The sequence below is a fragment of the Gavia stellata genome, chromosome 4 (genome assembly GCF_030936135.1).
Source record: "Gavia stellata isolate bGavSte3 chromosome 4, bGavSte3.hap2, whole genome shotgun sequence".
NCBI classification, from domain to species: domain Eukaryota; kingdom Metazoa; phylum Chordata; class Aves; order Gaviiformes; family Gaviidae; genus Gavia; species Gavia stellata.
Window position 1 is genome coordinate 7222683 of NC_082597.1, and position 121896 is coordinate 7344578.

At 39.5% G+C, this 121896-nt stretch overlaps 2 protein-coding genes across 2 annotated transcripts; one reads left to right on the forward strand and one right to left on the reverse strand.

Moving 5' to 3' along the window:
* Positions 1 to 28194: 28194 nt before the first annotated feature.
* On the forward strand, positions 28195 to 42530 carry PROSER2 (proline and serine rich 2). Its single transcript, XM_009819549.2, has 3 exons — positions 28195 to 28374; positions 39256 to 39508; positions 40325 to 42530. Exons 1-3 carry the CDS (start codon positions 28195 to 28197, stop codon positions 41311 to 41313), a joined length of 1422 nt encoding a protein of 473 aa, XP_009817851.2. The 3' UTR covers positions 41314 to 42530.
* Positions 42531 to 56192: 13662 nt separating this feature from the next.
* On the reverse strand, positions 56193 to 121632 carry UPF2 (UPF2 regulator of nonsense mediated mRNA decay). The gene is made up of 22 exons (XM_059816000.1): positions 121600 to 121632; positions 115726 to 116105; positions 113913 to 114692; positions 109405 to 109565; positions 108176 to 108373; positions 106186 to 106335; positions 99536 to 99639; positions 98926 to 99011; positions 92094 to 92202; positions 90745 to 90858; positions 89440 to 89556; positions 83565 to 83750; positions 82831 to 83034; positions 81930 to 82205; positions 79898 to 80081; positions 76198 to 76337; positions 75105 to 75209; positions 74104 to 74202; positions 73175 to 73342; positions 69465 to 69606; positions 65715 to 65835; positions 56193 to 57474 (listed from the first exon to the last, which is right to left on the reverse strand). Exons 2-22 carry the CDS (start codon positions 116085 to 116087, stop codon positions 57465 to 57467), a joined length of 3816 nt encoding a protein of 1271 aa, XP_059671983.1. The 5' UTR covers positions 116088 to 116105; positions 121600 to 121632; the 3' UTR covers positions 56193 to 57464.
* Positions 121633 to 121896: the final 264 nt, after the last annotated feature.

Sequence of the window (121896 nt, forward strand, 5' to 3'; positions counted from 1 at the left end):
ATCCCTTTTGTACTGGCTCTGCCAAAACTGGACTGTATGCCAAATATGGCCTCACCAGTGCTGAGCAGAGGAGAACAAAATATTCCCTCCATCCGCGGGCCACTTTCAGCCAGTCAGTATTGCTCAGTATGCATTTTGACTTATTTGTGATGAGAGTGCAGTGTTGGCTCGTATTCAGCTGGGCATCTACTGTAAGCCTGGTTTCAGCAGGACTGCTGCTCTGCCAGTCAGCTCCGAGCCTGTACTGGTGCTTGGGGTTATTCTTCCCCAGGTGCAGAACCTTGCACTTCTCTTTAGATGATGGTTCTTCTGGATGGAAGCCGGGCCATTTGGTGTGTCAGCCATTCCCCCAATTTCACATCATCTGCAAATTTGCTGAGGATGTGTCATTGATGACGATATGAGCCTTGGTATTAATCCATGGTGATCAACATGGGATGGCCTCTCAGCAAAGACATTTTTTCTGGAGTTCCACATAGCCAAATCATGAAGGCTCATCCGTTTCATCCTTAAATAGGCATCTAAGAAAGACCAGGTGAATCACTGTATGGGTGGGCCTTTTTTTCTTCGTTGACAGTAAAAGTAGCCTGCAGTGCTTAGCTCAGACTTAGGTGTCTTAGGTTAGATCAGATGAATCCTACTTAGAGCTACTAAAACTCCAAATGTGGAAGTATCATGAATCAAGAAGGATGTTTTTTAAGGTATGTTTGCTCCTGTGTCTTTGGTTCCCTGTCTGTATGAGTGTTTGTTCATTCTTCAGTTCTCCTCTGGAGTGAGTCAGATAGCCATTAACGTCCAGGGATTGATTACTCCTAGGCAACATGGATGAGGCCACATGAGCTTTGGCTCGCTCAGCCCTTCACAGTCCCCTGATACTATCCCCACAGGCCTTGCCTAACACTCCTGAGCATCGTGCTAAAAACTGCCCTGCTGGCAGGCCTGCCTGTAATTTTGGGCACTTTGAACTGAAAAACTGCCACAACAAGAAGTCAACACTTTTGTCTTTGGGCCTTTGGGCCATGAAGGTGCTGTATGGAGCTAGAGGAAGCCCAGGCCAGGTGCTATGCAATGCAGTTGCTGCAGGTCTACTTCAGAATGACCTAAGCATGAGGGCCACCTTGCAAAGGCCATTGTTGGTAGTGTCAGCCTTATCGTTGTCCCCGTTATGAGAAGTGGTCTCATGGTTCAGTCAATCTGCCTCCTGGGTAGCAGCAATGGGTTGTACTCTATGAGGTACACTGTTGGGATCAAGGGGTTGAGTGACACCTTGCTTCCCAAGCAGCAGAATTAAATTCTGTTATTCCTTATACTCGAGCAAGACCTGGATAGTTTGGAGGAAAAATCAACCTCTTTTCTTTCTAACCGGGCTACACATTTTTGTTCAAACCAGTGATACAAATACTCATATCATTTATACATATACAGCCCCAGAAAGCAATTCTCTTTTCAGTCTACAATGTATACTTGGGATGAAAAGAAAGCAATTTCCAGTTCTGCTATTTTTAATTTGAGGAATGGAAACTTAAACTTGAATTCACCATTAAAAATAGTGTGTTTCTATAGGAATGTGAAAAATGCGGTTCATTGGTAATAATAGTTTTAAAAATATAAACTTTTATTGTTACCGCTAGGAGAGATGGGTAAGTTTTATATAAACTCACATAGTTTATATAGGTTAGGAACTGTTATGAGCAGTTACGAGATAGAAAGGTTAAATCCGGAGACCAGTGACCTTCATCATGTCCTTTTTAATGCAGTACGATGCTGCACTTAGACTCTGTTCCCACATGCTTCTCTAAAAGCATTAGGAAAGAGTAAATTGTTTTTAAAAATATTTATATTTAATGGCTATCTTGCAACTACTCAGCAAATCTCTACTGGCTCTTCTGTTCCAGGCTTTTAGAAATAAGTGCATTATCTGATTTTTGCAGAATAGTGCTCTTTCCAACTAACTGCAGTAATAAAATGGTTTCACTGGCCATCTTAAAACGTAAGTGATAGTTTAGATGAGCACATTCTTTCTGATATTTAGAAATTCTCCTTCTGCAATTGATTGCCATCTACACAAGACAGGGTTTAGCATTGTTATTGACTCCTGGTTATAATTTTTGAAGAAAAAAAATCTGCATTTTTAAAGAATAATTACTTCATTTGAAACAGTTACACTGCAATTGAATCAAATTCTGATCATCTTATGCCTGCGCATGGATTCATTAAATTTGAATGGCCTGGTAAGACACTAATACTACAAAGTTGTATAGGTATCCTTGGTGTTATTCACTGTGAGCGGACTGACATTAATGGCAGTGCTATGTAAAGTTAAGAACAGGCATACTTTAGCATGACAAAATGGTGATGGGAGGGGAAGTTAACTATCAAAAATGGTGTACTGGTTGTTTATAAGATAGGCAGAGGGTAGGAGTGTTACCTTATCCTTGGCTTTCCCTGTAAAAGACCAAACGCCACAATGCTTCAAGCTCCTTCGCAGTTCAAATCTGTGGAAGTTGAGGAAGCACAGTGCTCTGGACGACTGAGTTCAGATCCTTAAGAACACTGCTTTTCTAGGCTCCTGGTCTTTTTCAGTCTAACGCACAGATGTGACAAATGTTTGTGTTGTACTTTCAGATCTTGAAGAGAAAAAATATGTATGAAGAGAAAAATTAAAAGTACGTTTCAACTCAGTTGTCATAGTATTTGTATTATTTCATGCAATAAAGTAATTATGTAATTAGTAATCATCAGTTCCAAAAATGGTGGCATCCACAGGAACATTTCCTTCTTGCTTGAACCACTAGACAGAAAAGCTTCAGAAGGTTTTAGAACATTCCTGCACTGGCCCCTGTGGATTGACAAAGCAACATCATGTTTCATTTCTGACTTGTGTAGGATTTTTATTTTTGCCCACATCTGCTTTTATTGTTTAATTTAACAGATTTACAGGCTATTCCTTGGAAACAGACCGGTTCCAGAATTGTTAATTAAGTTCTACAGCCAAGAAACAGCAAACCAAATGATAGATTGGGAGCCTTACCGCTGTGGCTATCTGCTGCCTGAGGAGAGAGTTTGTCCCAAAATAGCAAGGAGTCTATCCCTTGTCACCCCATTCATTTTTATTAAAGAATCTGCTCTGCAGCGATGTCTGCCAGGTAATTAGCCTAGTTTCAAGGGGCCCTAATAGCATGTGGCATACACTCAGCCTTCTCTGTAAACTAAGTACGACTCCATCTGTACAGCCTCTAGGATGCAGCTTATCATTGCAAATGACAGACAGGGACACGTTTTCTATTCATACACACTGGAACAGCTGGAACAGAAACTGGTCGAGAAAATGCAAGCAAGGAATTGCCAGTATGAATGTAATGAACTATCCAGCCACTGACCTCAGAGTCCATGGAGGCCTTAGAAGAATGGCTTTGAGCCTTCACCTGAAAATTTTAGAAAAGATCTATAGGCAAAATCTGGAGGATATGATCATATCACTTGTGATGTAGCTTCAGGCTCCCCTCATGAACAAGGCAAACAAGCAAGCCGGGGTGCAGCGGTAGGTAGAGTAACGCTTGGCACAAGGTTGTTCCTAAGTCATGGACCAGGCAACAGTCTGCCTCACCACATCGTTTGGGGGATGTATGCTGCAGATAAACAGAGGACTTTGGTGATGAGCAAGATATTTATACCTTCCACATTCCACTGAACTGAAGAACAGAATGGGACTTCATATAAGCTTTTATATAAAATTCATGCGGTTTTCTTAAGGCCACCCAACCCAGAATTCAGCAGACTGGGTAAGAATTATTTTTGTGTTGGTTTGAAGTAATCTCCTGTAGCTGTGGAGGAGAAAGCTTGAAAATACCTACTACAAAGGCACAAAAAGCTGGACGAAGTTAACATTACAAATACATAACTCATTGGCAAAAGTCAGCATCATAGTTTTTACCATCTAGCTCATGATTTCTGAGGGTTTCGATGGCAACGCTGTGTCCTTCACAGAACTGCCTTTGGGTAATTCCAATATTGTCATTCCTGTATTGCAGATGGGGAAATTGAGGCCAAATGTGCTCTGCCTGAGGTCTCACGGTGAGCCAATGGCACTGTAACAGTGGCGTCCAGAATGCCGACACCTGCTCCTTGTACTTCTTCAGCAGCAAAGTTTTCAGTAAAATCAGCAGAAATGCAGGATGATTGCATGCCCTGAAGAGACTGCAAAGGCTTCTGAACAGGAATTATGAGCTACTGCATCAAAGGCCCCATGCTTGACATTTATTGGCTTTTTGATGAATGTTGGGGTAATTTTACTGTCAACAGTTTCTCATTAGGAGCCTGGCAATGTTCTTTCTGACCATTATCTAGCTCAGTATCACATTGGGTTGCTACAAAGAGCAGACATTTTATGTAAAACCCATCTATCTCTGTAGCTGCAAAATTTTATAATTCTACATTTAAATAATCTCATGGAAATGCTGGCTGCCTTCTCTACGCAATAAGGAGAATGGACAAATGGTTAAATTTCCATGAAGAACTAAACAAATTTCATACTGCAATGAGTAGGATTCATTTGTCTTGATTTCACTGGCACTGCAATTCGATTATACTAATTCTGAATCTACCACTGAGTAACGCATCCCCATCCTGTTTTACACTCACAAAGGAGGGAAAAAAACATCAGAGCTTTACCTTTCTCACTCTCCACTGTATGATGTACCATTTCCTGGCCGCTTGTTGTTCGATATTAGGAATTATTTTTGTGAAACCCATAGCTTTTATAAAAAGAAAATAATAGAACTGTATCCCTAATACCACTGTGTATTTGGAAAGAGGAAAATCATTCATTAACCTTTGATGTGGCCAACTGTAGTAATTTTCATGATATGACTTTTAAAACATTAGGAGTTATTTAAAATATTTTTGTCCTGGAGTCATGGTTATGGGAGCATCACAGGGTTATTGTATATTTTACTGATTATATTCGTTATAGAGAAAAAACTGAAATCAAAACCAGATGATGAAATAACAAATGGAATTTGTTATTTCGTGATTTGATTCATGACTGTTGTTCACAGCTACTTAATACAAGAGACTTTAATTTTCCCTCCTTAGGTAGGACAGAGTTTTCAGCCTGCCGAAACCAAAACTTGTAACACTGTGGAGTTAACTGAAAATAAGAAACATTCCTGTAGCCTAGATCAAAGCACCATCAACTCTTTAAACTAACTTTCATAGTAGTGCAAGTTAACCTGTTGGACTTAAGATGGATATAGGTAATGATCTCATCCACCAGTTCTGCTGAAGGAAAGTCACCTCCTGGAAAGGCAGAACAGGTATGGATGGCAACATCCTAGACTATCTGCAACTTGGCTCATTAGAGCCATATGTCAGTGAGGTCTGATGTAATGGGCCATGTCTAAGAGAGCAGAAGCTGCAACCATAATCTGCTTTCTGAAGGAGTTTTTAAGGACACATTAACTGCAATAAGAGAATGTTGACATTCAGGCTGCCTCAGCTGCTGATGACAGAGAACGCGTTAGATCTTCCAAAGTGGCACTCAGGTTTTGTTCCAGATCTGTCCTCCTATAAACAATTACAGTGGATGAAATCATTTTTGGAAAGATAAGCGACGTTTTCCCTCTCAGCTCTGCACTGTCAACATCAAGGGGAATGTAATATATACCTGCTCCGGTCTTCTCCACTTCCTGGCCCAAAATCATTCTCAGTGTAGACACAGAGTGATGCTCCTAGTAAGAAACAATAAAGGATTAGTAAAACACATATAGAACATGGGGGAAAGGAAAAAGCAAATGAACACATGAAGTCATTCTCCTAATGTGGTCTTCATTCTAGATACGAATATTTTGTTTCTTGTACCTGTTTAATGAAATATACCCTTCATGCTATTAAAACTTTATCATCTGTTGTTTAAGGGAGTTAATCCCATAACAAAAATCTCTATTCTGGGTGGTAGGATATAGTATGAATATAGACATGGTGAATACTTCTGAGTTAGTCTCCCTTCTCTATCAAGACCTTGCTAGATTAGGTTAAAAATGTTTTACAATTAGTGTGCTTTTTCTTGATTTTTTGTTTTTGAATCCTTAGCATGAAGTCAGTACTATTATTCTGGGTTTTTCTCTCCCTTCTTGAGGGTTGTGAGGTTTTTAATGAATGCTGAGAGTCTTATGTAAGTACACAAATCTGGAAAGCTTTGCAATACCACATATCACAGTTTAACAACTGGTAACACTGCCATAAATATTGGAGTGGGGGAAAGCATCAGGTTTTAATGCAAAACCTGTAAGAAATGAAAGAGGCGTAACAGATGAAAAAGCAGGGTAGTGAGAGAATTTGGTTGTCTGAAAGAAGGCCCTGCAGGAGAAATACTGAGGTGCTCTCCAGAGCACCCACACACAGGACTGGAAAACTGACCTAGTTTACCCCTTTTTTCATTGGGACCAGCAAGGACAATGAGCCCCTTATTTATTAGCTTGAGGTTATTATTACTTATTAATTATCAATGTTATTATTATTGTTGCTATTATTATTGTTATAATCTACTTCATACAGTGACACCACTACAGTTCAGGAATTTAAATTTTGATGTCTCCTCCCCATAGGTGGGCTTGGAAACTGGTCTTAATCGTTGAAATCAGAAGCCTCTGCTGCTTGAGTTGGGGAATAGCATTTGTCTGGCAGCAAGAGTAGACTTTTATACTTTTACATAGCCTGTGAAAAACACTTAGTACTTAGTATGTACTCAGCATGGTAAAATGGAAGTTGTTGAAGATAAAAGTCCTTTTTGTTTGCTGTCTGTGGATATTCCTGTAAGCTTTTAGTCTTTTTCTATGTGAGCATTTATTCAGAGCAGACAATCCAGGAATATTTCCATGGACAGCCTGAAATCTTTATGAGGCACTGGATGGTTGAAATGCAACACCAATTTATTTAGCACTCACAGCTACCAAACTAGCAAAATCCAAACAGTAAATTTACCACAGCAAAAGTCCTAGTAAAGAGCTCAGTAGCAGTTCATAGGCTAAAAAAACCTGTTAAAATATCCTAGACCTTTCTGTCACATTCATCACTATAGTATTTAAACACATTCTTATAAGCTATTTGTTAGATAATTCTGAAATGTAAACAAGAGGAAAAAAGATTTTAAAGCCCTGGACCAAAAAAACCCAAAACCCTGGACTCACTTCCTGGCTTTCCCACAGAACTCCAGTGTGACCTTGGGCAAGCTGATAGAGGCAGAAAAGAAATGTGACTGTCTAGTCCAACCTCCTATTTATCATAGGTCATTTCTTCTTGGCCTGCTTACCCCAATACGGCATTTGACTGACTTGCAACCTTGGTTGAGCTAAGGAATTATCTAATTTTGTGAAGAAAAACAGAAAAAAAAAAAAAGAAGAAAAAAAAGAAGATGCCAACAGTGCGATCCATTCTCCTTGCAGTCAGAACTTGTGGCTTATTGCTGCTTTGAATTCATCTGACCACAGCTTCCAGGCAGGGTAGTAGAGCTGCCTTTTTGTGGGCTCAGCTAGATCTTTCAGTATCTGAGGGACCTATATGTAAAATAAGGCTGATCGTTTTTTTTTTTTTCGCTATCCTTTTTCTGTCTTGTCTCTCCAGGGGAGAATTGGCTCTCGCTGTGTGTACACTCAGCACCTTGTACAACAGCTTAGACTGAACTCGTCTTTGATGAGGGATGATTGATATGTAGCATCTAAGTTACAACGGCAAGAAAGACATAAAAAATCAAGCAATAAACCTCAAAAATCTCTGTCTGAGGGAGGTTCCTTCAGTTTACTACAGATCCTCAGAAATCCTTGTTTGCGGTACAGCAGAAAAGACATAATTTTTTAAATGATGGCACTATATAGCAAACTGTCAGCAGAGGGCAATAACAGCTCACATCTTGAAGCAATTCCTGGTTGATGTGTTAGGCCAGTTCTGCCAGTGTTGTTTTCCTGCTTGACTGCTCACTGGGAATGAGCTCCTGGGTTAAACAGGCAGCTCTCTGAACAGCATGTGTGAGAAAGTACTCCTGGAAGTCATGCAAGTCATGGGTCTAAACTCTCTTTTTTCCCACTTCCCTTGCAGCCCCTGTCTTTGCACCCTCACTGATTTCGTTGGCGGACCAGTTGCAAGAGGGGCTGGCTACTCAGCATCAAATTCTAGGAAGATCTTTGGAAGCAAGAGGAGACCCTGTTCTGCTTTAAGAAATACATCTGTGAGAAATACAAATGTGTTTGGGGACCTGGACCATTCAGCAGAGCACAGTTTGGGAAAGCCTGGCTGTTCTAGCTTTCTAGGGAGTTTTAATTTTAGATCCAAATGAGTTTGTGTACATTGGTAAGAGGTTCTGGAGGCAACAAGTGATTCACAAAGAACTTCCAGGAGGCTGGATCAGCAAGACAGGCAGAAGAGGTGAGCAGTGTGACAATCATGCCTTCATGCCTCAGATTTTCAGGAATAGGTAGCAATCGAGAGGATGGGTCTCCCAGCCAGAGTTCAGCCAGTCAGGATCTCAGTGTCGCCTCTTCCACCTTCCTTAACAGGTCAACTAAGTGACACCATCTCTTCTCTCTGTGACTCAATTTCCCCACCTATAAAGGGAGTTATAAAGTTCTCTGTGACACACTACAAGCAGTGAATGATTAAAACTAATCAACTGTGCTACTCACAGCTTGGTGATGAACTAATGCACTTGTCACACTGCTGAACCAGAGTCTGCTGGGTAGAGAAGAAAACTGCTGAAGGTGTTAGTCCAGATGGACTGTAAATGCCAAGGCACAGCAGGAACTGTTGAAAAGTAAAAATATTCTCTCAAGTCCTCTCCCAGCAGAAACAATATTCCAATTGTAATGCAGATATCCTGCCAAGTCGTTCCATCCCTCAGGGCAGGTGAACACTTTGCAAGAGTCTGCAATGGTAATCATTAGACTATTGTAAATATTAAAGAATACAAATGCCAGATGTCTCTTTATCTGAGCTTCAGCTTTATGCCTGGCTTCATGAAGAGTAAGAAAGTGTGACCACCCATAATGATACCATTAATAAGATTTGGAATTTCAGGGAACGCTGGTTATCAGCCTGAATTAACCATTCCTCTCCCAATTCCTATACTGTAGAAAAAGGATGGGGAGCAATTACGTTGTTCAAATCCACCACAGTGAGGGAAGTCTATAACTTCAAACATCAAAAGTGCCAGTATACCTGGCTGTGCTGAAGCTGCAGAGGAATTCAAATAAACAGTATTCAATGACCAGCTCTGGAATGCAGTGAACCCAGGTAGGTCAACAAGCACACTGATAAGCATGCAAGGTGACAAGTGGGGTCCAGCCCAGGCTAAAACTCCAGGAGCCTGTGGTAATGGGGTAAAGGTTATGTCAGCTTTGCGCCTGGCAGCTTCTGGACAACTCTCACCAGCAGACAGAGTGGAAGATGTAATTTAACTGCTTCATCAGTTTTTACTACCAAGGCTCCACTCAGACCAGAGTCATCCCTGTCAGCTGTGATTCAATGCCTTTTCCACTAGACAACCTTCGGTCCCGTTGTACACTTGTGCTCCTACAGAGCTGAGGCAGAGGTGATCTGTGCCCTCTCTTTCATTTTCCTGTCTGCCACTTTTGATCCTTCTCTGACTCAGTGTAGAGGCTTAAGGTGGTTCACGCAGAAGCCATTTCAGACTATGGCCATCTGTAACCACAGAAATTGAGCCACCGCCAGTAATAACACTAAAAGCAAGCAATTGAAACTTTGAAACAAAAAGCAAATGTTACCTCAGAATGATAAGCAGCTATAATAACAGACCTGGCAAGACAGTATTTTAAACCAAAAACATGCTAAAGAAATATTTTTGTAACCTTTTTTGAAATCTTTTCTTCAAAGAAGCCAAAATGTTGGTTCTAGGAAAAACGTACTGAACATCAGTTTTAAGCAAAGGGTTTTTTTCTTCTTAATTAAAAAGTTACATTTTAAAGGGTTTAAACAAAAGTTTATGCAAGCATTTCCATATAGATGAAAAAAAAAACCCCATTCTTTTATGTGGACAGAGAGTTCCTGTTAAGGCGGTGGTTGCATAGAGGACACAAAAATAGCTGGTAACATAAGTATATACGGGATGCCATTAAGAAATCAGGTGCTAAGGAGACTGCTCAGGACTGATTCACGACTGCCCCGTGGCTATTCCATGACAGCTCTTCCAAGAGGTGTCTCTAGCAGCCATGAGTCAGATCCCTGCCTCCGTGTCAATCCTTCTGCAGGAAACTCCCTTCAGAAAAGCTGGCAGGTATGTCATTAAAGGCAAAGGAACCAGGATCTTCCCATGCTTGAACTCTTCCAACTGCAAGAACAGATCACAGAGGCGGCTTGGAATGAGCACAGATAAAAGCAGCCTTAGAAGGCCCTGTACACTGGCATAAGCAGGAACTTGTCAGCATTGTAAAGGTACAAAAGATGGCTGTGAGCCAGTTTTGTTCCTGTTGGTCCTTGAATTGATGTTGGCTCTGACACTCTTGTGATCTTTAACATTCAGGCCTAGAGGACAGACTCTTTACTGCCTGAATTAAAATCCTGCCCTCAGTTACCCTAGGCAAGGTTAATGACTATAATTTATTTAAAGGCCTATAATGGTTTGTTAAATGATGTTGAAAACGGTAGTTTCATGAAAACAAGTTACAAAGTGTCCTGACAAACACTGTACTTCCTTTTAAATGGAACAGTCACAAGCCATGCATTTGTCAGCTCTTTTGGGCTAAGAACAATGCATTAACATGTACCTACCATATACCTACAGGTGCCCTATACCATACTGTTTCTTGATGTGCCAAATGCCACTGTATGATGGTTTCCTTCCCATCATCTGCACTCCATGGACGTCACAAGAATGGCACCTATAGCAGAGCCTGCATGGAAAGAAACAAGTGAACTTGCTATAAACCACCTCTCTCATTGCCATCTTCCTCTAGCAATGTGGTCTCAGTGAAGCAACACCCTTCCTTGTAAGAACCAGCAAAGAAACCATAGGCATTACCTCGCAAGAGGCAGGGCTGACAAGAGAGGAAGGGATTAGTGCACAGGTGGCCTCACTTGTTCTGTTTGTACTGATCTTATTCATAAAACACTTTTCTAGCGATTGAAAACTTGATATTAAAGACTGGCAATGTTACTTTAGTATTTAGCATTTGCAAGAGACCCTGCATGGCTGGAACTCAAAAAGGCCTCCAGCATTCAAACCATTTTCTCCTGTTCCCAGGGTCATATTCTCTCACTAGCCTATTGCAAATCTCCTGATATCTGGTATCCAGAGCTTAGGTCCCCAGCCAAAAATGATATCCAAGCCCAGAGCTAATTGTCTAAGTTTCTTCTATAGCTATAAAGAGAAATAAATGCTTCTAAAGATCAAAACACCCGAAATGCTGGGAGGTACAGAGCTGCCTAGCAGTAGGTGGTAGGAAACTGATGTCTCTGAGGACTTGATCTTCACCAGGGAACTCCTTGGGAGCTGGAGTCTGACACATTGTCCTGAGCATAGAGTATTTTCAGGAGTAGAACAGGGCCACTGTTTTCCTCTTGAAACTCACGGAAGATTTTAAAATAAACTTTTTAAATGTTATTTTGGCACTTATATATAGTGACTTTGCACTTACTTAAGGGCCTGAACTTTGCTCTCATCTTGATATAAGCCTTTTTTGATATATCTTTTTTTTCCAGTCAGGAATGCCTCTCCCATTCCAGTTTTAGTGGTGCACATGATAGCAGTGTCCTGACCTTAGAAACTGAGCTGTTAGTGCAAGATCTGGTACTAATTGTCACACTACCTTTTCCATCTGTCTTTGCACAGCATCAAGAGGAAAAGAGGGAAAAAAAAAGCAGTAACAAATGTGCTTTCGTTCCTTACTTTTAAGGGTAAGATTTCCCTTTTATGGGGAGATCTCTCAAACTATTTACTATCAGAGCCTGATATCCTTAATGGTACCTTCTTTCACCAAGAGAACAAATTATTCTGTAAAAAAGCCAGTTCTTTGCTTGTTGCCACTGCCAGCTGCATGCAAGTACAAAATTACAAAGCACTCACTTAGATGAAGTGAATACTTCATTAAACAATTAAGCAATAAGGCAGAACAAAGGCTGTGGTTTCCAGGCCTTGTTCTGTAATTGTATCCTACAGCATTAGGAGAACCAACGCTCAAGCGCAGGGGTGCAATTTAGGCTAGGATTATCCTCTAATAGCCTTGTCCTGTGGGATTAGAGGATTGCCACGATGAGGAATTTTTTTATCTGTCGATGGCAATGTAAAATACATGATTTGCCCTTGAAGGTTTGGATGTGAGGATTTCCATCCCTCTTTCCTGCTTTCATCTTCTTGCTGTAACACCTTGATTAGAAGCTTTCATCTCTACTTTCGCTTTCTGAACCACAAAGGTTATCCATCAGCCCAGTTTCTACGAAGGTACAGTACACAGAAACTCAGTTCATAAGTAAATATCACTGAGTCTCCCCAAACACACTGTAGACACTTTGAGCCTAAGTGACACCAAGGATGGAAAACGTGTTGAACAAGGTTAAGTTTGTGCTGAAATTTTCTGTTCACCTCACACAGCATGTGCATCTAGTAAACTTTCAGGTCAAACTGAGAGGCACCTACAGAGATAAGGCAGATGCAGGTTTAGATGGCTGAGAAGCAGAGATTGTTTGAATTTTTGATTGTTTGAAATTTAAATGCCTAAAGTCCATCTACATTCTGCTACAGAGGTCTAAACCCCTTTCTGGATCTAGTAAAGGCCTGATTCAGCTCCTAATGAAATTACCAGGATTTGTTTCACTGACTTGAAGCTGACCCTGGACAGAGCCCACAGCCCTACCAGAACCCCTTTCCAGAACAGTTACAGAACATCCTGGGTAACAACAGCAAGTCCTTCCCTCAGACATGATAAATAAGGAATCCCTCCATGCTGCTCTCCTTCTCCATAAACCATTCAGTTCTGCTGAAACAGAAAATACAGCTCAAATGCAAAATACAGCTCACTGTGTGACAGGACACCCTGTCCTTGGGAACTGGCATTAAGATCATCCAGGTTCATATCGTGGGCCAATGGAAGACCATTAGAAGAATTAACTTTCAGTTCTCACAGGAATCAAACCAGAAATTTAAAAAAAAAAAAGAAAGAAAGAAAAAAAAAAACCCCAAACCATAAAAACCCACAACAATTTAAAAAGACAAGTTTCTTTCCGTGTATATGTATTTTATGCTCCCTTAGAATAAATCATCTTCTATATTTCTTTGATTCTACTTGCACTCCTCCCCTTTGGAAATAATACGATTAATATTTAATTCCGTTCAGTGACATATATCTCCATTCCCCAGAGGAAAATAAGTTGCATCCATTTCAAACTCGCTGACACTGGAAAATAATTAGCTGTTTATACTCATTGGGATGTATAGGAGAACAAACTATCGTTAAATGCCAGAAAACATATGTTTTAAATAGTAGAAGCCAAGGAACAGCTATTAGATATACTTTTCTATTGCATTAATGCTACAGGAACTTGCTAAAATTGGGCCATTTTGAGCCACATACTGCAAAACCAGCAGAAGGCCGTCCCTCCCCCCTCTAAACAGACAAAACATGGGAAAAGGGAAGTATTTGCTCTAAGAGTAGGATCTGCTGAAGGAAAAGATGAAGGACTAGATCCAATAAAGGATTTAGGAGCCAAAACTAGAATTTAAGTGAAACTGAAGTATTGAATGCCAAACAAGCTCCCCTTTCTCTCCCCGCAGCTGAACTGCAGACAAACCCTGAGGACAACACAACTCCTTAGGTAAGTTCTTCTTCTGTAGAGTTCTCTTCATACCTGCAAATCTTGTCTCACCAGTGAGGTGTACTAACATCAGAAATAAGGAGAAGAGAGAAATTAGGTCCAACTTACTAGACAACTCACTAGTATGCCTATCAGATTAGGCTCTGGACCCACCAGCAAGGAAGAAGGATATGGCTTGATGGAGAGAGAAGACAGTAGAAAGCCACAGAGGCAACATGAAGAGTTCTGGGGAAAGAGGGTAGGTCACGAAGCGCTGGTGGGGTGGGGTGATGGTGGAGGAGGCAGAAGGAATGGCTTGGGGACAATGAGATGGCCTCTGCAATACAGGAAGGAGATAAGGTACTGAAGAGAGAAGGGGGCAGGGGTGAATCTGGGTATCCAGAAGACAAAAGGAAGACTGTAAAGGCTGTCTGGAGAGAAGTTAATAACCACAGCTCTCGATGCCTCCAGCTCTGCTTCTGTACAAGTACAGAACAGCAGTGGCCACAGCAGCTTCAGGGCTATTTCTCAATTAATGTAGAACATAACCTGGAAATTAGATATTCTTCTATCTTAATTGCAAATGGGACTAAATGCTAAAGGCATTCCTAGAGAGTGCCCAATAAATGCTGACTGCCTCTGCTCTCCACAGATCCTATCTTGGCCATTTTTTACAGCAAGAGATGGTATCTCAAGTGCTTGTCTAGGAAGTGTCAGTCTAGGAGACTCAGTTGTCTCTGAACCATCAGACCCCTCTCTCACTTTCCACACATGTACCCTAATCACCCAGGAGAGGAATGGAAGTTGGTCTCTGCAGCTCAGAGATATTCCTGTCCCTATGGCAGCAGATCTGGTTTCAGAGATTGCTATCTGTCTCCCTCAACCTGAAGTTTGGTTTTGTCCCATAACACTCTAAACCAAATGCAAAAATATCTGGGTTAAAAAAAGATACATGCTCCTTCCAAAAATGTTCATAGAATCATCGAACAGCCCAGGCTGGAGGGGCCCTTTAAAGATCATCTGGTCCAGCCTTTCATGGGAAACAGAGCCTAGATGAAATTATCTAGCACCCTGTGCAGTCACATCTTGAAAATCTCCAGCAATGGGGACTCTACCATGTCCCTGGGGAGGTTGTTGCAGTGAGTGATTGTTCTCACTGTAAAAAATGTCTTTCTTATATCAAGATGAAACCTCTCCTGGTGCAATTGTACCCATTGCCCCTTGCCTTCTTCATGTGGCTCCTCATGAAGACAGAGCCTCCACCCTCTTTGTAGAAGCCCTTTAAGTAATGGAATACTGTGATAAGGTCCCCCCCGAGACTTCTGTTCTCCAGGGAGAAAAGACCTAACTCCTCCAGTCTTTCCTCACAGGGCAGGTTCTCCAGCCCTTTGATCATCTCAGTGGCCCTCCTTTGGACCCTCTCCAGTCTGTCTGTGTCTTTCTTGAATTGCAGAGACCAGAACTGGACACAGTACTCCAGGTGTGGCCTGACAAGCGCTGAGTAGTAGAGTGGGATGATCACGTCTCTACCTCTGCTAGTAATGTCTCTGTGGATACAGCCCAGGATCTGACTTGCCTTCATTGCTGCAGTGGTGCACTGATGACTTGCATTCAGCTTGTTGTCCACCAGGACCTCCAGGTCCCTCTCACCAAGGCTGCTCCCCAGCCACACAGATCCTGGCCTGTATCAGGCTCTTGGGTTATGTTGTCCCAGGTCAAGGACCTTGCACTTGTCTTCGTTAAACGTCATACAGTTCTTGCTAGCCCACTCTTCCAACCTGTCCAGGTGTCTCTGTAAGATGGCTCTCCCTTCTGACACATCCACCTCACCGCCCAGTTTAGTGTCCTCAGCAAACTTGGTGAGGGTGCTTTCAATCCCGTCATCCAGTGGGGCCCAGTATCGATCCCTTGGAGAACCCACTTGTGACCAGCTGCCAGCCTGAGTAAAACACATTGATCCCCACCTGTAAGCCAATTTCTTACCCATCTCGCAGACCACCCATCCGATCTGTATCTTGCAGGTTTGTCTTGTTTGTTTTAATCTAGATCACTACACAAACCTGATAGGCAGCACCACAAAAGCCACTGAATTGGCACGAGAGAGGCAACAGTGACATCTGGGCTGGGAGGTCAGCCTGCTGCCGAGTCAGAGACAAATCCCAAAGTTCTGATTACTGCAAGTTTATCTCGCTGTTTGGAAATTAATTCTGCCAGCTAGGCACTGAAATGCAAGGCGTGCTGTGACACCAAAGCCTTTCATTGCCTCCAGCTGTAAGTGCCTTGCCAAAAAAAGGACATGGTTGATCATGAGGAAAAGTTGTAAAAATGAGACATGAAGCATGTTTTGCGGGGGATTACTGATCGCAAACAAGAATAACAGTGACTATATGCTACCTGGTATTTGTATAATACTTTGTACAATAAGCCATGGTCTTGTCTTGAGGTTTCCGATGGCCACTCTTACACAAGTAACAACTTGTAATACCATGTTTATCACAATAGTAGGTCAACTATAATGACCATAAACATAACTCAACCTTCACTTCAGTTAAACCCTGTTTCTTTCATAGTTATCTTGTATCCCAGTGCACATTTGTTCCCTATTTTGATTTTTTGATTTTTCATGTAGAGCTTTCTAAGCCTACTGAAATTCAAATGAAAAACAGAGAACTTTCCATCATTTTACATTTTCTTTCTGACTGCTCGGTTCTACCAATTGCTTATCAAATCCAGGCCACATGCAGAGAAAAAAAAAAAAAAAGACCCAACATGAAAACTATTTGTGAAGAACGACCAAAACAGGTGAATAAGATACTCTTTGACCACAGCTGCTCAGTTCAATGTGTCTAGTCTCTGTTATCTGCAGTAATAAGTATAACAAGCACATTCTGTGAGAAGAAACTTGAATTTTGGCCTGTAACACAAGGAAAAGGAGTCAGATTGCCAAGAGGAGTTTGGCAAACATGGGCTCGTTCTAGAGGCTCTGGTTTGGGCTGCATTTCCAGAGGAGCTGGAGAATGGGCTTCCCATACATAGGACTGTAGTGACACTGACAGTTGGGTATGTTGTGACGCCGATATTGGAGTATAATAGACGACGTTAGAAACGCACATAAAATACTGTTTTGCTTTATTGAGTAGCAACCAGAAATGTCAGTATCACATGTTAATTAATGATTAATGTTAGAGGAAGGAGATGCATGCCTGACATATTTTTAAACTGGTATAACAAGTTTTCACAGCGCAGAGGAGGGAAGTTCTCTATAATACATAGTAATGGGCTGTGCACTTGGAACTGTGCACCATAGATTTCCCCACCTTCAGGACAGAATGTGTCAACACGCAGTTGCTCTCCTAGAATAAAGTCAGTGCCGGGATTAGCTGTTGGTAATGTTGAAGAACGAGGAAAGAGAAAAAACATACAAATGATGATCCAAAGGACAAAAAACTCTTTCAGACACACCTGGGGTAGAAAAATGTACACAGAGCACATTTTTAATGTAAGAATAGACCTGATATTACAAGGTGCTGAGAGTAAATCAAGAAATAAAGAAAGTAACACTGTGGAGCTGAGAAAGCCCTGGAACTGTAAGATCTTCCTCAAGGTGATGTCCTACTTATCAAGGAGAGCTTTAGCTCAGGCAGGGTGAGTTGGCATATACTCACACGTAATGCTGTAAGAATAATACATTGAAGCTATCTAACATCCCACATTGATGAATCTCAAAGCACTCTGCATATGCGTATTCATGTTCCCACACTGGAAATCAGTAAAGTACATGCTTGCCTTTAAGTATACTCTTGAATTAAATACGTTTCCTGAAGAAAGATGTTTTCCTTAACCAAGGTCTACATGCTATACGCAGCAGATACCACTCCCACTTTGCTCCTTGATGAAATAAGGCACTTTCCTCTCCTGTACTGTTGTGTAACAGATGTTACATGGGACAGTCATATGATCCTGTACCAAGTTGTTGGCAGAGCCGAGAATGAAAAACAGAGGTGGGATTCATCTAGCCTAACATTAGCAAGCTATAAACTAGGCCTCCAGTCAAGAGAGACACGTAGGACTCTGGTCAGGCTTCACCACTCTACAACCACTGGAGACATGTTTCCTCACAATGTGATTTGTCCAACCTGTCTTAAGCCAGTGGAGATACCCAATCTCTCTTGACTGTAGAATGACCAAACAGTTTAGATGAGACACCAGCTTTAAAATAACCAAAAATTACGTAAGGTAAATCTCTTTTTGGGATCTCAACCATTTGCTCTCCTCCTGGACACCACTCCTGCAGCTCTGGAGTACACTCAAAGCTGCAGATTGTGGATGGTCTCACCATTTACCAGCCCTTGCTCACCTACATTGCACAGGTCCCCCTTCCCAGTTCTGTTATGCCATTTATTTTGGGTAGGGTCACATCTTTGCAAAACATCTCCATCTTCCGTACTTTGAGGTACTTCCTGCTCTAGGAGTATTTCTGCCACCACAGCGTGGGTGACAAATAATGATTTCTGAGAGTGGCTTGAAATTTTTACAGTGTAATATAAGTCAAATCATTAATTTGATGGCTGCCGTGGCCTTGCACAACGAAGGAGGGAGGGGACTTGATTACTTGATAAATACCAGCAAGTATGATGATGTATTAGCAATAAATAAGGGTTACTGGGCTGTTAAATACATGGGTGGCACAGATTAACAAGGCACACAAATCCCTTTCTTTTCCTCACTCAGGAGGGAGGCTCAGGCAGGGACCGTGTCAGGCCAGTCATTTCTGACCCTCTGTTTCCACATCTTTTACCCTCAACGTTTTCCAGGAGCTCAGTGGAGAGACAAGCCCCACTGACACCAGATCCAACACAATTTATCCCTCATGATCGGGGCCGCGCCGGGCAGGTTTTACCTCAGGGCTCTCAGGCGAAGCCGAAGGTTATCACCTTCCCCCTCGCCCACCGCGGGCCGTCATGGCGCCCAGCTCGCCTCCCTCTCCGCCCTCACGGGGTGGCTGTGGAGACCCGCGTCCCCCGCCCCGCGCACACTGCTGGGGGGGACACTGGGGACCGCTCCTCAGCGGAGCCATCTCGGGCCGCGCTTTAGCAGCGGGGACACGCGTTTAAACCGCGCACCGCGGGGTTATGTGGCAGCGCGGCGAAGCCCCTCACACCAGACCGTATGGCAGCCTGCCGCCCTTAGCCGCCTGGGAGGGAGGAGGACCGGCCTTATGCCCTGCCCAGAGGGCCTGGGACAAAGGCGACCGTCCCGCCCGGGCTAGGCGGAGCCGTGACGGAGCGCCGCTCCCCACACGGGGCGAACCGCCCCAGCCCGCCGTAGCGCTGTCGCTTTAACCGCCCGCCGTGGGTGGTGGCCGGGCGCAGTGCGCATGAGTTCGGGGCCGGCTGCTCGGCGGAGCCCGCTCCTGGCAGGAGGTGTTGTTCCTGCCTTCTGCCGTCCGGGCTCGTTCCCGCTCCTCGTCCTGCCCGGAGAGGTGTGGACTGCTCCCTGCAGCCGGTGAGTGCAGCCGTCCCTCAGAGGGCTCCCCTCGCCCTGCGCGGAGCCTCGGTGCTGCGGCGGAGGGGATCGTCGCTTCCCCCCTCGCCCCGGCTCCGGTGCCCGCCTTCTGGGAGCGGGGGCTGGGGGCGAGGGGAGCCGCTGGCGTGAGGCGATGAGCTCCCGCTGCTCCGCCTGCCTCTGGCTCGGTCTGCCTCAGCGAACCCCTTCGGGGAGAGGCCGCGGAGTGCTCCGCGCCTTTGCCAGCCCTTGGTAGGAATGGTTCAGTATTGGTCTTACTACTCACGAGGGGATTTTTCATTTGTTCCTCCCCTCACGCCAGCTGCCGCGGTTCCAAGAGCAGCAGCCGGGACGGCGGCTGCTCCCGGTATCTGCGCGGGTTCTCGCCCCGCTGTTCGCTCGGCTTTGGGCGGCGGGCTGGGACCCGCCCGCTGCCGGGCTGCTGCCCGCTTCCAGCGCGGGGCCTGCCCGCAGCGCGGTCAGCGAGGAAGGGGCGCCTGGCACAGCCCCGGGGGGGGGCTTTGGACTCGGCTTAGTTTTGTGTTCAGAGGAGGGGAGGAGAAAAACTATTAGCTAGCTGCTTCCCCGCTGCTGCGCGCGGCTTAGTTTCCCAGTATTGAGCTGTATTAAGGATTATTTTTCTTTTTTTTCCCCTTGGATTTCTTGTTCTTCCCCCTCGTATCCTTTCTAAAAACAATTTGCGTGTGCTAATTGGCAACTTAGAAAAGGAAAAGAGAGTTAAGGAAAGGTTTTGTACCCGTGCATTGTTAAACTTCAGATGAATGGTGTTGCTGACTGACTACGGGTGATGGGAAAGAGCTGCCTTATTCCTCCTCATTGTTTTCTGACTGTCTGCAATTTAATGTTGCCAGTGGAAAAACTGTTGGCTTAAACAGTAGCAGATTCTAGTTCAAAACACTTTTTTTCCCCTACCCCCTGTCAGGTGCCTTTTCCATCTGGAGATGGTAAGTGTGAGATGGCTGGTGCTTCTTAAGGTTGTAATCTTGGGTAGTTCGGGTGAGGTTTAGTATGTGTAAGAGAAACCACAGCCTTAAAAACACTCGGGATTTTCAGTAATCCAGGATCTCAAGGGCATGTTTCCTGAATAGTTTTCAGTTTAGTGTGGCACCGAGAGGAGGTAGCTGAAAGTGGAGCTCTGTTGTGCTTGGTCCTGTGTACTGGTGTAGCAAGAGATGATCCCTCTGGTAACAAGCATGCAGATGAAATAGGAAGGAAATTTGGAGGAGGTTGTCTATCTTTCTGAAAACTTTGCAAGGATTTTAAGCTATAACAAGTATCAGAAATGTAAGTAACAATTACTTCCTTTCCCCTTCCTTTTATGAAGGGCACAGGAGGAAAAACTTCTTTCCAAACCCTAAAGCGTAAGTCTTAGTTTTAAAAGCTTTTGCAATTTCTGGCTCAGGCTAATAAAAAGGTATTATTTTAAGACTCTTCTACAGATCCTTGACAAATGCAGCATTGCAGATGGACTTCCTTGTACAGGTACTACTATAAAGAATAATGATTGTGGCTTTTCTCCTTCCTTTGCAGTAATTACTACTGTATAAGGGGGGAGCTGGTGTTAAACATAAAAGGAAAAAAAAAAGTTGCTCACTCGGGTCTCCAAGAAATTAAGATACTAATTATTTCTCAGAAATGGAATAGATTTTTCCAGCTGTGTCTTTTTTTATCAAGGATTTGTTTGGGTTTTTTTACAATGGAGAGTAAAGGAGTAAAATGAAGTTTTATGACTAGAAGTACAAGTAATGCCTGGCATTGGAAAGGAATAGGGAGATTCTGTATTGCATCTCTCTATGGGAGATTCTGCTTTACATCTCTCTATTTTGTCAATAGTAAAACTGTTCTCCTCCTGTTGGTCATAGCTGCTTTTTCTCTGCGTGCCTCTGAGAGAAATATTAACCAAGAATGTTGGCAGAGGGGCTTGGTGGTTGAATGTAGTAACTGGAACAACTGAAGTCCTGAGCAGTTGACAAGTCTCAGGCTGACGGACCTTCTAAAATACTGGAGCATGAAAATAAATGAGCATATGAATGTGGCTTTCAAAGCCAACCAGACAGGCTGTGTCAAATACTGTTACCAAGTCCTCCCTCCTCCTTTTTTTTTTAATTAAAAAATAAAAGCAAGGAATTTTAATTTCCAGTGTAACTAACTGCCTAAAGATATCCTGTTCAAGTGGATGTGTATTGATTATCTATGTACCAAGGGAAGTCCAGGGCAAGACTTTACTGCTGTGTTTTGCCAGTGCTGTTTTCAGCTCTGTTTGCCTTGGGCAGGCAGACCTTTATGTACTTACCCAGGAATGAAATGTGCATTAAGTTAGCTGCTTTTTAAAGTAAACACCTCTGCTTTGTGCTTCAGATGTCTTCTGCCCTCCTCCCTCTACCAGCACAGCAGTCATGAAAAGAAACATAGAAAAGCTACCTAAGATCCAGCTGTGAGGCTGTGACACAGCCCTACTGGGGCTGAAAATTATCTTGCTGTCTTAAATACTTTGTAAAACAGGATTTGGTTCACCTTTGCTACGACTGTAGGAGTAGTTACATAATGAAACCCTAAACCCCAGTGATGCTACAACTGTAACAAGAATGAAGTTGACTAATTACAGAGGAGTCTGTGCCTGAAATTGTTTATGTACATTTCATGTTCCTAAAGTGTTGGCTGTCCTAGATAGCACCACCCTGATGTTAACAGGGGAGATTTAAAAAGAGTAACTTTAAAAGAATTGGACGCTTTCCTTGTTGAAATTTGCATAAGGACATTGGAAGTCAGAGGAGACCTTGACCATCACCGGGATGGATGTGTTTAAAGCCCTATGTAATACTGGACTTGACAGGCCTGGGTATCATACGTAGTTTGCCCACTGAGCAGATACTGGTCATCAAATCTCAACTGTAGAGTACCAGTGAGAGCCTGGTAAAGCTCTCATTATCCTTGGGTAAGGTGTTAATCTAAAGAAAAGTGACTATTTGTCACTGGCTATAGTTTTATTTTTAGTTGGGGCAGGGGGGGATTCTGTTGCTGTAAATGCATGGGAAGCGTGAACACTTCAGGGGTCCTTCTCTGGTGATTTAACCCACACTGTTGTATATGAACCTTTGCCACTGGCCTTCTTTGCTTTAGGCAACAGGATTCAGCTGAAGCTGCTGTTGATACAGTGAACTGGGAACAGAGTTTACTCGCAAGGGATAAGGCATGTAAGAACCCGCTTCATGGATTTCTCCTGAATAAATTCAGTCTTGAGGCTGGACCAGTGTGCTTAGTATTGTCAAATTCTGCACTGGTATTCCACTGTCTGTTTTAAAAGAAGCAGCATTTCCCAAACACTGCAGAGAGGATGATGAGGTAATGATGATCTAGGCTTTTGCAAAAGGTCTCATCATCCATTGGCTTAGCTGTCTTCAGTAGGTGATGAAGTTTCTGAAGTATAGGGTCTCAAGAAACTAAAAAGGTTGTTCTTGAAAATCCAGAAAGACCAGTTAAGAATGAAGCACAGTATTGAACCTCCTTTTTGTGGTATCTTGAGGCTTGGATTAAGGTGGTGAAAGGTGTGACCTTAAGCATTGCTTCTGAACAAAGCATGATTTGGAGAATTCAGTGTAGTAATCAAATTATTACTTAGGTGATAAAAATCTTGGTTTGTGATTGTTTTCTTTCTTTTTAGGTGGTTGCTACATTTAATTTGAGATCCAATTCAGCAAAGCATTTAACTGTGTGATGAAGTATCCTAGTGAAGTCAGCTGGATTTAAGTTTTACTGAATTGGTGCCTTGCCCATCTACTTCTTTTAAAAACTTATGTACACAGGATTAATTATTTCACTGTTGGCAGCTCTTGCAAATTCTAGTGCGAGTTGTATGAATGACATTCAGTGTGTTTCTTGAGGCTCCAGCTTCCAGATTTAGAGGACTGAGAGAATCTTTGTTTTTAGTTTTAAAACTTAACGGATTTTGTAGCTCTCTAACCTGTAGAGGAAAGTTTGAATTGTCACAAATGCACCACAGAAACCAGAAAGTTTAAAACAAAATATTGGGGTTACTTGCATTAAATTCCCTTGAATTCTGGGAGTCTTGCATGGTTGTTAGGACTCTAATTACTTTGGTTGTAGCTGGATGTCTCTTCTGGGCTGCCATGCTACCATGAGAGTACCCAGAGTTCCCACCTTGCTCAATATTGTTCAAACTTACTCATCACCGGTTCTGAAAACCTCAGTCAGAATTGATATCCAAGGAAGTGTCTGTAAAAATACTGGTGGCCTGGTTATTGTTAGAGGACCATACTGTCATAGACGTGGGGGTGGGGGGTTTGTTCTTTTTTTTTTTTCCTTAGTGGTCAGCATTTCTATTTGGCTGCCTGTATTATGGTGACAGTCCCTCTCTAAACAAGGACAGGAACATTTCCTGGCTGCTGGATGTTAAATAGCCATGTCTGTTTCGGACAGACAGGATTTTTCACGAGCAGATAAGGAATATGCATTATATTAAAATGCATTAGCACATTATCATAAGTGTCTGCATTTATGATATGAAGAAGAAAAGTCAGAATTTAACCGTGTTGGCCAGTTTGGGTTTACCTTGGTTCCTAAACATCAAACATGGTTGATTTTTATTTCAGTTTTGTTTTGACTCTTTCTATAAGAACAGCTTACAGATTTGCTGTCAGATTCTGCGGTTTTTATGTGCTCAAAGCAATACCTCTTCAGCTGCCCCGTGTACTCTTAGTTAACTTGCCTGTAAGGTTTGTCCTTTGTAGGCAGTACTGTCACCTAGTCTATTCCTCTACCAGAAAGCTTAAATCTTACTGTGTATCACAGGAGTAGGACATGGGTTACCTCTAAAGCTCAAGGATTTACTCTGTATTTCATATACTGAAGGAGGTAAGAAGAATTCAGTTGCTGATAGCCCTGTTCATAAGGAGGAAATATGTCCACCATACTGGATCAGTTACTTTTGAGGAGTTTGTAACAGCAGTGGCTTAGTGAATACATGTCATGGGCCAGCTGGTTTTGTTTAGCTGTGATCTTGTACAGCAGGTTCAAAGGTATGTTGCAGGAGCACTTAATACAAGGAAAAATTCATCAGGTCATTAAACACAAATACCTGGCCTGTTTTAGGAAGCCCTGTGGTCTCCTGACCACAATGTGCAGGAATCTGAATGAATTCCTACTCTCTGCTTGCCTTGTTTTACATACTCTTTCCCTCAGCATCTGCTGCTCACTGTCAGAGGCTAATAGAGGTACAGGTCTCTGGTCTGCCCCTGTACAATCATTTTTATAAAACCTATCCCACAGTAACACTTCAAATGACCTCAGAGTACTTTCAGATGTTTTTTCTAGATGCTTAACTCTCCAAGCTCAAGCGCCGCCATGGAGTGCAAGATGACTGATGGTATGCGCAGAGCCGAGTGTGTGTATTGGTATGTCTGTATACAGCTGACAGATTAAAACCTTGAAGTTCACTGGCCAGTTCTTCTGAGAAACTGAGAAATAGCTCTTTAAGAACAGGCAAAGTGTGTGTGATGTTCAGAGTATAGTCTAGGCTTAGAAATCTAGCTTTAGAAACGGTTCATGCAAAGAGTGTTCTAGAAATTGTATGTATAGTGGAGGGAGGGAGAGACTGATATTGTGCCCTTTTGAAAATGTGTGATAACCTTCTAAAATTGATGACTCTACTTACCTTAGATATAGCATGATGCTGTCCATTTGCTGGCTTTTCTGTCTTAAATCCAGAAAATCTTTCACTTAATAGAGGGGGACATAAAAAGGGTGAAGGGACTGCTGTGTTAGCTATGGTTAGGAGGGGAATTTGTAAAGCACGCTGTATGTATTGCAGCAGTGCCATGCAACCTCACATTAGCTGTAGCTGCGCTAGGGACTGTACAAATATGTAGGAGTTTCTCCCTTAAAGCATAGAAAACACAGCAAAGGGGAGAAGAAATAATATACATGAATGGCTTATGATCTTATTGACGTGTACCCTTGAAGTGTTAAAGTTTGAGAAAGATAGAAGGGAAAAATATCTTCCCCCCCCAGCCCCTTTCTGTGGGCTCACAGGCTACTGCAGAGCTCCCAAGCTTTTCTGTAATGAGTAAAACCTCTGAAGAAGCCAGGGCTTACAACACAAAAGAGAACCAGTGCTGTAATGCTTGCTACTTGATCTTGTGTGGGTGGCTCTCTTAACCAGTCGCAGTCACTGCCTTTATTCATTGTTCAGGAGCTTTGTGAAACATCTGAGCTTGAGCTTCAAAATGAGTAACAACAGGAGCTTGCTGGAACCAGAGTTATTTGTTGTTATTTAGAACTTGTGGCTTTAATGTTTATTAATGCTGAATCTGGGTGTTCCTGCTGTCCTAGATGCAGATAGCCCACTGTGAAGCTTAGACCTGGTTATGCTAAGGTTTTGCTGTTGGAGAAAGCAGAACGATATTCTTAAATGCTTTCTTCTCCCTTAAAGTTTTGGCCCATTAATTGGTTTCTTGGTAACTTGGATTAATATCTTCATTTGGTTAGTCTTTGTCTATGATATCTATTGTAATCTGGAGCTGTGACCTCTCATAATGTAGTCTACACATGTTCACAAACAGTTTTGAGTACAATTCTAGAAATCTAGTAGTTGTTTATAGTACATCACGGAGGGACTGAACAAACATGGCATGTCCAGTTTATACTGAGAACACCTGGATAAAAATTAATGCTGCAGCTTAAAAGTGCTGATGAGAAATAATACTCACCTTATGTTGGATGTCAGTAGTACTCACCTCTTGCTGGTCCCTCCTTAGAAAAATAGTTTTCCAGCTGAACATCACCTTGAAAGTCGGGGGATGAAATCTGAAGTCAGTGGGAGTTTTCTGTGAATTTCAGAGGTGTCAAGATTTTCTCTGACAGTCTTGCCTTCTAAAAATTATATATATATATTTGTGTGTGTTTGTGTGTAGCATTTCAGAGGAATCAAGATTTTCACTGATAATGTTGCCTTTTGAAACTGACATATATTTTCTTGTGTGTGTGTTTGTGTGGGGCTATTCAGTGCCAGAGGGTTTGTTGTAGACGGAGCTGCTGTTGCAGGGTATGTTCTAGACTCAGGCTGTTCTTTTCTAGTTAGGCTTTCTGCAGTGTAGCTTTTTGGTTTGAGCCTGGGTATGTGACAACCAGAGGTACGGCAGCCGCTGCAGTGCTCTTATGTCTGCCTGTCTTGTGATTCTGAAAACCAGGATCAAGAGCATGTTTCTACCTCTGTGGCATCATTTAAAGACCATTATTCTGAGGATGCATTGTATCTATAGTTATTAATGGAAGAGAGGAAAAATATTCTTTTTATGCAAAAGCAAGACTAAATCTTAATCGTTAGACCTAATGTCCATAAGAAAGGCTATCAGATGCTTTTATTGTGGCAAACCAGTGCTCTGTTTATGTGGATTGTGCTTCCAAGACGTGCTGGACTGCAGCCTAGCTACATTGTGTGGGAGCCTTCCCACAGGACACATGTTGGTGCTACTGCATAGATGAGGGAGTGTTCGTACGTACCCCTGGTAATGTCATAGCCCTCTCCTGGGAGGAAACGATCAGCGGGATGGAATTGTTGCTCAGTATTGGCAGATGTTATCTCGCTGCTATGAAACACTAATCAGCTTACCAGGAGGCTCTGGTTTCTCAGTCCTCAGCTGACAGGGGTAGGGAGGAAGGAGAAGTAATCCAATTGAATTGGAAATGCAGACTTGACTTTGCTTCTCATGTCACCTCTTGAACCATAATAAAGGGAGAAGCACTTGGGAAGCAAGACCATCTCATTTCATTTGTACAGTGTCAGGGTAATGGTATCCAGTTCCCAGCTGGTTGCTTATAATGTAGTACCTCAGAACCAACTGTTCTGAGGAATGCATCACTGCTGTTTCCTGGTCACAGGCAGGGTGGGTGAAAGGATGGGCTGTTAAAGAACAAGGCAATTTCTTCTTGCAAAGGATGTTTTAACGTATTGGAGAGAGACATGAGCTAGGTTCTACTTTTTTTTTCCATCCCCCTGTTTGTGCTGTTAGTACAAAAGGATGACTTTTGTCTTTGTACTACTTTGAGAATGAAGGAAGAAATTCTGCCAGAGTGTTTTGGGACATGATGACAATTCAGAGAAGCATTACAGAACTGAGCACTAGGATAGCTTAAAAAACTGCAGGCTTTTGCTCCAGTAAGTGCCGGTGCATATGTCTGTTCCAGTAAGCATCTTCCAAATGTACAAGCACTGTTTCTTCATGGCTGAGTGAAATAAAAGCTCTGTAAGCTTTAAAATGCAATTTTGCTATGTAACACGGTGGTGAAAAATGGCATTAAGTTCTGTTCGTGGATCTTTCACCAGAAGTAGTTGGCTGCTTGAGTACCACATGAGTTAACTGCAACAGTGTTAGGAAACTAACTGGATTCTGTTTCCCTCATGTGCTCTGATAAATAGAATTCTTGTCTAAAAGCTAATAAAAGATGAAGATGTTCAAACTGGGTCAGTTGGTATCTCAGCCAATGGGATTTTATTACCATTAATGATGTGTTATAATGGAAAACACAAACTGAATCTGTAGGACAGGTATGTATGCAGGGTCCATGCTTGTAAATGTAGACATCTGGTTTGGAAGCACATGAGACGGGGTACAGAACCTCGCTACGCTGGATTTTTCAAGTCACCTTTTAGAATAATACTAACTTTTTATAAAGGTGCTCGCAGGTGGTAGGCATGTTCTAGAGCATAAAGATATGCCTGTTGTTAACTTGTGTGGGATCTTTTTTACGATTTATTTTCTGCTTCTTTTTAAGTATTTTAAAAAACAGATTTAAATATAACACATTGTTCTCTGTTTTCAGAAATGAATAAAGCTAGCAGCCCTACATAATACGCTGATGGCATTCTACGCTGCATCGGGATCGATAAGTCAGGAGGGTGTGATGCCTAGAAACCTCCTCTCAGGTTCTCCTGAAATGGCATCTGAAATCTCTCCAAAGCACGCACTTGGGAGCATGGAAAGGGGTGGCAGTGTGGAAAATCGTGGCAGCCAAGCTAGGTGCAGGAATCTTGCCTTGGTAAGTGTTTAATGAGCCTTATGCTTAGTGATACAAGTTACATTAGTAGCTTTGTTCACATCACAGGATTTTTTTTTTTAATTGAGCATTGATTTTTGCCCTTTCTAGTCCTAAATGGTTGCTTCTGGTCTTGGTTGTTAACAAACTGAAAGGCCAGAAATAACTACTCTGATTTGGTACAACAGCTTGTTATTCTGGTCTGATTGTCTCTGAGAGGTTGGAGAGTGCTTCTCTCTGGCCATTCCTCCCAGAGAACCAGGAACAGCAGTAAGGAACACACATTACTCTGAGCAGCTCGGTGCAACCACCTGCATGTGGTGCACAGTTTGGTGCACATCTCTGCCCTTGCTTTCTTAAGTAGCTCGTAAAGGAACGTAAGGATAGTGTTGGTTCTATAAGCTGTTTCTTGCTTAAGCTCTTTGTTGACACTACTGAATGAAGGTCTCAGCTTATTCCACCTTCATACAATTAGGTGAGTAACAAATATGTCACCATAAACAAAGCTGTCTTCACATTAGTGAATATGAGTGTGTGGCCATTTAAATAGTATGTGAGTAATTGAGGGAGTAGGATGTACTTCTGCATTTTTCCAATTAGCAGGATGATTCAGATAATGAACTCAACAGTACTGTTTGTACTGTGACAGGCTAAGCCTAGAAAGCAGGTATGGTTCCTTGCATGGTTTTTTTATCATCACAACCATTTGAAAAGCATCCATTTTCAGTTGAGGAGAGAGCACTCTGGTAAACATGCTTTCCCTAAATCGAAATCTAAATCTGTCTTGCCTTAAACATGGAATTAGGCTTTCTCTATCTTTCCCTCTGCCCTCCCTCCTAGTTTCCTTTTAGTGAAGTAGTTTTCTGTGAAAGAATAAGTGGCGATAATGAGTCGGCAAGTTGATACCTGTATTTATCTATATACCTCAGAAATACTCAGTGTTTTTGTGCTACTTTGTGAGCTTTTTTGGCAACTGGAGGTAATTCTAACCTTCGTGGTTGTTTCTAATGAAAATACAACTCTGTTAATATTATGCTGGTATCCTTCAGCTTGTGTTGCCAGTTAAAACACAAAACAAGTATTACTAAATTTAGTCCCTGAACTGTTTCTGATCTGCGCTAGAAAAAGTTGTGAAGGGTCAGGGTGGGGAGGTTGAGAGCGTAGTCAAGCACACCATTTGGACTCAAGTACTGAGAGTATGTTGTTTGTTATATGAAAACCGATTGGATCTTAGAGAATTACAGTGGGAGTTGCACTTTGTTAAAGAATTACAACTTAATTTTATGCAGAATTACAAGTTAATTTTATGCATTACTCTGACTCCAGTTTTCCACGTTATCAAACTAGTAGCCAATCATGTTTCCCTGGGTTTTATTGTTAGCTGCGATAGCAGACATGAGACTAGACATTTGAAAAAATCAGTGTTGAATAACAAGGCTATGTATAAGTCGGTGTGTTTGTACAGTCTCATCCTGAGTCTGCTGTGTCAGAAGATGGCATAGATTCCCATAGTCTAACTGTATCTCACCATGTGATAACCCATATGATGATGCATCAGCTAGAATTGAAATCCTTTCCTACTCTGTAATGGAGTAATTTATAGATGGAGTACAAGCTGGCTGCAAGTTTAGACAATTCCCATCAGACCTGTGCATCAGCAAAAGAAGTTCCTGAAGCCTTTAGTTTGTCTTGCTTGATTTTGTGTGTGAAGAAAGTGAAGCATGTACCGAGTTTAATTCTGGTGCCACAGATCCCCTTCTATGACTGTTCTTACAGCAGTATAGTAGGTGGCATGTTTGATAAGGCTGACAGCTAGCATGTGTGGAGTAACAGGTTGGGGAATGGAAACTCTTTTCAATAAAGGCATAATTTCAGTTTCTGAGTTCAAGGGGTCTGTGTTGAACTGAATATGAAGGAAATTCTGCCAACTTCGACTGAGTAAATAGTAGGCAAGTCTGTAGTGCTGCACAGATCTTACCTTTTGTACAGTGGAACAATACTGTTTTCTTACATCAGATCACAAAAAGGAATCAAACCTTTCATCTGTTCAGCACTGAAACACGCTTTAGAAATCCTCAGGATAAAGAGCAGTATTCTTCAAATATTTCTTTTTCTATATTCTTGTGTATTAAAAGCATGATTTTTACAGTCCACTAAGCAGATCAGGGGACTTGTAAGAGGAAAAGCTAGTTGCTGGAATATGTTCCTAGAGACCTTAACTTCTTGCTTCAGTAATTTTTTTATAAAAATTCAGAAGAGGCTGAAGCTTTGATGGCCTAATGAGAAGGAGGGAATAGGTAACTTTGTATAGACAGGTAAGTTCTTACTAGATCAATTCTGAGAAAAGAAGGGGCAGATTTTTCAGGCACACTGGACCTTCATAGCCCTGAAACAGAAGCAACTACAGACATACCTGCCTCTTCATTTATCACTTTTCTGGGTCTGTTCACCTAGAGACACAACAAAGAATGTAAGGGTTGACTTTGAATTTTTTTTTTAATGGCCTTGCAAAGGAAAGAAGTGTGGCAGTGCTTTTTACGACAGGCCTGTACTGCTGCAGGTTTCTTCCTACTCAGTTACAAAAAAGAGGCTCTTAAGCCTCTTGGTGTCAAACTACATTAGTCACTAAATATAACCTTTGTATTGCATCTGTGGAATTCAAACAAACCTAGGGATGTGATAATAGAGACAAATACTGGGACTGGCTTTAGCCTACGCTGACTGCTTAGAGCTGGTTTGGCTGACTGTTGGCTGTTCTTGCATACTGTGTGTCTGTGCTGGCATTACTTGCTGTAGAACTGGTTGTCAGTTTAGGAATGACTAGGAGATGGACATGAATTGCCAGGTGCCAAAAAGGTTGTAAAATTCTGTGTGTGTGATTCTTACCAGTCAGTTGTTGTCAATTCAGTTTAATTTTGCTGGATTTCTCAGCTTCTTACCTACACAATGGTGCTTTTAGTTTGTCTTTGACAATTGGCAGTCCTTAAAGCCAAATTTATTTTTTTAAATGGTGCAAGGTGCTGATGTCCTCTCTTGATTGCAGTCGAATTTTCCGTATAAGTAATAGATGTTTGGGTGTGGATTTATGCCACCAAATCTATCACAGCAGCTGAAGACAAGCACAAGAGCCTATGTTTAGATGGGAGGAATGTTCGCCTTGGTACTTTCATCTCACACCAACTTTTATAACCATAAAAGCTCTTCTATATGAGGACATGAATTTGCACATATATTCTGGTTTCTTTTCAATGAAGGTGGCATCATGCATGTGCTTGGCAAAAGGATGAAACAAGTGTACCTTCTCAATACATGGAATCAGTTGCACTTACCCAAGGGAGAAGGTAAACAAAACCACTCTGTTCTGCTTGGCAATTCTGACTTCCCAAACCCATTCTTGAATGACACCCTGTGTTACGTGGTGTAAGAATGAACTTGCAGTGAAATGTGGTTGCAGTAATTTAAGGACACTTAATTCAGAGATAAAACTAGGTCTTAGCTTTTTTTGAAGCAATTTGTCTTGTTCCATTGACCAAATAGGCACAGATTTCTTAAAGTCTGTATCTATTCTCAGCCACGAGTAACTGCTTTAGTTTCTAGGTGCGAATAACATGCTAGGACAATGGTATCACCTGTGAAAATCATACCAGAAGGTGCTGGTTGTATCTAAAGTGAGCTGTGCAACTCGGAACTGCACTAGTAATAAGCTGTGTCAGTGCCTTGGATCTGTTGATATGACTTCAGTACTGTACCTTCTGTATCTGAACATGTCTTACTGAGTGACAGGTTTGAGGGATAGTAAGTTCCTTGTTACTCTCAATGGATCGTGCTGTGGGTTGTTTTGGTTTTCTTGATTTTATTTTTGCTTTTGGTTCAGAAAAATCCTCAGTTAATGCCCCAGAAAGAGTAGTGAACTGTGGCGGTGGTGATGTCTAGAACTTGGTTAAGTGACTATTTCTTTTAGTCCCTAATCAAGTGGCTTAAACTGGCAGATGGCCATGATTCTAAAAAGATGTCTTGCCTATCCCATTTGTTATTTCTTCAAACGAGCTTTCTCTGTGGCTCTAACAAGACTTTATACCCAGACACTGAAGATGATTTGTCACTACCAGACACCTTGTATAGTACAGGTGACGATTTGAACATTGGTTACATAGACAAGGCAAGAAAGTATCTTGTGAGCAGTCTGAGCTTGCTCAGTATCTTGTTTCACACATGCAGCCATTTAAATCAGGACTGACCTGGTTATTTTGTAGTTATGATGTCTCTTGGAGCCTAAAAATTAGTTGCTATGACCTTTATCCTTTTTGGATCAGTACAGATAATTCAAATGCAACAGTCCTGTTTTTTTAAGTGCAGTGCGTTCCTATCTCTCTGCCCCAGCCTCTCTGAAGAGGTCTTGGGATTCCAGTGTAGTTTTAGGAGTTACTGGAAAAGGAGAGATTGTGTGTCTGTTAGCTCACTGCCACCTTTTTTCTCACAATTTGAGTGTGCGGAGTCTTGTGACTTTCAGGTACATTGAAAGGAAAGTCCTAAGAAGGACTCCTTTCATAAAATTAATGTGTCTTTTTTTTTTTTCCCCCCTTGATACTGATACTCTGCAGGCTTTACTGTACTACAAGGTCTTTCACTGTGTCCAAGTACTTTGCCAAATAACAATACACAAAAAAATGAGAACAATTTTTATGACTGTTTGATACTTTTTATTGATACAGCTGTCTTTGGGCAGGTGGAAGCCATTCCTTACAGGGTGTGGAGAGAGCTATGCTATGTTTCATCCACTTTAAATTTATATTAACATGACTTGGAAGCTGTATGCCTTAAAAAAAAGAGTTATTGTTCCTACCAGCAGGGCAAGAAGTAGAGAGGAAGAGGGGCTTGAGGACTGCTTGCTTTGGACCATGAATGTAGAACTAAGGTAGAGAGCCTGACTCCTAGCAAGGAATGTCCTTGCTGTAAAATGTGCTAGTGAGAATGTGCATAGAGTGCAAATTGCCTTCAGGTTCTATAAACTGCATCATTCTGCTTCAAAGTTGGATCTGGTAGATAAAGACTTTTCCAGCAGGTGGGCAGCTCTGCTCTGTAACCCTCACTGATAGGCATTCCTGAACTTCCAAAGCAGTTTCTTTGTACTCCATTACTTTCTTTTATTGGAATACTTGGATTAGAGTTTCTCTAATGTGAAAGCTAATTTTAACTTGTCTTGCCTTCAGTGCACATAGTGGTCAGCATTCTATATATAAAAATACATGCAGGGCTGCGTCTGCCTACCATCTTCCTCATTTTAAAACGTAACATGCTCCATTCTTCCAGCCTTCCTGTGCAGCAAAACTCTCAGCACTCCTTGCTTTGTTCTGGACCGTGTCCAGCTTGGCTGCATCCTTTCCAAAGTTCAGCGACTGAATCTGAACTCTGTGTTCCGAATGAGGATGTGCTGTTATTTCATCACCCTGGTTAATATATCCCAGAATGACATTCGCATACCTGAACAGCACTGTCTTCCCTCTTTACAGCACTTAAACTCACCTGCAACTCCTTCTGTCTTGTTCATCACTCTATATTCATGTGTTTTTTCAACTGAATTTCATCTTATGGACTACCAGCACACTTATATGGCTCATGAAGGTCTCATTCTGTCATACCTAGTTCTTGCAGCAACATCTTCCAGCATAAGGGGATTAACAAATATTAAGTTGTCTACTGTTAGTGAAGTATCAAAAGTTTAGAGGTGTAGGGATAAATCTGTTCAGGACTTGTCTTGTTTCATTATACAATTTACAATATATCATGCTACTTCTCAAAAATACCAATCTCTCCCCTGCCCCCCAGTTACATGGGTACCTTGTAGTAACTTCATTTAGGCATAGTTTCCTTATTCATCTGTGAGTGTATTTTTCAGCGGCCATGTCATAAAGCCTTCAAATCAAGGTGTATGACATCTCATGCTTACACCTGTTGGCCAAGTCAGTAACCTTCTTGTAAGAAATGAGATTGGTGTGAAGTTACTTGATTTTGTAAAAACAGTGTTAGTGGCTTTTGCCTGAAACTTCTTCCAAATTTTATCAATGTTGTTCTAAAATAGAAATTAAAGGGAAGAAGAAATTATAAGCTGATCAGCCTAACTTTGATAAACTCTGAAGACATCTCTCTGGTTATGTAGGTCTTGCATTGCTTTAGCTTCCCTTTTTTTGTTTTAAAGTAGGTTGGAAGTAATTTAATCAGTTTATGACTTCAGTTCATCTAGTTTATTTTTTAAATACTTCTAGATCACTTGTTTCCTCACTTATGACCTATTGATTACATGCTTTGCTAACTATTATGAAGCACACAGGTACAATTACGTTAATAAACTGAAGAAAACAACATTCAATATTATAGTCGTCTTCACCAAATGAAATGGTATTATCAAAATCATCAGATAGTGGGTTGTAAAGGAAGTACTTTTTGACACAGCACACAATTAAACTATGGAACTCATTGCTACAGAATTCTGTGAATGCCAGACATTTAAATGGGCTTAAACAATAAGATGAATTCATGCTAGAAAAGCTCACTAGGGCTTTTAAGTATACAGATGCAGATCCAACTGGGAAGTCCTTAAGCCATGTATTGCTCAAACTGGAAGGATGTAGGGAAGAAAAATATAAATCCATCTGACTTAGAGCAATACTCTTTCCCCCAACCCTGTTCCCCTGTCCTGTGTGTTACTGGTGGCTGAAGGCAGGCTACTCAGCTAAATGGACTTTTTGGTCTGAGCCTGTATGTTAGTTCTTGCTCTTATCTGTAATTCACTTGCTTCCAACTTCAGCAATGCAGTGGTACGATCCATTCTGTTTCCCTTTTCTGTAAATATAATCAGAGGTACTTGCCTTTTTCTTCTGCACTGAAGCTTTTGTACCTGTTCTGATACTGTTCCTGCATGCAGGGCTTTCTCTCCCTCCCCCCTTCTTCTTTTTACGAGTAGAACTGCCTGCCTTGTTACTAGCAGGCTAAGGCCTAAGTGGTGCTACATTGGTCTTTTCCTCCTACATATTAGAATAGCTTGCTCCCTTCATGTTTTTTTGAGAAGCATCCAGTCACTTCTCTCCCATGGAACTGTGCCTGTTAATTCTTTAGCATTGTCAAGTGACTGATGATGAATCAGTTGAATCTGCTGTTCTCCTGGTATTTTGCTAATTGAAGTGTAACTGTTTGACATGAGGAGTACCATTTGGTTCTCTAGCAGTTTTCAGAAGAATTTTTTTTTTAACCACTGCAGATGTCTGGGGATTTCCCCTGCTGTTCTGTTTCTGTCAAAGCTGTGCTGGTCTTAAAATTCTAGGTCTGGATATGATGTTAAGAATTTCTTCAGTTGCATGTGAAAAATTGTGTCCCTCTGATACTGTTTTGGACAGGTAGGAAAGGGATCTTTTCTATGAAACAGATCCTATTTTTCTTTTCTTTCCTCTTTTTTCTTGTTTCTTTTTTCCTCTTTTACACCGAAGACTGTCATAACAGACTCTTTCCTGTTTGGCGTAAGCAGGAAAGGTTTGGCTGCATAGGGATCTAAAATATTAATGCCAGCTGAGCACACTCAGCTATTTCAGCTGTCTGCATCCCAAATTTCTTCTGTCCAAGCAGTGTTTTTAATCCTCAGCTAAGGCACAATTTTCAAGTTTCAAATTTAGGCTGTCTTTTGACAGTAGCTTTAAAGTCGGTAGTGTTAGGCGTATGTGAGATTTAGTTTTGGGAGGTGTGTTTCTGTATTAAGAGTAGGGAGCTGGTGGAAAGTATGAGGGGAATAACTCGAGCAGCTGAGAAGACTCTGCTTTGACTGTTAAAACTCACATCCTTCAAGGAGAAAGGAGACCTGGAAAATCAGCCCAGAAACAATATGAACTGTTCCAGTACTTCGAGTATGTGGAAAATGAACTAATTACAAATAGGCTTGGTGGTAACCTTAGTTAAAACTGGCACTACAACAAAATTTATCCCATCTTTCTGAAAGCTTTACTCTCATATAAGTAATACAAGTGGGCATTTTATAATACACCACTGTTCTCAGACCAGTGGTAAAGCAAGCCACTGCTTGCTTTACATCTCTGAGCTCCTTTGGTTTGACCAACTTGAGTAGGTTTATTTTCACTGTGCTTGTATGTCTAAAATGTATTTGCAAAGGGTTGGTTAGTGATTTCAGATCTTCACCTAAAGGGGAAACTGCTCATTTCAGCAAGATCCATGAGGGATGGTAAGTCAGGCAGAGCTCTGCTGACCAGTCCTCCTGTAAATCTTACCTGGCATGGAAAAGAACTCAGTCTTGCAGCACAAAAATGGACGGAAGGAAGGGCTTCTGAAAGTATCTTGCTTCAACTCACATGCTGTTTTACTCAGCTCTTGATCAAATGAGTTAAGCTCATATGGGAGCAGTTGTTCTTTTAAATGAACCAAGTGTGGTGCAGTCATTTCTGTACTGTACCACACTCTGGATCAGCTGCCACCATGAACCTCTTAAACACAGCCCCCCCTTTTGTCCCCTTTGCCTGCGGAAGTCTGGCTTTTGCTATGAGCTCACCCACAACAAAAGCTTCTTGGAGTCCTGTTCAGCTACAGCTAGGACCTACCTAACAACTGCTCCTTTCCTGTCATTCTCTTGCCTACTAGACATAGCAGCTGTATGAGTATTTGGGTGGGGAAGGAAGGAGATTGCAACATCCATTAAGAAGAAAAAAGAAGGCTTGTCTGTCTCTCACTTTTCAAGTGCAGCTGTAAAACTTTCCTTGGCCTTTGAAAACTGAGCTCTGCCATGTGGTGGGTGCGAGCTGTGGAATACGTCAGCCTTTGAAGTTAGTGCTTTAAATAGGGAATTGTAAATGGCATCCAAACTTAAGCTTTTGTAGCAGTTTTCCTGCAAGCTGGAATAAGTTACTTATTTTGACAGTGCACTGTGGATGGTAAGATTAAGTTACAGGTACCCACACCTCTGCACATGTCTCCCAGCCATCAAACCGTGTTCACCCTGGCAACAATAAATCTGAATCTCTAGGAATGTAGTTGTAGAATGAATATTGTCTTGAAACCAACTTTGTATTTCCCTGCAAGACTTCAGTCTTCTGTTTTAACAGAAAACTGTGCCAGCTGTGACTGAAGACTGCTGTGTTCACATGATTGCAGCCACAGATAAGCAAACCTGTCCTGAAGCGTCTGAACTAAGAATGGCTGAAAGGCTGTGTGTCTGTCTTCTGTATTTCATTCATTTATTTACAGGGAAAATATTCTACTGGCCAAACAGGAGATGGCAACTAAAAGCCCTAAAGCATTTATTTTCTCATTTGTAGTGTTTTGAGTGCTTAGAGACTAACTGCCACTTGGTACAATGCAGCACTTCATAGTTCTTAATCTATAGGCATTGCTTTTCTACAGAGGTACATTGTTCTTATTTTTAATCCTGGGGATGGGGATAAAAGCTTTGTTTGCGCAAGGAGTTGAGTTAACAGGTAGAGCTGCACACAGTTTTTTCTATTCTGATATAATGTAAGATGATCTGAGCAGGCATGGTGAGTTTCAAGCAAGTTGTGCTGCCCTAGCAAGAACACGTCTACCTCTTGGATATTTGCACTGCATACCTTTATGTATTTACGTAAATTCCCCCAATCTTCCATTGAGAAGTAGCCTTGTTACCTGCATGCACAACTAGGTGTCCTTGGAGAAGCCAAAAGTAGAGATGAGAAATGAAACTGTCTTGTATTGCTTTGCTGGTGCCTTCTTGTTAAGTTACTGATGGCGAAGTTTCCGGTATATGCATGGTGGGAGAGAAATTCAAGCCAGAAAAGGGAAAACCTCACTTACTTTTCAACAATACTTAGTTAGTTACATTCCAGAACTTACACAGCTCTCTTGAGAAATGTCTTTCCTGTATCCATTGTCTTAATGTAGTGCCTTTCCTAATCATTCTTTGTCATCTCCAAGCTTCTGGAAAAGTGAGTGTTTCCCAGGGTGTAGGTGGAGGGAAGAGTTTGCACATTGCTGCCTAGCTTCTCATAGCGATATTGTGTTAATCAAGTTAATCAAGAGCAGTGACTCATAGAAAATGAAGACTGGGTAATCCAAGTGATTATTTATCACTTCTGTGGTCTACAGGATTGTTTCCTGCTGGAGAAAATAGCCCAAGGCACTTTACTGCTGGGGAACACATCCTCATATTTATTCTAAATTTTTCCTTTCTGTAACTCAAAGGTAAAATCTTGAGAAACCCTCTCCCTCGTTATTACTTTGTAATTGACCACGTAACTCTGGGTAACTCAGATTGCAGTGGTAGAGCCAGATTTCAGCTCCAGCTCTGCCTCTAGAAGCCCAGTCCCACTTTGGTCTAGAGCAAAAAGGGAATCAACCCATTTGTTGGACTGTCCTGAATGCACCCTTTCCCTCCCAGGCTGCTCCCAACCCTTGTCCCTGAACCTGACACAGCAACTGAAACAGCTTACTCCAGTTTTGGAGCCTGAAGAAGCTATCTTAACCCTTGTAAAGGCATAGGTGTTGGGGGGGGTGTGTGTGTGTGTGCACTTCTGGGATCTTTTAGCAATCTCTTCTGTCTAACTGAAATGGACACTTGTCTGCTGAACTTTGGTATTTCATCCCTTAAAGTACCTGTGGCTCTTCTTCAGTCAAGACTAATGCACTGTAAACTCCTGGCTCTTTTTTTTTTTTTTCCCCCCCTCTTGCATTGTAGTGGCTGAATGCCTCTTTGGGAAGGGGTGAAACAGCTAGTAGGAGATGCTTCTGATGTGACTGCTGCCTGTTTCATCTTGTCCCTTCTGGCCTTTGAAAAAGGGTGCTGTGTTTGCTATCAGTGTACTTACCCATACTCACCTGTAGGGCATTAATCTTTTTGGCTTTTTTTTTTCCCGATAGGATGATGAGAGTCTGAAATACTTAACTCACGAAGAGCAGGATGTTCTTATGTTCTTCGAGGAAACCATAGATGCCTTAGAAGATGACTTGGAGGAGCCAGTCCTACGTGACAGTGGCATCCACTGTCAGTCTCCAAGGTCAACGGAAGAAAACGCGTCCAGTCATTCAGAAACTGAAGATATCATCGACTTAGTACAGTCAACACCTGAGAGCAGTGATCATGAAGGCCCTCCTAGCAGAGATGCAGAACCAGGTAGTAGTATTTCTTGAAAGTGTGGTTTTCCCTCTGACATAGCCCTGACATACTCTGGTTCTCAACAGAAACAGCTAAAGAAATTCTGTACCTTCCTTATTATCAAGATGAGGTCCTGATGTGTAACAGATTCTAAAGACTGAGGCTTTGACTTGAGATTTCTGAAATTCTTGCTGTTACTATAATTCTACAGAACTGAGTATTATGCAGAGTCATTGCAGCAAGGCAGACTAGTGTTCATCAATGTGTTCACGCTCTGCTTCTCTTCAAGACCTCTTGAGACTTTCTTTAAGAATTTTAGGATGGCAGATTGTTTATAGTGTTACTTTGTGTGGGACTGAAAGGCACATGCTCGTGTCAATAAGTTTGTGACAAGATAGTGTGGCATGTTGTTTTCTTCACCGTGTAGAGTTTGCTCTCTCCATGTCTGGAGAATGGATTTATTAGCTAGTACATACAGTGGGAGGCAATGTGTCCTCTCCTGGCTGTTAGAATGAAAAATAAGAATTGCAAAACTCTTATAGAAAAAGCAGCCATTGAAACACAGTAAAGCTAACATGCAGATTGTGAATGAATGGCAGAAAGAGGGCTTCTAGTGAACGCATTGTAAATATGGTGATTTGAACTATAGTGCTGCCTACGAGATGCCATTGCGAGGAGTTCAGTTATAGTTTCTTTTGGTAGTGTGGGCTGAGTTTGAGTTAGAAAGTTTGGAGGAGGGGGAGTACTGATGATTGCTAATCCCAGGTGAAAGAAAGCCTTGTATTCTGCTCTGTGTGAAGACTTAATGAGATTATTGCTGCTTTGTCTTTTAAGTGATGGATGCTACCTGGAGAACTGAGAGCCCTAAGCCAGCTGTACCTGCTGACCTTCCCCCACATCCCCCTGTACCATCACCATCGATGTCTGAGATGCTTCCTCTTCCTCCACCCCCTCCTCCAGTGCAGCATCCAAAATTGCTTCGTTCTATCCCTACTCCGCTCATCATGGCCCAGAAGATGTCTGAGCAGCAGATGGAAAGCAGGGTGCGCTTCCCCAGTGCCCTCAAGGAAGGGAATTCGGAGAGGAAGGCAACCCCAGTAGCCAACGGTGACTATTTAGTGGCTCCAAAGCACCCTCCTGCACCTGCACCCAAACTGCACCGGTTCCCAAGCAACATCAACATAACAAATGTCAGTGGCAAAGAATTCAGTGAGACTATTTCAAAAGCAGCAGTTAACGTCCAGGAGCGGAGAGCTCAGGTGCTGGCCAACATCAACGGAGGAGCTTTTCTGGCAGCTGAACTGGAGGAGAAGCTGCAGAAAAACGATTTCTTGTCACGTAACAGAAGTTCTTCCTTAAGGGATCTCTCCTCTGAGCAAACACGGTATGAGGCCCTGACAAAGCTTGGCCTAGTTAAGGGAAAGCCAGCTCAGGACCAAGTGGACCATGCCCCAAGTACTCAGCAGCTTGACGTGCAGCCCAAACAGGCAGATGCTGTCCCCAATGGATATCAAAACATCCATGAGATTTTAAAAAGCGAGCCCAGCCCTTTCCTTCCTATGGGCAAAACTGTAACAATCAAACCAGAGGTAGCTCTTGCTGCTAACAAGGTCAGCAGCGCACAGCAGAGCACAGCAAAAAGTTTTAATGATTATAAACAACCTAGTCTAAACCCGGATATGAGGAGGAGATCAGGTTCGCTGCCTAGACCTTCAGGATTTCGATCCCAAGGGATAACAGTAAAGTTTTCTGGCCGTGGCTCAACAGAAGAAGCTAGGAGAGAGGCACTTCGGAAACTGGGACTACTGAAAGAGACTGCGTAATTCGGACGGGAATGTTGTGGCAACAGGGGGAAGTTATAGCATGGCTTTGTGCTAGAGTAGTCCCAACAGGATTGGGATCAAACAGACTGGAAGAAGAAAGGGGAAGTTATCTGTTTCAGGCAAGCTAAAGGAGGTACTAGATACTGTGGAATAACCGCTCGTGTTTATCCCAGAAGGACTGGCACCACGTATGGTCATGTACAGCAGTGGGTTTCAGCTCTCCTTCCTACAGATATGTTCATCTGTTGCTCTTTGTGACTAAGAGGAATTTTATTTAAGTAATGCTGGACTGTAGCAGACAGCATCTTGTTAATGAAGTGTACAGTGCAGTATTGTTGTACATAGCGAACTGAATGGTGAATCTTCCTTTTGCTCTTTCTGACGCCAAAAAAGACAGTTCCATTTGTCTTGCCCACATGTGTATGTCTGTTCGTGGGAGCTCAAGATAATGTCAAAACTAAAACTTCTGACCAGCGTGACATACTTCCATGACTTTGTTGTCTATATTATCTGGCTTGGCTTCGTTCCCTACCAGTGGTGGAGTCTTCTGCTTCCTTGCTCTGCGCCCACTTGACTCAAGACTGTACAGAGGGTGGTTTCTGTTTTGACCTTCTCAACAGAGCGGCCCAAGCTTTGCGTGGGTGACTGCATCACTCTGCTGCTTCACTCGGAAGCCTTGCCTTTCTTCCCAGCCATCTGCTTCTTGGTCACGCTCTAGCAACCTATGTGTCCAGTGAAAGGCACCAGATAAGCCTCAAGGATATGCACCATGCACCGGTTTTCGCACTGACAGCCAAAGAGTCTCCTGACAATCTGTGACCCCAACTGTTCTGTACCAGTGACGATCTTGTAGCAGAAAAGCCATAGGATCAAGTTAACTTTGTACCAAATACGAGAACCTTATGTCAAAAGTCTTATCTTTATGTTAGGGTTCCCGTGAAGAAGCTGTTACTTCTTGAACAATAGCTGTACTACACTGAATAGCTGTAAGTTCTGTTACTTCTAAAAACTGTCATTTGATCTTCCTGTAGTTTGACAGCCCTAATAATCCTCTGTTCACAGCTGTATTTGATCCTGCCCTGCCAATGCATAACAAGTTACAGCCAAAATTTTTGCAGACTAAGTGGAGTTACAGGAGAGCGCTGTATGTAAGAGCATGTCACTCCTGAATGGTCCAAGTTGGCGTATTTTGCACGCCATGCAATAGACATGCTTTTAAAGATGGTCCCAAAATATATTTGTGTGTTGGTATGTTGGTTTTTTATATGGCAAAGCTGCTCTTCCACATAAAAACTCCCTTCCCTTTTTGTGCACCTGAAAACATCAATAGCCATTTTAAAATCAAATGCCAAACTCCAGACCCTCTAAATTTCTCATTGTTATTCCTGTATGTTTAGGAGTTCTCTGTGTTTTGTTATAAAAGGGAAAAACTCACTTATTCTCTGCACTTTCTAAAGCCTCAAGCAACCCCCTCTTTTTCCCAAGAAGCTGAGTAATAAACCTTGGAGAAGAGGAGGGGAGAGGCTATAATAGAAACTGACACACCCTTCAGTGAGGAGCTCTGACATGACTGTGATAAACAATTTGTAGTTCTTGTGATAAAGTATTTCAAACTTGCTGAGCTGTACTTGTAAATGAAGCTGTTGTGAAGGAAAAATCTTGCCGTCATTCTCAACCTGCCTCATAAGTTAAAGGTGTTTTTGTTGTGTTCTTTTTTTAATTATCTGCTTGCTGCTTAAATTTTTAATTGTGTTGTTACGGTATCTGGCTGGTTCTCTTATGTAGTTATTCTTTTCAGCCTTTTCATTGGGTAAGTGATCGCATTCCTCGTTGTGACAGGCATACTATACATAAGCAATTGGTAATTAAAGTATGTGGCCATTCCTCAGTCTGGCAAAGCACTTAGGCATGTATAATCAAATGTGAGAAGTGCTGCTGAAACAAAAAAGGCTGCTTGTATGCTGCAAGTAAAGCACATACTTATTTTGCTGGGCTCTGAGTCTGTGGTCCTGAATCAGAAAGACAAGGAGGCACATAAACACATCTAAGCACCTGCTTCAGTGCAGCCTGGAATGGAGTCCTACATGTGGATGATGCATCATAATTTATTAACATAACCTGCTAAGTAAATTTAAGTCTTTCATGACCTTTGTGCTTTTAAATCCTGTTAAAGCAAATTCTTCATTATAAATGTGAAGTGCGTACAAAGCAATCTTCACATCTAATCATTTCTTGCCAGCTCTTCTTTGAGTTGTTTACAGCTGAGAGTCCATGCTAAGCAAACAGGGGAAAAAACCCTGACACTAATCGTTTCATGGAAATTCAGTCCTATTCAATAACTCTGTAACATAACCCTATTGAAAAAGAAATAAATGAGATGTTTCATATCTAAAGTATAAAGTTGCAGTATGCTGAATTAGCTGGATCATGTTAATTCATCCTCAGTGCAGGGCTGTGTCCTCAACTGGTGGGAAGCGAGAGTTAGATCTTAATTAGATAAACCAATTTCTACCCAGTGAGCACTTGGAACGAGGTATTCATTGTGGCCCTTCATTATAGCAAATATCCTACTGGAAAAGTCTTCTCTGTGCCTAAAACTGTAGTGAGTAAAGCCATGTACTAAATGAAGTTAAAGAGTCTAGCTGCTAATAACCTGTATATAAATTTAGCTCTATTTTGTGTATTTTGTTTTGTGTGTATATGTTGCTGTGATTTTATTTTTTTCCCTTGTGTTAGAGATAACTGTCTTGCACAAATCTGATAAATCATTTATTAAACTGGGATAAACCCAATGAAACAATGGCTGATGGGAGGTGGAATTTTGTTCTTTGTCACCCAGCAGCATGCATCTTTCTGAGGAGGGAAGTGACTTTTTTTGATGGCTAATATCAATTTAATAACTTTTTTTGCAACTGTGGACGTGTGTGTGAGCTAGAGCTCAATCCTGTCACATCATTTGTGGAGGAGGGGAAAAAAAAAAAAAGAGGATTATGTCGGTCTTCTGTCAAGAGATGGGCTTCAGTAACTGTGACCAGGGTCCTTGCAGGAATGAAGCTCATCCTGAACAGTGTTTGAAGTAGGCAAAAGCTCCCCTCTCCCAGTGTTTTGCAATATTAAAATGACCTTTCCAAGAGGAATATTGTATATGTGAAAGAATAGTAACTCACTTTGTATTTCCATGGCTGCCTTCCATGGGTGTTACTATAAGGGAATGTGATCCCGCTGAGGGCAGAAGTCTTTCTTGTTGCATAGGACAAAGTTTCCCTTTAGAGGCTATTCCTATGCATCCCTTCTGAGTGTGTGCATGTGTTTTGCTGCCTTTCTGTCTTTTGTTTGGATACTTGCACATCAAGACTGCTAAGATACTTCCAACCAAGAATTAGTGCTGACTGGCATGCGTTACTGGAGTTACTGCTGTGAAGTACAGTATAGAGGTGAAGGTTTCCTAATGAAATGCTACATAGTTGAGGTGGTGGCTAAATCATCTTGCGCTGAGACTTGTCCCACTTCAAGTAGGGAATGGTGTAGAGCCAAAGCTAACAAACTTTGACCTAATAACAATGATGACAAAACTCTCAGAAGAACAGATGTTCAGGAAGGATTGGCTGCTTTTTACTCGACTCCCTGGGGTAAGAACTGCTTTCAGTGGCTTCAGCCATGCAGGCTGCCCTGAGTAGGAGGCTGGAGGGTGGCACTACCACCCCAGCTTGCACCCGAGAGGAACCCTTGAAACAATACTGTTTTGAAGATGATTTTTCTTTTATACAGGTGTTGTTGAGCATTTGTCCAAATATCATGTATCATAAATGACAGAATGGAAATCACTCTAGAAAAAAATTAACTCCTATTTGCATGAGCTACTTCTTCATCCCCCAGGCACCATATTGGTGGCAGCCAAAAAAGCATCAGCAGGTCTACCAGCCTGTCCCCAAGCTTTCCAGGGCTGCCTCTGGGCTTGGGTACATGTCTCAGCCAGGACAGAGCAGGTGGTCTCTCCTAACTGTGTGTGGCTCCAGCCCAGAGCCAGTGTGAGAGAATTTAACTTGGCTCAATCTATAATGAAACTTCAACTAAGTTACAGTGCCTCACTTTTTTGCTGTAGGGTAAAACCTCACGCAGCTGCCTATTACTGTCAGCCTTTCAAGTGGCTGCAGCTTTGGGAATAAGCTTTTGATGTTTTGACTCCTGTGCTTGTTTTATATATATACACACACACACACAAATAAATTTGGCTTCTCCCTTAAAAATAAACAGCTTCAGAAAGCATTATCCATAACTGATCAGGGGAAGGCATGAGGCTAAAGGTAAATGATAGTTTTAGCCCTGCAACATTGGCTAGTTTTCTATACTCCTGGAGGCACAAACAAAAGGACTGCAATTTACAGTGTTCCTGAATGAACTCAAACTGTTTTATAACTGAAACCCCTAAGATAAAAATTACAGAACCCATTCTTTAGTGGGCTGCTTGGTGGTCGTTATTCCTGGCAGAGCAGAAGCCCAGGGTAGCGCAGCTCAAAAGTAGTGGTGAGTGCTGCAGTGACGGTGTGGGATTGCTCAGGCTGCTCTGGAAGCAGCTGCAAAGCCAAGCTCTGATGGGTCAGTTTTCAGGTGTATCCCATACTCCTACAGCACCCACAACTCCAACTGACTTGTTCTTGATGACTTGGACCCTAAGCAAGTCGTTTGATGTCTAATAGGTCAGCACTGAAAGATGGGGGGTGAATGTGAAGTCAGTGGAAAAGTTGGAAGTTTACCTTACTTAAACACATTTACCTCTAAATGTTACCCTTTAACCTTTTTTTTGCTCTAAGACTCTAACAGGAACTTGGCTTGGCTTCATCTACCAGTCTACTTTTAAAACTTTGGAGAAGTTACGAGCTTATATCCATGCTGGAATAGCACCGGCTGCAGTTATGTTGGCAACAGTCACACCAAGAATGGTTTTAGTGGTGTCTCAGAGGCTGCACGACTGCAGTGATGACGGCAGAGCCAGGGGAGGAAGGGCCCTGGAGCAGGAAGGCGGTGGTGTGACTGTTCAACCCAGCAAGAGAGGAGCATGGCCCCTGCCTGCACAACAGAGCAGTTCTGCCATCCCCTTAGCCTCTCATCTAGCACTGCTTCATCATTCTAGCTGAAAAGCAAGTTATGTTTGTTGTTTCTGGTTTGTACATAATTTTGTCCTGCTTTGAGAGAGCTTTACCCCTGCACGTATTCCTGTCAACTCACTGAAATAAGCTATATCATCACAAGCTCATGTACTGGAACCAAGAATTCAGTTTAGCAAGGTGATTCTGAAACAGATGTGTATGTAGATATGGATGCTCCCTTAGTCATGGACCTTAGATGATATGAAGCCTTTAATTCATCACTTCTTGTGTGCACCCCTCCACGTGCACTGGGTCTTGCTTTCAGATAATCCATGTCACAGAGGCAAAGGCAGAAGAGTCTTCATCACAGCGTTCACTCCCAAACTATAAATATCTTTTCCTCTGAGGTAAGGAGGGTCCTTAGACTGGATGGAGCCAAAGGGAACACACCCTTCTCTTCTGCATGTTTTGTTTTTGTTTGGTCTTTTTTTTCCCATGCAAGGTGACCCCTCCCAAACTAGGAAATGCCTTCCTTGAAAGGTCATTGTGCATCCCTGACTACTTCACTGAATGGTCAGATGCATTCTTACCTCGAGGGAGCTGCAAGGAAAGATTATTTTTATTAATAAATAGGGCTAGCCATTACTTCTGAGCCTTTGGATTTTTCCGCTGGGTCATAATTACCTCCTGCTACTTGTAATCGGCAAAATAAAGAAAACCAGAAGAGGCTTCAGTAACTTCAGGATTAAACTGAACAAGTGTGAGGAACAGTAGAGAAACCAGCTGGCAGGCTTGAAGGAGCAGCTCAGCTTCAATTTCTCTTTTGTTTGTGAGTCTTTGCACCTGCCCCTGAGCTTTAATGAATGTTTCACAAAGCCCCAGGAATCACAAACTAATTCTGAGAGGTTTCCTGAAGCTGCTGAGGCACTGTTATCGTAAGACCATTATTTTCTTCTCAGATGGGTGTCTCTGTATCACAAAGAAATGCAGCTGTTATATTATCCTCAGCTGAGGGACAAACAAAACCCAAGTATTTGGGTTTTCGGGTTTCCCCCTCACATTTTAAAAAAAAATAGTTCCCTTGATAAAAACTAGTACGTATGTTGAAGGTTTGAATTTAAAAGTAAATAAATACATCAAATCCTTTGCTTAAGCATCGAATCAGGGTGCAGCTGTAATTTCCAAAGCCTGTGAGATTGAACATTGCCCATGTCCCTGCACAGTAGCCAGCCAAGGACTCTGTCGAGCTGCTGCCTGAGGTCTGTCACAGCTATTCGCTTTAGTCCCTTCACTTGTGATCGCTGCACCCAATACAGTGTCCCCACGGATCCCACGGCCAAGCTCTCCCAGTAAGCGCAAATCCACCTCCCAGTGTAACCGTGCTCCCCGTCCAAGCCCCACACGGACCCTAGAGCAGGTCCCGTCTTGTTCAGCCCAGGAGCGACTTAGAAGCTTTACAGAGCTCAACGCAGCCGGGTGGCAAGGTGTGAGCATCCTTCGTGAACCTGGAGAGCCAGCACTGAGCTGCACAGGGCCTGGGAGACCCCAGCTCTTGCTGGGCACAGCACCCACTGGTGTTAATGGGGTTAATGGCAGCTACCACAGCACTCCGCTTTTATCACTGACAGCGGCTTCCCATGCGAGTCACTTCCCTCTCTGATTCAGCCTCAGAGATCTCTGTTATAACGGGATCACTCATTTCCTCACAGGTTTGGTGAATTTGACCTCCCTATCAAACATTCATGATGTATTTTTTCCCATGATTTTAGCGGAAGCTGTCTACTCTTTGGGCTTTTGTTATTGTAAGCATTAGAAAATTGTGTAACTTTTTATCTGTTCTCTGCCTGCTTATCCATGCCCGTGAGGAAGGGCAAGAGCTGTGTTTCCCAGCTGGGAAATGAGGGCAGTGATGTTAAGCAAAGAAAAAAGGAGCAGAGATGAGCTTGACCTTCCACTTCCCAGGCTTATGCATTAATCCTGAATCACCCTTCCTCTCCCACCACCACACCTACCACTTTGGGAGCATTTACCTGCCAGCCCCAGAGAAAAGAACAGCAGCCTGGAAGCTTGGACTCATGCATGCAGTGAGTTGTTCATACTCTCTGATGAACAACGATAAGCCACTCATTGTACTGATGTTCAGAGGGTGGAATGACAGCAGAAGGAAAAGCATTCATACAAGCTCTCACGGCAGGAGGGAGATTATTTCTTCATATTTAAACCTCTATTAGGAAAGGGTTGTCAGCATGTTTCCATTTCCAATATACAAGCCAGCACAAGGGGATGGGATCAACAGGGTCTTCAGGCTTCATGACACACACAAACTTCGTTACCGTGGAACATTTCCTGCCTTCCTAAATGGATTTAGTTTGCCTGATTAGGTTTAATTTTTATTTATGGCATGAGTTTCCCAGTGCGCTCAAGCCCAGGAAATGGGCACTGTATGCCCAGCACGGCCATTCCTGCTACGTCCTGTAATAAAGCTCCGAGCTCTGCACCAGCCACCCCAAGAGTGGAGAGTTTCCTCTGTGACATGTCACCCTTTAGGCAACAGCGATGCTTTCTCTGAAACCAAAAGCTGGTTTGATTTTACATTAGTAAGACTTACAGCTAGTAATAAACCCCTAGTTTCACAGGGCATGAGAATAAGGACCAACCTAGATAATAAACCACAAACAAATATGCCTCTGGGGTGTTACAATAAGAAAGGAAGAGTTTAAGTCCTGCTGTTGCATCCATCTTTCCACTGGAAAAGAAAGGCTGCTGCAGGAGGGATGAGGAACCAACATCTTCCTGGAACAGCTCGGCTGAATTCCCGGAGAGCAGCAGACCAATCCTCCTCGACCAGGCTGACCACCGGGTTTTCCTCCCAGGAGAGGGCTCTTCCCGCCACAAACCCGAGGAGGAAGCCAGAGCCCCATCACTGCATGCAGAGCTTCTCAGAGCAGAGATAAGAAAAGCCAAAACCGCCTCCGAGATCCCTCTCACTACTTGGCTAGCTGGGCTTCATTTCCACCACTCCAGGGATGCAACTTCCAGCAACTCATATCAATTTAATAACCACTTACTGGATTAATACAATAGAGACACCAAACCTCACTTCCAGTGGGTTATGAAAGGCTTACTGATGTATTCAAGTCTTCCTTCCCAGGAGAGAATATCTGATCTGATCTGAGAGAATATCTTTAGCTTACTATTAACAGATTTAAGAGAGATCTATGTGTGTGCATATATACATAAAATAGATAAAATTCAAAAAAATTGGATATTGGCGCAGCACGGAGGACAACCAGCTCAGCTGGACAGTGACCCTGAGATACAGGGCAGCTCTGCAGCCAGGAACAGCTCTCCGGTGTAGAGGCTTCCCTCGACAGCTGGAGGGGACTTCCAGCAATCCTTTCCCTGAAGAGACGCAAGCAAGGACGGGTGGCCCTGACACCAGGCAGGCGCAGTGTGTGTGACCTCCTGGCCCCCCTGGTGTGGAAGGGATTCTGAAACTGGCTCCCTTGGGGCATCCTCTGGTTCCGGAGAGGTGGTAGCAGTCGGTCAGTCACTGCTCTTTCATGGCATGGCTGTTTTCACTCAGGAGTTGCCCAGGAAGCAAGCCAAGGGTTCAGAAATTAATGTCTATCTCCAAAATGGGGATATTTGATTTTATTTCACTTCATTTGATTTGATTTAACCAAACTAATCAGATAAGAGGCTTTTGAGGGACTGATTGGTGGCTACAAGCCCTAGGAGGTAGGACCAGCAAGTGGAAAACTCCAGTCCTGAGCAGGCTCCTTGGGTATCCCCAACTCCCATATTTGCATGGGCTTTTCCTTGTCTGCAGGGGAAGCAGAGCTGACAGTGGTGGCTAGTGCCAGCAAAATTAAGCCTCTCATTAACACTGTTGCAGCGTTTCTTCTCCCACAGTGAGCTGACTGCAGTCAGAGCAACCAATCCATTTGCTCATGCGTATTTAGAGACATTTCATGCCCTAGCGTACCCTGTCTGAGCCTCTGCTACCACTGGAGAAGGACACAGGTCTACCCCAAGCCCGTATCATATCTGCCAGCCCCACACAGAAGCCTTGGCTAACACCTCTAATAGCCTCAGGCATCTACAGGATTCAGCTGGAGACGAAGGCACCTGAATTTCAGTGGCTATGCACATACGGGACACCTGGCTCCCACTACCACAATGGAGATCTCACCCATGACACCTAGGCAGTGTCTGAACTTACCCTAAAGGAGACACCTAGTACCTGCTGAGGCTTCACTGATCCAGTCTCCACCAGCTGTAGCAGGACTTCGATGTCTTGCACACAGCATAGACATCACAGCCAGTTTTCACACTCAGACACCTGTTAGAGACAAGAAATAGCACTTGAGCAATTTTGCATCTATATTAGGCTTTATGGGTACCAGAGGGCTTTTTTTTTTTTTAGTGGAACCAGCAGAACACAACACATCACTCTTCACAGCATCACTCCCTGACTGGTCACACCACCTTTGGTGGTGCTTCCATGGAGCTTTCTGCATTTTAAAGTCGTCTTCCAGTTAAAGTTCCTATTTTGAGGAAGAGCAGTACACTCCTCATGCACATAGAGCTCAAATTCCAGTGTCTGGGAGGGAAATTGCAGTCTCAAATATGTAAGTGAGATACAAACTCCTACCACAAGCTCTGTCTACCCAGAAATGAGGCTCCTCGCCTGCATCACTACAGGATGCCTATACCAATAGAGGAGTGGGGACAGCTGAACAACCATCAGGTGAGATGGAGCTTGCCTAGGACCCATCAGCACTGACAGGTTTAACAATACAGCTTCTTAGATGCAAAGATAACACCCTGCAGAAGTGTCTGGAAGGTGAGCGGTAAAAAAAATGCATTCAGGCAATCCGCACGCTAGAACAGCACTTGGCCACGCAAAGAAATGACAGTCCATTAGGACAAGCTGCCACAAAAGTCATTGCTGTGTTATCAAGGGAGCTGCAGTGGTGAGAAGAGAACTGGCTACAGAGTATTTTCTGCAAATATAGCTGAGTGACATAACCAGCCTTAAAATACTGGATATTTTATCAAGAGCAGGCCAGTGGTGTTATTTCTTGGGGACAAATGTAGCCCCAAGGATTTCATACCACATAGACAAACTCAGAGTTAGTATTTTTCCCAAAATTTCAGTAACTTGCATCAAATGGATGGAGCAGAGCACACCACAATTCATATCTGCTGCCTTTCTCATTGCACCACCAACTCCAGAGCTGCACAGAACCTTTAGTGGAGAAGAGCATCACCTGCATCTGAGATCACTCCCCAGGTCCCACTCATGAGCATTAGGGCTGTGAAACACATTAATGAGAGTGTGATGGAGGTGTCCTTACGAAGGCAACACTGAGGTACTACCAAAAACTTGCAAAAAAACCCCCAATTAAGGGGTAAATACAACAAAGTTTTCAAACTCTCGGGCTGTCAACCATGAATTGTTTCCAGCAGAAAAGGTCACTCCCCTTTATCCCATGCACAACAGAAACTTTTTTCCCTGCAGGTAAATATCAAAAAACAAACATATATCAGCAAAATCTAAATTTCTTCCTCCTTTTTAAGTGTCTCAGCCATTTTTATTTGCCTGATGGCTTGGATCCAGGTAATGAAGGGAAGGAAGGAAGGAGTCTTTTTAATGAAACACTGTTTGTTCTTCTAACAACGATCATAACCACCAAGTGTTTTAATGGCACAATCATATGCCAACAATACTAACTTAGAAGCAAAGTTTATAATTCAAACAATACAAGTAAATGTTTTGACATTTACTCACTTGTTTGATTCCTACCCAAATAGTTTCCTACTCCCCGTGTGCTTGGACATCCTTAGGAGTGGTTGGAAAAAAACCACTATTTATAGTTGAGTTCTGAGAAGAGACAGCAAAGTGTCTTCTCAGACGAGCATCTTCAGCAGGGCAGAATGGTATGCGGCTGAGGAAAAACCTCAGCGTGGAAAAAATTAGTGACAAAGCTCAAAAGAAAGGGGGCGGGGGGCAGGGGAGAGAATAAAAAGTTTAATATATTTATCAGGAGACAAACACCAGGCTCATGGTATCATTATTGTATTTATCACCTGGCTGGGATATGTGGTCTTAATACTACAGCACCACTTTTTGTGGACAATAGTAATTAGCAAGTTTGTTTACTCACTTTGTCATTTATCTACCTTCATTTATACCTCCTGACAGAAAAGTGCAATGAGCATTTTTAATAACGAGCATGCAGCTGACAGCAGGTCAGGGACCATGCTCCAGGAGCACGGTGCCTCTCCCAGCAGCATTGGAGGTCTTTCAGGTCGAACGTGCATGGACTATTAATTGCTCACCCTTGGCTGCAGCCATTCTGAGTCTGTGCTGATGCTGATGAGCTGGGAGAAGCCGCGCTGCCAGCCTGGGAAGCCCGTCCTGCATTATTTCCCCAAGTCAGCACTTTTCAACACCACCATGTTTACTTAAGTCAAATGCGTTCCCACATAAAGTAGAGAGAAGGCCACATCAGCAAAATACCGGAGCCGGACACGGTAACTCCTCACAGCACTCATCGTGCCGCCCTGCCAAGCACACAATTACTGCTTCACCTGGAAGGGCAAACCAAAAAAACCTGAAAACTTGAGCAAATCAGGCCCTCTCCACAATCTGGAGGTGGTTTTCTAAGCCTTAATATATATAAAATTAGTTTCTGCGTGTGCATCACAGTGTACACGCATGTATGTGTTTGCATATATTTTTATCTTCATAATGCTGACAACAGAACTGACTTATCTCTCTGAAGGCTCGGGCAGTTAATAAAATTAGAACAAGTCTGAAAACTCAGCTATTCATAAAAAAAATTATACGTTTTTAAATTTTATCGCATTACAGCATCATGGGGTAGAGAAAGACAGCCGATACTGCCAGCTGGAGTTCAAGGTGTTGCCTGTGAGTGTTGACACTCCCGGGTGAACCCAGCACTTTCTGATTACAGAGCTTCCCAGCCACCTTGGCTCCGTCCTGGAGCAAGGACTAACACAGCACCTCAGGTCAGAGGCTTTCAAGTGACATGCCATAAATCACAGAATGGTTTGGGTCAGAAGGGACCCTTAAAGCTCATCTAGTTCCAACCCCCCTGCCATGGGCAGGGACACCTTCCACTAGACCAGGTTGCTCAAAGCCCCGTCCAACCTGGCTTTGAACACTTCCAGGGTTGGGGCATCCACAACTCTGGATAACTTGTTCAGTGCCTCACCATCCTCATTGTAAAGAATTTCTTCCTTATGTCCAATCTAAACCTACCCTCTTTCAGTTTAGAACTATTGCCCCTCATCCTGTCACTACAGGCCCCGGTAAAAAGTCTCTCTCCATCTTTCCTATAGGCCCCTTTATATATTGCAATGCCACAATAAGGTCTCCCCAAAGCCTTCTCCAGGCTGAACAATCCCAGCTCCCTCAGCCTTTCTTCACAGGAGGGCCGTTCCAGCCCTCTGATGCATCTCATTAGGTCCCACGGACTTACGTATGTTTGGGTTCCTCAGGTGGTCATGACCCTGATCTGCTCCTACAATGGGAGAGACTTTATTCCCTCAGTCCCTGCCTTGAGTTTTAGGGGCTTGAGAGATGTGGGAAGAGAAACTACCATTGAAAACCAAGGCAAAAAAATTGTTGAGTACAATCATGCAACACATTTTCTGGTTGTCAGCAAGCCAGCTCAACAAGCCTCCCATCAGTGAAGACACAACTTCAAATGCCTGGACCTGACCAGAGTCCAAATTCTTTCCGGAGAATGATAAGATAACAGAGAAATCTTTTACGCAAATCAAGGACATGAAACAATTTCTCTTTCATCTACGTACATTTTTCTGGATTTAACTACTTCCATGCGTGTTTGGGAACGCTGCTTTAGAAATACTCTTTGCAAGAGCGCCTTCAAGTAGCATCCCTTGAGAAATGCTCCCGGGGAACATCCTCGCTCCTGTCAAACAATGCCACAGCTTGAATTTGGCATGATTTCCCCAGTGACCTGTCGCACCTGTGGGTCACTGTACTGTAGGAAAAGAGGAGCAATGATATTAGATTTAACTTAATTAAAATAAACATTCTATAATCTGGATAAAGCAGCAATATTCACAGATAACAGACAAGCACTGATCAAAACATAGGTTATTCCCCTGTTCCTGTATCAAAACCAGGCTGCACACCTGACCATTTTAATTTAATGTTAAAGGAAGACAAAGCATTCTAATGACATAAAATGAAAGGAAGCCATGCAATCCCTACAGCAACAAGTTGTACGTGAATCAGGTGCCAAAACTGTTCTGCAAGCAGCAGGACAGCACCTAGACACACCACCAGGCTGTAGGGTTAGCAAATGGAAAAGCTAAGAATAAATAGGATCTGTACGGGTTTTTTCCACTGTATATGTTCAATCCTGATTGTTTCACTCACAATGATTTTTTACATGAAATTTTTATTCACCAGAACTTCGGAAGAGCTTATTTTAAAATTAAACTTCAAAAGGTTTCACTGAATTGTGTTTTGATTTCAGGCTGAAGTCAGGGAAAGCTCCAGCTAAGCCCAAACTATTTTCAAGCAGGTAATTTTATGAAGATGTTTCCATTGATCGAAATTCCATCCAAGGCATTAGATGGACAGACACAAAGCAAAGCTAATGTGAATTCACATTTTATGCAGTTATTCAATTTGGATAAATTAAATGCCTTTGAAACTAAGCAGCATGTTGAGAAAAGGAAGTTGACTTTAGTTTGAACCACAATTAGATACTTCATTTGCTATTAGGAATGGGTAGGCATTTTTCATCAGGGAAGTGGAAATTAGATTTGACCCATGGATACAGTCATACTGGTGTAGAAGACATTCCTGGAGGAGCTCAAGAGTTACAAATGTGATTAATAAACATACCCATAAATTTTGTGTGGAAAAAATTGGTATGAAAAGAATCACGCAAGACTTGAAACAAAGACCTGGCCTTCCTACAACGCACTCCTCCTTACAGGGCACACGCACCCCCATAGCCATAGCAGTTTTGAAAAGTTGGGGTTTTTGGGTGACAGCACACATTCAGGATACTCACCTCCTTACAAAATGAGATCTGGCAGAAATCAAGAGAAACACATCTCCACGTGTTGTTATAAAAACTTCAAGCCACACTCTGCAAACTGGGAGTTACCTACCACCAGCCTGACCAGCGAGGTCCTCGGGGAAGTGTGCTCTAATGGTTCCAGCACTTCTCAATCCCTGACTGCTGTTACAGCATATGCATGAAAGGAACAGACCTAAAGCTGCGCTTGCAGTTTTTCCACTCTCAATGCTCAATCCTCTGATTAAAGAACATAAGCTTAAGTCAGTATAGTGTAAAAACCTTGAATTCTTCTCTCCAAAGCATCATCGCTTGATTTAACTCGGGCCAGTTTTCCGGTTGGGTTCACCACATGGCTGCGCAAGCTCCGGGTCTGCACAAAGCGGGCAACAGGAAGCTGCTGCAGATGAGGTGGTGTTCAAGTCACTTCTTTCAGAGCCGCTGCCTGCACAGGACAGCTTACGTTATGCAAAATGATGGTCTCTGCTTCACAACTCCTTGCTAAACAGCAAGGGAATCTTGCTTTTACTAAGTGTGCTTCAAGTATGTTTCTTGGGGCAAGAATGCTCCTTCTTTGGTAAAATGCCATCTGTTTTTACACTGCCTGAGCTACAGCCCCAGAATACACCACAAACTCTTCAAAACATCATTTCAGAAGAACAAAGTCAATGTAAAGAGACAGACACCAATTCTAAATTACAACACTTTATTGCAGCATTGGCAAAGGTCAGATTTCTGAAGCTGGTGAAGATCGGGCGGCATTTCTGTATGAAATGTTACAATTTTACAAGTCTCTCTTCCTACATGCAGAAACCAAAAACAGTGGTAAAAAGGATTTTAAAAGAGCTAGAAAAAAGAATTAGTAGTAACATACAGATGAGCTCCTTAACTCAGTTAACTGCCTCTACCTGAAAGCAAACAAAAAACTATGCTAATAAATAACAGATTGTCAGAAACAGACCAAGAAACCTCATTTCTACTTAGAAAAAAAATAAAAATTCTACTTGTTTCCAGACTTAAATCTTTTCTTTTTTTAAAAGTGTTTTTTGTTTCAATAGACACAGAGGCTTATCAAACCCATGAAGATCAACAAAATATTTGGATCTGCTCCTTGACATCCTCCTGTTACGCTGACTGGCACATTTTGGTTTTCAATGATACATACAATGGGCTCAACTATATCCCTGTCCTTAGGCTGGTGTCAGGCTGTTCCAAGCAGTACGAGTCAACACCCTGTGTTAATCAACTTCACATTCTATTTTAAACCTTAACAGGCATTTTACCTCCTTGGCTCTTTCGTTTTTCACCCCTCCCCACCCCCTCTTTCTTGCTCCTCTGGCAGCAAAAGGCTCTTCCTTAACCAAAAACTTTCTCCCTGAGGAGTGTTTGATAAGAAGTTATCCTACTTGTCAGGGTTTTCTTTTAGATTTCACCGTTTGCTCGACATTTTTCTACTGTAGATTTGCAGCCTCCAAAGAATATCCTTCCAACAGAAAGTGCTCGATTCACAGATAACGTAACTTGCTTCAAGTTTAGAACTTCGTTCTCCCATGTACTGAGCTGTCAAAGACCTTTTCCGTTCCAGTGTAATCCATCTGAACTTCAGGTTGATCTTTGTTTTCACCGAGCTGCTCACTGGTCAAGTTAATCATCTCATTCATCTACTTCTGCTCTTATGACAAAATTAACCCTCAACACGGTTCCCGTAACAAAAAGTTGTGGGGGTTTTTTTTTTTGGTTTTTTTGGTAGGCCATGACTGGAAGCTTCCACTTGTTCTGTGTGGGGTTGGGGGAAAGAGGGGAGGCTGTTGGTTCTGCCCCACGGCTCCAGCCTGTCCCAGGTTTCGATTCTGAACGCTCTAGACTGACATGCTGAGATGTGTCCACTGCTCTCATTTAATCGCTGGAGGACTCCACTATCCACAACATCAGAGATACAGGACCTAATGAAATGACACTTGCTGCTGGATCAACGTCTCCTAAGAAAAGAAAGGAAAGAAGAAATAGTTTAATATGAGGTATCCAATACTTTAAGGGTTAGCAACCAGCAGAATCAACTGTTAGTGATTTTGATATTCTTTTAGCCTCTATATATTGAAGTTACTTATTTTTATAACCTGCACAATTTTTCAAAAAACCGCATCAGACAAAAGAAGGTAGGTAACTTATTATCAGAAAAAAGTCCCCTACACGATTTCAGCAGCAGAGTCTAAAATTGTTCAGAAATAGACAGCTGCCTTATCTTCCCAGATGAGATGCTGAACTACTGAAGTGCACAGCTGATTTGTGACTTTCTCGAAATACAAGTTATTTTAAATAGCATTCGTTTTCTGTGCAGTTTCTTAACGTTTAGAAGTACTGCAGAACTGTTAGAGGGCTTTTTAGCGTCAAATAGTTGTTTAGAACATTTTTAGAGAGTTGACAGTTGTATCAAATTTTTTTACTATCCCTTGTTCACGAAATGCATGTCCCTACCCAGAAAAAGCCACATTTAATTCTCTTAATAACGTAAATATGCATTGAAAAATTGCACCCATTTGCAGCCGTATGATACAAGACGACAGAGTAATCTAGCAGTAACACTAATCTAGGATCACCATCTTCAGCACAACTGTCAGTTACGTATCTGGGCTCATTTTTAGTCGATTTCTAAACTGTAGATTAAAATCTAGTAGTACAAAGCAAACTAAAAATTAGACAACATTTACAATTACAAGAAAGCTCCAGGGCTACACACCCAAGTCTCTCACCATGTAAACAAAAAAGTTCATGTTCTTCACAGTAGTATGTAAACCTCAAGCATTTGTTGAACAGTAAATTAATCTCAATCTATTTTTTATTGAAAATCTTACAAGAAAAATGCTACAAGTATGTTTAACTGGACATTGTAACTTCTGCATTTCTTGTAACAGAAAGCTTTCACACTACTTCCGTATTCTTATTGCTTTGTTTGGTTATTCAGTATTTCAGTTACTCAGTATTTGTGTATTTTATTTAAACACACTGTATATTTTTGTCAGGAAGTACTGAGCTGATGCATCACTAGAACTTACTGCAGTATTGCTTCTGGTTTTTAACTGTGTTTTAATGTTACGTAATACTGCAATTCTTTGTGGCACACTCGATATGAGGAACATTGGCTATGTGGTTGCAAAGCAATGAACTTCAATTTTAATGTATTTAGTAGAATGAGATTTCACTTGCAGAATGTTACAACTGAGAATAAACTTCAAACATCAATGAACCGCAGAATTGTGCTTTTACCTCTCCATCTCCCTTTAAAAAAAATAATTCTACCATTGATGGGGAGGGAAGGAGAAAGGCTAGGACTAGCTGCATGTATCTAACTTTGTACAATGACTCTCATCCAAAACAGCAGCTGCCATGGCATGTTGGTGGCAGATAAGGCAGAGCAAGCAGCATTTCAATGGATCAGGGCGAGGTGCTGCCGGTAAAAGTCTTAGTAGTAGTTTTTCCAAAAAGGAGTATTTCACATGACATTTCTCTACAAATTAGTAAACGTGATCCAAACCCATACTTGGCAAGGTCAAACTTTGTATGTAGCTGTGACTAAAGATAATTTTTCCCCCACCTCCCTTCCCTGCTACCAACACAGTTATTAATTTGTATAAAAATCTTATAGCCAGCTTCTCAACACCAATGCATAAGTATTAATACTGCCTAAATACTCCATGGGATAGAGAAACACACAGATACACTTTTACCTAACTGTGGCTGGAGTAGAAAACCGGAACTTCTAAAAAGGCACAGAAACTTTACACCATAGTATAAGCTAGGAAATAATCACAAATCCATTGCACATGTGAAGCTGGGAGAATTTAAGTCAGCAAGACAACATTACAGCTTAAGTTAAAACATGCCCAGAAGAATATATGTGACTTATGAAATCAAGTCCTTTTTGCACATTGTTGACATCACAAAAAATTCTTATTGTTTCTTAACATGCGAGATCTTTGAGATGAAGTTGCACACTCCTCCCTAATCCCTTTATGTCCTACACCAACCCACAATGTTTTATGTATTTCTGGAGTAACATATGTATTCACAAATTTCAGGCACCTTCCTCCTCCTCCAAACACCTCCTCTCAAAGCTCATTTGCTGCTTTGCTTTTCATGACCAATCTCAGCTTTGGTGCTCTCTGTTCTCTCTCTCTTCTAATAACATTAACCAAAACCAGGAACATGAAATAGAAACAAAATAAACACCTGAAATGTATCTGTTTTAAACATAATGCTCTTTCATGAACAGTTCTTTTCTTTGTATGCCTTACTCTGTTGAACACATTTTCTTGCTCTCAGATGCATGAGCTTCAGGTGGGGAGGATGGGTCGTAAAGAGGAAAACAGCCTCTGAAGTTCAGACTCCTGCTCTGAACTGCTGCCTGCACAGACAGCAGAGATAACTTACAGAGACTGATCTTTGCATTCTGCTCTCCTCCCAGAAAAATGGCCTTTGAGAATAAAGAGTATGTACATGTTCCCATATACTGGCAATAGACGAAGAATACTAGAGAGTACTAACTTAAGTCCTGGAAAACTTGAATTTAAGCACCTGTGGTGCCACAGTCAGCTTCTTTCCGGTCTCTTAGATTATGGAACTGGGCAAAACATCACTTGTCTTCCACGTAGGACTGTGTAAGTGTGTTCACGTATCAGACCGTGCGGTGACTTGATTCCACAGTAATGAATGCAGTAACAGAGATTACAGACATTACACCTTAATATGGGCTGGAGAGAAATTTCAACAAATATAAAAGTGTTTAGACTCATTCTAAACACATTACTGCTGCTGGTGTGACTAAGTTCTCAACAGCAAAATTAGAAATTACATTTTATAGAATGTTAACTAGCTATTTTGTATCGAAAAAACGTAGCACTGGATTTTAAATAGCTGTTACCAATTTAGCTGTGCAAGAATATATTCTCAGGAACAATCATATTTCAGAGTGTGTGTTTCTGGACTAAGGTGCCCTGGCCATTCCCTAATAAATCTGACTTACCAACTCCCATACTGTAACCATCACAGATTCAAATAATCCACAAAACCTAGACTCACCTAAGTAAGAGAATCTTAAGTTGCGCAAATTATTTTATATTCTCATCTGTTCAACAAAAATAAAATACTCCGACAAAATCAAATCAAAGTCATAGTATGCAAAGTGGGCTACTGTCAGGAAGGTGTTTTGAAGATTGGTAGGTAGTTTCCAGAGGGCCACAAAGCTACGGGGGTTTTTGTTTGGTTCATTATTATTAATTTATATTGAAACAACTTTTTTAAACAAAGAGTCTTTATAAATGAGTATGCTAATAAATAAAATCTTGTCTTCCTTTCCCTCTAAACTGTAATTGTGGTCAGGTCTCTCTTCACCTTTGCTATATGGGTTAGACTCACACCTACATTTGCAGAACCCAACGAGCACCATGTTGCCTAGACCAAAACCTGAGGACCTTGCTTTTCTTTTTTTTCTGTTCAATCCCAGTGCGGTCTACCAAAAAAAGATGCAGGATTTGAACATCCCCCCCCCCCCCCCCCTTCATATTCCTACCCTGGGCTTTCCTCCCATAAAACAGCTGAAAAGAGAGGTTGGAATTTCTCTGCTGAGTTTGAATGGCTTTCATAGAAAGCTACGCTAGCATGCACACGTATTAGGGGAAAGGATGTGGTACAGGATCAAGAATGACAACTGAGATAACATCAGGATTAAAATACCGGTGAAAAAGATGGCAAAGAATAAGGTGAACTGAACTAGCAGACAATTACATAGAGCAGTTGATTTTTTAGTATTTATGATATCTAGAATGTGAAGATGGGAGCCATTTCATCACAAAAATCTCTGAAGCAAGAGCAAAATAGTACTGCTAAAAGGATGACCTCTCTGTTTTTTGAAAGGAAATCATGAGATCACTGAAAATGACAACTAAAGATTTCAAAAGCACTGTGATGTACCAAGGGATAGATTTGTCAGTTCAAAACAGTGCCATGCCAACACCCAAGAGTTCACAGAATCACTAAGGTTGGAAAAGACCTGTAAGATCATTAACTCCAACCATCAACCCAACACCACCATGCCCACTAAACCATGTCCCACAATGCCTCGTCCACACATTCCTTGAACACCTCCAGTGATGGTGACTCCACCACTTCCATGGGCAGCTTATTCCAGTGTCTCACCACTCTCTCAGTAAAGAAATTTTTCCTAATATCCAGCCTGAACCTCCCCTGGCGCAACTTGAGGCCACCTCCTCTTGTCCTGTCGCTAGTCACTTGGGAGAAGAGACCAACACCCACCTCTCTGCAACCCCCTTTCAGGTAGTTGTAGAGAGCGATAAGGTCTCCCCCTCAGCCTCCTCTTCTCCAGACTGAACAACCCCAGTTCCCTCAGCCGCTCCTCATCAGACTTGTGCTCCAGACCCCTCACCAGCTTCGTTGCCCTTCTCCAGACAGGCTAGTTAGCCTAGTTTGAGACAATGACAGCCTACAACAATCGGATAGACTGAGGCTACCACAGAAATTGGATTTAGGCTGCCCAAGACTTCTGGTGTATGTCAATAAAGAAGTGGATTCAAAGCTTCAAAATATATCAGTCAATACATCAACTACATAATGGGTGAGGTATGAAGAGTGTTTGTCCAGTAGCTGAAACAGGAACTCATGTTTAATTCACATTTTTCCTTATTATCTATACTCTCATTTTTCAGCATTAATAAAATACTCTTTATTACGAGAATATTTAGCTAATAAAATCCTAGCATCCTGTTATTACCTTTATGCTTCATTTTTCTTTATTAAATGGGTTAAAGAGAAGAGTCAGATGCAAATAGGAGACCTGAAATTACCAATTAACTTGAATATGATTTAGTTTGTCAGCTTATGCCTGCATCCCAATGGGCCTTTTGACACAGATAGGTCCTCTTTCTTTACTATACTTTCAAAACAGCAGTGAGTTTTGAGGTTCCAGCTTTTAATAAGGAGCTGTTTAACAAGTTAAAAAACTCCTTGGTAAGGCTTGCTTCTCTATAGTCAACTTTCTCACTGCAATTCTTTTTTCTTTCTTGATAATCAATGTTTTTAAATAGATTTCATAAAATATGGTTATTTACATTTCACTTTATAAGCAAGCCATTTAATGGATCTCAATCCTCTTTAAACAAAGGAAAACCACTTTTTTGAAGTGAGAGGCTGTTCTCCAATACTGTAAAAGAATATTTTCATAATCCCATCACCAAAAAACCCTACTTTTGTAAACCTTGTGTTTCCTGAAGGTATCAGTTTATCAGCTTGATAGCCAAAGTCCTCTTTTAATACATAAATGCTACAGAACTGGAGGCAAGAGTGAAAATTGTTGCCTTCCCAGTTCTGCTGAAGCAAATCAAGGAACCCTACTTTTAATGGAGTCACAGTAAGTTATCTGTAAGGCCAGTCAGCCTTAAATGTACGAGTCCCAAAAAGAATCTCCTCCTTGCAGGATGAGCAGGTCTTAAAACCTGAGACTATATATAAGCAGGCGATTACAAACAAACAGCAATAAACTCCAATTTTTGATCCAGCATTTTGCACACACTAAATAATAAGAAATATCACAAAGCCTGTCAATGTCACTGCATTAACAGATAACAAATAAAGCAAACAATGCAAAAGACTACTCTTGTTTTTCAACAAAATGCATGCTGTATAGCCACAGCCACTAACTCATTCTTCCATTTACTGTGGGTTTATCACAGGCAAAGGAAGCAACACATTTATGGGTGGTTTTGGTTTTTTTGGTTTTGTTTTGGTTTGGCACCAAAGAGACCAAAACAGAATCACAGAAAAATTTAGGTTCCAAGGGCCCTCTGGAGGTCATTAGGCCAAATCCTGCTGTGAGAGCAGGGCTAATTGCAAAGCTGGATCCAGTTGTCCAAGGCCAAAAACATATGAGAGAACCCAGTGCTGCCTTCATTAACTTTGGAATAACCCATTATGATAGGTAGATTTGGATTTAACCTCCTAAAAGATGTTTCAAACACGGTGCTTAGGAAACGTTCAGCAACACAAAAGTCAAGGTAAAAACACCAAATCGATTTCTCTACTCTTAAGACTACTTGAAATGCAAGAAAGTCCTCACCCCAACCTTAGCTATCAGAAGCTGTCAGATTGTACATTACATTGGAATCAACCAGATTTACTTGCTCAGATTATCCCTAACCTCAGGAAATTTTAAATAAAAAGCTGCGTACCTTAAAGTAACATACGTTATTATTGCCAATAAATTTGAGTTACTATTGCAAGAAAATAACAGTTGTCTTCATATACAAAGAAGAAACAACACAACACAGCTTGCTCATCAGGTAAGTGATAACATCTGTAATTATACAAATTGGTTCTATCATGTAGGAAAGTGAAAACCTCTCCAAATAGATACTAAAATTAATAGCTCAGTTCCTATTTGCTCTCAGCAAATAGGAAGATACTCTAGTGTCCTCGGAGTCCATGGGGTAACTTCTTAACTATAAGATGAGGGTACTCTGGGCAGAGAGAATGCAGTTCACCCTTCAAAGTCAGAAGACAATCTTCAATATGTCCTATAAATCAGAAGCTCTAAAAATGTAGGTGACAGACAATCTAGTGGTAAGCCATTGGTGGACCCACAGTCTCCAATAAATAAATCTCTGCTTAAATATCTTTCAGTTGGGGTTAAGAAAGGTAACATTCCCTTACTGCAGGCTAAGATGGCTCAACTGATGCATGACTGCAAGCCTGAGCATTGCACTATGCAAGAAATAACATATGCCTGCTAAAACAAACTTCCCCATCCCTGCTCTACGGAGCTTACAGATTAAAAGGAACAAAGAGTAAATAGCATAATACAAAACTACATCAGAATTGCAAGTGCATGGCACAGCTATTTGAACAAGCAAACACTACTTAAACTGTTCGTTGGACAACGTCTAACCTAGTTTACAGTGGAGTCCTAAATTGTATTTTCCCTAAAACATTTGAAAATAAAGAGGTTTCAAAAGAACTGCATTTAAAAAATGTGCAAACATCAAATCTACTGGTCTGGCTGTTGTATTTAAAGAAAAACTGCAGTATGTTCCTCATATAGGTTGCAAAGCATTTGGCAAAGATGACCGAAAGAAGCCTGCATAGTTATTTATTAAATACCTGCAAGTATTACAGCAATTCAGTGTAACTGAATAGTTGGTATTTCTGTGACAGTATTAGGCCACAGTGATACGAAAAAGCTAAATGGACAGCACTGCTCATTTTATTGAGTTACACCAGGTTAATTTTTTAAAAAATATTGATTTTAAATTGCAGTCTGTTTTCAAAAAAGAGGGTTCTTTTGTACAAGCAGTATATGTATAGGGTCTCAGCGGAGTGAGTGATCATGAGGAAGTTATAATATGACTACAAAAATGTACCAGAAAGAAGCTGGCAATGTTACTGTAACATAGGATTAGTACGTTACATTAACTTATTTATAGTTCACAGACAGACCCATTAGTAGGTAAACTCTCCCTTCCCAGCTGCTGCTCCTACCTATCCAACCTCCAAAATTAACTTGCAAAGAACAGAGAAACATAAAAGCAGAAAACAGTCTGCATTTCACCTGAAACTGTCTCTTAAATTAACTCTGCAGCACAAATTTGAATGGTTTATTCACAAGCTTACTCCAAGTGAGAAAAGACGCACTGAGATATATTCAAGCTGTAGAACGACTATTAGGCAATCTGGAATGACTCTTTTCATGTTAATACTGGTTTTGGTATGCTCTTGCACACCATAAAGCAAAGGCTCTCCTCCCTCCTCCCTGTCTTCACTTTCCATTCAGGGCCTCAAATACAGAGGTATAGCTCTCAAATTCACCAAATTGAAAAAGCACAATGTGAATTTCTCTAGATACTCAAAAATATCCTCTCCCCCCTCTCACTGAGAAAGCAGACTTGTATATTTTCCCCTGTAAGAGGCGGCTCAGATTCCACCAGCCATTTCACAACTGAAAATAATCCTCTGGTTTCCAAACCTCTGTCAAGGACCTATTTACAGACACTGTGTTAGAAGCACAAAACACTGCTCAGTACTTTAACAGAATGCTTTAGAATGGAAGCTACTAAAAAAATGCACTTGCACTACACAGATCATTAACTGTTTCAATTATGAAGGTAATTACTTGCCTAGAACCAGAATTACCACATTTAAAGGAAGATTGTCCTACCTCCCACCAGTTTTAAAGATTAGATCTGCATTAGGTGCTCCCTTCGGATGCTGGTAACGAGGCCGCCGTTCACGATTAGTATTTGCTGGAGCTGGACGCTGTGCCAGAGACTGCAACATTTCTGTAATTTCATACGGAAAAAAGTTAAGTACATTTTCTATGCATCTTTTTAAAGAGGAATTTATACAAGCACATTTCACTACCCTGTAGTAAAAAAGACACCTTCTTTACACTTTGCTATAGTTTAGGGTTAACACTCCTCACTCCTCAACACTCCACAAGAGCTAATTTTAAAAAAGTTACTAAATTGCATGGACAGCTTTGACAAATCCAAGCTACCCTGTAATACGAAGCTGCACTTCCAGATGTTCATACAGAAGGAACTGCCAGCAATGGTTTTCATCCCAGGTGCTTAAGAAAGGGGCTGTGACCTTTTCTTTCTAAACACATCAGCCACCACTTTCTTTATCGATGATCAGGAATAAAGCTTCACAGCAGTATGAGAAGCCACAACATTAAACTACCCTGAAATAGTAACAGATGGACAACATTGTTGCCAGTTAAAGACAGGGCAAGAAACCTGTCCTAAAATTAGGCATTGACAAGTCAGGTATTTAAGTCTAAGCTAGCCATAATAAGATCCTTTTCCAGAGAAGACAGGCACCTGAAGAAGGTGACTCAGCTGACCTACATTACACCAGCTGTCTCATGGATGGAGTTTTTCACTTTATGCTCAGTGGGAAGAAATAGGTGGGTGCAGAAGGAAGCCAACACTACCCAGTTTAGCCCTGGACATGCAACTTTCAGGCAGTTTAAGCTAAGTATTGTGTTTGTAAAACTTCATTTCTAAAATTCTGTTTCATTTTTTTACTGATAAAAGTATCTCTTTACCAAGCTAAGTTAATGGTTATTAAGTACCCAATATAATTACGAATACATCATAGAACCCTCCACATAACCTCTGCCCATATGTTAGTGCATCTAATGGAAAGTATTTCTGACAGTCCACCTGTGCAAGGATCTACATTACTCAGCAAACAGACAGATGGAATAAATGAAGGGGAAAAGTGGAATAAGCTGTTAAACAGATTATGTTTGAAAGTCTGCTCTGTCTGGTTCTCTAATCTCTGGTAATCTCATTGGAGACACATACCCATCATCTGCTAGAAACAAACTTCCACTACTCTCACAATGACTTGCACAGGGCAAAACTGAAGGCTTTAATGTGATTCTCTCGCCACTTACAAAATGCACACAAAGCTCTCAGTAAGTTATCCACCCAATCTTTGAGAAACTGGGAAACTATGAATGATTTAATATACAATATGGGTGTCAACAGTTAATACACCATGTATTCACGTGCTCTGTATACTCCCCTATAAACACCTGGAAAAGGCAAAAAAGCCATTCAACACACTGACAGTTCATTTTTGTAAGCATCATGAAATAACAGCCTTCAAAACAATTCTGTGTGCCAGGAGAGAGCTCTGTTGGCAATGACAAGACCCAGGAAGAAAATAAGAAGAGATTATGGTACATTGCCAGTCAGGTGCTAGAAGGAAGCAAGGAACAAGCAAACATGTGCACGCCCGTCTCTTCTATTTACCACACTGTAGGTGAAAGAAAATATTGGGGTTTGTGTAAAGTCAGTGACCGAGAAGTTGAGTAATTGAGAAGATAATAGAAGGAAAACATGGCAAGGGAGCACAATGTATTAGCTAGCCTGAAGGCATGTCACCCATCTTTGGTTTTAGTGAAGAAAAAATAATCTACACAGAAAAACACTAGTCTAATTTAGAGAGTCACCCAGTTCCTAGCATTTCTTTAAATTAAAAATGTTTGTAATACTAATAAACATTGAAGAAGTATTAAACAATTATCTGATACTACTTTGAAGTACATTGGTGAATTTTCACTGTGCAAATGTTAGGACAACCCTGAGGCATTCTTCCAGAAATTTTGAGACTTCTTCCCTTGTTGGTAACTTCAAAGCTAGAAACAGAAATTTAAAACCATCTCTTTCTTTCAATATATGTGTACCAACTTGTTACAGGCAAGCCGACTCTTCAAAATTAACAATCAACTGCACAAAATCTAAATAAAAAATAGTTCAAAAGAGGAATGTAATTTGGCCTGTTTAATTTAATCTGATTAAAATGTCCTTTTTAGTTTGGTTTCACTGTGCATTACCCAGGTTAATAAAAAAGAATCAACAGCTGTTTTTTAAAATGCATGTCAATTATGGAAAAACCTATTTCTTCTGTGTCGCTTTTCCTCCTACATTAATGCTTCATACACAGCACCTAGAAAATTTATGGAGAAATTTTAAGAATTTGCCTATTATAGTGGTTATGAATTGGTATCAGTTGTCTGATTCATTTCTCTTGGACAAAATCAATGTCATCCTTTTTTGGATAAGAAGCACAGTTGCTCACAACAAAATCCTAGATTAATCCAACTGCTTTTAAAGATGCCCAACAAAGTCATACGACAGGGCATAAAACCCCAAATGCCCTGACCAGTAAAAATATCAGACATATCATTAATGAGGAAAAAACACACAAAGAGTCTGGGAAAAGCACTTACATGTCTCATTCTAGTGTCCTGGAAAAGAAGTTTTTAAGCTGATTATGATGTTTAATACTAAGAGTATATTGTGTTACCATTTCAGAGCTCTGTAGACACTCAGTTTGGAGAAGTACTCCTTTTTACAATTACAAGTTTAGTTCTTGTACTATCAGAGTTCTGAAAGGAATGTTAGATTCCATAGTGGTTTTAGAGTTAGAGCTGCTTTAATTTAAATTTCACATTTCTTGATGAATAATGACCTTTCAGTAAATACCTTAAATGAGATTTCCTGCTAATTAACTACTCACACTGTGATTACCACCAGACTGCAACATCTTTACAAAAAAATAGAGCAAGAACTTTGGAGATGTTAAATGGAAATACTAACATAAGAACTGAATACCATCAGTACTATTGGTCTGGCTTTGTTTACTATCTGAGTAAGCCAAGGAAAGTTGAGTCTGAAAAAAAACGAAACAAACCACGCAACAACCAAACACATCAAGCGCACCAGTTTAGGGGCTGTATGATCTGTTGTATTAACCGTTTCCTTCAATCTGTCCAGGTTCCAAAATGCCTGACTTACATATCTTTAAAAAAGAAATTAGATCATATAATTTGTATGAAACCTTCATTCTGTTAATATATTCTTATGCTCCAGATTTGTAGCGCTCCTAGAACCTTCAGCAATATGAAGCAGAGGTGACTTTTTATTTCTCAGGTGAAGGTTACCTCTTAGTACTTGCAAGTCTTAGCAAGACTGATGAAGATTCTAAATACTATTAATATCTAAGAAGTAGAGTTTAAGTTGCACAGAATTAACTCCTCTTGTATCCAACTCAATTGTCTTGCAATAATGGAGACAATGCCACAAACATCAGATTAAATTCATGTTAGCTTATTTTTAAGGAAACAATCTTGGTTCTTCCCCTTTCCCAAAATAAATGGAAATGCTGAGATTTGAGGCCCACTTGAAAAGTCCCTTTCATGGAAGAACTATAAAAACTTCAACCACAGAGACAAGGGAGTAAATAATGAATGACTGAAACTAAAATAAAAGTTTTCCAAGAAGTATTACAAATCAATATTCAGAACTTGAACTGCTAATTATCACAAATATTTTCTGTAGATCCACGGAAGTTCCTCTGAAAATAAAAATTAAATACTTGGTGATTTTCTTACCCTGGTAGTCCTCTTGTTCTTGCCGTTCATTGATATCCAAAGTGAGCTTTTTCATCCTCATTCTCTCCTCCTGTTCAGCTTGCTGTTGGTTCCAATGGTTGGCAGCAAGTTGGGAAGACATTGGTACATTTAGGATCTTAAACTGCAAATGAAAATAAGTTTAAGCACTCATCACAGAAAAAACCACCACAAAACAATCCAAAATACAGAAGGGTTATGGTTATTTCTAGGTTATTGTGATGAGATACTTTCTACGGAAGCTTCTACTGTAAAGTGTGTGGTTTGTTGGGGTTTTTTTTTGGTTGGTTGTTTGGTTTTTTTTAATTCAACTTCACATAAGGAAGCATGAGAAAATACAAGGTATTATTCAACCCCCTTCAAGACACACAGAATATACAAAAAAGGTTGATATACTGCTAAGAAAAAAGACTATCACACAATATTTACAGGAACAAAATTGATTAACTTTCACCAGGAACACATAGCTATATGTTTTATTTCTTATTTTCATACAAGCTGATACCCTCACAGTACATTACACTGGTCTTGAGATAAAAGCACCATAGCTGGCTCAGAAAGCTGCATCTCCCTCGAAAGGCCTCTACCTTCCAAAGAGATGAAGCCCCAGAGCAGAATTTCTACTATTATCCCTTGTGGTAACAGAGGAAAAATGTTCCAAGCATTTCAGATGTCCTCCAGCATTCCTTGGCCAGTACTTTTTCTTTTACAAATGACTACCTCCACAGTGCTTCTTGTTAGTCTGGAGACAACTATTGTGTCAAATTTTATCTTTTCCTCCTTCCCTGCACCCAAACATCCACACTACACATTCAACACTATCTGATTTGCCATAAGCTACATTAAAGGTAAGCTTGGTACCAGTCCTACAGAAGCACCCTTTCTCTGAAAACTACAGCTGAGATTTTCAGAGAGGCATAGGGAAGATGCTTTCTTTTTCCTCAGACTCAAAATTCAATTTTTTTATTTCGACAGGAAATTTTTTTACAGTTGTTCCAAAACAAAAGTAGTGATTCTTAATCTTACTTGCAACTGAAACAATAGTTTCCAGAAACCCCTTAATGCTAAAGTTTGTGAATATATTTTAAAAAAAATTAACTTCCCCCTTCAACTGCACGCCCATTAGAAATAAATATTTCCGTGCTATAAGTAGGGTAGTGCATTTAAGGATAATCACTCCCAGTGTTACTTATTGCTGAGCAGACTAAGCATGTTCCCAGATACTGTCAAATGAGCTTTATGCAAACTACAAAAGTAACTAACCCATTAGCAGCATTTCATGATAAAGATCATTCCTTAGCTTCACTATCAAGCTCCTCATCCATCTTAATATGTCCTTTATATTTTGTCTGTTCTATGGATTTCTCAGCTTAATGGGTTAGTAAGTGTTTTCAGACAGGATGCTTAATGTAGAAAAAAGAAAACTGAAACATAGAAAGGTGCAAATGAGAGAAACAGAAAAAGCAATAGACTGATAATTAACAAAGTATCACCGAGTCAGTGTCTCAAGGCAATCAGATGGTTGCCATATGAAATCAAATCACTGATGACAATTACTAATGGATATGATGATTACTGAGCAAATAAAACACTTCCAATTTGCAAACATTAAAGAGGTATATTGAAAACCTCTTACAAAATCTGTGAGATGGGACAGAACATAAGGACTTCAACTTAGATGATGTCAAACTGAAGAAAGATCTGAAAAACGATCATTCAGCAGACTAGATTACATTACAGATTTGATACAAATGTCACTGAGATAAAGAACTTCACATTCAAGGACAGGCTTGACAATTCTATGGATATTACCCTCCTTTTAAACAATCTTACTGAAAATCTCTCAAATTAAAGGAGTTCTTACAGCCTTCCTGGTCGTCCGCAAGCTCCTTCCGACTTTTTTTAAAAAACTGAAAGTTTACTGCTGTAACTTAACAGTGAAGTATGCATCCACCACTTCAAAACTCAGTACACATTCTGCTCACGCAGATTTAAAATAAAGTACCGTAAGAAGGAATAATTACTTTCTTTTAAACTCCACCTCTTCTTTCCTGCTTATTTTTCTATTAAAACTGACTACTAAGACATATTTTTTTCTGAATACAGAACTACAGACAAAGAAGCCTTTCATTGACTTGAGAACTGAAGCAGTCTATAAAGCAACCGCTTTCTACAATTCTAGAAACACTGAGAGAAGTTGGCAGGAAGAGCCTACTCCCAAAGGCAAATATTGGGGGAGGAGCAGGGAAAGCTCCTGAACAAGTTCTGCTTTCTTTTTCAAGCCACATGTTGGCAACATTTTCCCCTCACACAGAATATGAAGATCCTAAAATTCTTGGTAACTACAGATACTCCCAATAAATTATCCCAAAAGCATTTTCTTTTAATGGAGTTCCCTTAAATCCCTTCTCAGCCCAAAGACAACAGTTACAATTCCCCACTCAAAACTTCTGTAGAACTTTGTATACAACATTCAAGTTCCAGGAAAACAGAATAACCAAACAAATCTAGTAAGGAAATCAGTTCATCATCACTACTAAATGCAAGCACATATGTGCCCACTCAAACAGGTATCACCGCTTACATTTTCAGAGCACTTACATAGCACAGCAGTTTCTTAACAGACCAACAAGGCTTAGAAACAGACTCGGAATCACAAACACTCACCAGTTCAAGGGTTTTATGAAAACAGATCTCACTTTCTACACAGATTTTTGAAGTGTCTTTCACATGGAGAAACAGAAAGATTCTACTTCAGCTTTATATACCTCAACTGTTACACTAGTGTCACAATTCAGGTAACAGAAATCAAAACGAAGTAATGGCATGGATGACAGATTTGAATACTTGAAAGGCACAGATGCACGGAATAAAACAATGCCTTGGTTTTGCTTTCCACAAAAAGTCACTAGAGTCATTCACTTTCATCATAAATTTATACAACCAAAATGAAAAGATTTATTTAAACCATGATGAGAAACCCATGTGGAATGCGTTAGGTATTGATATGTATACTATGCATTTGCGACCCAGGAAAATTCAAACATATACTGGAGAAATGAGCCAAGACAAATGTACAGCTTGGCTGCATGAAGCAAGAGGTTTATTTGTTTTATCAACATGATTTCCATTTAAGTTTCTGAGAGATTCACTCAACGCATTCTGGAAGAGTCCCCTAAAAGCCTTCAGAGATAATGACTTTTCTTCAAGTTGAACAAATTCAACCAAGTGGCAGTTACTTAGGAAATAGAATTTAGCAAACACCATATATCTTGATTTGAAGCTGAATGTGTTTTCAGAAAAATTTGTAGAATCTTCAAGACTCTGGAATATTCCTTCTCCTTTTCTTTTCTACTCCTTTTAACTTCCAGTGGTAGCCCACCAACCACAAGCATTCGTCTTCAACAACTATGTTTAAAGTACAGATATGACACACCACTGTCCCACTGGCATGTTCAAGAAATGTAATTAGTAAAGGTATAATTTAACCACAGACTTTTCCTACATGATTTCTATTAACAACCAAGAATTCCAAGGAACTACATATGGTATTTTCTATTTCTCAAAATTAAGATACCTGCATCCTAATCTGATAAAAGGATGAAGAAACAAAAAATTCTGTGACTTTCAGAAAAGGGAAATGATTGTATTTATTTATTCAAGCAATATCTATACCTTATGTGAACTCTTACCTGCTGTTTGTTGCCTTTTCGTGTTAACATGACAAACGGCATTGTGTCTCCAGACTCTGACTCTCCTTCCCCACCTCCAAGTGGGGGACCCTTCTTGAGCTGACTTTTGAGATGTAGAGGAATAGCAACATCCAACTGATGTACTTTAACAGATTCGCCACTCCGTTGCTATCAAAAAAAGGAAATTCTATAAATGATCAGATACTAAAAGTGTCAGTCAATCTGGCAACGTTCATATTTTCACGACTGAGAAAAGTTTTAACCTTCCAAGAAAACAGAGTAATATAAAAATAAATGTATTAGGCTTTTTTTACTGGATTTCCTTGCTTGTGAAGAAGAAAGTTACAGGGACAGAATACTTCAAATTTCAAAGGAATTTTAGATAACTTAACCTTGTAAGGAAAGAAAACTAGAAACTTGATTAAATACACTTCAGAATGGACATTCTACATTCAAGATTTTTTTGTAGCATGTTATTAATGTATTCCTCACACAAGGCTTGCAATACTCAATGCTTAAATATTTAACCAGATGTGACAAAAAAAATATAGGACTTAAAGGTTATGTAAATTTAAATGCAGCTACATTTTAAACATATTAAAACCTAGGCTTGGATAGTCTAGGATAAAGTCAGAAACGTTGCATAGTATCTGATGCAGTTGTTATTCATTCAAAAAAAAAATCTGTCAGCATGTCATATACTCACTGGGCAAACAATACAATTAACAATTTAGTAAAATTAATAATTTTAGTAAAAGCTACTTATCCATACACGTCAATTGCAGAGAAGACGCCACAGCTAAGAAAAAAATTCGTGTTCTTTAGTATGGTAAGCTATGCATTAATCTTTCATTTACTTTAAAAAAAAAAATCAAATACAGTTAGCTGAACAGCAAATTACATTAATTTAAGAAAATAAATATTTATACCTGAAGATTTTCCAGCATCATTTTATCCAATGCCTGAATGAAGTCCTCATCTTCTGCACAAGGGACATGCTTAAGTCCTCCTCCTTTAATCATTACTTCCTATTGCAATGGGAAAAAACCCTTTTATTACATTAGATCCAGAAATACAAATATTCAGTCTATCATACATAATCAAAACCTTAAAAAATAAATTGTTAAAGAAAAGATTTCAGCCTGGATTATTTTCTTGATGAAATATTTTCTGACATTTATTGCATCAATTGTGAAGGCTGGCCATTCATAATATTCTGACATACTAGCCTATGTGTACAGATGCATATGTACACATTCTAGATACGGAAACAATACAAAAAGTCTCTACCCCTACCACACCCAATTTAACTAATATTTCTATTAAGTCCGTAAAGTTAGATGGTCTTTTCAAGACAAATACTATCCTTCAGTATGTGGAAAGCACAACACGACAAGAAAAATGTTTGTAGTCAGTACCCTACCACATTGTTCTATAACAATCATTACTTTCCTTATTATGTCACTGCAATTCAGGCTCAACTGGATGGGTTCTTTTGCTACAGATGTTATAATCTGCCAACCCCAAATCTGCATTTTAGGAATTTTGCACTTCTTGGTTTGTCTCCTTTTCCATTTTGAGATCTAGTGGAGAGTAACTAGTTTACCCTGTTGTACCATATCAGTTTGCTACCATTGCTAGCATTGCAAAGCCATCATTTATGCAACCTTTCCCAATCTAGCTACTTGTGAAAGTGCACAGTCCTGTGAAAACAAGCTTAGTAAAGTTGACAGCATAAATATTTTCAGAAGGTAATAATGAAAGTTTGCAAATACAGAAATAAGCTCTAAAATGTATTTGAAAGAATAGCAGGGAGTGTTCTTGCCATGTTTTCCCAGATACATTATGCGCAGCATTGGCAAAAACCATTCAGTAAAGAAAACCAAAGATGCAAAAGTCAATTCACTTTATCTAAAGTAACAATACATACTGTATTCTCCTCATCGGTTTCATTTTCCTTATTGGAATCTGTAAGATAATCTGTGTTTTCTTCCTCCTCTTCTTCACCTTCTTCTTCCTCATTGTCAGAGCCCTCCTGAAATATTTAATATTTTAAAGTTTGAGAACAGAATAACTTCTGACTGGTTTAAAACAAAAAAAGACCACTTGCATCTCATTCCTCATGCACATTTTCTGTACCTTTCCTACCCTCTCCTCATCCAAACCTGTTTAGTTCAGTTCAGTCTTAGTAAATTTGTTTTTTATGTTGGGTATTTAAATGTTTCAGTCTGGACTCAGGGAGGTTGGACAAGCAGAAGATCTCCAGAGGTCCCTTTCCAACCCCTAAACCATTTATGATTCTAATGAAATTACTAATTTGTGGGTAAAGGCACAAACCCAGCCAAACTTCATCAACTTTAATGCTGAGAAGCATAGACTGAAAGAAAGCTTATTAGTAAACCAACCAACACAAGCATATGGAGAAAAAGTGTTTCCTATTTCCTTGATGAAGTAATTTTCTCATAGCACTACCATTATCATGTCAACTTTGCTGTGTCATAGTGGCAAGTTAGAATTTCTATGTACACATTTTTTTATTGCCTCCCCCATTTTTGATTCAAAAGATTATTGGCACAGTAAACAAGGAAAGTTGTTATGCTCCATAAATCTTTTATTTATTCATATTATACATGCATACTCTGAACACCTGTTATTTTTCCTACATGAGTGCTTTGACATCTAGTCAATACATATAATACAGATAAAGAGAATTACCTGAAAGTGTTTTCATGCCAAAAAACTGAAGGCAACTTTTTGTTGAGAAGCAGCACATACCCTAAGCAAAGTTGTCAGGTTCAATTTTCTGCCATAATTTCTCTGGAATAAGCCTCAGACACTCTGTATTCAGTTTTCCACATACACAAAACTGGGATGGAAATATCCTCAGACTACTGACTGGGTTGTGCATACCCACATTTCACGTGCTAACTCTGTGACACACAGGGGCTTCAGAAAGTAATGAGTAATCAAAATATTGTTTACTCATTCTTTTTATGCAAGGCAAGATAAATTATTAAGTTCACCTCTTCTTCTGGCTCATTTACTTCACTTTCATTTCCAGATTGTTCCTCTGTCTCTGCTCCACCTTCTTCCTCCTCTTCATCCTCTTCCAGATTCTCTCCTTCAGTAATGGAATCTTTGGAATCTTTGTCATTCACAATTCCTGGAATTTGGAAAAAGAGAAAGAATTAGAAGAAGGAACTAGAACAGAATTAGAACATTAGAACAAATAAGCACTCGAGAATGATGTGGAAGATCACTGCAAAAGTCCATTGTTACTGAACGCTAAAACTTCCAATGGGTCATAATATTTGACTTCTGAAAGAAGCACTTTCTATATAGTTACCTTACTCAAAGAGTAATGATTACCCTGCCAGAAAAGGACGAAAACATTACGGAGAATGTTTAAAATCTCCCAAAGAACAGCAGTCAAGAAGTTGCACTGTGCAAACTTCAAAATGTCCTCAAATTAAACATGCAACCTTACTGAAACATGCACCGAAATATGGGCACTAAATTGAAGATGCTCTACAAAACCAGCAGAACCCAGAAGACATCAAGCCTCTGCAGTCTTAGTTCCAGTACTTCACACTACTGTCAATTAACAGTTTTGAAACAACTATTTTCTCAGCCTGTAATAAACCCTTCTGACACTTTTCTAATGCTCCAAGGCTGTAGTTAAACCTATGAGGATGTAGGTGCCTGTATAAAGTCTTCAGGAAATCAGAGTCTCTTCGAAAAGTATTATCTAGTGTGCTCATCCTACCTGCAGACAGGACTGACAGTTCTTTCACTGTGTTTTAGATGCAGTTCTCCTCACTGACCTGCTTGCCACCTCTATCCCTCAAGACACTTTAGTTTACTGTGTAAGATATGAAGCATAGCTCCCTAAAGCTCTGCTTTCTTTCAATAAGGTATCCTTCAATGTAATACCCTTATCTATACCTTTCTCACAGAAGTGAAAATAAGCTTTAGCTTCTTTCAGTGCTTCAGTGTCCAATTTTATCTTAGATATAGATTTTAATCAGAATCGCTTTCAGAGAAAATATTTAAGAATTGAGCGTGGTTGCGATTCAGGATAAAAATTAGTATCTGTTTTTAGAGAACAGCTATTGCAAAAATTAAGTCATCCAATGCAAAGAACAACAAACTTCCAGCATACACTATTGTTCTCATACATTCTTTTAATTTTTTTTTGTTAATTTACAAAGCCACTTAATCCTCCAGAGGATCGTGTTTTGAGCTAGCAGAAAGCGATGCTGATGCCAGCCTTCTGCAACGCAGCAGATCTAAGCCAGTAATTTTTCAAAGATTTTACTAAGGAGTCAATACAGTTACTATGCAGTTTGTCATTCATATTTTGACATACCAACCACACTTAGGGTTGGCCATTAGTGTAAAGTGTAAAGGACAGCAAATGAACTCATCAGTTCTGTGCTCCTAGCACTTCTTGTTTGTTCTCTGCCATATGGAAAGAACAAATACAGTAGTACACAATTCTTAAGCGGAAGTCTAGAATCTGAATATACAAGTGGTTTGGGACATCGCCTTTAAGAGATGCAATATACAGACACACACAGCCAGGTCTCTACAAAAATTTGACTAAGATCATAAATATCAGCTTTAGGAGGAGATGACTTTTTAGAGCCATACTTAAATTACACAAAACTCAGAAGTAAAATGGATGGTATATATGGTTGTATGGTAGTTATTGAAGCTTTCAGTTCTGTGTGAACACACATGCACAGGCACACACTTCCTCCTTCATATTCCAGAGGTTTCAGAGCATTCTTTTTTTCCCTGATTTGTAAACACTGTGCTCTTTAAAATATGTGCTGCTCCATAATTATGCAAGAGTTTCTTTCAAATCACTCCATATTCTCACCAGTACAAGATCAGAGTGGCACAGGAACCAACAGTCAGGCCCCAATGCAAGGTCTGCAGGCAACAAGCCACGCCACTGTTCTGCCTAGAACTACACTTCAGATCAACAAAGAGCAAAGCACATCATGGTCTTTAGCATAATACCTTCTCAGTGGTACTGGCCATGGGCAGAGGAACTGTGGGGACAAGTTGATCAAGAACTGCAGTTTTACTAGACCTTTTGCTAAATTATTAAAAAACACATTTCCTTCAGATATGCTTGCACCTATCATCATAAACTTCAAAGATCAGAAAGGCAGATGACAACCTTCCTGAGACCACCTTCAAACAGTCCTAATAGGAGGACTAGGAACCAGCCCACCCTATACTGATGTTTATAGTGAGCAAGTAGTATCAGCATCAAGAAAAGCAACACACTTGGGGGGGGTGGGGGGGTGGAGTGTTTGCGGGGAACGACATTAAAATGTTCTCCAACACTTGCTCACATTGAGTGACCACATATCTCTCCCTTAACTACGCTGAATCAAACTGCTATAGCAGTGGTGATTCACAGAACAGAAGTTGTTACAGTTTGTAGGAAGGAAGTGTGAGTATCTTTCAAAAGAATATTACAGTTTATGTAACTAGTTGTAAATTACTTCTTGGTTATTTTGAGAGCATAAAAGCTAGTAATTTAGATCATACCATAAGGAAATTTTTATCTGCATGTCAATTAAACAGCATATTAGAAAAATAAATTCCTCCTAAGACAGAAGTTGCAATGTTTTACCTAGCAATTACACATACTCATCCCACTGGATTAAAGGATTATTCTTAAAAATTGAACTTGTCTAACTAGACGAAGTGCTATTAAGGCTCTAATTAACTCTTAAAGTGTAAAATTTACATATAAAATATTTTCAAGAACAAGCTTGTCTTCAAATAAAAAAGGAAGATTAGAAAACAACTCTATTTAATGAAATGAGCACAGTAGTATCCAATAATTAGTAAGAACTGATATGTTTAAAGGTTAATATGATGATAGTAGTTTTAGATACACACTAACCAGTATTTTGTCAACGGAGCTGTGCTGCAAACCCATTTTTTTCTACCAAAATTAACTGATTTTTAACACAGCAAGATTTATAAATATACATCACTGTAGCCTTATCAGGAACTACAAGCTAGCACACAACCCAGCCAACAGATATGTTTTAAGAAAAAAAACTTTAATAATCCAACCAAAGTTCTAATTCACAAAAAGGAAATCATCCTCTGCCCTCTACTTGCCAGTGTTTTAAAAACAAAACATGTTCTCTCTTTTATTTATCTTACAATAATGCTTACTTTGACACAGCAGCTCTAGTCACATCCAGAACTGAAGAAGGAACACAGAGTTACAAGCAACCAGTCTACCAAAATGACCAAGCTGGTTTCCATCAGTGCTTACCAACCAAGAGGCTGCAGTAATTGAGTGCACAGATACTCCTTGCTTTTTGTGGTAAAGCATGGTTCCTAAATTTCTCTGATAAAATTCATAGTTTCCTTCCTCATCCTTTGCAACATACTACTCCATATACTAATATATATACACACTCCCCTCCAAATACTACTATATTGATAGTATTCATAGACTAGGGTTTTTTTAAACACTCAATCACTTTAGAGTTATGGAGATTATATATGATCTCTGCGGTGATTGAAAAAACACAAAGAATTTACAAAAATACTTCTATCATGAGAATAAAAAGATCACATCATGAGAATAACAATAGTTACCTGTCATCATCATACAAAATATCATTTTAAGAAATACAGGAATTGTCAAAAAGACCTCTTTCCCCTTGCACATTTTCTTACCTAATTTTATCAAGAATTCTCGTTCCAAGTCTTGCACCTGTCTGATAGCTTCTTCCAGAGAATTGCAGAGCTTTATCTTTGGTCTCAGCAGTTCCAGTGTATCACTGATCATATAGTCTATGTCTATAGGAAATGGGTGGTCTTTTGTCCAAACATCCAAACTTTTTTTCCACCAAACATACCGCTAGAATACAAAATATTCAAATAAATTATAGGCACACTGGCATTTATAAACTATTTAACTTACGAAGTTTGTAATGCCTAGCCATGTTTGTACAGTAGAAAATGCAAAAGACTTCACATCACTACTCTCTTATTTCATGTAACTATTAGATATTTTGATATCACTAAACATTGTTTGATCACAATGGATATCACAAACATTACAAATATGCTCCTTTTATCATAACGACTGTTATAAGTATGAAGACTGAGCAAAATAGCACTGAAAAGAAAGTGCCTTCTCAGGGTAGATCCTTTTATGAGAGATAAGCACAACTGACGAGCTTTCAATTCCTTCCTCCACATATTTTCAAGAAAATTAATACCCCCAGATTTTCAAGAAAATCAATTCCCCCAAAGGCAGAAGGCTTCCCTCTCCTATGGAGAGAAGGGGGGAAACATCACAAAAAGTTTTAAGACTGCAGCTAGCATGAAGTGACTTACCCAGTTTGCTTTATAACAAATTAGCACATACCCATTACAATAAAACTGTAAAAAATATAAATGCTGATCTTAAGTGTACCTACAGTAGACTCTGAGAACAAAGATGTTGCAAAAATTGCATCTGAAAATGAAGTATGAGTAACAGAATGTTTATTTAAAAGGTGACATGATCAAAAGGAACGCTTTATGAAATTGTAAGGTGTAACAAAAATGTAACAACTTCTTCACTGACAAGTTTATTTTGGGTTTAAAAATAGGACCACACTGTACTTCAAAAAATGATTTTACATCTCAGATACAGATGAAGGATATGCAGCCTGAAGGTCTGAAATAAGTTGTTATCACCTTAATTTTTTAATATCCATGCTTTAGTAAAGTTTAAAGAGAGAAGCAAAAAGAAAAAGAAATTAAGTCCAAAGAGTTTTAGCATGAACTCCATGGACTGGAATTCCACATTTGCTCAGAGGAACCCACTCCAGTGTTTAAACACTCCCGTTACAAAATCTTTTTTTCCCCCCCTTATAGCTATTGAGTCGGAACTTTCCTTGCTGCAACTTGTGACCATTCCTTCTCATCCTTTCACCGTGCATGCCTAAGAAGTATCTGATTCCTCCTTCTCTACACACACTATTAGCTGAGGACATAAACATAATTAGCATTCTCTTCTCCAAGCTGAGCAAACCCACAATGTGAGAAGCGAGAGTTTCGTGATCATTTTGGCGACCCTCCATTGGACTCAGCTAAGTTTGCTGATATCTCTCCTCTCACCTATCAGGGAGCCCTGAACTGGAAACAGTGCTCCAGATGTGGCCTCAAGTGCCAAACAGAAGGGAAGGCAAAAAAAAAAAAAAAAAAATCACTTTCCTCAATTCTCTGGCTACAGCCTTGCCAACACAACATAGTATCCTGTCTGCCTTCATCCCCTGAATGGTGCAGAACTTAATGCTGTGTTCATATAGTCCAGGAGTCCTGGCTCTGTTCCTGCAAAGCTGTCTTCTAGGTAGCTAGTTCCCGGCTGTATTGTTGCATGGAGCTATTCCATCCCAACCGGAAGACTTGATACTTACCTTTGCTGGAATTCATAAGGTTTCTGTCAGCCATTTTCCCACTTGCTGAGAACCCCTGAAGGGGGGAACCTAAACCCTTCAGTGAATCAACTGCTACTGCAGTGTTCTACAAGTTTGTTGGAACAGTAACATCTACATATAACTGAACACATACATCACTAAAATAAAACTGCTATCAGACAGACAGGATTCTAAAAATTATAGTACTAGAGGACAGTAAGAGAAATATGTAACAGACTGACTTACGCTAGCTTGTTAAAAGAAATCTACAGAACTATACAAAATTTACTTTAGAATACCTGAAAATATACAAGGAAGCAATCGAGTTTTCGTTTGCTAGATCCTCTGTCAAAATACTGCCCACAGGTATCGAGGATAGTACAAACTAGTCTGATTCTGAAAAGATGCTCGGGAGGGTCCAGTGGACTAGGACTACCATCAGGGTTCACACCAAATGATGTGAAAGAATACAGAGTTCGAAATATTACAGCTGATTCCACCATTCGATAATTGTAAAGCTCTCCCAAAAACTTGGCACTGCTGATCCGCCGTTGGTTAAACTTTGGCTGGTTAACCTTTATCAAAAAAGAACAAAAAATTCACTTCATCATGCAGACACAATAGAATCTTTGCAAAAGGTTTGTTGTTTGTTTTGGGTTTTTTTAAAGAAAAAAGCAGTGTAAAAAAATTTATAAGATTCATTATAATAAAAAATGGCTACTTATGGCTACCTACATTACACAAAATTAAACATTAAAAAGTAGTTATGAAAGCTGGTCAACTAGTAGTTACTGTAAAAGTTCAAATACTTTTAGCATACACTCTATCTTAAATCTATAACGATTTTTCATTGCCCAGAGAATTCTTGCAATTATAACATCTATCAAAATATGGATTAGTCTCCAAAGTTACTTGAAGTTGCAAGAATCTGACTATACTGTGAGAGAATAAATTGTATGCCCTTACTATACTGTAAGGGGGACAAAACAACTGTCCTAGTAATCTTTGCAGATTATGGGGGTTTTTGGGGGGTGTTGTTTTTTTAATTTAAATAAACCTACATAAAGCAAACAACTGAGGTAGAAAACTCAAACAAAAATCCAGAATCCAAGGATTCCTTTCTGTAAGCAAGATTATTTCACTTTTTTCCTTTCAACATAAGCAGATGAGTATAGCTTAATAAGAATGTTGGTTGTTTACCTCCATTCCTAGGCGAATATCCTCCAGCACTCCATCCACAACATGAATTCCGACATCTTCCTGGTAAAGGACCAACCCTGCTAAGAGGTTGGCTACACAGTGAATACTATTATATTTCACATTCCAGATGTTGATCATACAGCATATAACATAGTCTTTCACTTCAGCATCCTGCCAAGGCAGCTTGCGCATCTGTCTCAGGACCTAAACCAAATTTTGAGACAAGCTTAACATTTTAGCAGGCAAAATAGCAAGATACTTCCTCACTATCATTCCCTGTCTCTCATGGTTGGGATGAAATCCCTGTAAGCACCTGCAAGCAACCTCATTCTCTATTTCAAGCATCCTCCAGATCTGCAGAAGCTATGGAAAACCCAACTGCTCTCCTCTAGCTACTAATCAAGCTGTCCAAATCTATTCCATAATTTCCTTGCTCTTACAGTCTGTATTTAACTGTAGTCTTTTGTCTCTTACTCTGAACACAAGATACTTAGCACAAAGACTCTCATTTCATTCTCTGTTTGTTCAGCACTTAATGCTGTGGAGAATACAGGTCCATGACTGGAGTGTCTCTGCATTACATAAAAGAAATCAAACTATCTTACAAATCAGGGATACAAAAATGATCCCTCTTCCTTGCAATTAAAAAAATTATAACCCTCCCCAAACTCTTTGAAAGCTAGTGCTACATCACTTCCAGTAAAACATGTATTAAAGATTTCATAAGGATTTACCTTCTCTGTGGTGACCTTGGAGAGATCCTTGTAAAGAAGCTTACGAATATATTCCTGCAAAGGAGGACGTTTTTTCTTCACAGTTTTTTCAGCTGGAGGTGGATTACAGTAGTAATAGGCATTTTCTACCATTGTAACATAGCGTGCATCAAGATGCATTGCTTGTTTTTTTCTCATCATTTGTTCCTGCAAATATACAAAAATGATCAGTTAAAGATGTTGACATACTACATATTCAAGCCAAAGGCTTTTACAGTTACATTTGGGATAAAGGAACCATGAAAGGTTGCAGAAAAGTAAGTTAAAAGCTTGGGTAGAGAGAATAAAGGACAAAGCATATATACGGTTCTGCGTTGCTATTTCCAAGGTCATTTTTCTTTACAACCCCTATTTTTATAATGGATCACCTGTGGTGAAAAGGGTTTCTGAAAAGTATTTTAAGTTTAACTTGAAATCTAAATGTTATTGCTTAGATAAATGGTTAATACGATTATTACTCACACTATTCAAAACATGATTTTATTTAACTCAAGTAGCTGAAATACTGATGTCTTGACACAAGCATAGTGAATCATAAGAGTGGCTACTTTTTACATCAGTATGCAACTCCAGGTAGTTTATATTGATGGTTTCACTTGAATTTTCAGTGGTTTAGGCAATAGCATTTTCCTTATTACATGCTCCATTGTTGCTGTTTACCCAAACAGAATAGACTGCAAGAAAAACAGTACCTACCATAAAGTAGTATTTCAGGAAAAATCAGACAAGTTAAAGGCTACTACATCAACACTAACTGCTCTGCTTAATTGTCAGGATTGTACTAATTTTTCTCACTGAATACAATCTTTTCTCCATACATTTTGGATATGTACTTTAAAATTTAACTCGTGGGTTTTAAAAATTTCTTGTACCTAAAAATTCTGTACAAGAACTAAAGTAGCAGTTCTAAGCTGCTGATTTTTTACAGTTAAAGATGAGGATGAGCTTAATCACAGAATCACTAAGGTTGGAAAAGACCTGTAAGATCATTATTAAGATCATTATCCCATATGTTTTAAATCACTCTAAGGTGGTTCAACAGGAAAAGAAACTGCACTGGTATAGACTTTATTATTTAATAGAGGTTGGCTACACAGTAATTTACACCATCAAACAGATAAACAAAACTAACATGTAAGTACCATTTTATCACCACACACAAATGTTAGTATATACATTCATGCGGTCCAGTAAACTAATGAAAAGAGTTTAAACCTTCTTTGATCAATGGTGAAGAAGCACAATTTTTCACACTGGTGGACTTTCCACTAAACTTGAATAATTTAAAGTTTTATAAGTTCTTTTACAAGGCAGTGGTTCAGTTCAACCGAAATGTAAACGTACTCAAACAGCTCCTCAGCCTTGAGTTTCAGCTGCTAATTGAGTGAGGAAGAGCAGTTTTGTGTAACATAGCAACCCAACAAGTAACATAATTTTCCTCCTAGACTGTATGCATCTATTGCCAGGCAGGTCTCAATCTGACACTAACCCTAAGGAATTTAATTTTTAACCCTTTCCATGACACAAATGGCCTCCCCTTTGATTCCCTGAGACTGTTCCTTTCCAAATAGGAAATTTCTGTCAAGTAACGGCAAATTTACCTACAGGTGCTTAAAAGATGCACAGCGCTTTTAACAATTGAATACGTAAATTGTTTTATATGGGGAAAAAACACAGCAGAAAGGTCCAAAAGCTTACCATGTCATGTATGTTAATATTACCTTTGTAAATTTTTCACCTTTTCTAGATGCATCAGAAGAAAATACACTTTTGCTGCCTTAATGACATTTATCATGTTTTACTATAAACTGAAAAATGAAGTGGGGCAGAGTAAAGCATAACAGAGAAAAAGGCAGAAGGGCTTGCAATTAAAACTTTAAAAAAACCCTAAAACTACATAATTAGTAAATTTTCCTGTTATAAAAAGTTGCACATTATACTGTAAATAAGTTATAATTAAAATGTTTCTTCCCAGAAGAGACAATATCCACTACCCCAAGTCTCAAAATCACTGTAATGTATTATTTTTTTGATCAATCCCAAGTATGTATTCTAACTTTAAGTGGATGGTATTAGTCTTAATCTCTATTAGAAGTCACCACCATTTTAAGCAACTGTGTGTGTTTCAATCCTTTTTCACTTAAGGCATCAAGTCAGATGGACAAGCATTAAAGAGAAACCATAACAATACACTGCCTACAATAACAAAAACCTTGACACATTCCAGAAGAAAAAAGCAAGACCTACAGTCTAAAGCACTTTAAGCTAATTAACTACTTTGGACCTTGATTTTACTAGGCTAAAATGAAGAACTACAAAGATAAAGTACTACATTTGAAGATTAGGTTTCTGTTTTTCCTTTGATAAAGAGAGATCAAACACTACATTACAATGTCCAAGTTGAAACAGTAAAAGGGTTTGTTCTTTTTTTCCTGTTGAGTAGCATATATTGCAGATATATTTCAAAAGAAAATTTGACGAGAATTAGGAGGTGCTTCTCTGGTTAATGGTCTTGCCCCCCACCTCCACCCCAAACTGGTAACACCAATTTGCATTGCAAAAAATAGAATTTTTAAAGCCGCACAAAAAAAAAAGGAGAGAAGTCACCAAGTAAAACCTAAGCAGCAGGAAAAGCCCAATTCAGAAAAGCATTTCAGCATGACTGACATTTAAATTATCAGATTGTAGTAAGATATTGAAACTGTTCAGCTCCTCCTTCCCTTTACTACCTACACTGCTCTGCCCTGCTACTTGTTCCAACAGTTCAAAAATCAAAAATTTTAAATTTCTTGGAAGCACACTATTGTTATATTGAATTAACACAGTCTTATTCTAACTACAATTACTTTGTCACAGCCTCTGGGTGTACAAACAATGTTCTCCCACAGTTTCAACTCCAGCTATAGAAGGAGTCACCCCGAAAAATGAGCTACCATGTAGCTTAAGTTCTATACATTTATAAATACAAGTGATCTTGCCCTAAAGCTTAAAAAGACAATTTGACACAGTTGTCTAAGTTAAAGGATTAAAAATGCATCAGAAGGCTTTTAACCACAGAACTTCAAATATTCTTTCAACAAAACAGCATAACACAAGAATTTGACATGTTAACATGATTGTTACAGAAACATAGATCAAGATAATGCTGATTTTCCTTCCAATGCACCAATTCAAATAATCCATTTATCAACAGACCAATCCTGAAGCCAAGTTAGTTTTACATTAGTATTTTAAATTACATAACGGATATTGAATTTTAAAGACTTGCCAAGAAGAATAATTAACAGAAATAAACACTGCCCTGATAAAAGAAGAATCTTTAAATAGTTTGCAAAAGATGATAGTAGTTCTACAAAACCAGAATGTGATCATTAAATGTTTCTCTAGAATAAGTCACTTAGTGCCGCTAAGTTTGCGGCACTCTTATAGAACACTTTACTATTTAATAATTATTTTTCCCTTAATTACTTTTTAAAGCCCATTCTTAACTATGACTTTCTTCCACACCAGGACAAAGCAATATTGTCTTTAATAGGAGACATACAGCCTGTTTGTCATCTTATTACATACTATATCATCAGCAGTAAAGATTAAGACCAATAATTATTTGGAAGATCAACAGGCCTTAATTCTACCCATAAGAGTCATTGATAAGATCAGCTTTACATTTACTCAGAATTTTACCGCAAGATCCCAATTAGCTTGCTTTGGGAGTAATCTTTTCTACAGTTCACACTAACTGGTACCATAACACTATGATCCAATTTGTGTAACACTATTTAAATCAAAATTTATCTCTAGTTTCTATAGGGCAACATTAGAAGATGCGGCTATTAAGATGGTTGTAGAATATAAATCTATTTAGCCTATTTTGCATCTTAATCAATAGATATTCCAAACTTACTTGCCATCTCTATCTTTTCGTAGTTCCTCAATGCATAAGAAAAGACCTCTTATCTGAAACCTTGTGAGGCTTTAAGCCTCAGTTATTGAAACAGTGTTTGTGGTTTGTCTTGCACTTCACAGTTAAGTCATGTTTAGCATTCATCCAGCAGATTTCAGCAATATGGCTAACAAGCAGCATTTTCATAGTGCATAAGGCTAAAAGCAGTTACAAAAAGCAGCTCTGATAGAGGTATTTAATTTTTCCTGACTTCTAAAATTTTTATTAACCACAAAAAAAAAGGTAGCAATGACTAAAGTGTCTTTTAAAGATAATGAAACAGTGTTTCAGGGGAAAAATACTGATTACGGAAAGGAATATATTTAACAATAAAACACATCAGCTGGCAAACCTTTAGAAAATTGAGAGATTTGAACCTTTCAAGATACAAAGTACATTGCAACAAAAAGCATGAGCCAAGAACTTGCAGTTAATTTGTCCATCTCTCTCCTCTTGTGACTACACCACTGCAACAAATGCTACGACATTCGAAGAAGTTCAGAAAGAAACAACGTTTTGTGGAAAAGAAGGTGTTGCATACTTGGGTATATTGTTGTACAACCGTTTCTCCGTTAACTCTACAGCATGAGAAAGGAAGGCTATAGATTCAAGAGAAAGACCTGTCAAATGTAAGCCTGTGTTTCAATAAGCAAGGAGATAAATACAGCAGAAACAGTGATATTTCACAGCTTAAGAGCTGTGTCTCTAAAGATTCCAAACACCTCCAGAAGGGCAAACTATAGCCACTTTATCCCCCAAACACAGAGACTACTTTCTTTACTGCAGATACATGTCTATATTCTTCGTGCAGTGCATGGGTTTGAATAGAACATTAAAACACCTAGTCAGACTTCTCATACAACAACATGGTCTATCAGGTGGTCTGTATCTGCTTATGCTGCTTTTAATTTAATGCAATTTCCTATTGCTAGTATCCATCTTCGAAGGACTTCTTCAACCATGTTTGACTCAGTCTCTTGCCTTGGACACAGGATTGTCTCTCAAGCCAGTAAACATCTTATTCAGGACTCATACTAAAAAAGACCGAGAGCTAATCATTGTTATTTTTAAATCTTTGCCAGTACTTATCTAGACTTATGGATACCACTTCTACTCTTACCTTAATTACCAACCTCTATTTCTAAAACCCCTTCATCTAGTGTCTTCATAAACTTTTTCTTCAAATTTAGAACCCCAGATTGTTACGCAGGGCACAGAAACCACCTCTTTCACAATTGTCTTCACCTCAAGTTGAAATATCTTATCATCTCCAGTTCCATTCACTACCATTTTCCCCCCCAAATAGCTTCTCAGGCATGTTCAGGTACAACTATTATATTCTTTCAACCTAATCCTCTGTTTTCCTATCTCTGAATTATGTATAGTTCAAAAGCAATAGCTTTTTGCTTCACAAATTTAATTCTTTAATTACATTTTCTTTTAAGTCATGAACAGATTTATAGGTCAAATTGAGTTCTTCAGAATACTTTCAGAAAGCTATTCTCACAGCAGGTACTATCTCAGAGCTGAGACAACACTGGACAGGCTATAAATAACAAGATGATACAAGTCCATAGGACTACAAAGGCTGATAGTGCCAAAGCAACCTAGACCTTGAACATATGTAACACCAGCCCATCTCAACCCCACACCATAATGAGGAGGCAAGATTTCAGTAAAAATTCATTGTCCTTTATCCTCCCTGAGCACTCAAGATAAAACTTAATGAAAGTTTTCACTTGCTAGTGCTCAAACATTGTAAATGACAATTAAGATATTAATCACAATCATCGTTATGGTCAGACCACATGCCAAAGCCAGAAAATACAAGTAATAATTGGTTTAATTCAGTGCATGACACCCTCCCCCATAAGACAATAAGCTTTCTCTTACCAAAAGAACACTGGTTCTTAAGTGAGATTCTGGTGATCTAAAGAGGAATCTTCCACAGGTTTCCAGCAGAGTACATGCCATTTCAATATGGTGATGAGAAAAGTCTGACAGAAGCATCTGATATATATTTATATAAAAACACAGCATGTTAAACATCTTTTTCAACTGCAGAAAACAGTAAGTTGTAACTACTAGACTTTACACTATTGTGGTATTCCATATTCTTTAAGGAAAAAATGCAATTTATTTCATTGATCAGATGTTAACAAAATATTAATCTCATTAAAAAAAGTATTGTAAGGCCAGTCTAGACCCCAAATTTAGGCTCCACAAACCTAAAACCAGGATGCTTCCTAAGCCTAGCATAAAAAGACTACAATGCTAAAAAACCACTATGATCTCTCCCATACACCTTCCAACTCTGTTACATCTGCTTTAAAATTCCTGCTGCTAGACTGGAAAACCACCAAGTAATCTTGCACGGGGACACAATAACCTCAAAGCACATCAAATTTAATTGTATTGTTTAAGTTAAGGAACAACTTAAAATTAATAGAGCTTTGCATTTTACAATATTTTATAGATGAGAGAGGAAAAATGATGAGCGAGTATAATTTAAGAATTCAGCTTTGATACCGAATGAGTCAATGAATAGAAACTATTCCTAGAGGAAGTGATCTTAACCTGTGTGAGTCTTCAACCACCTGTTATAAAAAGCACTTTTATTTTTAAAATCCAGTTTTAATTTGGGACCTGACATCAAACACAAGTTTGAATGTTTATCAGCATGCAAATCGAGATGATATGGTCAGAGATTAATGCTTTCCAAAGATTTATTTTGTTCCTCAACAAGCTAAAGCACCTGCTGAGACGGCGTATAAGCCTCTCCTTGCATCACTGAAAAGCTTTCTGCCTCTAACCCCTCCCCCTTACTGTTATTTTCTCTGTAAAAACAGTAATTGAAATCAATGTAATGGAAAGAAAAGCTCACTTCCAGTTTTGCAAGATGTAGCAGAGGAATAAGTAGCAATGTCTACCATCGCTTTACAAAGAAAATTATTAGCAATTTGGTTATGTCCAAAGGTGGCAGTTTATTTTAATATATTCCTAACATCAGAAAAATTAAAACATTCTAACTTCTAGAACAGCTATAAAAGTCCCCTCATACACAGCAGCAACAGACATCAGGGTTTAAAACATCGTATGCAATGAATTAATGGTTATCATTACGAAATATATGAGGGGGAATAGGATGGGGATACCTTATCAGCATATATAGTAGTACAGCACTATCATAACACTAACCTTTAAACAGTGTAGAGTATCATTTTTGGAGAACATTTTAAACTTGGTAAGCTCACCAATAAATCTCACAGTTTTATTCTTTGTTTCAATGTTGATCTGGTCCTTTTTTCTTACCTTAAAAAAAGCAAGCAGTTAATTTCAGGGCCTCAAAAATACCTACCTCTTGTAAATTACTTTGACCTGAACGTGCTTAATAAGCTTGGAAATTCAGAAGTGTTTGATATTTGTTTGGTTCCTTACGCTCTACCTTTACCTATCATGGAGTTTCCTAAAAGTCTCTCTACAACCTTGTTTCTTCAGAAGCTTTTGGGTTTCTTTCCCCACCCCCCCCCCCCACCCCCACCCCCTTGAAAAACTAAGTCCTCTAACATACCTACAGTTATAGCCACACATCAACCTGGCCACCTCGCCTTTGCCACAGTGAAGTGGTCGTTAAATATTCTAGATTCTCTATTTTTAGAATCAGTAAGTAGTCTCTATACAAATAGGACCACTGGTATAGTCCCTTAGAAAATATTAAACATTGATGGCTTTTTGAAGTCAGGTTTAATAAAGTGCAGACTTTTTTTTTCTTTTTTCTTTTAAAAATTTCTGACATCCAGCATAATTTTACTAACAAAGTACAAAATTATATCTATGTCTAAACATAATCTGCAAAATACAAAATTGTATTTCTCCCTAACAGAAATGGCTTTTCCCGAGAACAGTTAACTTCAGATAGTTAAGACTTAAGTAAGTCTGAGCAATTCAGACTTTTTTAATGTCAATATTAGGGGGGAAAAAAAATTGAAATCTGTGCCATAAAACTCAGAAAACAGTGAAGGAATCATCACTGTGCACCAGACCCAATTTGATTACAAAACTTAGAACAAAGTGGAAGAAACAACACTGAAAAATACATTTGTGAGTAACAGAAAATTTTGGCTGATGAAAATGGTAAAAAATAATCTGAATTAAGCACTAAATTACAATAATAACCACTATATTACAACAATAACCTTGTAATGGGGAACATGTTAGAATAGGTCAGTTCTCCTTTTAAATGCAAATTATTAATTTCAGGAAAACTTAACACAGTTGGAGCACAGTTTCTAATTTTTGCAACTTTTGTTGTAACTGTTGTACAGTTAATTTTAAAAAGAATTTTTTTACACCTTACCATGTATGTCTGCATATATATATTAAATATACAAATCTAGTATTCTAGAACAAATCCACTCAGATGACAGAAATATATTCACTAATTTAAGAATTAGCATCTACATGATATCAAACGTTATTTTATTCAAAGGATGACTTATCAGATTGGTTAATTTGAATGCAAAAAAACCTAAATCAACAAAACATACATGAAATCTGAAATCGCCTTTCAGCATGGAACAAAGATCCTCTGCTACATCAGACATACAGGGATGCAATGTGGCAACCAGTCTTGCATAAAACGGTAGCAAATCCAACCTGTAAACAAAGGAGATGATAAAATAGACAACTCATAGACAAAAATGTATTTATGCGTACAAGTATGGGTACCATTTTCCTTGTGAAAAGAATGAATGTGCATACACTGACAGAACTATGTAAATGCAATTTTACGGGCTCACACTTCAGATTGCAGTAACATTTAAAAAGAGCAATACAAAAAGGTATACTACCACATCCTATTGGAATCCTTTCACAGTTAACTTTCTTTCAAAACTACTGCCTTAGGTGAAATGCCAAACACCATCTTAACTACGGAATTCGACCTTTAAGAAATTACCAGATACAAAAAAAAATTCAGATCCCTCTCAATACGCAAAATGAAAAATTCTTACAGACAACTCCATTTGTTATTGCAATTTTTTTTTTTTTTAGAGTAGCAGCAGACATAACCAGGAAGGTAAGATCATCTTTATTTTTAAGGCAGTGAACTTCTAAATGAATGTAGTAGTGTTATTACATAAAACAAAGCTCAGCAGATGTGATGTGGCAACCCTTTTCCCCAAAACTCAGCTAGTACTCCCACAAATGCTAACGTTTCATAATTTTCTATAGAACTTCCCTTATTTTCCTTTCTCCTTCCTTGATTACATGCCTTCATACCCATTTCATAGTATTGCATGTTTCCCTTAGGGAATTCTGGAGAGCAATTTGTCTTTTCCTTAGTTTGTACTTTGCTTCTTTCCATCAAAGACTATCTGGTTGTAAACACGGGATAAATGCTCTGAAACCCGGTTTGTGGCATCGTGTAACACGACACAGAATACAACACCGCTGCTTTGCATAAATGTGCATGTATCACTTTTAAATGCAGAGAAACCAACTGCACTCTGAAGCCTCATAATATCATTTAACAAGCTGAAGAAAGTATTTTTGTTTCATTTTCAGAATGTAAGTTAATGCTGTAAAGAGATGAACTGTAGAACAAGCCTACTGTTTTAAGTGGAGAGAAACATCTTAAATTTGCATGCTTCAAGTGAGAAATGGCCTGTAAGGGGGGGAAAAAAAATATCGATCTTGAGTTTACACTTTATGAAGGATTAAGGTTTTCCCTACTGCTAGGGAAAAAGAAAAAAGATGCTGCCATAAAAAAAAAAATCTAAAAGCAGAGTTAATACATAGAACTTGCCCTGGCACAAAGTAAAACTGGAAGAGGATCAAGACAAAAACCCCGAAACTAAGCATACATGACTGCCTCCCCTCTCCTTTCTACTGCTATGTCACTAGAGCGCATTTCCAAGATCTTAATATCCACTCACAGAAAAAGAGGGATAATTATGTAATTAAATTGTGGACTAGCAGCATCAGAATATACTACCTGAAAGATGCATAGCTAAACAGTCTCCTGATAACACATAAAACTCCTCGTTAAACATTGCAGGTATCCCAGTTACTTATTTAACAGATTTTATTCTCTCTTGTTAATCAATAACTGAAGCTGTATTTACATTTTTCAAGCTTGTTGGAATACACAGTCAAGGACGACTAGCCACAGCAAATTACTACGATGTTATTAAGCATTTAGCCATTAACTCTCAGAGAAAAAGTGGAAGTCTCATTGCTTCAGACATACACAAAAGCTAAACTAAAAAAGGACTTTGGCTGAATTGAGGGAGTGTATTTTAACTGAGGGGATTTCTGTATGGCATGTCTTTTAAGACAAATAGCAGAAAGTTTTATTCTGGTCTGAACAAGTACCTGCCTGCTGAAAGCTAATAATTTCATCTCTGTAAACTGAACATACCTGAGGGAAAATTAAAGTCTTAGAGCACATTGTTGTTATTCCCTAACAGAACACAAAAGGTTTCTTCATGGGGAAGAATACTAAGAGTGGGTATTTCTAAATAGCTGAAATACAATAAGGAAAAGCCTTGGGTCAATTACTGTGAAATTAGCGATCAGAGATTGAATCCCCTTCCTCTCTCACAGGGGAGACAAAAATTCATGTTCACAAGTGGAGAGACTGCAGCATCAGTGGCACCATCTACTGGTACCTGCATTAAGGCTAATATAATTAGTTTTTTTGTTCTCTCCAAAAGCATTTATTTTTCTTGAGAAGCGGGGCAGAAATTAACTAAAAAAAAAAAAAAACAAACACAAAACCCACAGTATTGCTTTCTCTTCCTGCTCTTCTACATTATAAAGCAAGATCTAGCATCAGGGATGAGTCAGTTACTGTCTGAAGCCTATGTTAAACACCCTGAATATAGACTACCATAGTAAAAACCCACTACTTCTGACCATTACCATTTTGACCACATACCTTGGGTTGAAATCTAGTCAACTGGATCACATGGACTGCACTTCAGTGAAATATCTAAGAGCACATCTTTTTTTGTAGAATTTCAAATGTTAGTTTACAAAAAAAAATATACTTTGCTCAATTAAAGTCCTAATTGCAATCTTACTAGAATGGGTGCACCCAAAATTTTACACTCAGAAAGAGTGAAGGGGGCATTTTGGACATTTATTAACTGGGATTCTACTAGAAAGACAGCTTAAGGAATGAAGCAATGAAGCAACAGAGCAAGAACTCCTGCCTCACAAGCGTAATCATAATTCAGGTATATAGACTGTATTCACAGGGCCTGAACAGGTACAAACTGCCATCCACACTGCTCAGCAGGATGATGCTGTGGAATCTGCATGCTATCAGATAAGCAATTTTTGCTTTTGTTTCTTAGCCGTAGCATAAACTCCTTATCTGAAGCACATCCCTCAATTTTATATTCAAATGAGAGGGGCCACAAGCACTAGTAAGTCAAGTTAAACTGAACAAAAAGCACCTTGCTACTGAGGATTCTCAGGGTAAGAAGCTGAAAGAAGGTAGATGTACAGGAGGTTTACGTCTTCCGAGTTAAAATGATCAGAACTATTTAACACTCAAGAAGCAGCTAACTTCTGAATTAAGAACAGCCAACGATAATGCTAAAAATTTCCATATGACGAACAACAGAACACTTGCTTAGTAAACGTGCAACTTCATAGATCACCATAGATGGGAATGGCAAAAAAAAACCCCAGAAGCCACAACAGCCCCTATTTACTGTTTAGCATTTGTCTAGAGCTGTTTAGAATTTAAGGCCTAAAAAGACATTTTAAAACTTCTCATATTGAAGTTGAAAAAATTCAACAAAATTGCAGTATACAGTTGAACATAAATAATTATGTGTATCTGTACAGGAACATAATTCAGTTAGATAGCAAAGAATTACATATAAATACCCTAAAGCTGCAAGCAGTATGGGTTAAATCACTGTACTGTCACTTAAGTGCAAACTATGTAGTCCTGAATTAAAAGGCTAATGTTTAGTTTTAAATCAATCCTCCAACACAAATCTGAAAGCCACTTGTATACTAGCATTGAAAAATCTTCTAAAAAGGCTTTCTGTTCTATTGGATTGGAGGTTCACATTGCAGCTGAAAACGTAAATGTGATCCATTCATAAGTATTCAACAGAGCAGTGCAATGATGTTGTATTCTAACAATAATCTACAGTTAGTTAAGGAAAAAACATCCTTTTTTGTCAAATTCAGTTTTCTGTCTTGAAGATTCCTGCATTTGTCGCAATCTATCGAACCCTCGTGGGAACAAGAAAGCTCCCTGGCAACACTGCATAATGACTTTGACATTACAGTGTCTGCATTACTCCTCAAACACGAAACCAGTTTTGTACTTTCTTGGTAAAATTGTTGTGCCTGCACATTTCCTAAAACTCAACAGAAGAAACAGAACTCACTTTGTTATTGAAATATCTTATTATTATGGCTGCCAACATAATAGCTACACTTAGACAACATTATCTGATACGCTTGGAGACTAAACACTTCTGGAAAATATACTGCTTTATCTACAGCCTAAGAGGACACTGTTCCTCTGAACCTTTCACAAAAAACCAAACCAAACAAAGTCCTCAAGAACATAACCACAACAAGCTTTCTTCTCCCATGGTATCCTGGAAAGATAGTACAGAAACTCCTGGAATTAGTAAAAACCAGCATGCAACAACAGTAACAGAAGGTAAAGACATATCATTATGGCTAAGTGAAGAGATACACGAAGCAAAAACGTTGTTAATGCATACTATACAAAGCTTTGAAGCAGGGTGTTATTTCATTTTCTTAATCAATTTGTAGAATTCTATAGCAACCATTAGTACTGTGTGCCATATACACACCTGGAGTTTTTCCACAGGGATTACAAATGTTGATTTCAAGACAGAAAGCAGAACTGCTCCTTTACCAACTGCAGTAATAAAGCTAACTTAAATATCAGGATAGACTGTCCTTTAAAATTGTCCGCATCTATGGGCAACTCAGCTGGTATTTTCACTGCAACTGTTTGTGGTTCAGAACAAGCAGCTCAGTCAACATCCTGTTTCTCCTTCTTAGTAGCCCAGCGACAAGCATCACTAATGCAGGCAACAGAACAGGCAGATATATACAACTGAACTTAAGATCTCACAATTGGAAGGTGGAGTATTCATTAGTTCAGTAGGTCTCAGAGCAGACAGCAGAAAAAGGTATTAAAAATAAAAAGTTATTCTTAAGAATAATTAATATTTATAATTAAAGAACAACAATGATCAGCTGAGCCATTTGCTTCAGTATTAGTTCCAACTATTAAAGAACTGAACTGTCAAAGATAGCAGCTCCTTGAGCCAATCACACCATCTATACTAGTCTCTTGAGTTCCTACAGAAAAATTAATCTTTTTAAAATTATTATTTTTAAAACAGATTCATGGGATAACGGAACTACCATCGGGGAGAGAACAAATCAGTGGCAATGTGGAAATATATATGTTTCTAGCACCTTACCATCTTCCTAGCACAGCCTGATCAAGAACACATCTCTTTTTCATTGAATTTAACTTTTGCTTTCATGGTATCTATGAAACCACACCACTGAATTTACAAGCCATCCTGTTGTTCTTGTCTGAAACTACCTCTTTTGCTTTGCATAATGTTAACAAGTTCCTTGAGGTCATTATCATGTAGCACACTTTAGTGGATTATGCAAAGAAAATCATGCATCTTTAGAGATATTCCAAGAGTTAATGATCAATTTGAGCAATCTGGAATCTACAGCATCAGGAATATATACAGGGCAAATGGTAGAAATATTACTACTGTATGTTCACAGACCAGCCAACAAGCCTTTGTGCAAACATGTAAAGTTCTGTATTATGGTAGAGCTGAAGACAAAAGTTTAAGTCATCCTGCTGATTTACATTGCTGTACATGTTCTAGGTTGTGCAAAAAAGTTCTCAAATTGTGTTTTGATGCATTTCATGATTACCAGCAGGCTGATAAATAGAAGTGTTATTTCCTCTACAACTTAAATTTGGGCTGAAGAGCACATTGTTATGTCTAATACAGAAGATATTCAAGTGTCTGTGTCTGAAATACAAATAACTGACAGAGGCAGCAATCAAAGTCTCCAAAGACTGAGGTGTCAAAATCATAATTTTTAGATGAAAGAATACGTAAAAGAATGAAAGATTACGCGCACTTCTAATCGCAAAACTAGTATCAAGGCAGAGTCGAGGTTAATGCATACAGTCAGCAAACAACCATTGGTTTATATAAAGCTAAGAGTAGGGTTATTAGCACAGCAGATGCTTATTACAGATGGGATGTAGAAATAGGCTAGAATTAAGGTTGAAAACACAATGCAATAACTAAGTGATTAAAAGTACGGAAAACAAAACACCAACATCTATTTATTCAAAGCAGTAGTCTGTGCAAGCCTTGAGACAAAATGGACAATCAAACCATGTTTTTTTCCCCCCCAGTGTTAAAAGGGAATGTTATTAAAGTGGTGTGAGCTCTAACAGGAAATCAAAGATGATGATGAAACATTTGAAACTAAAAGCAGCACCAAAACAACCTCTCAGGAGAAATAGGGCAAGGTGGAGCAAGAAAAGTGACTCCTTTATAATTGTACCTATTTAACTTGCACCTATTTAAGGTACAAGTTTACCAGAGAGCAGAAATACATTATTCTTCCCATTGATTTAACAATTTTATCTCAATGTTTGCAATCATTTCTGTAAGCAAGGCTCTTCCTGTAAGTTCACGGACCTCTTACACAAAGAGACAGACAAGGAGAAACAGCAAAACCCTACATGGACAGATCTACATGGACAGAAGAGGCGAGCCTCAAACTCTTATCGTTGCTTTCACCAAGCCAGCCGGCCTAGAACCAGCTCCGTTCCAGAAGATAAAAGGCTATAATGGCTATGTACTACGCCAGAATTAACATATGACAAGAAATTCTCTGTCCTAAACTATACTGTGCTCTCACTATTCAGAGGTTCTTATACAAAAAAGTACATGTTCTCCTGAATTAAATATATCCTCTTTTTGTGACAGAAGGTAGTTTTGCATTGTTTTCAAGGTTAAAGAAAAAGTTATGAAAAGATGATCTATAAACACACAAGTACCATAAAAGAGAAACTAATTATTAAAAAAATTTATACTGCTATGGCAAAATATTGCCTTGGATTGCTTGATTATTAATCCTAAGTATTTCTTTGGTGCTCTAGCATAAATCACTCCAGAAGTGCACATCAGGAATAAATAAATGCAACTTGGAATATGCACCGGCCTTCAGTAATTTAAACAGTTAAAAAATATATACATCTGTTAAGTTAAATAACCAAAGGGTAGATCCAGCTTCTTCCCCTTCAGTTCTTACCTTTGTCTAGGAACTATGAAAAGTGCCCGTACTAGTTTTCTTCTGTTGGCTTTTGTATTCATATTCATGCAAAAATCCATTGCTGCCTATAAAGAGAAAAGTCCATATAATACTTCACCCTTTAACACGGTGGTTTTTTTATTTAAAGCAATATAGCATGCTTTTCAAAAGCATCTTTTACCAGAGCTATGCTTGTTACATGCAGCTGCTTTAAAAACAACTGTAAAGAGAAATCTTCATTTTCGTCTAGAACTGACATAGAAAACATATCCCAGTTACAGGAATACAGACTGATTCTTTGGATCAGCACAAGGAAGAAAGCAGCTTTAGGGAGATGGGGAGTAATTTCTCAGGGAGTGATGGGAACAAAAAAAGAAAAAGCCAAGTCTGCTTCTAAAACAATCTAATACATAAGAGAATGGGCAGATGAAACCAGTATCACATGGTAATTGGGCAATGGCTGATTAAATGTGGAAAAGAAAATATCTCCTCCAGGTTAAAAATTAATTCAGCTACTGCTAGACTCCAAAGCTTCACATCTTTATTTCCGATCTATTTGACCTAGCATTACAGCTTTTAAGAGTGGAAAAAGTGAAAACTATGACTGTACCTTGTCTATGAGGTCCCTGTTGACGCAATTTGGAAGCTGCTGAAGAAAAGCATCTACTATAAGTTTTAAATGAGATCCAGTACTGGCTTCTTCATCCTCTTGTTCTAACAGAGCAAAATAAACAAGCAGCACATATCTTTTAAGCTATGAATTATAATGATTTACAATAACATTCCCCAAACACAGTGCACTTGTAATGTTTAGTTCTTAAATATTCATCCGCAGATTCAAAAAAATAAGACATACAGATGAATACAAAATTTCTTTTTTTTAATGCAAAAAACCCCCCCCATTGATTGTCTATGCTGACAAAAATCCAAAGTATCACCTTTAAAACTTGTCTTCCTATTCATGAAGTTCCCTACCTCCTAATTTATGCTGCCAGGAACAACAACAAATGTATATTCCTAGAAAACTATGGTAATTTCTTCAGGTGATAAAAGGAGCACCACAAGAAGGCCCAGACATGGGGAAAAATAATATGGGGGAAAAAAACCCAAAACACCTTAATGTAATTGTGGATTCTACTTTTTTTATGTATATTTGCCCTGCAGAAGTAGAATTTTTGATCAAAAATGTCCATTAAGGCCATTCTTTCATCCCGTATGTTCTTGACGTCTTTACACTTGAGGCTGTAAAAGCTAGAGGCCAATTTAATTCCTTCAGCTGTACAGAAACCAGAGTATAGAACCATAAAGCGACAAGGATGGAGGGTTGTTCACGTAGCAATTGCATGGCAAGTGACAACTTGTTTTTCAAGCAAATGATTCTGTGTAAACTGCAACATAGAAAGCATCAACAGTGACCTGTATCTACTGATTGAGTCAATAACACTACTCAAGTAGAAGACAGCAAGACAACTCTACCACTGAAATTCAGATTTTCTGACATCAACTGTGAAGATCCCACCAGACCAATCCCCCTAAGTTACCCTCTAATTGCTAAACTTACAGTATGCTTCAAAAAATTTCCAGATTTTACTAAGTCCTAGAGAAGAGTTTAGTTTGCTCCACAGCACAACACGAGCCAAAACAGTGAGTTATAACACAAACACTTGGAAAGAACCCTTCTTTGGCCAAAGCAACATAAAGGAACACTGCTTCCTGAAAAAGGAACATGATGAAGCTTGCTTTCTTTCGGTTTGAGGATGTTCATCAGTAACAAGAATACCTAGGAGGTATTTGAAAGGAAAACAGAGACAAACAGACTTCAAAGAGGAGAATATGGCAGCAGTGGTGGTCACAGCCATGTAAACTACAAAATACCCAACACCTGGTAAAGTCACTGTGTCTTCACAAGCTACATGGCAAGACAAACCAGCATGGAAGACTCAAGTTCCTTTTGCAAGTTAATGAAAGGCAAAGAGATAACAAAGATACTACATTGTAGGACTTTTTTTTTTTTTCTTGTTTTTGGAAACTGCTAGGGGCAGGGATTGAGCTTAGGTAGAGAAATGCTAGGAGTTGCTCCAAGGAACACTGCCAGCTACCCAGTCTTGATGGTGCTAGAGATAAAAGCAGATGACATTGCCTCCTCTCTTGCACAGACAACTAGAAGTTGGAAGAACAAGAGAGAAGGGTTCATTAAGAAAGGAGAAAAAAAGAAAAAGAAGATGTTCCAGATGTTCAGACAAAAGAGGACTGTGAAGTTTTAAATGCTTAATGGAACCCTGACTCTCTCATCACCCATATACTCAGAGTTCACTAGGATGGAGACAATAGCTCAAACCAGACAATTTTTACTAGCAAATCTTGTTTTAATGCATTTTTCCATTTAGATATTTACAGCCACACCTTCTTGTCTCCTTCTGACATTCTTTTATCTTCCCCTTTTTCCCTTACAGCAATTAGTTGTCTCACCTCAGTCTTCTATTCAAACTGATGCAATGTTCTTGAAATAAATTAAAAAAATAAGTCTTTGACCATTTAGTCACTTTTCAAGACAATCTTTCAAGAGGCCCTGCTATCACATTCAATTTCAACAGTTTCCAAGATATCTCTCTTCTTTTACTGGTCCTCTCCTTCACTGGAGGGCTACAGATATTCTCCCATTGTATTTCTACGTATTTCTTTTCTCATCACAGTATGTGGATCCTTTCTAAGTGAAAAAGCTCTTTTGTAGTACCTGAAGCAGGTTTGGGACTTAAGATAGAAAACTAAGAATTTTACAGTGACAGAAAATTAAACAGTCAGGGCTTCTTTCTCTAAGGCAAACAACAATTCTAAGTACACAATTCGCGCAAAAAATTAGTTCATTTCTTGCTTTTCACTTTGATCCTCTTGAGTTCCAGATTCATCATCACCACATTTTAAAACTGCATTACCTCTTTTTAAAAATTTACTGCAAGTAGTAAGGTATAACAATTACATTTAGACTATTTGTAATAGTCTACCTGAGTGCAGATCAAATCATGCAGTATGATCATTGCAGAGACTGAAAGAAAAAAATTATTTTTTCTTTTTAAACACCTTTATATTTAACCAGAAATGCATCCAATCCTGCAATTTTCAGGGAGCAGACCTGAGAAAGCAGCAGAAGATGCTAAGGACTTACTGAAGTTGTTCTCTTGCAATGATTGGTGCCAAACAATCTTCTACTTCAGCAACAATATTTATTTGCTTTCCCCTCTCCCTACACACATACTTTCCGAGAAAACCCTGTCTCCCTTATTGTCAACACCTTTTCTTAATTTTTACAGAACTATAACCTTACAGAGGGCTCTCACCTAGAAACTCGACTCCGCCAGAAAGCTTCAGTCTACTTTGTATAGTATCACCCAGACAGCGGAAATAACAGAAGTGCTTTTGTAATGCTAGTAGTTATTCCTCTGTGAGATGAGCTTCTGTAATGAATTTGATCATGCAGGAGCCCTCACATTCAGATGGTACAAACCAATACCGTGAGCAAATTGTTGGCTGGATCCCCCTCTCTGCACAACGCCGAGGCATAAGCATAATGTTAAACATCTTGTTGAATCAAAGCCTCACTGAGGAACGTGTTCAGAATCTAGTCTCACAAGTCCAAAAAATACTTCCATATATTTTTAGATCTTTTTTAAATTCCTGCTCTTCTGATAGGAACTTTGCTAGGTCTCTAAACAGTGTAGCAAAATTAACAGGGTTGACTTAATACTCACTTCTACACATAATCTCCGCTGCTGACCAACCTTACAAAAACTGGCGCTAGATATATATTAACATCAGACTCCTTCTGTTCCCAGTACCCTTGATGACTTCCACCCTGGCCGTTCCTTACTTAACATCTTTGTCTCCATTCACACAGCTTCATTTTTAACATTTTATCTTCTCTTTTAAAAACAACCTCAAAACTCACTTCTTCCAGCATGTTTTCCGTCACTATTTCCAGCTCCGGTGCTATCTGCTCCCTCTCTCTTCCCTGAGCATATTGAAAATAAGAAAATTAAGATTCACTCAAAGTTAACATAATAGAGAAACAAAATAAATTAGCTGAATTCCTGGTAAACAAACCTCTTCAACTAACTGCACCAACTTTCCTTTTACATGTTATATTTTAAACTTAGCTGACTATAGACTCTAACCTTTAGGAAAAAAAGTGCAGAAACAGGCACTGCAGTGCTGTGAAGCATGCTACACCAGGGCAGACCTGCTTTAAAACACACACACCTTGGAAAACTGCCTTGTCTCCCTCATACTTGGACAGGGGAGAAAAGACTGAAGAGAAGTGACAGAAGGAGATGCAGAAGTAAAAGATACGCAGTACTCGCTGTCTGACTGGACTGTCTAACCCGATTTATCCTATTTTCCCCTCTATAATTTACTTATTCCCTCTGCCAATGAAATCCACACCCCCAGATTATCACAATAACTAAAGCTACTTTTTTTCCTTCATCTTGGATCTTACATCTAAGACTCTGCTATACCTCATGCATTCTCCCGTTCTATACTAAAGGCCCATCTCAGCCTAGGAATACTCCGTTTTATGTTTGCAATAGTGTCGTAATACAATTGCTGGCTTTGCACAAAACATTACTACTAACTTACCTCAAGTACAGATGCACAAAAATTCAGTGCATATGAAGAAAAGTTAAAGCTATATTTTGCAGCTGAAGGACACCTAATTTTGCTATTTTCAAACGTAAGTGAATTTCACTTAAGAGAAAGGCTGAAAAAAAAAAATCTACCAATTCACTAGATGGAAATACATCACAGAACTTGAAACAACATCTAAATTCAGATTTTTGTTAATTCTGTATATCTGGTGCTACCAACTAGGGGTACTCAGAATTTGACACGCACATACCAAAACAACAATCACTGTGTTTCTATTTTTAAAGTAACACTTACATGCTGCTAATTTATGGCCTAGTTCTCTAGCAGAACAAGGATTTGGCAATCACATCTATTTTGATCTCCATTGTTAATTTATGAAGCTACTTGTCAGTATGAAAGAAATTTGACAAAGGTATAGAATTCACAAAGACACTAAGTTTCTACATGTTTCACAAGAAATAAACTATGAGCAAAGACAATCATAAAGCAATAGTTCTCCACTAAGAAAAAGCCTACGCTGTGAGTCACATGACATTACCTTCACAAGGTATAAAGTAAAAAGCTTTCTTTAAGGGTTGGCTGTTTAATGATAGAAAATAACCCCATTCTGACACATTTTAGATTAACCTTTCAGATGGGAGCATTTTTAATGCTCAGTCAATAGCTAGTTTAAAAACAGGAAGTAGTATTGATGGTTAGTATTTTACATTATGACAAAACATGCATCACCTTCCTTTTACAATCAAAAGCATGATCATCAATCCCTTCTGTGCTACTGTACATACTCAAACTGGCATTGCCTCCCAGTGAGCTACAACTACACAGAGACTGCATCTTCTATTTCTGATCTCATCTCCTGTTATTCCTTTCTCATTTCTACAAGATCACACTATCACGTTATTTGGCTCTGTCTTTATATTTAGAATAATCTTCATCCTTGTATCAAGTCAAGAATCCCTTCAAAAAAAGACAAGAAGGAAATACCCACATTTCTTTAGATGTCTACTGACAGAGTATTTTTGGCCTATCTAGCAGGCTACGACCAATCCAGAGTGAATTGCTCTTCTTCCTTTCGATTCCAAGAGAACATCTGTGTGTACCTCCCTTATAGGCAGCTGGAAGCAAACTCTTCTCCAGTCAGAGATATCAAACAAAACAGTGAATAACAACTCACTAAAGGTGAATGTCCTGCAATTAAAACTTAACATCTTAACCAGCTAAATGAGCTGATGACTACTCAGAGAAGACTATAAATGGCAAGGAAAATTTATTCCAAAGAGGGTATGGCTTTTTCCGACCTGTCTGGGTAAAGAAAGGAAAAACCTAAGGAAATATTACATGGAATTATCCTGACAGTTTTCTTTTCAGAAGGAGTCTGAAACAGTCTGACTCTGGAGCCGTCTAATTTCTTTGAATTTGTGAGGTGTCACAGACCATCATAGTCCTAAGATTAATTTCAGCTCAACTAACTTTAGGTACACAAGAGAGTCATCCAATTTAAAGATCCATATGCCCTAACCCATCCCTATTGTCAGCTGAAGGAGACTGGTGCTTCGAGAAGTTTTTCCAGCTACTCAACACTCAAACCCACAGATCCATGCGTCAGCTTGGTTAGATGAACCTATGCTTTAAACACCAATACACAGTCTTTGCCAAGGCCTGAACTTTTTTGCTTTGATGTGAACTCCATGGCTTAAAGTTTTGGCTTTAACTTCTTAGGTTTTAAAGGCCAATGCAGTTTCAAGCAAGAGGACAATTAGATTATAAATTCACCAGATCAGGCAGGATTTTCACTTCTAAGACACAGAATCTCCAGCCAGTGGACTCTAGATAGGATTTTTTTCTCCACACTCTAGACTCAGAACAAGTTTCATCCTTCAGAAATGGAAGAGAAGAATCTGCATTGGTCCTTGGAAATCCAGAGCAGCAAAACCAATGTGTCTTACGAACTGGGCTCAAAGAAAACACCTCACTTGCTCCTCTATGAATTTGGCTCTTAACGCCTGACATTGCTTTTGTCACTATTCAGTACCACTGAAAGAAAAACTTGTAACTCGTAAGAAGAATTCTTAAGAAACATTTTGCTGCTGTTTCCCCTAGTAAAACTAACACAGCTAGACTTTCACAGGTGCCATTTGCGGCCCTTTACATGTAATTAGAGGTTATAATTCTTAAATCTTGCTATGTAAAGTCATAACATCAAAAGAAGTCTTTAACAAGACAGAAAGGCAGAGCTGAATCTTAGATTTCAACAGAAGTTAAAAACAGAAAATATTTTATTAGTACCCTAAGCACATTTGACGACAAAATCATTTACGCACTGAAGGCTACATACTTTTCTAATCACTTTTCACACAACTGCCTTCACATTTGATTATTTTTAAAAGCTATATGAAGGAACCAGTAGCTTTCACTGCATAAACCTCCATGTAATAGTTTTCACTTGCATCTGAATGTCTTGTTACAAATGCATTTTTGACCACAATCCTAACAGTTTCTAGCTACTAAAGTTTCATAAATAGTTCTCCCTGAAGTCACTCTAGCTACTGACTAAAAACCATCAAGCTCAAAAAAACTATCAGGAAACAACAAAGAATTCCTAAAAGCAATTATTTTTACCTTGCTCATCAAGAAGCTTTTTTGTAAGGTCTTCTGCCTCATCTCCACAGTCTAACTCCAAAGGATCATCGTTAATATCCAGGTTCTCCAGCTCCAACTCCAAATCCTCACTCCCAGGTGCTTCTTTATTATCTTTGGCATCTTTTGAATCTATTTAAAAGTTAAGTAGAAATATTAAATTATTAAACACATGCAGTCCTGATTAGAATACAGGAAGACTCAGGTTGATAAACCTATGTCTCTTTAGTGTCAGTCTCGTTAAAAGGAAGTGAGGAAAAGAATATCTACTTCTTGAGACTATACTGTCTCATCTGTTAGGTCTCAGTGGTTTGATATCCTTCATATAGCTTTACCCAGATGCCTGAAACCTGTAAACTTTTACCTACATTGGGGTCTGTTAAGGATTGCCAACAGTTTTTAGTGCTTTAGTTTGTTCTGAACTACACCTGGTATGTCTTCATTGGATGATACGCATACATTCAAAAGGAACACGATGTTCAGAAATGTAGCAGTCTAAGTCCAAAAGTGCTTGAAATGGATTGCCAGGGCATCACATGGAAAGTGCAAACAAAAAAACCCTTGCATACTGGGAAGGTCAGAGAGAAAAATAGTATCCTCCAAAACCCCAGTAAATAAATATATCACAAACATTATTCAAAAAAGCCAGATTCAAAGGTACAAATTCTAATTTAATGTTTGCACTGCATATTCTTCATAGCTCAATCAATAGCAAAATTGACAAAGCAAAGTAAAAAAACTATTTTATACAGACCAAGAAAAAAAAAGTAAACAGCAGAACAGGAGGAAGATACCGAAGAAATAACGTGCTATGTAGAAGGTCAAAAAAATCGTATTTGCCTTGAACACAAATTACCTATGAATCTCTACAAAGATTCAGAAAGAATATTCAGAAAGAATTCCAGCATAGAGCACTTTTCCAAGAGATTATTATCTACAACATTTTACTATTCTTCTAGGCCTCCTTCAAGCCCCATTTGCAGACTATGCTTCATTAAAAAAATAATTTTCAAGGCAAATAACCTTATTAAAATACTTAAAGTTTTCAAACGAAAATGTGACACTAAACAGTGTACACGTCATATGGAAATGGTAGACTCACAAAGCAAGCAACCCGTTTAGAATCACAGACTAATTTAGTCTGGAATGGACCTTGGTGAGGTCTCCAGTTCAACCTTCTGCTCAAAGCTGAGGAGCACTATATTCAGACCAGATTTCTCGGGGATTTTTTCTAGTTGTCTTGAAAAATCTCTTAAGGCAGAGATTCCGGTGCCCCTGGCCAAGCTGCTCCAACATCTTATTATCCTCACAGGGAAATTTCAGAATTTAGAAATCAGAAAAAAGGCCACAAGCTATAAACCGGAAACTCCATTAACACTCAACACCAACCTGCTGCATGTGTATCAGAAAACCATGTAGCCTGTGTCTTTGTTGGCATTTCCTCAATGCCAAAACACTGCTCTTATCCAAAAATGCATTTTCTGTTACACTTTGAGCTAGTGACAGTGAATGTCATTTTTATCCCATTGTAACTAAAGTCTGGTTGTGAACCTAGGGCTGCATCAGGAGTAAGGAACCATCCAGGCCTTTTCATCTACTGGAATTTTATACTGAGACCATTTGCAACCATTAACAATTTAATGGAAAAAACAGAATGAACACTAACATCCTTCAAAGAAGGTAAACTTTTAGGTTTCTCACAGAAAAGTTAACGTTTACTCACATTGGTTAATCTCCAATTATTTTAAATTTAAAATTCTATCAGTATTAAATTGCATTTACTTTTTTCCTTCCTTAAATACCATACTCAGATACAACCCCTATCCCCACATAGTTTCTCCCTAAAAATTAATCCAAACTGATGTACTGTCCTGATCACCACAAATTATTTCATTAGAGCCTCATTACTTCCATCAAATGTGCATATCTGTTGGACAAGATATGTTAAAAAATACTCATCTAAGCATTCTACCTCTTGATTCATCTTTGCCGGAATCCTTGTTCTGGGAACATTTTTCATTATCTTTAAACAAAATTGCTGGCACAAAAGCCTTTAAGTCAACGAGATTCTCATAGAAGTTTCTAGCATCTTCGTCTTCCCAGATACCCCCCTCCAGGTCATATTCTCCAGGCTTTCCTGGTGTGAAAATATCAATACCAGGCCCATGTTCTGCAAAAACAGTGAAACCATAAGTTATTTACACACATTACTCATCTTCTAAAGAGAGGCACCTTTGAAGAGTAAAAAAATACTTTTGGAAACATGTTAACCTATTTATTACTACCACTGTTTTCACTTAAATATTGCAATATATACTTTAAAGTGCTTTTAACAAACCAATCTTAATATTAGATATATCAGTAAGTTATCTTAAAATTGTAAATTTGACATTGATAGAAAACACAGACAGTATCAGAGTGAAAGTCAAATCAAGTAGCACATTATGTGGTATTAGAAAGGAAAGCTATAACAGACTTTAACCATATTAGCATAGAAAGTAATAGCTTTGAGCATGATGAACTACACCCCATTGTACTTTAAGAACAGAAGTTGAAAAAGAATAATTTTAAATCTAGAGGCATTCAAGAAATACAGCTTTGTTAAGCTCAAGATCACTTCAGACAAAAGGTACACTCATGATTTCAACATCATCTCTAAACCTAAAATTTGAGATTCATTAAGGCATTGAATAGCTCTGCCAGTTAAATGCTGTACTTCTCAGGAGTTCAGAGAGCCATCTAGTGACTTATCTGGCTTAACAATATTCTTGCTCATAACATCATGACCCAAAATATACCTCAAATTCATTTTTTAACAATATCAGATTTTTAAAATTCAACATATACAGTTCTTTAAATAGTAAAAAATGCATTACATTAAACTGAAAGGATTAGGTTAAAAACATTTTTAATTTTCTATTTATTCCTGTATAACATGAAACAAGTCTAAAAGAGATATTACTTAAGCTACTGTAACTACACAGAATATACACAGAATATACAACAGTTATGGTTACATTAGGTTTAATTACTTTAATAAAAAGTGATGTATTATTCATTCTTTGATATCCTTAAGGGGGAAAACCTAAATAAAAAGAAATCAAATGGGAAGAACACATCAGTAAGAGGGTTTGGTTAGCTTTCCCACCACATCCAAGCCAAGTCCAGCATCCTGTTTACTCGCTTTAGAAGATGGCCTACCCTCCGGTGTTGGTTTCTCTTGGGGAAGGTCAGGCATATTTTCATCCAAAAGATCAGCTAGAGATTGAGAATTTGCCAACAGCTTCTGATAGGACATTGCAAATTCCTCATATTGCTTGTGTCGATCTTCACTCAGCTCTCCTTTGGAGTGAAGAATGCGCCTACAAAAATCAAAGTCACAGTAAGACGACCTTGTTTCTTAAAATATATTTGAGCTATGCTGAACCACTACCAATTTCCCTGAACAAAGCTAACCTTCCCTCTTTGAAGGAACTGTGAAAATTCTAGTTTAGACCACAATAGCAAAAATTTGAGCAACACTGTTTTTTCCAAGCAACCATACTGAATTACCAACTTCAATATAATCAAGGGTGGTACATTCACAGAAGCTCTAACTTCAATGTCCAAAGAGAAAGGCTAACTTACTTTTTTGCCATGATTATCTTGTAACAGTCCTGCACTATGAAAATACTTTTGTAGTAAATTAAAACATTGAACTTACATGAAAGCTGGATAAAAGCTACTTTGCATCTGTAACAATACATTTCCATGTTCAAATGATTAAATGGGCAGTCATTGCCAGGAGGCTCAAGAAAAGTTGCACATTAAAACCAGCCCATTAATTCTCAAAAAAACCAAGTTATTTCAAGGCTATCAGTCCAAATTAAGAGCAGTTACATTCGTTTTTCCACTTGCTCTTTATTTCTTTTTATGAAACTATCCATACTTATTTTAAATTCTCATTTTTAAAACTAAAATCTGTTGTCCAAAGCAACTTGCATTTGAAGGAACGTAATCACTGCTTACAAGCTCATAGTAAAGCGGTTTCAGGATTAAATGCAGAACAGTACAACTCAATTTTCTTACCAAACTACAGTTAAGGCCACCTTGGATTTCAGACAAAAAATACCTAAAACTTTCAGTAGTTTCAACCAAATATACAGAACCAGGTAATCCCTGCTAGTACAAAGCTTGCCACAGAAGACTGATGAAAGACTGTCATCTTTGATTTTGGGTTAACTAGGAATAAACTGGTTGCTCATTAGCAGTGTTCTAGTTTGTCCTTAACCAGGGCCCCCGAGAAGTGCATTTTCCCATCTGTGGCACGATCCACTCTGCATGAACAGTTCTTATGTGGATGAGGCACAGTCAGTTCTTTACCAGTAAGGGACACTTCAGGCCAGCTGAGCTGTTTGGGGGCCTACTACAGCAAAGGTACAAATGGGCTCAAATCAAACATGGACTTTTAAAGGGAAGCTGTCAGAACTTGCCTAGCAAGTTTCTCATTTGTTTTACAGTAGCTTGGATAATGCTAGTAACATTGGACTAAGTAGCTGTAACCACTGACAATGCACCCCACACTGAGATGAAAACATCAGAAGATAAAGTTTGAAATAAGGTGCAAATGCCATAATTCCTAAAGCAGGTTGCATCATTACGTGATCATCAGGCTTTTATTAAGCAATAAGTATATAAATCACATTCTTGACAAAAGACCCAAACATTTTATGGCATAAAAATTCTAGAACAGCTTAAGCAATGTAAGTTGAGGGATATCAATCTTGGGGTTTTTTCCCAGTTGCAGATTAATTGTAAAACAAAAGTCAGCTTTGTACACAACACATTCACAGGGCAAGCAACAAAATCCCTTATACCTGCTCAGAACCAAAACTTGACGTAGATGTCTTGCTACAGGGCAAGAAGCAGTAACGCTAGCAGAAGTTCTATTTCTTGTCCCTCTTACAAAAACACACCTATGTAACATGTATTACCTGCTCCCACAAAGCAAAGCAAGAAAAATTAACAAATTAAATAACCAATGACAATTTCTAAAGTGCATTAGTTCAGTTTGGATTCAGGAAACACATTAAGTGCCAATTCATAGCCTTTCCAGGGAGACAGCTATCCATTAGATATTTAAGTTTAAAATACATCAGCAGCCTTGTAAACATGAGCACTGAAGCTCTGCTATTATTTAAAAAACCAAAAAAGCAAAGTGCTGTAACAACAGTACAAAAGTGTTAACAAATTCAAGCAGCTAAAGCATACCAAGCAAACTTTAAAATAGCACAATTCGTTTTTGAATACAATTAAAAGTACAGCATACAGTACATGTCTTACTTTATGTCTCTTCAGAATTTCACAAAGTGCTACAACACAGCTTCATCAGATCTTAAAAACATCCTTAATTTGGACAATAGAAGTTTCTCCCTTATCTAACACTCATTTTTGAAAACTCACACTAGAATTTGGGAATCTAGTAGTTTCCTTCCAATGACACAACCTGCACAGATTTTGCTGTGCTCTTAGGTGTGTAACCAAATGACCATCAGGTTCTACTGTCAAAGCGTAACTCGAGGCAGTTTTCCTAATTATCCACTTGCAGAAACCCTTGTGTCTAATAATGCTTTAATTTTACCTAAATGATTCAGCAGGTAACACAATATTAAAGCACTGTTAAGGTTAGCATATTAATTTTCCATTAACTCAACCAATCTGTACAGCTGGAGTTATTTCACAGTCACTCTCCTGACACAGATAAATTCAAGAGGTATTTACCTGACAAAATATCATAACCTAAACATATGACGCTGTTGATGCACAAGAGGGAACAGTTCACTCCCTGTTCACTTCATTGGTTCTGGAATAACAGTGGGAATAAAAGCTGTTGCTATCAGCAAAGTGGATCAGGTTTCAAATACACAGAGGACTCTTTTTCCAATAGGATTATTGCCTTCTTTTAAAAACAAAAAATAAAAAACCCCCCAAACCAACCAACCAACCACACAATCGCTTTCCCAAAATCCACAGTTTAGGAAGATTTCTACAATATTCACAGACTTCTTACTAGGCCAGTTTCTGTCTTTGACCTCATGCCTTGCACTTGCATAGCATGGCAAATGCCAAGCATCTCTGTTACAGACATGTCATAAGCAAATAAAATTAGGCTGGAAAGCTTTTTGATGTCTTGTTTCTTTAACAAAGCTTATTCCCCAACTTTTATTAAGCAGTTAAAATAAACACTTCAAAGTTCAGATAGAGAGAAATAATAGAATTATATTAATCCAGTGATAAATGATAGTTCTTCACTTTCCTTCCCCAAAACAAAGCTTTGCACCCAAGTTCATAGGGATAATTCAGATGATAAGGTGCATAAAGAGGTCTCTAGTCCAATCTACTCAAAGCAGGCTCAATGATGAGATCAGACCAGGCTGCTCAAGGCTCTATCCAGTCATTTTTATCCAGTTGTGCAAGTAAACATTAAAGTATATTTCCCTCTCCTAGATCACTTACATTCTTTCCTCTTCATCGTTTCTCAACATTCTTCATATCTCTTAGGAAATAAAGTGAAAAAAATTTCCATCATACAGATTTTATAACGCTCACTCACCGAAATCCCAGCCAGAACCAATGTGCCCAGAAGGAATTGTAAGTGTGAAAATATAAAAGTTTCTATTCATTAACTTCAAAAAAATAACAACTAAGTCAATAACACACTTTAAAGTAATAAGGTACTAGTAGAAACAATAGTAGCTCAAAAGTCAGTTTATGGTCCTGTGAAATACACCACTTATCTGACCAAGACTGCATAGGACTGCAGCACAATACCCATCAGCACAACAGATCCAAGTTTAAAGCCGTGGTTTGGGAACAAATTTTAATGTATTCAAGCATACATTTGGCTCTGGACTGATGTTCAGCCTTTTGTTTGAAACCTGTACCTACACACAGTAACGTGTTCATTTCTATCTGCCTGGAATACTTCCAAAAGGATTTAAGAATGACCGTGTTTTAAGACCAGCAGTTGGGTTTAGGCTGGCTCCAATAATGAGAACTCAGGATGCTTTAAAGAAATGCAAACAATTATTAAACAATGTGATCATGGTAGAAATTAAATTATGGTAGAATTCATGGTAGAAATTAAATTATGCATCTCTCAAAGGTGGGTATATTCATACCCTTCAATATTAGTATTTCATGTAGACATTTAAGAGGATTTGAATCAAATTGTCTACACCCTCCAACATTTTAATACATAATAATTGCCCACATTGAAGCGTAGGTGATACCTTGTTAATCTAACCTAGTTCTTCCTCCATACTGGTACACTAAAAAAGTAAACAAGCCAAAGCCATTGTGGTATATGCTGCATTATGCTCAATATGTGTGGGTGGAAAGGGAGAAATCAGATTGTGCCAACTGGAAAAGGACAGTACCAGCTGGGAAAGAAGCACTACTCCCAAGCTGCTAAGGGAACATCACCAAACTATTAGAGTTAAGAGAATTAAAGCTAAAGGTCAATCTCCATTTTCTTTAAAGATATTCAAAGAGTCTGTTTGGTTTTGGTTTTTAAGTTTTTGGAGCAAATTTAGAACTTTAAGATATATTGCAGAATACGCTTCTACACACCACTAACAGACTTTGTAAACAAATACTGCAACAAATCTAGGCATTTCATAAATAAACTGTTTTTTCCTCCATAATAAAAAGCAACATTCAAGTGTCACCTGTTTTGTCTTTCAATATTTTGTAGCTCCCTGTGGTCCCTTTTCAGGTGTTTGGTCAAAGACGTAAAGTATTCCTTCAACAAATTCTGGAAGGGCTGTTGTTTCTCTGGGCTAATTATCTCACTAGGAGGAAAGCTCAAGTTAAACTTCTCTGCAACAGTTTTTACTTTCCTTGGTACCAAACCAGCAATGTCATCTCCACAGTGCCGACAAAAGCTGATAACCACAGAAACGTGAGTGTGGGATTCTCGATCAGCATTAATAATGTTTTTAAGCTGCTCATAGATTAAAGACAGACCTTCCTTGTCAGTGAAAATCCCAACTATTGTCAATTCTGCAATGAAACGCAAATCAGTTCTTAACTTGGTAATGTTGGGAGTCTTCTCTTCTTTCCTTGCTTCAAAATGTTTTTTCCAAGCCTGAAGTAACGAAGGAGCAAAATCAGCGTAGCGCTGGTGAAAGAGGGAACACAAGTGCACAGCGCAGTTCACATCTGATATTTTCAGTTTGGCTTCCACAATAGAAGCTACTGCTTCTGCAATGTATTTGCTTAAATTCAGGCTATTAAAGTCATGGGACAAGGAGTCCCTTTGTTGCTCTGTAATGGTTTTTAGCTTCTTAACAAAAGCTGTGTTCTTCTTCAGACTGGAATCCAGTCTGCTGAAGAAGTTTTCCTCAGGGCGATTGTCTGGTGCATTCTGGTTTTTGCTGCGAAGCTCTTTTCTTGCCTGATGGCGCTCCCAGGCCTCCTGATGGAGCTGATGTGCTTCCTCTTTTTCTCTAAGAGAAATAAAAATTAACCTTACTTTCAGGTTAACAGTTCAAAAACCAAAAGAAAGAGTCATAGCTGGAAACCCCCAGTAGTTCTAAACACAATTTCTTCTTAATACTCTATTTTCATATATTTAACAAGTTAATCCTAGAAAGCTAAAGCATCCGCTTCATAAACTACTCTGTTTAATTATTTGCTGCAAATGTACTACTTGCTAAAAAAATGGAATTTCTCAAATATTTCTATGCAGAACATTAATTCCAAAAGACTTAGAAAATATAAACATTAAACTCCATTTACTCCAGACAGAGATGAAGTTTTTACAGAAGAGGACAACAACCTTTCAACAGGTTACTGTATTACACAGTTAAGGGAAATCTTTTATTCCCAGACTACTGAAATTACACAAAAAAATTTAAATAGGTCAAATGCACCTGTCCCAGCTAGCATTCAGCTACGACACTGCCTCTTAGAAAGTAACGTATTTCAAAATACACGAATGTCCAGAATCTTGGCTTTATTGGTCTAAAGATGCTATAGTCAACACTGTAATACCTTTTGATAACATACTAAGAAACAGTGTCTTGGTAATATCACATATTAAACCACCAGGTTACATTCTGTGTTTGCCATCCAGGTATCAATCGTCTATGATTGAGTAAAAGAAATTACAGCCATTCCTCACAGCAGATATGCTCCTGTTATGATCTGCGGACCTGTTAGAGTCTGTATTCCCAATTTTATGACACTAACACTTCTCCTCTCAAAAGAAACTGTGCTTCTTTATTCAAGCATAATAGTGCATTACATGGTCATCACATGGAGAACGCTATCAAAAACCCTTATTAAAGACTAAAGTAACAGAGGTTAGAGTTGAAAACTCAGAGCTATGTAGAAGTCATAAAGCATACTCAGCTAGCCATGTAAAGTTTTTAACACTACATACAACTTAAGTAACTCAAGCAGTTCATATTTTATAATTCTGCCCACAATCCAGGACTACAGCATTCGGCCCAATTAAACCATTAAAAGACAACTTACTTCAGTTGAGCAGCTGCTTCTTCTTGTTTCTTTTTCTCTTCCTCCTCTTGCTTCTTTTTCTCCTCCTCTTCAAGTTTCTTTTTTTCTTCTTCTTCTTTCTTCTTCTGCTCTTCTTCGGCCTTTACTTTATCCTCCTCTTTTTTCTTCCGCTCCTTGTCTTCCTTTTTTCTTTTATCCTCTTCCAGTTTTTTCTTTTTATCTTCAGGAACCTTTAAAGTCTCTCTCTTCATGCCAACCTTGACATCTTCTTTTGGCTTCTCCCTGGTGCTCACTGGTCGCCTTTCACCAAATTCTTTTTCTTTATTATTTAACGGAGATTCTTTTTCTTCCATATTTGCTGGCTTTTTGCGCTCAGCTGGCATTGTGTTACCCAGGCAAGTCTGCAGAATCACAGGAAAATAAGTACTTTTAACTTGTTGATATATTAATTACTTCCACAGCCTACCCATACTCACTTAGTTCTTAACTAAGTAAGATAACTCACAAATGCCTAACTCATCAGAATAAAATACAGGTTTAAGGTAAGTTTTCTTGAACTAAGGAATAGACCTAACAACAGGTAAAAACTAATCATTTTGTTATATGAAGTTGTCTTCAGCATGAATTGAGAAATAAAAGCATTTGAAGTTTCTACAACCCGAGGAATAGAAGATCTTGGAAATAAACAGAAGTCCATCCAAAAAAAAAAATCCAAGACTGACGAAAGGAAAGTAACCCCAATGTAAAAATAAATATTTGATTCATCAGCATGCATCTGCGCCTCACTGACCCTTCTACACATCTCCTAAGAATACTCTGCCTTCCACCACGTCTACTTAGGACTATAGGATAATGCAGGTTAGACGGGACCTCAAGGGGTTCAACCTCCTGCTCAAAGCAGGATCAACTATGAGGTCAGACAAGATTGTTCTAGGCTCCAGTCTTGAAAACTGCCAAGGAAGGAAACTGCACAACCTCTCTGGCCAATCTGCTCTAATGCCTGACTGTCCTCATTGTGAAAAGGCATCATCTTGTGCCCCTCTTTCCTCACCCCTCCCAAGATATCCCCAGTCATCTCAAGCACTCTTCCGTATAGCACAACTACCAGCTGTAAAAGCGTGCTGTGCTAAGATGGATGCAGAACAAATGGGAATAATAGCAGAAAGGCTGCAATTATGAAGAGTTATCAAAGGCTCCAATTTGTATCTCTTTCTACTCATCCAATGTTCTTCTGGGGACTTGTAGGAGCTTTAGCATCTCTGGAGTTTCTAGCCCTCTAAGCTTTAGTTTCATTTGGCTAAAGATACAAAAGAACATACATTGAACAAGAAAGGGTAGAATCACAGAATAATTTAGATTGGAAGGAAACTGTAGAGGTCACCTAGTTCGATCCCTTGCTCAAAGCAGGTCCAATCAGATCAGGGACTTGGCTAGCTAAGTTTCTAATATCTCCAGGGACGGAGACGCAATGGGCCCCTCTGGGCCCCTGTTCCAGTACCTGAATAACCACACTGTGAAAAAGCTTTTCCTAATACCATCCTGGAATTTGCTATGCCCCATCTTGTGTCCATTTCTTTTCATCCTATCCTGGTACAGCTTTGAGAAAAACCTAGCTCTGTCTTCTCTATACTCTCCCATTAGGCTGTTGCAGACGTTACTGTTGCAGACTTCCCCCTCTCTTCTTACAAATTAAGGAACCCAGTTATCTCAGTGTCTCTTCAGATATCATGTCCCCCTGGCCTCCTAATGATCTCGGTGGCCCTCCAGTGGACGTGCTGCAGCATGTCAATGCCTTTCTTGGAACAGAGAAGCCACAACTGGATGTGGTGTCCAGATGTGGTTTTGCAAGTACCAAATAGAAGGGAAAACTCACCTTCCTCAACCTGCTCGTTACTACAGTCTAGAATGCAGCTGGCCTTAATGCAAGGGCATTCTGCTGACTCATGTCCAGGATCAGATAGGGCCAGACAGGACTGAAAATGGCAATTAGAACCACCTACGTCTTACTTACTTCAGGCTAAATTAATTTCTTAAAACAAAAAATGAGGCACATAAATATGTGAAAATTAAGTTAAATGCATATATAGGCAGGACCAATGGGACATGATCGCACATGATCCCTTCTAAAGAACCATCACTTAGTTTTTATTAGTAACACCAGTTGTATTCCCAATTGCCACCCCTACTTTTGCCTTTCTAACATTTTACTCAGACTGCAGGAAAATATGCTAGATTCACAATTTCCTGCATCTACTCAACAAAGCGGATAATGAGACCTTGCATTCCAACGTAATGTAGAGTGCTTCTAGTATTATTTTTAATTATTTTGAAAGATATTTATAAATAAGACATAACACTAAAGAAAATCTCTGTTTCTAACTAAGTGTTCCACATGCCCTCCCCCAGCTCCCAAACAATAAAATGACAGATTCATATACTGACTATCCCATATGGAACACTGCGTTACAATTTTTAAGATGCTTGTCTAGGTCTTCTGAAGAAAAAATTGTTTGCAAAAATTCACAGCATATTCAAATACGGGCAGAGACAACTTGCCAATGGAGAACCTATTCAGGACTTGGCCTCTTTGACAGCAATTGGCAACAGCACCAATGAAGAAATGTTTCTGACACTGATTTATGGAAGTGAGACCAATCAAATCAGCATTGCTTAGCAAGTACTAGCAAATTTGGCTCCCTAATGCATGTCTACAACTAAAAGGTTTCAAAGCTGAACATCTCAGAACTACTTGGATTTCTAAGCTCTGATCTACATCATCTTAAAACAGTATTATTATTATTAAATCAGTACTTAAACAAGGAAAAAAGTTTAAAAAAAATCAACAAAATGCAAACAACTAAGCAGTCCCCCAAACCCCTTCATATTAAAGGTCTAAACTAGTTTTTCCATCTCTGTAGGCCAGTTAAGTGGAACCTGTTCCTCACAGATTCATCCGGGAAATGCAAATCCTCTACACGTTCTGTTTCAAATTCAACAATAACAGTTTATTAACCTTTTCTCACTACGAAGCCACACTGGAAATTCCATCAGTTTGAGACAGCTAAACTATCTCTCCCACCATTTTTAACAAAAGGGATTTGAAAGGGAAGCTTTTAACATTTAAACATCACTGTAATATCTTACTATTAAGATTAAGTTCATTAAAACATTGCATGAGACTCTCCAGTAAGTGTATTAAAATGTTTTTCACCAAAAAGTCTATTAAACAAAAAAATAGAGCAACACATTCAGTAAAAAAAAGGGTTAGATTCTGAAAGATAATAAATTGGGAACTAAGTTTAAAAGGAAAACATTGAGAGAAAAGGGTTGTTTGATTAAAGAAATGCTGAAGAGGCATGTCACATTTCCAATACTCTGGCTTTTATCTTTGTCCCCCCACTTGTTGTTAGTAGGGTAATCAATTGCAATTGGGGAGAAAACCTCAACAAAATAAAATATCCAGCTACACATGTAACTTTTAACAACATGGCCACTTACCAAAATCATTACAGTACTCGAACTCGTACTAAGTTTAGGAACTCAGAATTCTGTTTTAAACACATATCTGAAATTTGCTTGTATAAAAGCAAAATAGAGAAGATGGGATGAAGAGAAAAGGGATGGAGCATAATCAGGTACATTGTGACTTTGACCACAAGGCAGTATTATCCGCTTTTTTCCCCTATGAACACTGGTGACAAAAAGCCCCCCCCCTCCAATCTAGTTTATAATAGATTTCTGTGCTGTATCACAGAATACATATGTTACAATATCCCTCACTACCTGCTACGTATATAGCTCCTTATCTTGCAAACCCTTCCAATCGTACTGCCAGCTCATTTATGTCTACCAACCACTGATGGCAGCAGGAGGCAGTCAGTGCATTGCTGCCTCCAGCTATACACAGACTGATTCACCAGTCAGCACAGGAGTGTCAGCTAACAGCACAGACAAAACAGAACTGTCCACTGAGCGTATGCTATAGCCCTTCCCTCAGCAAGAATGTCAATTTAGACCTTGCTACTTTTCCTCAGCTGCCAGTTATCACAAGATCTGTAGAAAGTTTATACCTTCAAAGCATCTGCCTTATTTGACCAAAACTGGTGAAAAGTTCAGAAGTTGGGGGAAGCAGAGAAAAATGGAAACACACAGGCAGCATGCTAGCCTGGGTCTCATTTCCATAGGCAATAAGGCTGAAGATACACAGTTGGTCCAGATTAAGGGAATGGTAAGGAAATACTAAGAGAAACTTAATCATTAGGTATTAAATAGAAGTTCTCTTAATGATTATGTGAACGTACTGATAAAAAGGCACTTCATGAGCCAATAGACAGGAAGAACTGGCGCTCACAGCTGAAAATTAGAAAGGATGGAGAAGACTGATACAAGACAAGCATTCCATATGCTTTTGGACTCTTGGCAGTCCATTTCTATAGTGACATTTAGATGCTTTAAGACTCTATCTTCTTAGTTTCATCACTTGCAGATGCTATTTTTCCAGAGGAGACTATTTCTCTTAATTTTTCACTATTTGACCTACCTTAACTCCATCTTAGTTAAGAAATGTTTTATTGCACCTGAATTGCTACTTAGTTTTTCCATACCAGTCTTGGAATTTGAAAAACTGATGGGATTGGGTTCGTGATACTCTAGGCTCAGAAACTTAAGAAATAAATCTTGAAATGCACAGGCAACATTTAAGAGAAAGCATCCATGTACTTACTCTCAAGGAAACCAAAGATTCATAAAAGGTATGCAGCATCATTAATCTAGTCACCACTCAGAATAAAAGGATAAACATCAATACTTTGGTCTGATATGCTCAAATCCTCTCAAATCAATAAAAACAGTCATTTGTCACAGACTGCAGTACCATGAACCAGAATCTAAATGCTTGTAAATACAAGGGGGGGGGGGGGGGGGGGAACGGCTTTATTAAACTAAGAATATTGCGAATTTTCACCTTCTTTTTTACTGCTACTTTAAATTAATCACATAAACAATCCTTTATAGAGCTACTCTATTACAAAAGAGATAAGGGAAGATAAAGAATGCAGGCAAGATGTCCCACTTCTGACCAGCTGAAAAAGCTCAAAGAGCAACAAACTTCATCATCATTAGCAATCACACCACCAGAAAATTAAAAGTTCCAAGAACTGAAATGCAATCAAGGTTTCTTTTAAAGTAAGGGAAATAACATAAGAAAAATACCATGGTCTATCAGAAGAAAATAAACTTAGCCGCAAGTTTTGAAAGATGAGACACAGAGCAAGACAGGAAATTATAGTGCAGAGAAAGAAGCCCCCCCTACACACTGGCAGGGAAGGCAAGCCTGCCTAATCAGCCGGGCAGTTTTACTTTCGATTCCACACATCTCCGAGAAAGTGTTTTACTGTCAGATCTGCAGGAACACGCTTTTCACTGGGAAAAAGAGGCCTACAGACCGGCCACTAAATATATGCAGAGCAAAAGACTTCTTAGCTAACACCCCCTCCTCGCTTCCTTCTGGACGCCCCTACACATGTCAATCCACGTAGGCAGGCTGTCCTACAACCCAGCCACCTTCTCGGGCTCTGCCTTCCCCGCTCGCACCACCAGCCTGAGAAAAACAGCGACCTGCCCCGCGACCTGCCACCGCCTCCCCGTGCCCTGCAGGCACCCTCACCCTAGCCCTTCCTTCTCCTCACCCCCACGGCCCCCTCTGCCCCGGGACGCCCCCGCCCCGAGGAACCCTCTCCCCGCGCCGCCTCACGGCCCCCGCCTCCGACAGGCCCCTGCACCCTTCCACCGCCTCCCCCGGGCCCTCTTCCCCACACACCACGGCACAGCCCCACCCTCCGGGCCGCCCGGCGCCCCTGCCCTCCCCAAACGGCTGGTGCCCCCGCCGCCCGCTACCTCCGCCCGGTGCAGACATCGGCCCGGCCTCCCGACGAGCGCCAACTCCTCCGCCCGCCGCGGCCCCCTCCCCGGCGCGCGAGGCCCCCTCGCTCTTCTCCCCTCACGACGCCCGCCGCGCTCTCTGCCGGGGCGCCCGCCGCGCTGCCCGACCGACAGCAGGGCCCCGACCGAGCGCGCGACGCCCGGCCCGCGACGCCCAGGCGCGAAAGAAAGGGTGGCGCCGCCTAACCGCGCCGTCGCCGCGGCTCCGGCCAGCTCGGCGAGCGGCGCTTCCCGACGGCCGGGCTCAGGCAG

Excerpts from the sequence above, each read along its gene's own strand:
- UPF2 (XM_059816000.1), bottom strand. The coding sequence starts at position 116,087 with ATGCCAGCTGAGCGCAAAAAGCCAGCAAATATGGAAGAAAAAGAATCT. Across the intron at positions 83,751-89,439 it reads TAAGAACCAGTGTTCTTTTG|GAACAAATGATGAGAAAAAA; the intron begins GTAAGAGAAAGC and ends GTATATTTGCAG. Across the intron at positions 76,338-79,897 it reads AGAATTCTTGATAAAATTAG|GAATTGTGAATGACAAAGAT; the intron begins GTAAGAAAATGT and ends TCCAAATTCCAG.
- PROSER2 (XM_009819549.2), top strand. The coding sequence starts at position 28,195 with ATGGCATTCTACGCTGCATCGGGATCGATAAGTCAGGAGGGTGTGATG. Across the intron at positions 28,375-39,255 it reads GGTGCAGGAATCTTGCCTTG|GATGATGAGAGTCTGAAATA; the intron begins GTAAGTGTTTAA and ends TTTTCCCGATAG. Across the intron at positions 39,509-40,324 it reads TAGCAGAGATGCAGAACCAG|TGATGGATGCTACCTGGAGA; the intron begins GTAGTAGTATTT and ends TTGTCTTTTAAG.